The sequence below is a fragment of the Thunnus maccoyii genome, chromosome 12, assembly GCF_910596095.1.
Source record: "Thunnus maccoyii chromosome 12, fThuMac1.1, whole genome shotgun sequence".
In the NCBI taxonomy this organism is placed as follows: Eukaryota; Metazoa; Chordata; class Actinopteri; order Scombriformes; family Scombridae; genus Thunnus; species Thunnus maccoyii.
In genome coordinates this window covers 9,867,326-9,990,565 of record NC_056544.1, presented here as the reverse complement: position 1 = coordinate 9,990,565, position 123,240 = coordinate 9,867,326, and the positions used below count along the sequence as shown (strand labels likewise).

The window sequence follows — 123,240 nt, the reverse complement described above, 5'->3', positions numbered from 1 at the left end:
CTTCAGAAAAAACCCAAGAAGAAAGGAAGGAAGTAAGAAAATAAACAGTATGTACCTATACAGCTGTGCCCACGCAGAACCAAACAGCAGACAAAATATATTGCTGCCACAATATTTACATAGACACTGTTGTCATGCTGGTTGTCTGCTCTCAGCTAGTGGTTCACTTTATCCTTTTTTGTGCTATGTTTACAATATTTTCTTAATGCACAATGTTGCTGCAACTATTTATTTGACAAAACACCAGAGAATAGTGGAAAATGACAAAAACAAAAAGGGTTTTTCAAAATTTCCCAAAGCCTAAGGTCCATGTTGCATCTTTTGCACAACAAACACTCCAAATCCCTAAAATATTTTGTTTACAAACTGTCACACATCCTGACATTGGAGGAGCTGAAACCAGAGAATGTTTTGCTGGATAATTTATTCAAATGTTTAATAATCTCACTAATACTATATTCATGTTCATTTACACATACATACAAACAATCTAAAATCAACGTGAAACAAGTCTGTAAATGCAACCCTGAAACACCAGTTGGAGTCAGAAAGCCATTTTACCATCTATGTGTTCATCAGGGGATATATCTCCACCATGCACCCAGCAGCTGCACCTCTGAGGAGCCACTAGACACAGTGTGACACCGGACACACTCCAACAGCCTCCCCAACTGTGTCTCCATTCATAACGGACACTGTGATGGAGGTGTGCTGCTTGGACTGACTCACAGGGAGGATGTAAAAACTGAGACTGACCTTTATAATAGACTGACTCATTAAACAGTAGTGCATGCAAAGTGTATGTTAGTACGTTAAAGATGCAATTAGAAACATCGAGAGAGTGCTCTTAAATGTGATTTGTGTAGAAGTAGATGTATTCACTGCTGTAAAAATGCCAGCGTATAAATACCCTTCTGCCATGCTGTCAGTGTATAAACAAGGACCCTTCATTAAAGGCTGTCAGTAACTCAAATTTTAAAATTTTCTCTCTCCTTTCTTTTTACAATAGAATGGACCCAGTGAGTTTACATGTGTTCCCAAGGTAGCAGTTTTAGCACATGTGTTGATTTTTCTTTTTAAAAAAAAGAGGTTTAATATGTAATTAAGCTCTCACTGTGAAATGGCACACAATTACTTACTCCTATAATAAAAATCACTCACCAGGAAACCATGAAAATACTATACAGTAGATTAATGGATTAGCACAAGTGTGCACCCATTGAATATGCACAAGAAGAGCGATGGGAAGCCTTCAAGAGCTGTTTACAGCAATTGACCTATCACAACGTTCATTTTGGACAGAGTTCACATTTCAAAGACTCCTCCACTTACAGTAAATTAAATCTGCAAGTCGGCGATGAGTGAGCACGTCGTTCCCATTAACAAAATGATAACAAACATATAAACCACACTGAGTCCAGGCTGGGTTTTATTTCCATGCCTTCATGCAGCCTCCATGGGTACAGGTGGAGCCCAAGAGGAGCTGTCTGCAATTAAAATAAATTCTCCTGACATAAATCCTCTTGATATCCATTCTTCTGGGATGCTGCAAACAAAACGATGCCGGCATGGAGGTAATGTCACACTGTGAGCCGCCTTCAGGATGGTTTGCCTTCAGGATAATATATTTTTAAAAAAACCAGGGCGACATTATTATTTGGGACACTTTTTCTTACATCACGCTGCTGTTGTATGCCACAGGTCCAAAAAACAATCCTAGAATCTCAAATCTGTTCCTTCCACCTTGTTTGCTATTCTTCAGCCATACTGAAAAGTTTTTCCTTATCACAGAGGAGAAGGAGCAGTATGTGACAGAATTTCATATGAGAAGGAAAATTGTCTCCCTGGCAAGACATGTTTGTGCTGTCTGTGACAGTGGCAGCAGGCTAAGACAGTACAGGTGATGAGTGAGTGGATCTTTCATTCTCGTGTGTTAATCTGTCTGCTGTTCCTTGATTTACATGGTTAATATACATGATATTGTATTTTCAATTACAGTTACAGTTAACAATGTGTAGAGTTTGGTGTGAAGGGCGTGTAGTCCCTGATTCACTGCAGAAGCAAGTTTTGATAGTAAGAAAACAAGGAGATTGTTTGTTTCTTCTTCTTTCCTATCTTCTTAACCATCTTGCAACCCCTCAGATTTATGTTATTACCTTTTAGGGGGTTAGTGGTTTTTATCCATGTGGATAGCTTTGGTTTTCTTTGGCCAGGATCTGATAAAACTGTCTCTGACACCAAAACAATTGTGGCGAGTGGAATTTTGTTTGGGGTACTAAGCTGATTACATCATCAACAGAAAGTAGTTCCAATGAAAACTCTTAACAAGGAGATTTGTGGAGTATCCAGAGAAACAGGGACATAGTTGCTGGAAAGATAAGTTGAAAGACAAATAAAACCAAAACTATCTAAGTTTTCTTTTTAATTTAAGTAAAGTCATTGCGTCGTTTTGGATCATAACATACTGCGTGTACGTTTGTACAGTTCACAGTGTGACATTTGGTTATGTTGTCACAGTTTGGGAATTTGGGATTTTTTACTCATCTTTTAGGAGAAGCTGCACTCGTCACACATTGAAATGACAAATCACTGTGAAGCCAAATTAAGAAAAAGCCAGCGTTGACCAGGGAGGATGTTGAGGGAGTCTCGTCACAATCAAAACTTTTTGTCTTAGTCAGTCTGACACAGAAGCCTAATTAATGTTTGGCTAAATGGAGGCACCAATCAGAACATGTCAGTTTCCTGCTGGGGAAGTATTGGAGCAACTGCATTGGGATTAAAAGATGTGATTGAATTAGGCACCACCACACAGGGAGGCAGAGAAATGGAGAGCATGGATGGGAGGCTTCAAGTCATATGATTCTGTGCAACTGTGAAGTTTGTGCCCTCTGACAGGAGTTCTGTTGATGATTTATTACACACAGAACTCCCTGTTCCTGTCCTTGCTTGCCTGTAAATGCACTGCGTAGGATGTGTCTCATTGGGCTGATCTATTAGCCAAACAATACTCAGCATGTCAGATGTTTCCTCAACTCTGCCTTGGACACATGCAGGAATATCCCCCCACTTTGCTCTTCTTCTTCATCATTCTTTTAGTTTTGCAGTAGGGAAATTACTCCTCTGAGCCTCATGGATGAAAGTATTTTACTTTGCAAACATAGTAAGACACCTGATGACTCACATGTTGTATGTTTAATGCAGAAAGACAAAGTACTGTATAGTCACACTGAGATATTTTTACCTGGATTTTCAATCTCTGCCAACAAGAAGTGACTGCAGATGGAATGAAATAAGATGTAATGCAAATATGCTGATCACAGTGCTGCTTAGATTAGATAGCCTACTTAATTTTGTTTAAAAAATGAAAATAATGCAAAACTGTAACCATACCTATAGTTTGACACATACCAATTTGCTACAAGAAAAACCTAATAAAAACCTATTAATTCAGTAGCAGCACTGCTCATTGCTTGAGGTCCATCTCAGTGGTTGGTATTTGACTGAAATGTAGCATACAAATATTAAATATATCCCTTCCTGCATATTTTTCATGTACTTGCTAATTTGTGGTTAGCATGTACTTGCTAATCTGTGCTAGTAAGGCAATATGCTCATGATGACAATGCAAACATGGTTAGCATGTTTAGCAGGTATAATGTTTATTATGTTCACCATCTTGGTTTAGCATGTTAATATGTGTTACCATATATCTGTGCACCAGAACTGTTTTTAAGTCTTTTGGTCCAAGTCTGCGTCAAGTCTCAGGTCTTTGAGATGTGACTTGCAAGTCAAAAAAGAAGTATTTTGTTCTATCAAGGATTTCAAGGAATTCCATTAGCAGATGGCCAAAATCAAAACAGATACTTATGTAGAGTTCAATGTAGTGTTTTCATCGGAACACATCCTTGCTTGGTCACATTAAATCAAGGATCAGTGACAAGTTGTGATGATTAAGCAGCATAGTGTACTTAAAACTGATTTACTGTAAAAGTATTAAGAAACAGTCTGACTCTGGTGCTTTATTCTGGCGCTAGCAGCTGCAACTGAAAATGTGTATTGGGTTATGGAGACATTGTGCATATGTGTTATGTTATTAATTATTTTTGACAGTTTGGCAGTGCTCCAAAAGGCTCAGTATGTCCAGTGTAGCAGTACAGTGCATTTGGACCATGGTGGTGGACCAACCAACTGGTCATGTCACATTGCACTAGTTACAAAAACAACAGAACAAAAATGGAAAAAAAATGTGATGCATGACAAATCTAAAGCTTTTAAGCTGTGATCTATACTACACCGTGTTCAAATTAAACCTTTATTTTATATGTGATGCAAAATTTCAACAAATAAGTGACACGCATCTGTTTGTTTGTTTGTTTGTTTGTTTGTTTTATTTGTTGTATTGCAGTTATTGTCACCATTTGCTGCCTATTCTCTGAGCAACTTGAAAAAATAGGATAGGTGTATGTATGTATGTATATGTATATATGTATGTGTGTGTACACACACACATACATATATACATATACATACACATATATATACATACCTACACACACGTATGTATTAGGGATGTGCAGAGGGCCCAGTATTTTTATTTGTATCTTATTTGTTGAGGCAGCAAAAATTATTTGCATTTGTATTTGTATTCGAATAAAAGTGGAAAGAGGTTTAAAAATCCTGTTTTTGTTTTTATTATGCTTTTAATTTTAGAAAATTAAAGTGTTACATTAAGCATTCATGAAGTGTTCCCTTGGTGATCTCTGGGGAACACCCCCGATTCCGGGAGTGATGTCCAAATTAGGAAATGTGCATCATATAGCTGGTGGATGTGACTCCTCTCGTTGAGACCTGCTGATAGACGTAACAGTGGAACAGAGGAGAGAGACTGACATAGTGACAACTGACCTGTGCGCTGGTATTTAACATGTTTTATTTTTTCTTCCTGAAAACTAATAATTTTTAAAATATTTGTATGAAACAAATATTCGTAAAAAACCCACTATTTGTGCTTTGGTGAATAGCGTATTTGTATTCAGGCACACCTGTAATATGTATGTATGTATGGGTGTATGTGTATGTGTGTGTGTGTGTGTGCATATATATATATATATATATACTACTCTGTATACTGCAGAGTACTGTGTAATCTGTATTTTTTTTTTTCTATACTCCCACACTCCACATACACATTCAGGCCGCAGGGTTGCAGGGTCAAAGCAATCTCAACCTTAATTTTCACACTGGCGCAATACGTGGTCTTTCAATGGGAAAAGTAATAGAATGGAGGATGACAAGGTATAGAATCTCTATGGGTCCACATATAAAGATAATAAAAGAGTGTGTTCATCTGAATGAGAGCGAGAGAGAAAAAACGGTGAGAGGAAGTTGATTGAATGGGAGTCGAGAAAGATGAAGAAGGCAGCTAATGGTGAGGCCTGCAAACAAGATGATCTGGTGATGAAGAGAGAGAGAGCGAGAGAAAGAGAGAGAGAGAGAGGTGGGGTAAACACAAGCACTCAAATACGGAAAGTCGAGGCAGCTGTGACACAGTGGAGCACTAAAGCAGCAAGATAAAGTGCCAGAATAAAGAGGAATATGATGATCACACATCTTCTTACATTTCTTCAAATGTTGTTCATCTTGTCAAAAAGAAGAGGATAAATACCTGGAGGACTCCACAAATTACAGGTGATTTTTTATGTTATTAACATGAACTTGTCTTAATAATTATACTTGCATGTTAAATAGGTAAACAAATCCAGTGTGGGAATCTAAACAAAATTCTTTCTGGAATCTGTGTTGAGCTGGACACAAATTTCTAATCCACAAACACTTTGACCGCTTTGTTAATCTTGAAGTCATTTTTCTGAGTGTGAAGACAAGCAAGTATACCAAACATAGTCAAAAAATATAGAAAGTTACATGTCTAAGCCGAAGAGAACACTCATTTGAAAGGATTTTATTGCTGCTGTGGTGATTCATCATCTACCATTCATTAATCAAATGGATTAGACAGCTTTTTGTCTGCATGCTGCTTCCACATATAAACATAATGAACATAGTTTCACTGCTAGTTTCTGTAGGTGAGGGCTACAGTAATTTACAACTGCCTGGTAACAGGAGTCTGCGTTGTGAATACTGTATATGAAATGGTGAACTGAAATTAGTATATCACTGTTTAAGTATTACATGCCTTTGGGGGGGATTCTTTTTTGGTAGAATGTAAAGTGTAGGGGTCCAAATATATTGTTATATATCTGAATACTATTGCAATTAATAGAGTCAGTAGCAAGAAATCATTGTTCAAGTCCAACAGCCCTCAAATGTAGTGTTTGAGGAAACATAAGTAGCCGCAAGCAACAAAAAAACATTCTGCCCTATTACTGGCTCTCATTCTGAGTCTCATTTTCATTCTGATTCTCCACTTTCATAAGACAAATAGGAATTTTGTGGGCAACAAGGTAACAGTGTAATGCATCTGTGCCTTTCTCTGCTTAAAGGAGTATTCCAGGCTGATTTAGTATTCCACTTCCAAAAGGTTTGGGGGACTCACAGGATGAGGATTTAAATCTCCTCTCTTTTAGTCTTTACTATGGGTCAAGCTCTAAATCCACTGGATCCTACAATTCCCATGATGCCACTGGCTAATGTCTTTTGTTAGCCCATCATTGCCTGGTGACCACATTGGGGGGCAGGGACAACCACATCTTTCAAACTCCACATCTCCAGTTTTTAATGTAGGTTTTCTGTTATAGACTGTCAGTGAGTGTAAGCTGAATATGAAAAAACAACCCAGATGATGTCATCAGGGTAATTTTTTCAGAGAGCTCCCTCCAGAGCCACAACAGCCACACGTTAAACAATTGTTTTCACAGGCTGAGCAGCACTCCTCATGATGAGTAAACTGAACTGCATTTGTAAAAATCAATGAAGTGCCCCTTTAAAATCCACAGTCTCTTTATTCTTCCCATTAGGTTTAAAATCCATCCAACCTTCCTGCCAATCACCAAGATGCTAGGACTGAATTGCTCCTATGCAGCTCTTTTCACAACTGAGGACACAGTTTTCAATGGCTCAGGCTGCCCTGAAGCTGCTGTGATATGCGGGATGAATATCTCCTGGTTATTGGCTAACAGTTCTGTGCAGGATGTAGAAGAAATGTGCATGAGCGAGGAGGAGTACCTCGCCTTACGAATGGGGCTTCCAAGGTCCCCTGTGTTCCTTCCAGTCTGTGTCACCTACCTCATCATCTTCATGGTGGGCGTCCTGGGCAATGCCCTGACCTGCACGGTCATTTTGCGCTACAGGGTGATGCAGACGCCCACCAACTACTACCTGCTAAGCCTGGCGGTGTCTGACCTGCTAGTTCTGCTGTTTGGCATGCCATTAGAGCTCTACGATATGTGGCAGAACTACCCTTTCCTGCTCGGGGAGGTTGGCTGCTACTTCAAAACCTTCCTGTTTGAGACTGTGTGCTTCGCCTCCATCCTCAACGTCACAGCACTCAGTGTGGAGCGTTACTTGGCGGTGGTGCACCCCCTCAAAGTCAAACACATGACCACACGTGCCCATGTCAAGAGGGTCATCATCATGCTGTGGGTGCTGTCCATGGTGTGTGCTGTGCCCAACACAAGTCTGCATGGGATTTCGGTGCTGCCGCCAAAGTTTGGACGACAGTTCCCTCGATCTGCTATGTGTTGTATGTATAGAACTGTTATTATTGCTGCACTTGCAGATAGAAAGGGCTTTGCATTGGTATATTAAAGTTGAGATGAAATGAAAAATGCCTTTTTAACCCTTTTAGATCACATCCCTGGTCATATTGTGCACCTATTTAACAATATATGCCAAAAAAATACAATTCTTATATCAAAATCCAATCATGTTTTCTTCCTGTAAAACAAAATATGACATGTCCTTATATAGGCTTGAACCAATCAGTTTCAACCAATAACATCATGACATCCACCCATCAATCAGTCTTCAAGTTTTAGCAGCACAGAGCTAAGATTTATTATGACACGCCCACTTTTCAATGTTCAAATCAAATTCCTCCCAGCGTTATGTCCCCCCGTCTATCCTGTTTCACTCGGAAATACATCACGATACGAAAGCTAGATACTCTCAAAATGCTGTTTCATCTGAACTTTAATCTATAACATCCATGGTGTACCTGGGATCATGCCCAGACTCAAATCTTCTTACTGTTAATAAAATACAAATCCATCTCAATCCTCAGCTTTGGTCAAGCCCCCCTGGATGTACAAGCTGATCATCCTGATTTCCACGCTGGCCTTCTTCTTCCTGCCCATGCTGATAATCAGCATTCTCTACCTACTTATTGGCATGCAGCTGCACAGGGAGAAGGTATTGACCATGGTGGACAACAGGTGCAGCTTTGGATCCGACGGTCTCTCTAGGTCCCACAAGCAGAAGATGTGCAAACGCAACGTGCAAATTACCAAAATGCTGTGTGGGTGCCATTTTAATTGTTTTCTCCAAATTACCATGGAGCAGAAAACAGAATTTGAATTGACTGTGTGTATGTGTGTACAGATATGAATATTAATATCCATTGGGGCCATATGCATTTGTTATTTTTCAGCCTATTTTCCATTTTACTATTTTTAACTTACATGCATATCTGTCTCAGCTTTGTCTTGTCGTCTGTCACACGCTGGTGATTGAAGACATGATTTGCAGCATTTCTAGGAATATCATGGATGTGTGCATGTGTGGTTACATTTGCCTGTTGTCTATCTGTCTACCTTACCCTATCCAGGTGTGCTGGTGGTTGTGTTTGGCTTTTGCTGGGCTCCCTTCCACGTGGACCGCCTGATATGGAACTACATTGACAATTCATTCGAACAGCACGTCAAGATCTTTGGGTATATCCACATTGTCTCCGGAGTCTGCTTCTACTTGAGCTCTGCCATCAACCCCATCCTCTACAACCTCATGTCCACCAGGTTCAGAGAAATGTTCAGTCACGTCTGTTACTCTAACACCTGGAAGCCAAGCTCTAGCATACAGATGAGCCAACGTAGCGCCTTAAGCGAGAGAACAACCTGTGGTTAGAAATGAACTTAAACCTCTTTGAGCAAATCTGCGGCAAAGCAAGTCGAAGTACATTTAACACAGATGAGTGACAAATTAAAGCAAAAATCAGAATAAACTTGATTGCAGATATTTTCCATACAGGGCACAAGGGCTCATTGAATGGTTTGATGACTACAGCATAAAAATGATGTGAATTACCTGCTATGGCTTAAGAAGTCACCAGATTGCAACCCAATTAGACAGCTGTGGGAGATTTTGGACCAACATGTTAGAAAGGAAAGGAGCAAAATAAGGGAACATATTTTGGAAGAACAGTGTTCAAGAGACTTGGAGAATCTTTGCCAAGAAGCAGTGAAGCGGTTTGGGAGGCTTGCAGTGCCTCAACAGCTTACTGAGGCAATTATGTTGGTTTTTCCTTAGATTTTAGTCACCCTTTTGTATATAAAAGCAGCCTAGAGACTTGAAAATGGGAAGGTCTTAGTCCCACATAGAAAGATATCACTCTACACATGAAGGTGACGAGATGTTGCCCTAAAGATTTCTTGCATGCTGCAAATTTTCTGTATATTTAGACTCTCCTACTGTGTTTGGAGGTCCTCCAAGCTGCAGAAATACACAGCAACAGTGTTTAGATGAACAATGAAATTATCATACAAATGATACAACCGCATTTTGATGAATATGTAATGTAACCCATCCGCTTCCTCAAAAGTAAATAATTTCTGTTTGGGTATTAGGTGAATGTTTTCATTGTATATACTGTATAATGTGAAAGGAGTCATTTCCATCCTTTCCCATTTCCTGCTGTACAGCTCCCAGTGCCGACATTAACATGCTTTCACGGCAAAGAATGAATGTATATTAACTCTGGTGTGTAAGCAAGAGTGCTTTTTTTGTCTGAACACTGGGAATGAATGTGAGGTGAAAATGAAAGTCAATTAGGTATAAGAGAGGAATAAACCTGGATGGTTTGTTTGTGGTATTTATAGCCTGCTGTGACAAAGCTGAATAGTCATGTGCCTTACAAGTATTCAAATTCTATTCTGAAAATACTTGGGGTAAAATGATTTTATAAGCCAGTTGCCACATACTGTGGCATATTTGATAAGTGTACTGTGTAATTAGTCATACAATGTACAAACATACTGTTTTAAACATAGTGAAGAAAATATCCATCGTAATTTTAGAAAGTACGTAAAAGCTTTTAATGGAGCTTATAAATGTATTGACAGATTCTCTTAAAGGCAGCACCTGTATATAGGACATGTGAATATTTATCAACTCTTGTATTCATGCACAGGATCTGTGGCAGCGCTCTCGACTATTTAATGAAAGCATGTATGTTTTTCTCAATGTGTACCCTTGAAACAGCCATATGATTCCATGACGTGCTTTTGAACATCAGTGCTGCTGGTAAGATGTGCCGGCAGAGTTATTGAGCTTCATTCACCAACTGTTCATGGAGAAGGAAGTTCTTCTCAAAATCCACTTACGCAGTTTTCACGAAGATTCTGACATTCACCAATGTTCTCTTATTTGGGATTTGTTCTTAATTAAGAACAAATCACACACTCAAGAGCACACTTACACACATTTGAGGGTTGACATGTTCATGTGCAAAATAATTGGTTATTGCGTTTTCTTCAATTCTACAGCTCTATAACATTGTGGGATTTAAATTACAATAATATTTTTATCATTGAAAATATTTGTAATAATTATTTTTTATTATTTTACAAAGCATTATGGTCTTTTAAAACAAATAAACAACAAGAGGATGTGTGTCCTCACTCACTCCAGGGACAACAGACTTGCTGTCCAAGTTCGACAGCAATTAATTGCTTTTTTTTTCTAAAATTAATTTTGCAGTGTGATTACTTATAGCTTACAATTAATCTCAAGAAAGAAACACATCACTTAAGAAATTAAGTTTCAGTGCATGTCTTTATATGTATTATTATATTATTATTTGTATTAATTTCTTCAAGTGTCTCAGAGTGTGTGGTCAGTGTAGAGACTATCTGTGAAGGTGTTTGGGCCTTTCTCTCCTGGTTGTCCAGGATCACATCTGAGATCAGACATGGGACAGTTGAACAGGACCTGGGTGCACACATGGAGGTACTGTTGCAGGAAGGTACTGGCTGAGAGATGCTGGGTTCAGCCTCAGAGATTTGTTGCCTCATCAGGAATCCATATGTAAATAAATGATAAAAATCAAACCATTGTAGTGGGTTTTTATTTTTTTAGGAGGTTTCAGTTATGCAATGTTTGGTCTATGTTGCAAAAACAAATGTTTAAATTTTAAAACTAAGCACTTAGGTAACACTTTCACACATGTTGAAGAGGAGAACACTTATCACACAAATAATCACTGACAGCACACCCGAGAGCAATGTCTCTCCAATAACGGCTCCTACACGCTGGTCCGGCTCAGATAAGTCTCCAGTGGTCAGCATCTCTCTTCTGTCTTTGGCAGTATCTTTTTTGGCCTCAGATTTGAGATCAAAATTTTTTTTTTGCTTCATCAGCTGTGTGCCCTTCTCCGGATACAGCGTTTACTGAATGAGTAATAGTAAAAGTAATCTCATGCATATTTTTCTGTTATTTTATATCCACTTCTGACGCTGCTGCATATGACAGCTCGTTTGATGTTCACTTTCTGCAGCAGAACCTCCACTTCACAACTATTGAAGTTTTTTTTCACATTTGGAGTCCGGTGCTCCACCCTCTTTAGACTTTGGGACTTCTCTCAATTTTTCTTTTCAATTTCTGTGTGTGGTTTCCGTGTGTGCACACAGCCCTGAGGTCTCATGCCCTTTTATGTGGATTGGTGTGGCGTTTACCTCCACTAATTAGGATCACTTGGCATATGCTTTCAACTTATTACGAGGACAATGGGATTCATCATTATAAGAGCATATGTACAAACAATTCTGTGGTTTAAGAACATGTCATGAATCTGATATTTTTAGGACCTTTCTTAAGAAAAAAATTAAGAAAAAAGAAGATATTGGTGAATATTCCTGGTTTAACTCTGAAAGAAATACTGTAAGGAGTCTTTGAACTTGTTTTTTATGTTCAGAGTCCGATAGAGCATCCAGCTCCAGGACAGAAATGTCTCCTGTGTAAACACCAAGTTCTGCCCTGAACAATACAAGTTATTTAGGATTAATAAGAATCTTTCCACTAGGCTGTCTCATTTCAACTTTATGTGACCCACAGTGCAGAAGACATGGTAAATTGTACAAATAGATATGATTATGAGGGGTAGAGAGGGAAGAGGAAAGCTGATGTCACCAGGTCAATAATTTGGAAAGAAAAAATGAAATAATGAATGCGTAGATGAAGTAGGAGGAAGACAGAAGTCAAAGATGAGCTAACTGATGGAAAGTGACAAATCAGTTTGTAATGACAGAGTGTTATCAGTGTGCCACACCAGCACTAATGAACAGCAATCTACCCACAACTTCCATCATCATAACAGTGATGTACACTGTTTACCCACTGGCTCTGCAAATAGATTCATTTAAGAGGCTGCATCACAGTATCGCTCAATAGCCCAGTTATTACTACCACCCATGGCACTTTGATATGACAATATGAAGCAGACAATATCATTTAACTTTAAGGAATTATGTAAGCAGAATGTGGGCGCTGTGAAATTAAAGTACAAATCAAGACAAATGAGAAATATGATGTGTTTCATTTGACTTTCTCCCACAGAAATTAGCAAAGATTTGGAAATGTCTGCATGTGGAAGAACCATAAAATCCCACAATTGGAAACATTAAAAAGTCAATGTGATGCTCTGTAGGAGTTTAAGGAGAGACAAATCGCAAAGTTTTTGGCTTCACATCAGTGCTTTTGTTGTTCAAATCCAACCTTCAGAGAAATTTGTGTTAGTAATTTACATGCATCATCCTGACATGTTTTGACTCATAACATAATGACAAGTAGTGGGTTACAATTTTTAATTTAGAAACTTAATTGCCACAGTGAATGCAACCGTAAACCCATATGTAATGTCTATTAAAGCAGCGGATGATAAGGGATGGAAACCTAAGAGCTACAGCACTCCTACAATATTCTTATGACAGCGAGACAATAATTTGACACGAAGTGAGTGCTAGGAGAGGAAGTAATGTAAAAGTGACAAAGAAATATGAGGATGATGTGAGGTGTCCTGATGTCTTAAGCAGAGAGAAACAACAGGGACTGGGCTGTGACCTATAGCTTTACAGGCGTTGGTGGTGTTAAATTCAGTACCAACAGCCACAGGCAGCACTGCATAAACTGAACTTAAAGCTGCACTAATCAATATTTTTATATTAACAACAGATCAATTGTTGTAATGTGTAATGTAAAAGCGGCTGCTGTATATAGGCAGCTCCCCTTGACTTTATAGAGCTTGTTAGCGTCTTTTACAGCCCACAAATTAGCTGTCACCCACTCTCATCTACCTTGTTTCTGGCAGTTTTCTGCTAAAGCTACTCTATGTTACCTGCTTAGCACCAAATGGCGAACAAACTGTTAATGGTTAGTTAGTGAATGGTGGAAGAGTCAGATATTTTTCTTAGAAGTTGGTGGAGACAAAAACGGAGCTAAAAGGAGAGTGAACATTGGACTTACATTCACAAGGTGGACAGAAACATGATTCCAAATGAAGGTCTATTTTGCTCAGTGTCCAGCAGACAAACAGCAAAATGAGCGTTCAATAGTGTAACTAGGCAACTTCATCATGTCAACTTTATAAGATGGTAATATGTCAGTGTTGTGGTCACAGCTTGCCCCCTGGAGGCTGAAATAAAACAAAAACAAAAAAACACAATTAATGCTACTTTTGGCTCAATTTAGATGCACTTACAAGATTAACAGCTCTTATATTTGGGTTCCTGTAATTGCAAAACGCTTCTTCTTCTACATTTCTGCAACTTCTTAGCTTCACATCCTTTAAACATGAGCAGCTAAAAAGCCTTCAGATTTCTTGCTTGATTCATTCTTTGACATTAAATCTACTAATAAAGAAACCATAGGGTTAATATACTCCCAAATTTCTATATACTGTATATTGTGTATATGTTTTTACAGGTTTTGAGTGACTCTGTCTACACTGGAAGAGAAGCGATAGCAGCAGTGCAGCAGCGGTAGCATCGGTCCTAAACCACTAAATTAACTTAACACAAATCTCTGTTTTAAATGTAGTATAAGTCCTCATTTCACCACTTGTGAAACTATTAAAATGAGAAAATGATATATATTGTATATATATATATATACAATACTGTGCAAAAGTTTTAGGCACTAAAAGTCCATTACAGGACTCTTTTTTCTTCTTGTTGATGAAGATAGTTCTTTATAACTGTGGCTGTATGTTTGGGGTTGTTGACATGCTGTGGAATACATTTGGGACTGATCAAAGGCCTCCCTGATGGTATTGCGTGACGGATACGAATCTAAACATCTAAAGTGCCTAAAATGTTTGCATAGTGAATCACTGTTTAGCACTGTTGCCTCACCCAATATAAACCTACAGTGTTATTTTTGTATGCTTTCCATGTTCTCTCTGTGTGTGGTTTTCTTGTCACAGTCCAAAGACATGCAGGTAAGGTTGATTAAAAAACTCAACATAGGGTGTATCATTGGCCTCTCAGCTAGTGCATGCTACCACCTCCTCCTCCTCCAGTGACCCTGAACACAAGAACCAGGTGTAGAGAATGAATGGCTAGAAAATAATTGTGGAAAAATGCCAGAATACAAATATGTGGCCTCTGATTCCAGGAAAAATGTAGAGCTATGATGAATGAATTTCCCTTTAAAGAAACCTGGTCAGTGAATGATAATGTAAGAAATCCTATTTGAAGGAGTTTCCTCTCCCTCCCTCCTGTAAATTGCTTGTACCGACCAGTACTGGGGTGTCAAGGTTGTTCCACATCATTATTCAGCTGGGTAGCTGGTGCAAATCTCACTTACTTGCAGAAAAATGTATCTAACATTACAGCAAATGTCAGTGTGACTAAAAAGTAATTGAGGAACTGTAAATATTGGTTGATAAAAGGGAAAAGGGATATCAACAGCACATTGATTAAACTCTGGCACCGCTTCCCTGTTTTCATTTTGTCCTTGTTACACCAGTCTTAGTGGGTGAGATTAGCTCTGCACTCAATTTTACACAAGCTATTTCACAAAAGACAAATAAATCCTAGGACTCAGGAGTTCTGCTGTGATTGCATTCTTCCTACGTCTATGATGCTCTTGTGCTGAAATGACTCATACACCTGCAAAGTCAAGTGGGAGAAAGTCCCCAGGAGAGCAGGAGAAAGTCACAGTTCACATATCTCATCTTCTTGTTTTCAGCCACACTAGCAGCTCTAGGGCTGTTGGTCCAACACTTGATAAAATATCTCAACAACTATAGGATGATTCCCATTAAACTTTGTACGTACATTCATTAACCAAATGACTTTGGTGACCCCCTGACTTTTTCTATATTTCCTATATATATAAAATGTCTTGATAACTGTGAAATGGATTACCATGAAATTGGTGCACACATTCATGTCCCCTTCAAGATAAATTAGAACTACTCTGGTGGTCCCAACTACCTGCAAAGCTAATGACATTCCCCTCAGTTGTACTTTGTTTTTAGAGCTAATTAGCTTATGGTAGCATGCAGAAATGCTCTGTGTAATTTTGTAAAATCCCTATGGTGATGTAGTTTTAATAATTCATTGGAAATAAAGCACAGGCCTGGCCAAAAAAAAAAAAAAAAAAAAACCCAAAGAAAAATTTTAACAGGTAAACATCAGCATATTAACATTCTCATTGTGAGCATTTAGCTAAAAGCACTCCTGTGCCTAAGTTCAGCCTCACAGGGCTACTAGCATGACTCTTGACAGTCACCTAGCAACAGGACTACTGAAGAGATGTGAGCATTTAAAAAGTTCAAAGACAGAGTTTATAGTCAGTTTATATGTGAGAAGCAGCACAAGCACAAGAGACGTGATTGGTAGAATTACACAAATGATCTAATTTCAGATGTGTAATCTTCATTAATTCTCAAACCTTTTGTGAAGCCCTAAAAGACTCAGCTGCATATTTTTCTTCCAGAAACCAAAGATCTGCCACAATAATTATGCCAGTAGCTTCAAACCTCAGTGAAAAAATACTATGACTGATCTTCACACAGGAAGTGACTTCCAGTAGTTTTCTGTCACTCAGCCATGAACTTTTTCATAAAGCAGAAGAGCCAGTGTAGTCCACCCACCAAAAATAACTTGAGGATTACCAGCATAATCCTTGATGTATCTATGTTTGTGAAATGTTCGGTGTTATAGTCAAAAATGGATATTCCAGTGGGTCTATTGTTTCAGCACTAGATAAAGAAGTCAGTACATAAAACATGGTGCATGTTTACAGATGCACTACAGCATCTATATATGGTCATCTTCGGCAGCTCATATATCCACACTGGTCACCATTATAACAACAACTCTATTAATGGACTGGTTAGGGGAACACATCGAATAAGATTCATATATACCAAAAGTAGTGATAACTTGTTTTTACTGTACATTTTGCTTCTTGAGTTTAAGCAACAAAATCTAATTTCCTCTAGGAAGGTAATTAGTATGTGAAAACTCAGCCCTTAATACAACTCAATCTTTTCCTCTAATCGTTGTGTGATTTATGTCATTCTGATCTCATGTTCATCTTCAACAGTATGTGGAGGTAAATTGGCCAGTATGAAACTCAGAACTAAGTCCTGAGGAGCTCGAAAGCAGTAAATTAAAGTATATCACACTGTAATATTCTTATTCCCTATAACCATACCAGAGACTAGTTTCAGCTAATTAGTACAAAAAAACAATCTTGGGAGACATGGATCTCTTTCTTCTGAAATGAACTAACATTACAAAAAGGCCCATAGCATAGAGAGAGATTCATATTGTAATTTGCGAAATGGTTTTAAGTGTGTTGTTTCCTGAAGGGATTGTTTTCATCTACTGTTGAGGGTGCAGTTAATTAGGTTGGGCGGAGGTGGTTTTTGTTTCGATGCATTATTATGTCAGTGTTCACTACAACCACATTTGCAATGGTGATGCAACTCAGTCTCTGCTAATGTGACCATATAATACTGTACATATTTGTCTTCTTTTTGTTTCCCTTTTTGGATTAGAGAATGGTTTAAAAAAAGAAAAAAAAAAAATCATGAATATGTGTTTAAGAAACAATCGCATCACTGTGCTGAACTGATAACATTATTTTGAAACACACTGATCTATCACAGTAGCTTGTAGACAACAATACATAAAAGTGTGGCTATACTTAAATGTAAATTAAATTTAAAGATAATCGAGTCTTAATGATTGTGGGTGCATATAATCTTTTAAGTAAAGAACACTCACACACTTTTAATGTAACATATGATGTATTGCAGGTCTTACAGACAGATGATATTGAGAGAACTGCAAACAAATAAAAAAAATTGTGACTTACAGAAAGTATACAGAAAAAGTCAAATCTCCTAAAAGAAAAGCATGTTTTGTTGAGCCACTATATCCACAAACAAGGCATAATGTGTAGAAAATTAAATATAAAAAGTAAAAAGCAGTACTAATAAAAAAGTAATAAAGTAAAAAGGCCTTTCTCATCCTCGCCAAGTAGGCACCACAGATAATCATCTAAATGATGAGCTCACTTTACAGTAAAATACCAGCTTACAGTCTTGATAAGCATAAACATGTCTGAATATTCAGTAAAAGCAACAGCCCATAAAAATTTATACTGAAAGTTTTTTGACAAGACAAACAGCGAAGAACAAAGAAAAAGAAGAAGATCAGCAGCTAAAAGGCTGTAAAAATGCTCCCTGAGGTAAAAGGTGTAGGAGATGTAGGCTGTCAGGCATTTTACTCTTGTCCTTGAAAACATTTCATACTTCAAAGGTTTTTGGGACAGTACTTTCTCTCAAACCGAGCTACGTCAAACTTCCTGAGGCAGCCTTTGTAGTTCATGTATCGGATCTTTCCGAAAACGGGTCTCTCTGCCCAGCCCTGGTCATGGATGCCACAAATAGACCACATGCAACCTAAGAAGAAGGGTAAACACAGCGGAGAGGGCATGGATTAGAGAGACGAGGAATTCAGTAAACAAGTAGCCACCCTTACATGTATGAGGTCATCTGTGCCTTACCGACAAAGCCGTTGGGGTCCTGGCCATCCAGCTCGTAGCGATCGTTGAGGTACAGGGCAATTGAGAGCGCCTCCTCTGGTGAAGAAGTCCACTCCAGAATCTTTTTGGCCCAGTACATCCTCAGGAAACCGTGCATCTTCCCCTCACTGACCATCTGATACTAATGAAGTGATGCAATAAACAGCGGTAAGAAAAAAATGTGTTTTAATCCCTCAGATAATTGAAACACTTTGAATAAAAAGGGCACTGTGAGATCTGTTGGCTGTGTTTTAGACTAAATGCTGCACCTGAGCTCCGTTCCACAGCTTGTCATGTGTCTTTGCTTTCTCCAGCTGTTCTCGTGTATAGAGATATGGCCTCTTGTCTTTGGCGTGATCTTTCAAGGTCTTCTGTGCCCACTCATAAGCACCTGAATACAACATAAAAAAAAACAAAGAGTTGAGACATACTCTGAAACATATTGTGAGCAGATGATTCAACTGAACAATGTCACAAATGGGACACTCATCACAACGGAGTGAACCATATGAAATTTCATGAGATCTGAACCGACCCTCCACGCTGTCGTATTTCTTGTTGTAGAAGCAGAAGTTGTCTGTCAGCTCCCTGCGAACCACCAGCTCTTCGATGAAGGAGGGGACAGACTGACCTGCGTTCTTCCCACTTCGCTGAACTTGCAGTGCCACACGCTGGGCTGACAGGTGTCCTGATGGGATGGAGAAGAGATGGATGAAAAGGATGAGAAAGGAGGCAGATGACAGAAGACGGACAGAATGAGGAGGCAAAGATAAAAGGGTCCACAATGACGAAGATGGAGGAAGTTTTACCTAATCAGGAAGTCTCTTTAAACTCAAGATGTCTTTTACAAGAGAGACCTCAGAAGACAAGGTGTGTCCAAACTTTTGACTGGTACTTTATGTGGTGACTGGTACTGATCCAGATTACCTACAATCATAAACCTTCATTGCAATCCACTCTGAATAAGATGGCGTTAATCTATGCAAGGTCGGCGTGTAATAAAACTTTTGTTTCTCATGATGTGGATTTTTTGTTTATTACTGAGAACTGGATGAAATGTGGTGACAACATGGCCTTGACTGAACTGGGTCCCATAGACTTTGTCAGTGTGCCCAGGATGTCCGGTCGCGGAGGAGGTGCTGCTACATGGACATAGTAGAGTTCAACACTTTTGAGGTGTATATGCTCAGGATGGGACCAACTAATCCTTTTTACTGTGTGTTGATTTACTGCCCACCTGGCCCAAATGAAGGCTTTCTACTTGAATTTGCAGAGTTTTTATCTTCAGTGGTTATTAAATTTAAGCACCACTCAGTTGTTAAATTTAATGCGACATGTATCAGGGCCAAGCCACAATCATAGTCACACTCTTGATTTGGTTTTTACTTTAGGTCTGAATCTTAAGCTTCATTTAAACTCCATACACGGACAGCTGCGGACACCACGGACAGATAGTTGTTCTGTTTATACTACTTTCTGGGGTCCGCTTGGAGGATGCGTTCCACACATGTGCAGTAGATTGGCATCTACAGGGAGATAGCAGAGTGACAGCACGGACGCAACAGATGTTCACATGGAGCCTATGCGCACACCCTGTGATGACGAAATTTACGTCACACGGACCCTAGCGGACCCTCACAGATGCAGAAACTATGATTTCAGCTTATAGGGCTTTTTCGTATCTGACCACAAATGTATTATTTTTTGATACGGTCTTCAACGCTGACACTCAATCCATAAAAACGCATGACCCGTTCTCGCACTCTCAGCAGCCACTTTGCAGACAAATTTGCTTCTGTCTTTGCAGACCTTAATAAGGATATTGCTTTCCCTGCCCAGACTAATGACATAGTCTGCTCCTTTAATAACGTCTGTTTGTCGACTCTAGATGTGTTGCTCCACTTAAAAACAAATCCATTCGTTGTCATTTTATTTACATGAAGGAACTACTTTTGTCTTTTAATAAGAAAATGAACGAAAAAAAAAGGAGGTTAGAACTGCTTTTTTTCTAATTTGATTGATTGCCATAAAAAAATAAAATCCCAGAGCTTTATCAATAGATTGGTTTACCCTGCCCCTTCCCCTGTATCGCTCTTTTCAAATAATGACTGTGAAATGTTTTTATCATTTTTTGTGGACAAGGTCACTGATATAAGGTCTAAAATATTGCCTTCTTGTTCCCCTGGAATAGACTGTCTGGCCCGTGTTTCTTTATTGAGCCATTTAGCCCAATATCATTGGAAGATCTCACAGCCATTGTCTCTCCACACCCCTCCTCTAGCTCTCTTGACATTGTTCCATCCTTTTTGTAAAAATGTTTTGAGTTCCTTAAGACCATATTTCCTCTCTATTGTAAATAGTTCCCTTAGCTTTGGCTGTGTGCCCGATTATTATGAGCATGCAATTATTCAGCCACTCTTAAAAAAGCCAAGCCTCAACCCGCTGCCTCTTGGTAACTACAGACCTATTTCAAAACTTCCTTTTATTTCCAAGGTCTTGGAAGTAGTTTGTTATTATTACTATTTATACATGTCCTGGACAGCAATGAAATCTTTGATAAGTTCCAGTCTGGTTTTCGTGTGGGGCACAGTACTGAAACTGCTTAGGCTTTCAAACGATATTTTAACGCGTGCCAATGTTGGCGAATGTACAGTTCTGTTGCTGCTTGACCTAAGTGCAGCTTTCCAATCAGCGTTGCTGATTGATGTCACACTAGCAGAGACCAGAAAAAAAAACAATACGTCGCTTTACACACAAGCGAATTGAAGAGCAAGTCTGGTGCGTTGGCTCCACCTACCCTCCCTGGCAGATCAACGACTGGATGATGAAAAACACATCACAAAATGCGTCACTTGTGATTGGAATGCATGGCGGGAAAGTTGCCACTGACAACTGTTTAATAATAATCATAATACTGGGAATGCAAGAGCTTTCATCAGTGGGCCTTATGATTAATCACCATTGTGTTACCTCATCTGGCGAAAGATTGTGACTTAACAGACATTTATTTAAATGGAAATCTTTGGAGATATTCGAGATTGCCCCTTTAAAATCAATTATCCAACCAGATTCTGATGTATTGTAAAGGAAATCAAATAGATACAGTGCAGAATCATGAGTATGATGGAGTAGGAACATCAAAACTGTTGTGAAATGCCTAAATATGGTGTTTTTTAAAATTTAAAACAGTGTTTAAATTAATAAAGAAGGTTTGAAGGTCCTAAAAAGCAGACTGGAACCTGGACAAAGCCTGGTTTTTAGTAGACCTGATTGTAAATGGTATCATCAGCATAAAAATTAACATCACATCAGTTGGGAGAAAAAAAACAAAAACAAAAAAGAGGTAAATAGCAGGGGGCCTAATATTGATCATTGTGGGACACCTTGATTCTAAACCAACAGCAGTAACAGTCTGAACTCAGTCTGAACAGAACCAATGGAAAGCAGCTTATTTAACAAAGCATGTTGCTTTTTGTCAAGTCTGCCATCCTCAAGCTCAGTTGCAAGAGTATAGTTGTTTAGATCACAAGTGCAGAAGAAAGTGGATGTTAATGTGAGAAAGAGGTAATGATAATATAAATAACACGTTTATAAGTGCTAATACAGAGTTGCTGCAGATTTTTACAAAACCACATTTTTTCCCCAATGATATATGTGAAATTCACATGCACTATTTTTTTTTCATGGTAGTACTGACCAAAGCGGATCCAGGGGGAGAGCTGGCTGAGGGCGGCAGCGTTTGGGTCGTTGCGTTGGGTGCCGAACATTTTGAGCCGTACATCAATGAAGGACTCCAACATGGCAATCCCCGCCTTGGTGCCTGGCTTAGCCCACTCCGGCTCTCCTACTGTTCTGTCCACCTGCAGGGAGGCCAGGGTTTCTGCCCAGTCTACTGGCTGTAAGGTGAAGATGGGAGAGAAGAGGAAAACTCAGCAGGGGTCACAGCTGACAGTAATGAGCTCAAATATACATTCTGGTGTTAAAAAAGAAATGCGAGATTCAAAATTTGTGAGGAAAGTCTAAAGCCTTTCACATAGCTCACATAATCTGGAGGCTAAAACCATTGAACGGCATATCAAGTGCAAATCTGCAGTGAGAGCACACACCCTGCAGCTTTAATATCTGGTGCTGGGAAAGAAATGTAAACAGTGGACAGTCACAAAAAACCTACTGTTTATATTCAGTTGTCAACAAGTATGGGACGATGTGAAAATTTCATGTCATGATTATTCAGATCATGCTTAAAACTCTTAACATGGCACTAAAACATACTGGAATCACTTAACCTTACATTTTGTTAAGATACAAATATTTTTATTGCATCTTAGGACACATCTTGTTTTTGTGAACATCCTTTTTAGTGAAACACAAGCAATGCCAGATTCAGACTCTCCTCAACACCCACAAGGTAATCACAATGAGAGAGAGAAAAAAATCCATCAATAAAAAGAATCTACTATCAACCTGATATTCAAGCTTTCACACTCTGAGCCTTCAGCCATGGTGATAAATGACAGGAAAGATGTGAGCTCCCCCTTGTGGCAAATGGCAATTCAAACTAACTCAGGAAATCAATAGTACTGTATGTTAGAGAGCTAGACAACTTTTTCAAGTCACTCATGTGATATTCATGATTATCCTGATAATGGACCACGATTAAATTCTTGTGTTTTTATCCCAGTATAAGACCAAATCTTAAATCCTCCCATCCCTCATCATCAATAAATAATGTGAGAGGAGAGAAAGCGCCTGAAGGTTGAAAGGAAGTACTTTATTGAAGCAGTCTGACTTCCAAATCCTCCCCCATCAATGAGCCCACTGACAGCTTACTTTTCCATGTATTGATCTTAGAAAACATTTCCAAAGCAGTGAATGTTTCCAGGAAAAAATATTGAGAGACACGTCATGAATGTGCTGTCTTGGCTGATTTTTTTTCTTACAAAAGCATATTTATAATCACAGCAGTCTGAATGTGACCTTCACCGTTGCTGCAGCACTTACTTTGGCGGTTCTTGTAGCTGTGTAGGGGTGTTTCCCTACCAAGGGAAAATCGGTGAGGAACTCTGGCAAGAGATTGGTAATTTTTCCCCGGATTGTTCTGGCGGAGTACTCAAGTTTAGGAGATGCTACCCAGCAGGGAACAATATTGTGGGCATCAACCTATGAATGGAAAAGAGGTGTTAAACTCATATGACAGATAATGAAACAGTAGTGAGCACACATATGGACACACATGAAAGCAACAGGCATTAAATGAGAATTGAATCCTTTTTCATGATCAGTTCTTTGTGAAAATGATGAGGACAACAAATGATCAGGGAAAGGCAGGAGGACAATCAAACAAAAATAACCGACAAAAAGTTCAGAGTTTTTTTTTTACCTGTATGAGGGGAATGTCCTTTGGAAGCTTCTTTTTCAAATCCTCCAACCACTGCAGTGGCTCCCTGAGAGGGGAGAAGTCTGTCACCACCGCCCCCAGGCCACGGTCAGACACAAAGCCAGGCAGTACTTCCCCCCCTGAACCGTGCAGCAGATGGAACTGGATGCCTAAGTGTTTACATTTCTGTTTGGCAGGGGCAGAATGACAACACTAAGTCTCAAAGACTTCAATGTGGGTTCAACTATATGCATCACAAACCACTGAGGAAAGTGTTGAGGACATTGGATGGCATGTATGCAGTGTGTTTGACTTGTGTGCCATCTAAATGGCCCAATCCACACACCTACACTTATACTCAGTAAGGAAAGACGTGATGACTTCCTTATTCTGACTGTTCTAATGATTGTTTTTTCTCATCTTATTACTTGTTTAACTAGTGCTGGAATTACTTTTATTATCCATTGATTGGTTGAATTTTTTTTAATTAATCAATTTATTGTTTTGACTATAAAACCTAAGAAATTCGTGAAAAAAAGCCTGTCCCAATTTTCCAGAGACCAAGGTAACATCCTCAAATTGCTTGCTTTGACTGACAATTTGTCTAAAACCCTAGGATATTTCATTTTCAATTATTAAATACAAAGAAAAAACAACAAATCCTGTCATTTGAAAAGCTGGAACTAGAGAGTTTTTAGCATTTTTGCTTGATAAAAGACTTTAATGATTAGTAAACAGAACAAATCTTACCAGAGTAACATGAAATTCATCGTATAATAATGATTAAGTCTGGAAAATGTTCATTTTATGATTGAAGTCCCTTTTGTTGATCCCCCGAGTGTCTGGTGTTACTATTTGCTTAGTTAACATATTACAATATAATTGGAAATATATTACAATGATGGCAATAAAATTAACATGGATTAATTAAATCTTTTCTGCACTACTTGAATCTATAGCTGTAGTCAGTGCTTCAAATAATCATGAAGTTTGTACCTTTTCAACTTCTTCCAGACCTTTCAGCATAAAGCTGTAATGTCTGAGGGTGGACAGCTCTGATTTTGGGACAACCAGGCAGACACAGACATGCAGAGGAAGGTCCTCTTTTAAAGCAAGCCGCTGGGCGTAGATCATTGCCCAGTTATCTGTAACAGAAAGTTAAAACACACACAAAACATATCAAACATGGAGGAAATGTAGGCTAAAATGGTTTCTTCTTACAGGATTGATAGTTGTTATAGGTATTTACCTTGTACTCTGTGGTCTCTTGACATCCAGTACAAAACACCCTCTGAGCCTTGTTTTATCTTCTGGGTGTCAGATAGAAAACGCAGACGCTTCTTGTTGAATTTCATCTCCTTCTTCTCTGTCCTCTGCTGTCTCACAAGCTCTTGCAGCCAACCAGCAGCTCTCTGCGTCTTCTCCTCCTTCATGGGAGCCAACTTCTGCTGCTTGGCACTGGGCTCTTTAGCCACAGCAGATGTTGCCTTGCGTTTTTTGTCTGCCATGGTGTTTTCACTGGTGAATGAGTTGGTAAGGCAGGAGAAAACTGAGCCGGGCCTCTGTCTATTGTGGATAACAAGCCTCAGGTACAGCCTCGGTGAAGACGAAAAAGGTGAGCTGCAGGTAAACCACAGTGAGAGTTGTGAAAAGCTCGATAAAACTCGGCGGCCGTTTGCAAAACAGAAAAAAACTACAAATGTAAGACAAAATTGTGAAGAAATAAATATACATCAAGAAACACAGGCAGTTTTCATATTAAGGTAAACTGGCTAACAACACGACGACACTGGAATCCCTTCATTCATAGAAACGGTGTTTCACTTACCTCCTACAAAAGCAATGCAACATACAGGGTGCAAAAACTAAAAGTACCAAGTTATGTAAAGTTAAACTGCCAAAACTCTAATGTGAGATAGATTTGAGGCCAAGGAAGTAGCAGCCCAGCCACAGAAACACTGTCGTCTTTCCCCTTTACACAACCAGTTACATGAGCACGCTGATGTTCAGGTTTTGTAACACTGTGTTTTTGTTGGGTTGAACTACATTTCCCACAATGCAGCTGTACTGTCTTTACAGGGCATGCGCGGCGCAGTTTACGTTAGGAGGAGGTTTGTTCGGTCTGCCGTAGCTTTAGAGGGGACGAGCAGTTAGCCAGGGTACCAACTGCTGTTGTGTTTCTTGTTGCCCCCGGTGTCGTCTGTCGGTTTTTTTAAGTATGAACAGGGGTGATTTTACAGCAGGTCGGGGGAGAAAACCAGCGGTTCCCGATAAAGTCGACATGTCACTAGGTAAGGTCCTCGACATAAAACGTTACAGAAATAAAGTAGCTACTAACGTTAGCTATCGTTAATGTTAGCTAACTTAACAGTTACTCAGCTAGATCATTTGAGGATTCAGACGTTTATCATTGCTCGTGTGATAACTTTTAACAGATGACATCATTCGGTTGAACAAAAAAGAGCAACAGTTAAAAAGAAGACAGGCCACCATGAACCGCCGACCAGTGAAGAAGAAAGGCCTGTTAACCCAGGGGAAGGGAGTTTCGTCGAGGACTGGTGGACCAGTCCAAAGAGGTTTGTACCAACCCTGTTGTTTATTTTTTTTTTCCTGGCGATTCATCTCTGTGCATGTGTAATGTAGCTAATATTATCTTTAACAGGAGGTGGCGTGTCCCGAGGAGGAGCATCCAAATTAAGAAACAGAAGGGTCCCTCCCCTCCCGGGTCGACGGCGGGGTCAGGGGGTTATCACTGGGCTGGCAGCCAGGAGGCCAGCTGCCCTGCTCAAACGAGTCGGCACACTCAACAGAGCAGCAATCAACCAGGTACTACAGGACATACTGCAGTGCACAGCAAGCCACGCACTGATATTATCCTCTGACATTTGCCTGAAACTTCATTGTAGACCACTAGCAGCACCGGCCCTTCTGCACAGATCTCGATTGCTCAGAATATAGGATTCATCACTATATACCCATCCTCCAGACTGTGTCCAGGGCTGGTCCTGACTATGTTGGTGCCCTAGGTGAGATTTTAGATTGAGACACTTGTTTTCTAACATAGTGTTAACGTTTTATAATCAATTTGCACAGGCACATAGACACAGGATGCATGCTCACACGCACTAAATGCGCTGCCATATATAGTAAATAACACTATTGTAAAGTTAGCAATTGGTGAGCACTTAGTTTTTACAACTTAGCTCTGTCCCTCAGCATAAAAACTACACAGGGAAGGGGTTTTCCAGTCCATCTGTGCTTTGTTCTGACAAATCTGTTCAAAACACATTGGTTCTTGTGCAGCTATGATTTTGGTTTTGGTAGCAAAAACGCCATGTGTGATGGACAGCAAAAGATTTGGGGCTTTGCTGAAAACTTGCAGGGCTTAAGCCCCATTAGCCCACCCCTGGCGTTGCCTTATATTAAAAAAAAAAAGAAAAGTAAAACATCCCAGTTGTTTGGCGCCCTAGGTGACCACCTATGTGTCCTATGCCACAGGCTGCCCCTGACTGTGTCTCTGTGATGGTGTAAGATGTAAGTACAGCAAGCAGGCAAAATATATTGAGAAATCTGACATGGAGCATACTTTAAACGGTTAGGGTATCTCTTGTGTCCGACTGACAAATGCAAACACTGATACAGCGTTACATACATCTTTCTAAAGCAATGTTCAAGTACTTTGTGCAGCCCTAAAATAGTATGTCAACTCCAAACTAGTAGAGCAAATCCTTTTCTCCTGGTGAAATGACAAGTGTATAAAACTCACCTGTTTCTTTAAAAAAAGAAACATTTAACAACCAAAGTACAGAGAAAGTAAAATGAAAAAAGGGAAGAAACCGTACCAAAGATTAAACATTGAATATTGAGTCTACAATGAAACTTTGTCTATGCAGTGCTGGCATTGTACTGAAGCTTGATCCACTTCTGCAAGACCTTATTCCTACACTAGATGACAAAGAAAGACTCAAAAAGCACAGAGCTGAAATACTTTACAAAAACATCTGCATCATTATTTGTTACACTGGTAACAAAAGCTAGTCTTTCTTGCCTTGTCTACAATCAAGCACACTGTACTCCTCCTGCTTTGATGACCTGGATCTGCCTGACCTCTGTCACACCCAGAGGCAGAATTTTCTCCACATACTGTTGCCTGGCAACAGACATCAGCAGCCGCCTTTTGATATCCTCTCCTCCTGTTGTCTTGTCCAAACTGCTCTAGAAAGTTGTCCATTTTGCTGCCCGTCATTGCAGAATGATCAGCTGTTGCTGAATCCACAACATCCTTAGTCTTTTTTTGTTTCTGTTTTTCCATCTTGAATGTGAGCACATGATTGTTAGCTGATTTACCTACTAAATATTCAGTTATGGTTTTTACTTTCTTTTAGTTGTTATCAAAGTTAAACTGAAGTTAAAAAAAAGTGGATTTCTATTTTTAACCAAACAACTTAAAATTACCTTTTTGTTTTGATCCTTTATCTCACTCAGCAGGATGTAGTAGCATTTGGTTTTTCAAGCATTTCCCCTTTGCCTATATCTATATTAAAGATCATCCACTGCACCTCCCTTTTCAGAAAATGAGACAGAGAACAAGGCCGTTCATTCAACGCACTGAAACCCAGTACAGGAAGCCAGAGGTCCAGAGGCGGCCGTACAGGCAGCCCGATTTACAGAGAACCCAGAACGCACCAGCAGTCAGGAGACCATTTCAGCTGCGACGGCGGTGAGTACACCTCACAACAACTTGTATACAGTCCCACGGTGCACTGTGACAATGTGTTTTTTCTCTGTGAAAGAATGGAGAACAGTGTTGTTGGGATATGTTGCATTTATTTACATTTAGTTTGAAGTTGCAAGTATTCTGAAGAAGTTTGTTTGCACACTGGTAGAGAGGAGTGAAGACATAACCACATAAAGTGATACGTTTGGGTTTAACTGCACTGCGCATACACTATTACACACAATGAACTGTGATAGACCTACATTGATTACACAGCTGTTTTTCAATGCAGTCTTTTGTGTTCCGCTCATGCAGGCCGCTGCCGCCTGTCCAGCAGACTCAGAGGGAAGCGCGCCAGGCCACATTTCTTTTCCGCAGAGGACTCAAAGTACGAGATGTTCACGCGTTGACCTTGAGAGTTGATACATTTATCTGCAGATTAAAACTGAAAGTGTTGAGGATTTCCTGTGTGCGCTGTCAACGCCTCACTGTGTTAATTCTTGTGTCTTGTCCTTTGCTCCACATCTCAGGTACAAGCCCAGGTGCAAAAACCAATTCCTCGTGCTCCTCCAGTCAGAACTCGCCAGTGAGTTTTCTTACACCTCACAGTCTGTATTGGCTTTAGTTGTCAAAGTGTCTTGACTCCTTGTGTCACTCACTGTTGTACGTGCTTGTGTGAGGGAGAGGAAACTGCACTGCGGATATGAATCATTTGGAGGGGCAAGAAGACCATTGTTTGCCATTTCAGGGTCAGTGTCTGTGGTGTCTGTGAGATACCTTACACCTTTTCTGTTTATCCACTAGGTGGCGTACATCAACAACCAACAATGGAATCTTGACTGTTTCAATTGACAACCCCACAGCCAGGACCCAGCCGGAGTACGTATCAGTCAACACAAACCCTGCAGAATCCTTACACACTGGTTTAAGACATCATTTAGGGAATCACTGTTTTTATTCATATTAAACTTCTCCGTTACTTCTCCGTAGGCCTCCCACCGCTTGGACCTTGCATCCCCCAACTGCCAGCTCTGCTTCTGTCAAGGTGGAAACTGTGGAGAAGAAAATACCAAAAGGAGTGCCTCTCCAATTTGACATCAACAGTGTTGGGAAACCGGTGAGAGCATGCCACCTCGATTTCTGTATGGCTGAATGCTCACAGATCATTGGACATGTGTTCATGAACGAGGTTCACCAGCAATTACAGAACTCAAAATTTAGATCGATTGAGCATCATATGCTAACACGTCTCCCCTGCATTTTTTATTTTTATTTCTATCCACAGCAGACATCGATGACCTTGAATGAGCGATTCCGTATCCTAAAAGATCAGCGCACCGCCACAGCACAGAGTGGCAAAGGCAGCCGATTCGTTACGGTGGGTTAGACGGCAAGAAGAGGGTGACTAATAATACTCTGAAGCCCTTTTTTTGTCCTGCCCAGACCTGCGCAGTGAACCCCACCCTTCTATGGATGGATGGTACGTGCTGACCCACTAATTGACTTTACTAACAGGAGGGAGAGCAACTGTGGGACAAATGAGTACAGAGTGCACAATTGCTCTACTGTGAGAACTCAAGTGTGCAAGTGTCACTGGAAGAGTTTGTTTTAAATCAGTTCCCATTCTCTGTTCATATCATTGTACTCAGCTGTGTGTGTTGTGGATGTCCAATACCGGGATAGAGTCATTTTATCCTCTTTGGACATGGAACTGTTGACACTATTTTGAAGACTGCTTGAAAGTATTTCTTTTCAGAGAAGATTGCTATGTATTTGCTATGGAGGCATGTATGTCCTGAGTACCTTTTTTGACATTTTTGAGAATTGTTTTGTAATGTTTATTCAAATAAATGAGTTTCTCTTGTAAAAAAAAAAAAAAAGTGTATATTTACTGTAGCTTGAGATTAGTTTGTTTCAAACTGCTGTCTTCTCTTGTCATCAAACAGTACCATCAAGCTGTGAAACATATTCTTTGAATCTGTAAATTGCATCCCGGTGTGGCTGTCGGGTTTATGAACAGGAGAAAGAGGAAACATGTGATGCTTTATCAAGAACACTCTGAGCTTCCACAAGTTCATCTTTTTCAGGTGGTTTCCCAGTGAACAGTAAAAGGTTTCAAATGTCCGTACAACTATTAGATTTGACAAAAAACAGACACACTTTGGAATCTGAATATTGCTTTTATTTAAATACATTAAAATTTGCAATGTAACAAAACTATTGGCATATGAAATTCAAACACCATTTAAATGAACAAAACATGGCTCACTTCATTTTCTGTGACTAGTGTCAGTAACACTAGGTTATTTTTCTCTCTGCCGCCGCCAACACTCTGCTCGACATCGTTTCCCCCCCCCCCCCTCACCCCCATTTACACTGTTCACAGACTATCTTACAATAAGAGTGCTGAATAAAAATGAGGTAAGAAAGTGGTTTGAAGATTACAGATCATGCAGAACATGCTGAACAGCAACAAAATATTTTGTGATGGAGGAAGTAACAAAAAAAAAAAAACAAAAACATGAGTGTGCATTTAAAAGTAATCAATTTACACAGCTTTGCATCTTTGGTTACAAAGTAGGTTGAATGATTTCACAGCTTTTCCCCCCCTGGCCCCCTCAGGAAAAACATTGGAGAAAAAAAAACATGAAGTAAGGAAGGGGGGTATGGCAATACTAAATTCACTCTTAGATTAACTAGCAACAGAATTCAATCTTCATCAAATGCCTTCTGTTGACTCACGTTAAGATTTGATATCAACAGGTGAAGAGTCACCCATCAAGGCTCTTAATACTTTATACTATACAAAAAAAATGTACATTCATACTGGATCTTGACTTGAGCTATGAATTGGCAACTGCAGCGTAAAATTTGAGTTAGTGTTAAACATTTGTCAGAATTTCTTTTTGCCCACATTTTTTTTTTTTTTTTTTAGCAATTCCATATAAAGCATTGCCCCTGGGAAGTGTGGCCTATCGTTTGAAACACTGTAAAGGAAAAGAGGAAATAAGTCAACGGGCTACTGTTAAGCAGGTTTCGTGAAATTGTTCATTTATGAAAATAGCAGCCCCGTAATAAATAAAACACTTAACAGTAGAACTCAAAAAAAGACTGATGCAAGGGTTGGACTTCATGTGAAAGTAACGGCAGCGGTAGCGCTCCGAAAAAACAGACTCTCTCTCTCTCTCTCTCTCCCACTTCTTACGTTATAACATGAAACAGCAAGGCTAAAAATGCCCCTTTACCCCACTCAATTATCTCATTTAAAAAAATATCGCTCTCTTTTGACAATCACTCCTGTTTGTCCCTTATGTGATGCGAACTCCTCCCTTTCCACACCCGTGGGTTGAAAGCAGGTTTCAGGTCAGGTCGCGGGTCGGTCTGGCTCAGGCTTCGTCTGAGAAGAAGCATCCTGTCCCACAAGCTTGGACCCAGCGGTCAACCAATCCGGGAAGCTGGCCAAGATCCAAATAAACACCCAGAACCTTCCCTGACACTCTGTCTCTACACACACTTTCTCTCTCTATCCAAGTCTCTCTGTCTCTCTCTCGATGATTGCATTAACACTGGAAAGGCCCACAGTACAGATGCATACACACTTACATTCCGACACCGATTCACAGTCACGCCTGTTTGCGAACTCACCCTGACATGGACACACATACACACGCACGCACGCACGCACACTCACAAGCACTGTACTTTGTGGTCAAGCTGGTGGCTAAGAAGACAAAGTTTGTTTTTTTTTCTTCTTTTTAATTTCACATACACTAATTGTAATAAGTTGTAGAGAAGATGCTCTTCTTTTTTCTTTTCTTTTTTTTTTCTGCCCTATGCGAAGCAGGGCAGATGCACTTCAAGCGGAGGTGACGTTGGGTTGCAGCTGTTGGCTGGGATCGAGCTGAGTCTGGAGCTGCTGGGGTTTGGGGTGGGGTTGGAGCTGGGGGTGCGACTGCGACTGCGGCTGAGCTTGAAGTGGAGGCTGGGCCTGCTGCTGGGCCTGCTGCTGGGACAGCGCCTGAGGCTGGCTGAGTCCTTGCAGGGGGGGCGTGGTGCCGGAGCTGGTGGCCGACTGGGCAGGCAGCTGAGACAGCTGCTCGCTGTTGGCCAGAGATTTCAACACAGCGTTCTCCCTCTCCAGCACAGAGTTCCTCTCAAACAGCTCCTTGATCTGCTCCTTTAAGACCTCCACCTCTTCACGCACCGCATACATCAGATGGCTTTTCACCAGGTCCTGGAGGAGAGGAGAGCAGGACATGAAATGTGCCACTGTGTCAACAACATATAGTATCTGACAGGAGGCAGAGCAGTCATATAACTTTATATATACTGTTACAACACGCACCCGACAAGGACGTCAGAGAGAAGCTCTGGGCTTAAGGCTACAGTTTTTCATGTATTCGTTCTAGCTGTGCATTCAGTGGAACAGTGTGTTTATGCTTTAAGGCAAAGACAAACAGAATATAAAAAGCTTATAGTTCTTCAACTCTTTCCAAGAATATTAAGTAGGAAAATGACCCAAATGACTTAAAATTCTGAAAAATGTGCCTGTCTTCCTATTTAACTGAGTACCTTGATACATTTTAAGCTGAAATGTGAGGCAGCATTTTACTCAGCAGGTGTATAATCACTGGTGAACGGAGTACTCACCATTGCCTGTTCAATTTTATTATCAATGGCAACAACATTGGTTCCAGAGGCACTGTAAAAAAAGAAGAGACAGATAAGTTCATGTTAGAATTAATCTCATAGTTTCCGGGGTTTGTTTAAGGATTCAAAACCTCATAGGGAAAACCATTTCTCTGCTCTCGACATAGTTCTGCTTTCTTGCCTTTTTCATTAAAAGATAATAAAAGCAGAGAACATTGGAAAACATGCAGAGGAACAAGAATCTCCCTTTGAAACAAATGATGAATTAAATTAAAAAAAAAAAAGTGAAATATTGTCGGTCGAGCCACCTGTCCTCAGCTCACCACTGGAATCTAGGACAGATGATATAAAATGACCTGTCATTACATTATAACTCCAATCTAGGTCAGACCACTGAGTTTAAAAGGAGAGAAGCTTGGCTGCAGGCGACACGACAGATCCAAGTTGATGCATATAATGTGTTTTGTTATATTCAGTGTAGATGTGGTAATGTGTCAAATGGCAAACAGCCAGCAATCCCAACAGCATGTAAAACACCGAGAAAAATACCTGCAACATCTTCCACCATGAATCAATATAAAAAGCTTTGATTAGTCGCATGATTCTTTGATCAGACTCCTTTGACTCCCTCTGAATTAATTTTTTGCAGACACAGCAACAGGTACTGTGCATGTGGAGTACAGCATGGACCCAGCAGCCTGCTGTTACCTGCGGCGTGTCCGATGGGAGAACGGCGGGTCACAGGTCGCATGCCGGGTCGCCTCTTCGGGGCAGCACGGTGGTTTATAGGAAAACGTACACGGCATGATTTGTCTGTGAGCACAGACCGCTTCATCGGCAGCGACGGAGAGAAGGCCACCGTAAGGACCGGAGGCAGTTAGTGGCGTAACTGTGACCACATTTAGAAGAAAGAAACATGAACCGTCGGCTGGAGAAGAAAGAGGAGCTGACAGGAGGCGGGGAGATATCTCTGAAATGATCTCTGGCTCCGCCCGCTTCATAGTGACATTACTGTATGTGTCTGCAGGGGGGAGTGTTACTACATACTGTGTCTGCCATGAAGAAAGGTGCAAACAGATGGATACTTGGATGAAATCAACAATTTTAAATTCTATTAATAAATTAACTGAAAAAAGTATTTGTAGTGTAATGTTCTATTAAATCTTTATGTTAAATTATTTATAATATTATTACAAAGTTAAAGAAGAATTTTACAATCTGTCAATGAACCAGTATTTAATTATTATTTAATTTTTTCACTGTGGGGCCAAACTGTTTTCAGACATGTGTCACAGAGGTCGTCTTTTAGTTTAGTTTGTCACGACTACTTATTATTACAAGTGGTGATTGATCAAACCAGTTTGATATTAAAACTGGCGTACAGCCAGCCTTCTTCCAAAGATTTATCTAAAAAAAGATCATGGAAAGCACCACTTACAAAATAAACGTGAGTCTAAAGCCACACTAGCAGTTCTGCAAGGCTAAGCACCACTGTGCCTTGTGTCAGCATGCTGACATGCTGATGTTCAGCAAGTATAATGTTTACCATGTTCATCATCTTAGTTTAACGAGGTAGCATTCTAACGTGCTAATTAGCACTAAACACAAAATACAGCTGAGGTGGATGGGAATATCATTAGTTTTGCAGGTATTTGGTCGTAAACCAAAGTATTGGACAAGCTGATTTTGACCAAATGATGGAGCCAGAGGAAGTCAGGGCATCACCAAAGTTATCACAATTCATCCTGAGGAGACTATGAACACCTTTAACAAATTTTCTGCCAACCATCGATAAATGGATGTGGAGATATTGAACTCACAACCAAAAACGTCTCCCTCATGGCGGCGCAAGGGAAAAGGCAGGAGATCACCAAAGTGATTAGGAGTCAACCTCTGGGGACCATGAATGTCTGTATGTGATTTCATGACAATCCATCCAATAGTTGTTTAGATATTTCAGTCTGGATCAAAGTGGAAATGTCTTGTTGCTAACGTGGATAAAAATTATTAGCAGATATTAACTTATCACAGATGTATTCGTATCAGCACATCTATCAGTTGATTAGTAGAATTGTTCCAATACCGATACCAGTAAAACACAGCAGCTTACAAAGCAAGATGCAATGTGCAGCCACTGGCAACAACTGTTTTAGAGCAGTGAAGAAGAATTGATCTCCGATAAATAGTGTAATGTTAGTCGTTAGCAAAATGTCAGCAATTTGGCAATATTTTACACTGGAAAGTCCCATCGTAAAAAGGACAATGTGTACAGTATGCAAGGCTTTAGTTTTGAGGGGTGACACTAGTGTTGCCAATTTCAACATCAGCAGTCTTATAAAGCATTTGAAGAAGCATCACACAAAAGATAGCAATCATATCACATCCATACAGGGTTAGTAGTATACAGCTGTCAAAATGTTTTTTTAACACAATGGTATCAGATCGGTATTCGGTATCGGCAAATACGCAAGTTCAGGTATTGGAATCGGTATTAGGAGGGGAAAAATCGTATCAGAACCTCTTTATCAATTAGTAACAAATAGTTGCAGATTAAAAATACCGAAAATACTATACAGTATTGTTATAGGTATGTTAGAAATGATATTGCCCTTACACAGTTTGTCCACCAGAGGGTGGTTTTCATCTATGAAATGATCTGCTCAGCACATACCTGAAACAGTCACTACATACTGATACTGTGTACATACACAATGAATTTTTTTACCCTTGAACATACTGGTATCAACAATCCAGTATCATTCGAGCCGCAATAAAAGTAAAAAAAACCCCAACAAAAACATAAATGTAGGGTGATCACCTAGTTTCATAGACCCGATGATCAGTGCCACCATGTGGTAGGAAGATGCCTGCGAGTAGACGCAGCGTTGACTATAGACTCCCCTGGAGGACAAGATGTTCTGTTCCTCCACACCATCCAATTTATGTGTGTGAGGCCAGCGGAAGCACTCAGTAGATTGTTATCAGCGGGCTGCACCAGGGAAGGAATGTTCCCCATACCTCTGCTGCTACGTAACGCCGTCACTCACATCACTTGTCCTATACTACCGCCTTTGATCTGACAGATATGACAGTGTCTTACATGAGCTACATGTGAGTACATCAGACAATGACCAAAGCTGACATGTGTTGAATATGATATACATGCTGTCACACTGACACACACACACACCATCGCTTCAAGAGATACATTTCAAACAAGAATGCACACTTAAGCAGCCACTATTCACTCATTAGTATGTCTTTCTCTCCCTCAGACCACATTATGTGCCCCCCCACAAGTGGTTACATAACCAAACGTTGCATCAACCTCAGCTTCACCCTGCTGCAAATGTGTGTTTAATTTAGATGAGGCGTCACACACAGGCCCCTCGTATAGTTTTCCTCCCTAACAGGAGTTTTCAAGAGGCGTGTGCCCAGAGGAATCTCTCACTCTATAAAACACAGACCCTGGATGGACTCTCTGGGCTACACCCTTGTTGCTTCACCAGCAGCGTCAGACTGTACGGAAGACAAAAGCCTCCATTAACAGAATTCCACTTTATAGAAGTAAAACACGCTGTGCACTATATTTCACACACACAGTGACGTGTAAAAATGGACGCAATGCAATTTTTTTTTTTCCTGGAACCTAAATGACATCAAGTCATTTTTTGACAAAAAAGCACAAGGAATAAGAGATGGGAATTTAAAGTTTGTAAATTTATAGCAAACAAAAGGAAAATTAAGATCCACTTTGTATTAATGTAAAATGCAGGACAACAATTCATTACTGCATGATTTAGACCCACACATGTAGATAATTTTTTTTATGGGAATTTGGATGAAATTGGGCTGAGAAATATGAAGAGAATGCATAATAACTGGTTATTAAAGTCATTTGAATGGTTGTCATGGTCTTTTTTGTGCAAGAATGCAAAGTGGAGTATATCAGGAAGCACAACACCACATTCTGTATGTAAACTTCATATTTGAATAAGCAGTTGATTGTCAACAGAGGGACTGACATGCTAATGATCCACATTTAGATATCAGGGGTTTACAGTAGTTCACATAATTTCACTACAGATAGCTGGAAAAACATTAAAACATAATTTATTATAGGTTAAACTAATTATTGCTTTCTTGATTATCTAATTAATTGTTCGGTCTATAATTTTAGAGAACAGTCAAATATGCTCATTACAGTTTCCAAGAATGCAATTTACTGTTTTCAAATTGCTTGTTCTGTCTGACTAAAAACATAATATTCAGTTTACTATAATAGAAAACAAAGAAATGAAGCTTGAACCAGTAAATTTTAGTCATATTTGCTTGAAAATAAAATACCAATTAGTTCATTTGTAACTGTTTCAGCTGTATTGTCATCTAAACTTGAAAGTGATACTTGGTCGTGGTTCCTTATGTCTGAATGACTGTGAATGTCATTAGTGCCATGAAATCAGAGAGTATGAAGCTGTTTCTCTTGAGGTTTTCCTCCAGCTGGCTTCAGTATGGAGATGTAGTGAGACTACTGAGATCCAAGTGGAGAATAACACGCATATGTACTGTCAAGTGGGACATGTGACAGGCTAGTGATGGGTTTGTAACTATGGAGCCTGGAAAACATCAATAACGCAATAATACTTTTTCAAAGTGCCTTGAGATAGATTTTCACAGTGCCGGGAGCCAAGACTTGGAAGATAAACTGTAGTCCTGCTTCCTGGAGTCAAAGTGGGTAAGATGAGTAGGGGCTGATTTGGTCATGTCAAGTCATGATGGTTTGGACGGCTTCTCTTTACTTCAGCTGCAAACGTACTTGGTACAGTGAAGTGAGCAGGGATCACAATCAAGTCAAACCATATTAGGACACCATCTGGTACTCCAAGTAGAACTTCCAAGAACAACTGGCACAGGGGGGAAGATTTTGGAAACTACAGTATGAGTGAGTAGTGTTTTGGAGTAGTTGTACTTTTGTCAGCTATTTTTTAATTTAATAATTTTAGTCTTGTGTCAAATGTCCTTCTTAGTTTTTATCATATTTAGTCAACTTCATCTTGGTTTTGCTTTGAGTCAAGTTTTAGTTCACTAAAAGTCTGAGCATTTTAGTCTTATCTTAGTCAATGAAAACCATAACTATTTTAGTTGTGTTAATCAATGAAAACTGTTGATATTTTAGTCTTTTAGCCATCAGATTATATTAAACATCTCAGTCAATTTAGTTTATTATTTCACATAAGATTGTATCTTATTATCTGATGAAAAACAAAGGTTGAATGATTAAGAACGCAGCTTTACAGAAAGTGTCTGGTCTGATGGTAATTTAAGGAATACATCCAGACGTGGAAAATATTCTGATTTGCTTATTTATTTTGAACCAACACAATTCATCAACTGGGACCCAATAACTACTATTATTATTAAACTATTATAAAACAATGAGAGCTGTACATACAATAAAATGTTTTGAAACTAATTTTTTGGCTGCACAAAGTACAAACTGACCTTTCTGTTCTGAACACGGAAATAAAACTAGTTAGCCTAATAAAACTGAAAAGAATACTGTACACACACCGATTACAATCTACTGGCATTAAAGTTTCACATCGGCATTCCCCCACATATAACCGACACTCTCTCTCTCTCTCTCTCTCTCTCTCTCTCTTTCATACACATGGATATTTGGATTGTAATTCAGAAAAAAAAAAAAAACAGTCTATAATATTTTGTCTCCTCTTTTTTTGTTACCAAAAGCAAAAAGATATTTTGGAAAAGTTTTTATTTTAGTCTCGTCTTTTTTCATCAACAATATTGCATGTTGATATAGTCAGTTAGTGTTTAATGATGTCAGTGCCATCTCGTCATCGTCTCGACTCAAATCATGGAAAAAAAAGGTTGTTCACAACGTTTTAAGTCAAAGTTTTCATTAACAATATTAACACTATTTTGGAGCTCAACAGAGCGACTGTGCTTGCTCAAAGCGCCACTCCTGACACACATGATCTTGTTTAAGCCTCTAGAGCTCATGTCAAAGCCACGGACTTGTTTGAGCGCCTGACTTTAAAACAAAACATGTTGAATACATCCTGTTTTACCAGCGTAAAAAAGTAAACAGTATATAACGACTGATGTAAGTAAGGTCAAGCCCCAGAGGGCTGAGGGGCCGGGCTGAGATAAAACAGAAGGCTAATGAGGGCTTGAACTTATCCTGCCACTGATTACGCAACCATTGCCTCTGTAAACTTCACCTTCTACATTAACAAGACTTCGGGTAGAGTTTGGTGCTTCCCTGTACAGTGTTCGCTGTAAAATAGGAATGTCAATAAAAAAAGTCCATTAGAGACAGGAAAGTTTACACTCACATGGACTGTGGGCAAGCGGAGCAATGAGGGTGAACAACTCATCTGAACATCAAATAGTTGTCATTCCTTGCCTCTGGCAGAACTGCTGGCATATGTAAGAGCAGTAGGCCTCCTTCAGCAACACAGTAAAAACAAAGCTACGTCTGTTTAACTAAGCCTGAGACATGATAAAACAAGTTCAGAGCTTAAAAATAGAGGTAGGCCCAAGGACAACAGGTGCACAAGTCAATCTTACCTAAACACTTGTAAACCATGAATACCTCTTTATTTTAAAGCAGAAATGCAAGTCTTTGTTAATCTGTGCTTATATGTCTTTCTCACACTCATATCAAATGTGCATATATTTACTTTCATTTTACCCCAGTCCTAACAACTTCCACTATTAAGGCTACATTACATTACACAGCAGTGAATGTAAAACTGCACTGAAATTAAAAGGCAGAGAACAAATGTGGAAGTGCTAAAGCAACAATCGAGCAAGCATCAAGGTTATCTGAGAATGGCAGGATGACTCAGGTCTAACTGCAGAGTGAGAAGGAAATATTTATTACAAAAGGTTGGTTTATGAGGGATTTATATGTAGTTTACATTGTTTGCACCCAGGCAAGGAAGACGTAAGCTACAGTGAAGCAATTAGCGAACCACATATAATGGAAAAGATATAAATATAGGATCTAAATCAAGCAGCAACCTCCGGGGCTGAAAAATGACACCAATGCAGAAGTGCCAAAAACTGCAGTTCCTCGAATGGCCACTTGAGGCTCCAAAAGCGAGTCAATCCCCATAGACCACCATGTTAAAATGCCAAACTTTACAGCAGAAATTAACATGTTTACAGCCTGGTACAAAAAAGGGTTTTGGTCTCTATAGCTAATTTCCCCTTTCATGACAACTGTACCGGGGTCGAAGTTTTTATAACTCACCCGTTTAAATTTTATTAAGCATATGCATAATTAAGGATGTGGCCACTTTGAGGTCGCTAACCGCTAGGTGGCTTGTTTCAGCAACCAGGCTTCATTCGGCCTGCTTCAGCTCCACCTCTTTGACCACTTTGGATTAGCTGGGAATTAGGCAGAGTCAAGCTCTGCCAAGATGGTGACGGCCAGAGCCGCCCACTTTGAGCTTCAAAACCGCTCTTCAGAAACCAATGGGTGATGTCACGATGGCTACGTCCATATTTTTTTACAGTCAAAAGAATACAGTCGATATGTACATCAGGTTTGGTAGCATTTGGACATAACATTTTGGAGCTGACTAATTTTGCATATTAAAGAAAAAAACAGCAATAAACTTCTGTGAATCTGTCTGCAAAGTTTGGTCGTTGTTGCTTGTTTACTTGCACAGAATAAGATTCATCAGAATAGTAATAGTAACAATTCAAACAACTCCAGTGAGTGTAGTACTGTCTCTCTGTCTCTTCAGTATGCTGACCCCTACATATCAGCACGTATGTCTGTATTGCCTAAAGCTAGTGCCTGTATAATTTTCTTTTTGAGATAAAAAAACCAACTTAAAGCCAAGATTGATGAGGAAGGAAAAACAAAAAAGAAATAAGTTGTCTGCCAGGAACAGTGCTAAATGCCCAAATGAAGGACTTCTATTTTGACAGTGCAGTGCATCTGTACTAGTTCTACTGAGGGGCAGTTGGTCAGGCTTAAAGGACCAGTGTGTAGAATTTAGTGGCATCTAGCAGTGAGGTTGCAGATTACAACCAACTGATAACCCCTCCCCTCCCCTCCCCTCCCCTTCACAAAAAATGCGAAAGGCCCTCTTTAGAGCCAGTGTTTGGTTTTTCTGTTGTGGGCTACTGTAGCAACATGGTGGGCTCCGTGGGAAAAGACCCGCTCCCTATGTAGATATAAAGGGCTCATTCTAAGGTAACGAAAACACAACAATTCTTATTTTCGGGTGATTAAAGACTAATTAAAACATACTTATGAATATTTATGAATATATCTGTTCCACTAGATGCCACTAAATTCTACACACTGCACCTTTAAAATATCAATTACAGTAACGTTACAGTCGTAAACAAACATACATTAGTATAATAAATGTATGTTTTCTATACGTTACATACATACATTTTATATACATTTGACCACAGGTGTTAAATAGCTGACCATGTGGTCTGACTCTCATGGTGCAGAGATTTCCATATAGGGATTTATAAAGAACCATATTATGGAAAAAATGCAGAGAAAAAAAAAGTGTGTTGCTCTGCCAAAATGTCATAAATATTTGAGTAAAATTTCACTTTCACAATCTCTTTTATGACTACATTTAGCTCTCTGACATAATCCCAAAAGGACCTGAATAAAATAAACTGATTGAGAAGTCAATACCAAAGGCCATCGTCAAGATCAACCAAACACAGACACTAAAACAAAGCTCTGGTTATCTTTGCTTCCATGGAAACAAAAGCAGCCCTAGTTGGCAGAACAGTGTATCCACAACAGCACGGCTGAAAAAAAAAAAAAAAAAAAAAGAAGTGAAGCACACAGTTCATAGCAGCACTATTTGTGTCATCCTGCCATTTTGCTGCCCTCCTTTGAGAGTGGAAATCACATTAAAATGGGCAAATGAAGGTAGCAAAACATTAAGAATGAATAAAAGTTAAACAAAAAATATAAGTAATAACACTACACACAGCATCTCAGCTTAGATAATGCCATCACAATGTTGATTTACCTGTTTATATCTCTACACCAAGGCAGAAAATGGACTGAACTTATATGTGTGTGTGTATGTGTGTGTGTGTGTGTGCGTGCACGGTTCCTCAGTGACTGGTGATGGTATGTCAGCTGTATATTTCTCTAAAAGCAGTTTCATTTCCTGTCGCTCAGATAGAGTTTCACATGCTTCCCTTTTCATATTGGTAAAAAGGCATTATAAAAAGTGTTCTGCCCTTTTGAAGGCTGATAATGTGACAGAATTAACAGTTTGTGTGTCACCAAGTGTCTGTGGGTCCAGACACTTCCAGTGCCACTTATAAATGTAGTAATTTAATGATAAATTTAAAATGCAGCTGTGAATAAAAGTCATTTGACAGAAGCAGTGACTCAGTGGAGAGAGTGAGAGTGATGCACTAGAAACCGGGCCTTGCTCAGGTTGTCATTTAAGATCCGTGTCTAGAGGTTATAGATAGCATGCACACACTCTTCAGCCTCGTGGACTGCTTGAAAGCTGAAAGCAACAAGTTGAAGATGCCAAAAAAACAGATTTTCCAACAATTATCTTCATAGTTTCAGCCATTCGTATAAATTATTCATTAAAAAGCTTTTACGTAACGGATAAACTGCTGAGATTTTTTGGACATGGAGACTAAAACTGAGTCTAATACTGCAGGCAACATGAACCGTCAGATGATCAGGCAGGTCGTCAGTCTTACCAGATTACTTACTGGGAAGTGAAAATAAACGTGGTGAATGTGAACTTTCATACCAAGTGTCTGTTGTACATAATTAGACTGCAGAACTACTTCCTGATTCAATTTAGATCCTCTCATCTGTGCTTAAAGTGTCAACCTATTACAAAATATGGTCTGACCACTCGTGTTGCTTGCTGTATTTCGCTTAATTCTCTCTGCATTACAAGATCTCAGCAATTAGGGAGGCAACTAATGGTAGGCAGTGGCCAAACCTATGAAAAATAACCCCCAGGCAGTAAACATAACAGGATTTTTAAGTGACACATACAGAAAGAGAGAGTGTCAAAGACAGAACCAGAGTGAGATTAAGAGAAAGACAGAGATGTTGTTGAGAAGTCTATTGGCCAATCCTGTGCTTGCTGCCAGGCTCCGTTTTCCAAACTCAATCCATGCACGTGGAGGAAGCAAAGCTCACTACTACTGAACACTGCACACACATTGTTACACTCTTGCAGGCCTGTCCAGTCCAATCCAGTATAGTACTGTACCTATCACTGTGGGCCTTTGAGTCCCTTAATCTGCTGCCAGACTGGAAGGCCTGGTAGAAAGCCTTGGAGGGGTTCCTGTGTCAACCAGATTCGGGAGAAGAGAGAAGAGACAGAGATATGAAGAGCTATAAACAGTGAAACCAGACTACAGTTTGCCATCTCAAATGTGATTCCTAGAAATGTTCCCTTGGGTAACTTCACTGCCTGTCAGAAAACTCCTTCTGTGCTCGTATTGTGAGGTTAACTTGGCTGGAGAAAAGGCTCTTAGCCTTCGATAAAACATGTGGGACATTTGAACAGTGCAAAGTGAAGGGGCAGGGGGGGAAAGAGGGTCTTGACCTAAACATAGTATGTTCAGAGGTGGAAACAGCTTCATAAACTTGAAGGGCCTCCCTCAGGCTGTTCACCGACAGTATGCTGCCTATCACTCATGCTTAGGTTGTTTTCCTCAAGAGCAAATATACAAGAAAAGAAAAACCTCTGGTGTATTTAAATAAGTTAGAATCCTTCTTATTTGTGTCGAGAAATGACTAGTTCATTCACAGAGTTGAAGCTGAAATTTGTTCACTTTTTTGGGTTCAAATACTGACAAATTAACTTTACCTCCTATATGTCTGGTGATTAACTATGAGTACACTATGTTCTATGTCAAGGGATGTATGTCGGGAAGGGGAAAGGAAATCCCTACTCTGACCCCTACATTCACTTATATACACACATACACATACACACACACACACACACACACACACACACTTCATCTACTCCCAGCTTGTCCCTTTCAAAACTAACTGCTTCTCTCTCAACTTCACACTAAATGTAAACGCACACTGACATGAGCATATGCGCGCACATAAAGCAGCATGCCAACACACCCAGAGTTCCACATACACATGGACGTGCACACACACACGCAGCACAGGGGAATAAGGAGTTGATTTACAGCATGTGTGTGAATATTATAGCGCAGCCAAGGCTCCTTTCCTAGAAATCTTTGGCACAAACTCTCTTTGTCACATTACCTCATGACTAAACACTCTCACAAACCTCCTCCTATGCCTCTGCTTAATTTTACTTTGCGGGCAGTGGCAAAAAAAAAAAACAAAAAAAAACGCACACGTGTGTAAGCACACACCTCCACAGAAAACCTCTCTCTTTCACGGATAAAACTCAGAGCTCTGTACTGGCCAGCAGTCAGCTGAAACAGTCGAGGTCATAAGACTGGGAGTCCAGCAGCCTCCTCATGAATGAGGTAAGAACTGGAAGAGTCATCATTCCTTGTTTTTAAGTAGCAAACACTCGCCTCTCAATGGTTCTCTTTGTAACTCTAAAATGTAACATGTCAATATCCATTTATGAAAGGCCTCTTTGTAAATCTTAAACCAGTCAATGTGCCATCTCCCTCATAAACCCTGGTTATGGAGCGCGTGGACGACAGAAAGACAAGGAAGTAACCTATCAGACATGTACAACCCAAGAGCAAAATCTCCTTTCTCTTTCTAAAACTCTCTCTCAAAGCTAAACTGACACAAAAACCATGGTTGCACAATGCTCAGGCTATGCCCCGATACTGCCCCAAAGCAAATGTATGACCTGGCAGTGGACGAAAATAACCTTCTGGTGCATTCTTGCTAGCTGATGTCATACATCTCTCTGGAGCATGACACATGGTTTTTCCTTCAGTGTGCCTGCGCTGCAAACCAGTGGCCGCGTCAAAAGGTTCAGTTTCATGGGTGCTGAACCTCTTAATAACCTTGCTAACTCATCAAGCACGTGAAAACCTGCAGTAGCCTTAAATGATGAGCGCAGAGAGGAGGATGAGGAGGAGGAGGAGGGGTTGGGGGGAGGTTCTTCTGAGGAGGGAAGTGCAAGTAAAAGTGCAAGAAGAGAAAATGGGAGAGAGCAAAGAGCGAGAGGAAAGTACACAGCAAGACAAAAGGTGTCAAAATATACTTCTGCATCAACATGTTGCGGAGGCGTCATGGGCTCCACCAAGGCTGACACTTTGAAACTTAACTACAGGTTGGGGCTGTGCAAGCTTCTGTGATTGGTCGACTTAGGCTGCTTATGTTTTCTTATATGTTTCCAGTTCCACTGAAGAGTGTTGATATGAAGAATTTCCAACCTTCCCATTCTACTCTATTTAACAAAGTGAGTGACTTGGTGAGGCTTTAGTGTGTTGAAGCACAGAGAAGTACGCTGAGGGATAACTAGCAAAGTGGGAGTGGCAGTGGATGGGCAAGTAGAGTAATTGGGAGGCAGGGGGAAGAGGGAGAGGTTAACATAGACTGTTGAAAGCTCTCACTGTTGGTGCTCAAGGTTCTCAGCGCACAGCCACAGAGCAGAAGTAGGTCAAAACTATTTAGATTTCAGCTGCCCAGTGGGAGTTTCTTTCAACAGGTTCTGGGTTGGAAATGAGGGAGATGGAGTACAGGGAGGACCCGGTACCACTGTGCGATTACAACATGACCACCAGAGGAGATTGGGAGCTTGGATGCTAAGATCCCACTAGCATAAGCCAGTGCAAGGGAACCTGGGAACTTTCTGAAGAAATCAGGAACTGAAAACTCCCTCGCTATAGTTCCCCCAAAAGTCCCTTCTTCCAATGTACTTCCCAGAACTATGGAGGTGGAATTTTGCAGTACTGACCAACACCGATTGGTCACACACAAGCTGATCCCACTGATGTATGAACAATAGTTGGGCAGCTGACTTCCCAAACCGAAAAATTGAGAAAAAGTGGTTCAAACTTATTGGAAAACAAAGTTAGACTTTATTTTCCAATAGTTTCATAGCAGCAATGCCTTAAAAAGGGACAGGAAGAAGAAAAAAAGTTAGCATATCCTTGCTACTTGGATTTTTTTGCATTTGACCCTGATCCTTTTCAGCACTGCATTGCTCCTTTGCAACTCTCAGACTTCTATCAGTTACAAGTTATAAAGGAAACACAATGACCTCAACCTCATCCATGTTTATTGCATGGTCTGATTACGTGCAAAAATAATGTCTTAACCTGGTCACTTTCTCATCTGTTATTGCCTAATCTTTGCCATTCTGGAGATGAAATGTGCTAAACAAACTTCTTGCCCCTGTTATATTTTGGTCTGAAACCATTTGTTCAAAACTATGGACAAAAACCTATCATTTTTACTTAGATGATGACATGACATTTGTATTCTTTTCCAATTTATAAAACACTTAATTGATTAATGAAAAACATAATAATTTATCATTACAACAAGTATTTGTCTCAAACCCAACACTTCTTAATCTCAAATCTGCCAGCTAGCACAAAGGCAGAAGTACAAAATAGCTGAAAAGTGAGTCTTCAACATAATCCTTTGAGTCACTGAAGTGTCACTTTCCAAAAACAAGATAACAAGCAAATTCTCAGCTGAGCTTATCTACAGCACAGCACATCCCCAGCTTAAAGCGTGGCTCAAGCCATTAAAACTTTGAGTGAGTTGGTTGCGTTCTCCTTCTTGTCGGAACAATGGAAGGCCTTCGTACCTGGGGTGGAGGTGATGACTGACGCAAAGCCTACAGACCTACAGACTCCAAGCATCAGTCCAACTAGGACAATACGTCTTTCTTTTGAAAATAGCTTTAAGGCAGACAGGAGGCTGGGGTCACACAGGATGAACAACTTCAACTAGTGTGAACAGAAACAGTGTTAGAGAAGCAGAAGATTATTTATTACACTGTTGCTAAATATACTCATTTGCCAGTTTATTAGGTGCTGTATCTAAAAACTACTGCAGTCATACACCACAGCCTTGCAATAAATCCTACCATCATGAAGGTTATAATGCTCAGTTTTTTGCTGAAATTGCTGTAGCGAGGTGTTGATTCAACTTTTTGGAGGTTGTAGTTTTAGTGCTATTCAATTGTATTTAAATTATTACAGAGAAGTACTAGAAACACCTTTCAGTTTAACAGTTTCAACAAAAACTGAACATTATATTCTTCATGAGGATACGATTTATTGCGGGGCTGTTGAGTTAGTTTTAGCTATGTACAGGTAACGGTTGTGGCACTGCATTGCTCAAAAAGTAAAGTTTTAAAACATTAAAGCTTGCAGCCAGGGTTAGTACTCTGATTTTTTACTGAGGCCACCGATGTGCAACAAAGAATGTGTGTACCTTCAGCTCTGTGAGGCACTCTGGATAAAATGTGCCCACCAAATGTCATATGATATGACCAGAGAGCCCCAGCACGGAAGTGGGGAGTGAGCTGAGGAATATGAAATGAATAGAAGGTGGAGAGCAGTGCGAGGGACTCTTGACTGAAAACAGGATACAGCAGTAAAGCAGAGGTCACAGTGGAGAGGGAAAGACCCTGTGGTACATGTTGTCTCTTTGTGTCACTCTCTAACACACACACACACACACACACACACCCACTTCCACCACAACATTATACGAATAAGCTGTTGAATGTCTACGGTGAAGTTAAATGCCACACAATGCAACTTTCCTCAGCGAGAGGCCCCCACCCCCAACATGGATACTTCTGCACACACTACTGAGCCAACCCATCCCCTTCTGAAGACACACCCCTTTTCCACCCACACAGACACAGTCTCTCAATTCACAGTGGCAGCAACTGCTTCGCTACACCGAAGACCTGCCTCCCCCTCCCCTCCCCTACCTCCTAAAGAGTCTGATTTAACATAAGCTGCCATTATGTGAGGACAATAAAACATACCTCCTCAGCATGAGTTCGATTAAACACAGGCTACAGATGCAACACATTTATGCAAATGATCCCGCAAAATAGAAGCAACTCTGCTGTGAGTACAACAAAGACATTATGACAATCCAACAATGTTATTTTACGCCCTCATTTGTTGAAGCCATCTGGGAGACATTAGGCTGAGCGAATCATATTCTAAGTATGAGGACAACATCATCAGTCTGTAGTCTATATCTCCGCTGTTTCGCTTTAATTACTTGCAGAGACAACTACAGGGTGAAGGAAGATAGGGACAAACAATCGGGCTTACCAAATGGGCAAGAAAATTGTTCCAGGTTGTGCAAGCTGTGTAAAGTCTAAATAACTCCCTTAACTGGGTGCATGTGCCCAGCTAGGTAGTACAGATTATGGATATTAGCTACTGAAGTAGTCCATTAAATGGGAAGAGTGGTTCGTCTCCAGAGGGAGATATTTTGTTGTTGTGTGGTGTTTGTTATATGGGGGCAGACAAAATAAACAGTGCAGAGGAAATGTAGAAATTAAACAAGAGACATAAAAGTGTGGGGGGAAGGAGGGGGGGGGGGGGAAAGAGGATGGTGTATCAAGCATAGCTAAGATGCCTGCTGAAGTGAGGCACGACAAGTTTCACTCTGCAGCTTCCTCCGTGTCTTTTGAGCATACCACAGATGCTGCTGCAAGGGAATGTCATTCAGCACTTCATCTGTACATTAACAACTGTCATGCCTCGTCCGTCAGTCAGTCTGCGGGGTAGTAGGTACAAAGCACCGACTGCACTGATGCTGCGCAAGGGGTAAAACAAACTATAACCAATTACTGCAGTCAGCTATGGCCCTGAGTGACGTGTTCATAATACCCATATCTCTTACAGGGTGTGTGTGTTTAACTATTTCAAAAGGCCCTAAAATGAATATACAGTTATGTAGCTGCAGCTCACATTGCAAAAGAAAAGGGCCACAACGTGACAACAAGCACAGTTGGTTGACACACCCCACTGACAGGCCTCTTATCGGCAGAATAGGGGCACAGTGGAAAGACTACTGCTCACTGTCTGATAGGGCTTTGCTGAGGTAAGAGACCCCTGCTCTTATCAGCCTGGGAGCTGTGTCTTCTCACAAGCAATACAAAAGGTACTCCAAAAACACACTTCCTTCAGTCAGAGGTATTGTCACAAAATTGGAATGAGAATACATAAACTAAGTTGGGAAGATGCATTTACAAATTAACTAAGAGCTCATGTGAGGAGCATGAACATTGAAGTGTTGTCTTCAACAAGTACTTGAATAGGAGATTTTTGTAAACACTGCTTAGAGAACAACACTGGAAGAAATAAGTCTCCCATTAGTCTGAAGTGTCAAACTTACTTCTGACACTCGCCGTGCGTGTGTAAAGTAACTTAGCATTTGATGTTTGGTGGTTCGATGCTCCTAATTCGTATAAAAAGGAAAATTATAAAGTTGTGATCAGAGACGAATAAGTGTAAGCTTCCCTAAAGTGCACCTGAGACACTGAAACACTTCAAAATGTTGTTCAAGAGGTTGTCCACCTGCACGTGAAGAAAACAGTGCCAGTGTTCTGCAGTCTGAATACCCTTTCTGGTCTACATTCAATGGAAACCACTGAGAGACTTCAGGCACTGTACCATTTCCGCTCATGCCTGCCATCTACTACAAGTGAAACAAAGCGCTAAAACTCAGGAATTGAGAGAAAGCTTACTTTTGGAAAGGAAGTGAATGCTGTGACACCTCAGAACTCAAAGGAGAATTACAACAATATTTCTTATGAGTCACGTCTCAACAGTCCTCCCATTTAAATTCTTAAACATCATGATGTCTGCTGTGGGTTATATTCATCTGTACATTCGCACACAGTCTGTGCAAAAAAAATCATCATTAGATAACATAATCTACAGTATGAAGCTATTCAACAGTTATTTTAAATCCTCTGTAAACATTTTCCTGAGTGGAGCCTCAAGGGGCTTAGAGTGGAAACCATTGATATCATAAATGTGGCAACACAAAATCAAACATTCTCAACTATGTTTGTATTAGAAAGTCTTTTCCAGAGCAGGAACTAACTTATTAAAAGGTCAGACATGCAGTATGTTTACCGAGTAGCCAGGAGTAGCCTGAGACTAACAGAAAGCTGAGCTAACTCTACACACAGTAGCAGCTAGCAACACATCTTTGATGTGTGCAGCCAAGGCCATCACCTCAGACGCTGTCCTGGAGGGTGATAGCTAAAGTGGGAGGAAGAAGACTTACTGTTTGAGACATTAGACCTGAAACAAAAGCTAAACTCACGACAACAAAACACACAGCCCTTCACACAAGCAACGTCAGTATTACGGGAGTCATGTGTATGTTTAACAAGTTGTTGCCTGTGCAGTGGAAGCCATGGGTGTTTTCCTGAAGTGTGCTACACTCCACTTACTTTTTTAAGCACTAATGAGAAAAAACAAACATTATATTTCCTTCCTGTGTGCCACTTCTCTCTTCCTTCTACACCCTCCCACCAAACCTCCCTGAAACTAAGGGAAAACCCCTGCTCATCTGACAAACATAACGACGGACACTGATGTACTGCACAGAGAGTTTATAGCTATTGCTAATTTTCAACTCTTGTCCCTAGTTGAGTTTTACATATACAGTGTGATTAAAATATACAGCTAAAACACTTCTCTACTGTTTTGCTTTAATAACTTGCAGAGACAACTACAAGGGTGGAGGGAAATAGGGACAAGCAACCAAGCTTACCAAATGGACAAGAAATTGTTCCAGGTTGTGCAAGGTAACTTGTAACTGGGTGCATGTGCCTTGTTAGGTAGAACAGATTATAGATATTTGCTAGTCCATTACAGGGGATGTGTGGTGCATCTCCAAAAGGAGACATTTTGTTGTTGTGTGGCGTGTGTTACATGGGGGCAGACAAAATAAACAGAGCGGAGGAAATGTAGAAATTCAGTGGGCGACTATCTAAAACACTTTGGTTCACATACCAAGATTCACCTTTCTCTGACCACAACACACACACCTGCTATGTCAGGCTTCTCCCCTGCTGTACACTGAAACAGACACAGTTAGGCCTCACACTGCCTGTATGTGACCGTTCAAAGAGTGTGTGACCGGGACAGACATGGCGATGATGCTGTAAAGCTCATCAGAGACTAGAATATCCTGATACCAAGTGATCTGTGAATAAAAATGTTCAGGGAACAGTAACATTTATGTGTGGAGGCTGTTACCTGTCCTCATCCCCGTCCACAGGTATGTGGATTCCAAACAGGCTGTTGACAGTCGGAGTGGCGAGCTGCAGGCCCTCAGGCATGAAGGGCTTCACCGCTTCCTTCCCAGGGACAACAGGAGAATGTGTGTTGAAGAGACCCTCTGACTTCCTTCCACTGCCACCCTCCACCAGTCCAAATCCAGTTGCTGGGAGACCCTGTGCCCCCAAAGCCCCCGGAGTCTTGCCGTGGAGTATCTGAGCTGGCAAACTGGAAGTCGTCACATTTGGCATGGCTGCACTGGAGGCACTGGGCACAGCAGCGGGCACGGTGGTGGGCACACTGGAGCTCGCTGCGATGGCAGGCACATTTTGTACACCGGAGGATGCAGGGTGGAGGCCCTGTGGTTGAGGCTGTCCAGCGGCGGCGTACTGACCGACAGTCTGCTGCTGCAAAGTGGATCCTCCAACCAGTATGGAGCCCATGACACCTCCCATTCCTCCAGTCTGCTGCTGCAAGAGGCTCGGAGTAGGTACAGATCCTCCTCCGGCTCCAGCAACATCTCCGACCTGACTTGGCACCGAAGCCCCTCCAGAGCCTGGAGGCATGACCGAAGAGGGTCCTTGTCCTACATTCTGTAGCCCCGCAGCCAGACTGGATACTGACAGTGGCTGGCCAGTGGGAAGCCCTGGCTGCATGGAAGCTGGCTGCTGCTGCTGCTGCTGCTGATAGTACTCCGTTTGGTTCTGTATCAATCCAGGCGACTGGCTGGTCAGGTGGTGCCCCATAGGAAGCTGCTGTGGCTGCTGCTGCTGCTGCTGCTGGGGAGGGTAAGCGATGGGCTGGGCTGAAGGGGGCATTATGGGGGACTTCTGTAAGTGGAGAACAGACTGAGGCAGGCCGTTTTGTCCGACAGGCAGCACACTCTGGGGTGCAGAGGGCTGGAGACTTCCCACGGTTGGCTGAGCCTGCTGCTGTGGGACAGCTGTGGGCTTGCTGCTGGAGAACGCACTCTGTGTAACAGACCCACTAACACCCTGTTGCCGGGTGCTGTAGTTTTGATGATGGATCTGTTGCTGCTGCTGCTGCTGCTGCGGTAGTGTCTCCACTGAATGCATGCGGGGTGAGGAGAGTGAAGCATCCGCCATGGAGCCCAAGCCCTGACCTGAGTGTGTTGCCAGGGCAACCACAGAGCCTCCTGTATGCCCGAGCCCACTGTCTCTGTCCGCAGCAGGGTCCAGTGTTGCACTGGCATGTCTAATGCTATCTACAGTCCTACTAACTACAGAACCCTCAGAGTCTTTCTCATAAAACTCTGTGCACGTCCACCTGCCTCTCCGAAAGGGTTCTCCAGTACCATGATCGAGTTTAATGACCCTGAAGCGTGAAGTGAAGCTTGCCGTGGAGGTGGCAGGAGGAGGAGCTGAACTGGTCACTGTGGCTGGTTGGGATGTGTTTACTGACACACTGGCTGCTGGAGCAGGCTGTTGCTGCATTGCCCCAGGCTGAGTGATAGGGTTTAAACCGGTTGTGACGCCAATCCCCGGCGGCTGTTGACCACCGTGAGTTGAACCCACCTTTCGAAACTCCCCCACGGTGTTGCTTGACAGCGCAGGTAACTGCCCGGCTTGAGGTATGTGTGATGGGGCCATAACGCCGGTCGCCTCTGGCTCACCAACATTATTCAGGGCTTCTTCTGATGAACTTCTGTCACACGCTGGCTCGTACTCAGCCCGTGACATGTCGTATATTTCCGACGACATATCTTCAGTCCGTGACTCGTCTGGGTCGTCCAGGCTCTCCGTGTCGTCGGCAGCACCTACAGCCGCCACCTGGGCCTGTGTCACACTGGTGATCTGAAAGCAGCTCTTCTTCTTGGCCGGCATTTTCGACATATTGACAGCCTTGATTCCAAGTCTCGTATGGCTATGTTTATCCTCCGTCAAAAAAAGGGGGGAAGAGCTGGCTGCAGTTTCCAAAACGTTAAATCATATCAAAACAGCACACTTGCATCTGTTTTACTTCGCCTGGCTAACTGTAGTCGAGATGAATCTGCGCCATCCCTCTTCTTCTGTCGGTCTCCTGTTGCGTTTCATGAGCTCATAACGTAACGACACGAAGCAATGCGGCTTCAGACACTGACCCCAACAGCCTGTACGATGACTGACGCAGAGTTTTCCGTCAGTCCGGACCGGCCTGCTAGTCTCCCGGCTGTGCAGTTGTCAAACGGCCGCTGTCGCAGAGTGTGTTGCCCAGCTGCAGCCGCTACTTTAGGCTGAGGAGGGCCCACAGCCCTCCACTCACCGAGCTAGCTGCACACTCCCCCTACGTCGGGACAAGTCTGTGAGACATCTTCTCCGAAGCAGACCGTCGTAGCCGCTCACTTCACCAGCTTACAGTCACTCGGTGGCGACACTTACGTTCAAGCTAACGCTGGCGGAGGGAAAAAAACGATCATAAATTTCGCTGTTTAAAACAAGTGAGAATCCCAACAGCGCCCACAGTTACCTCCCTCACTCAGACACTCTTGACAAGATGGCTATGTTGTATGCAGCCGCGCTGCATCGTGGGTAGGTACGGTGCGCAAGGATGTTTACGTACAACGCGTTTCAGAATTCCCCTTCATGCTGCCTTCAGGAACCTCGGAAAAGATATACCTTTACAATCTTTGTAATGACAACCGTCTGGGAGGCGAGTATTATATTTTGATTGAACGTAAGAATGTAAGCATAATTAATTGTAAAGAAAGGCACTTGCCAAAGTATCATTTAAACCGCCTATCTATATTTAAATTAATTTTGTTATTACAATCAGATGAGCCAAAAGTTATTTGTAAATTAGGTGCCTTTTTGAAAAGTACTTCGATTGTTTAAAGATCTCCTCCAGACATGTATTAAGATGTATATAAAATACTCTACTTTGAATAATAATTTGTACCTGATATGGTTTACCATGAAAAAAAGTTCAATTATCTAATTGAAATCCTTAAAATTATATCTACTCCCTCTCCCTCAATAAACATTCCAGAATCTATGAATATGCAAATATATTTCATTTCAAAAGTTTAACTGCTGGACACAACATGTCTGGGCTTCCCCCTTCACTCAAAAATATGTTTTTTTTTCTTGTTCCTACAGGTTAATGTTTAGCTTCACTTTGTGGAATTATGTATGTGCAGAGTTTGACATTTGAAGAGTGTTTTCACATTCATCTGCTGAAAGTGGAAAGTTTCTGTGCTCACTGAAAATCCACTTTTCTAGCACAATATGTAAACATTAAAACTGAGAATGGACTTTACTGTGAAGTAGGAGACATCTTGTGTGAAGTATTTAAGCTGAAATGAAATATATTTATATACTCATAAAGTAACCCTAACCCTAACCCTTTTTAATGAGGGAGAAGGAGTAGGATTTTAACATACTTTTTTTGTGGAAAAACCAAATCAGACACACAATATTGTTGAGGTATTAAAGGTAAAGGTATTTATTATACAGGCAGAATTAATCCTGTCAGCGTCACATTAATATATATTGTAACACTGGATTGTTATTACTGATAAATTAATATGCAAGCAGTACTTAACTGTTGCCGTTGGTCAGGCTGGCACTGGTTTTAACAATTTTACATACGTTTGGGTAGTTTAATCTATAACAATACATTATATTTCATAAGATGATGATACAGATTGAGTGTAAAATACTCATCTGAAAAGTAAATAGTTAAGATAAATGTAGTGGAATAAAAAGTACAACAGATCCCTCTGAAATGAAGTGGAGTTCAAGTAGGGAGGCCTAGCATAAAATAAAAATACTGAAGTAAAGTATAAGTGCATCAGAATTGTACAATGCTTGAATGAATGTAGTTAGTTCTATTGTGCTTAAATTTCCATTTTCCGGAGCATTTTTAAGGACCTCTTGTTCATGTTGTTTTAAAAGTTCATCCTTGGATGATTCACACATCTACAGTTTCCATAACCACTGGGCTCCATCTGCTGAGGAAGATCAAGAGATACGATCAGAAGTTCCAGAACAGCAACTAAATGAGCCCTGAGATGAGTTTAAATTGTCAAATCTAGCAAATGTTGTAAGAAACACCTTATGGCTTTGTCTGTCGACATTTTCCTCAATTGGTTATATTCCAAAACAAAATTTCTCTCAAATTAGCACAAACCAGGTGACTCACAGGAAGTTTTCAGGGCTCCTGGAGTAACGGAAGAAATTGTGGAAACAGTAATGGAATTTATTATTATCAAGTAGTGATATGTATTCTGTATGAATAACTGGTATTGTTGAAAATTTCCCCTTGTTGTTTGATGTTGTGTTGACATACATTTTCTCATAAACATCAGTGACATGACTTCTGCACATTTTCCATTCTATTACTATTACAGTTGTGACATTTCAATTCTTCAACACAACAGCCACCGGAATCATGAATTTCACTTGGCACTATTTTTTCCATCGTAATTTCTGCTAACTACAGAAGGCAGACTTTTTTAGAGGGCATTTGAAGGCATCAACTCTTTCCCCACCCCTTCCTCTGTATGCGGCAGTGTTACTACTATATGTTAGGTGATATTATCAGAGTACATTTTACAGAGTTGTACAGTACCCTCATAAAATTAATAGATTCTATAGTCTTGTTCTGTGAGGGTGCTTTGTTAAAAAAAAAATCTTAGTGGGAATTCTTTCCCTGCACTTTTATAGACTCTTGCAACGGATCATGTAACTTCTGAAGAAGGAGCTCAGCAACAACCCCTTCACTCTTCTTATACTTACAGGGTCTTTGAGCCTGCAAATAATTATCTTTACTCTGAGGTGCACATCTGAAGCCATGTGTTCAAAATGCTTTACATCTAAAAGAGTGTAAAGGAGGTTCAGTTATAGGATAAATGCATAATATTAATCGTGGAAAATTATTTTTGCCATTTTCAGGTAGTTATACGGAATAGGTTACATTACACACATATACTAGCTGATAAAACACTGAAACAATGTTGCAGATGATTCAAAATATATAGTGCAAGGAAACTTTTAGACAGATTAACCTCTGTTGAAATGATCCCACACTAACGAAGACCATGTGGTTCACAGCAGTCTATTCTGAGGTTCTGATACAGACATATGTTATTTTATTATGAAATAATTATAAAATAATCCTCCTTGATGTTTTCTGAGCTCTCGCCTATCGTAATCATTATATGTACCAGCACTGCAGTCCATCTCTGTAGGTTGTCTCTGGGCTTCAATAGTTTCTGTTTTATTTGACATCATCCAGATCCGTTGATATAAAGCTATTATTCACAATACAGCATAGGTCAGTTTATTCCTCAAACCTAACAGACTGACCTTCAACATAAGTTACCCTAACCTTTTTTCCATGATAAAAGAAATGTTAGGTGCGCAGTTGCTCTTGTATGCTGGTCCTTACTTTGTTGGTTTTAGGGGGTGATAACATCCAGCATGTGGCAGAGGATGCAGCAACTCCTGTGACCACCATATGACTTTGTAGTTTTTACCAATTGGTCAAGCCAAATAAAAACATTGTCAGTATGTCATAGAAAGCAGCATGTTCTAAGTGAAATGACAAGAGGCTGATTCACTGAGTTGTGGTTGAAGGAGTAGTATTTCATCATGCATGACTAAGTCATAGTACTGCATTACATCTGCAGCATTTGTTGAGGTGAAAAGGGGGCTCTGCATGGGCTTTTTGCTACCCAAAGTCAAAAGAAAAAGATTCATTTTAAAGATGCCCTTTGTCAAATATCCCTTAAATTGTCAAAGGAATAAATACATCTTTTTAAAGCTTCAGGCTTTTGGTTTAGCTCTGCACCAGAGAAATGCTGTAGAGCAGTCATGAATGTTCACAAACCATAGGGAACACTGCCCCTGGTGGCTAAGGAGTGTATTTTTCAGGGTATCATACTTCTTTCTCCTTTTTTGGTTATCTTGAATGAACCTTGAACTCTCCTCCAGCCACATCGGCTTATATGCCTGAATGCTCCGGTTAAATGCCTATTAACAGCATATCAATAGCAAATACAAATTTGTTGGTCCAACAGTGTGTATTTTAACTAGTCTATCATTGATGATCAGACAGATATGAACCCAACAACACAGTGAAAATGTACCATAATATATTTGTATTAGAAATAACACCACACATTTTACACATGTATCACCTCACATCATGTAGTTCCATCACATGCCACAGGCCAGCCCTGACTGTTAATGATCTAGTTCTCATGTACAATAAACTTCCTGACAGCCATCCCAATCATTACATTGGTCAACCCAACGAAGCCTCAAACCCATGCCCATAAAACTGAAACAAGGAAATGTGTAGCTTTTTTAAATTTTTATAATGCAGATATTTGCATTGAGTTTTACATACAGGAAAAACCTGAACACTTGTACACAATGTACAATATACTGAAATTATTGTTTTCCTCAAGAGACACATCCTTAATTTGTTCATGAAGGGATTATTTGTTTCCCAATTCCCAATTATTATATGTTTAGCTGCACAAATGTGCTACATGACATGGTTCAAATCAATCTTTGTATCTGTGTGGAAAATGATAAAAGGTATAGGAGATCTACAATGTTAACTTAAAGAAAAGGAGTGAACCACTTTCACTCATCAGCTCTATCAAAAATAATCTTTTGACTTGCATTGTAATTCATGAGCCTTTATGTGGTTGGATGGTTGTGTCTTTTACTTTGATTTGCCTACAGGGGTCATAAATGAGCATGTAATGAATCTTATTATTTACGCAGTGGAGTCATAAACAGTCACTCACAGATGAAGAGAATAACAGTGTGACTCTGTGTGCATTCAGTCCAGTTTGCCAGCTTCTTCACAGAGCCTGAGTATAATAACAGATCATCTCAAATGGCGAAATCTCTTTGCTCTGGGATTATAATAAAATGACCATTTGTTTTTATCACTTAATCTGACCAGAGTAGAAGCAGAAGGAAATATGACATTAAAGATACAGAGACTGGCCAAGGAGCCTGGTTTGATCCCTGGTTTTGATGAAGATGAAGATGGGCTGAGAAATTACTCTTTCAGAAGGCACTTTACAGCAATGCTCCACTGCATGTATGTGTATGGGAATATGGAATAAGACAAACTTTTACTTGTGTTTTCTTGAAAGTGGCTTTACTTTCTCATTGTTTGGAGTCCCACAGACCCCAATGCTCTATGTCTAATAATAATCATTATTATTATTATTTCAAAATCAACAGTGTGTTATTCCAGATATTATTTTTCTTGTCTTCTGTCCGTATTAATGTAGAAAGTGTTGAAGTGGTAACTTTTCCTTTTGCTACAAACTGAATTTGCATGTTTTATAAAGGCAATAAAATACAGGAATTAGCATAAAGCATTGATATTACACCAAGTAAGTAATAAGTATTTTATGTTTTATATATACACATAAATATAACATTTGTATGTGCATGCTTTTGATTGCCAAACAGTCATCCACATTCAAATGTATCCTGCATGGTGACGTTACTTATATTTAGGTCAAGTAAATCCCCAAAAGAACCAATTCATAATTCTCTACAGCAGACTTTTGAAAAATGTCATCTGTTCAAATCATGTTTATAAGCAAATATCATAAAATAAGGAAAAGTCATGAAGTACTAAGCTGATAAAACAACATTAAATATACCCTCCATGTTTGCTTTATTCTACTTTGAATAATAATTTGTGTCTACTATGGTTTTTCCACAAAAAGGTCTTGTTAAAAACTCTTAAATTACACCTCTGTCCTTCTCCCTCATTGAAAAATCCAGAATGTATGAATATGCAAATGTATTTCCCCTGAAACTACTAGAAACAAGATGTCTCCTACTTCACTGAAAAGTCCTCTGTATGTGCTCTGGAGGATTGAAATTTTCACATCACACTTGTATATCATATGGTATAATATGATGCATACTGGTGATGATGCATGTTTGAAGCTTAAACTCGTGTTTAAGTTTGTGAGAAGTGAGCATAGAGAAACTGTTTCCCAAACTCTGCACATACATCATTCTGCACAGCTTTAACCTCTTATATTAACTTATTATGACCTTTTGGTTGTAAAATTAAAAGATTTACATTTAAAATGAGACCAGGATTATGACTGTAATTAAAAGGGTTTATTTTGGGTAAATTATTTTCAGGCATGTGCACAAAAATGGGGTGCCTGGTAAGAAGTTAAACTAATTAGACTTTAAATAGACCTATGTTGAGCTGGAGCCTCCAGGACCCCAAAAAGAACATTAGGATTACTGCAGATACATTGTTGAGTGACATTTTTGTGTATCTCAAATTCTTTTCAGTGAGTCCGTTTTAATGGGAGAAATTGGCTGATTAGCAGCCATCCGTGAGCAACTTTCAACCACGCTTGTGCCATTTCAAAGGTGTTTTTAGGAGTACTATATTTGTGAGAGTGAAAAGACCATTTTGGAATCCATCAGCCACATGGACCACAGAGCTTATTCCTGTATAGCCTTGATGGCAGTCAGCCACACAAACCTCTGGTGTGAGTATTTGTCATGTTATTCCTACAGCATGAAAACACGTCCGATGAATGAAAGACTGAAAGACTAAATGGTTCAATCAGTAAATCCCCATTAGCCTTCATGTGTACCCCGGCCTTCCCTCAAACAGTTGACTCTTGGCTGAGCTGATAAGTCCCTCTTTATTCCGCCGCCTGCTGCCATAAAAGCGCCGGGAGCTCATTGTGCGGAGGGATCTGATACGGACTACACCCAGCCGCTGCCTCACTGCCCTGGCTTTCTTTGCTGCCCCAGCCTTGACGTTGCACAACGTCGAAGTGCGGGTTAGATTGGAGACTCTAAATTCGTCTGTAGGGCTTTTCCCCCCTCAATTTGGCTGCCTCTCGTTTGGTAACCTCACTTCCAAAGCGGTAGGGCTTTTTTATACAGCATCAATTTCTTGAATATGTCTTGGCAAAGCTACGTGGAAAACCTGATGGCCGATGGCAGCTGTCAGGATAGCGCCATTGTTGGGTATACGGACGCCAAATATGTTTGGGCAGCACATGCCGGTGGTACTTTCAACAATATCACGGTAAGAAGGCAAAAATGAAGTAATTCCTGCGAAGGTATGGTTCCGTTTGACAGTGTTGTTATGAATCACCCACGCAGACGCTCGCCAGACTGAATAGCGCTAAAACCGTTACCTCGCAGGATCTACATGACGAGCGAGCTAACGGTACCGTGTTAGCGGAGGGGGCTCCAGCTAGCTTATCGGTGGCCTGCCGCGGCTATTTCCTGCTAAGGAAACATTGCAGGATTAGACCTCGTGTGGATCAGATAAGACTTCACTCATTGTAGCTTGCATGTACCTAAGGGTATAAGGCATTTAGTTACCTTCTGAATAAACACTACTCAAAAAAAAATTAAGACACTGATAAATGAACCTAACGCTAATTTTAAACCAGCGAGTAGACGGTGTCTGACTTAAAGGAAGCGTGCATGCTTTTGTGTGCACGGCCGCTTTGATTAGTTAACGTTAAGCCGCTGCTTTACCGGCTACCTGTGGTTAAAACGGCTAACACTGCCTTGCGTTTGGTCAGTCTGCGGTAAACTCTCCCTATTGTTAACACGGGGAATGTAGCAGCTTATTTACACATGAATATTCTGAGTGAGGATGTCATTGTGTGTTTTTTAATTCATTGAGAGGGCTGGCATGAGAGCTAGTCCGGTGCACACACACATACGTCACTTCACTTCCGTTACTCACTGCAGGCAGAGGCTGCAAGCTAACATTATTGCTTGGGTTGTGTAAAGTTACAGACAACTGTGATAACAGTATCTAAAGTGTTGCACGTTTCCAAGCTCTGCTCTCAAACCTCACCTCTCTCTCTCAATATCAGGCATGAATAATTGGTCCCAGCTTTGCAGTTTTGCCAACAAGGGCAGCAACCAGCAATTGATTTAATAACAATTATTCTGTGGAAAATGGTGAAATATGCTCACTGATTTCTTGCATATTAAAAATTGCTTGTTTTTCTGCTGACAAACAGTCCAAAACCCAAACATATTCAGTTTAGTGTCATACATGATGAAGGAAAGCAGTGTATCATCACACTTCAGAAGCTGGAATCAGCAAATATTTGACATGGTTGCTTGTTAAATGACTGAAATAATAAATTACTATGAAATTGGTTACTGATTAATTTCCTGTCAATCAACTAATCAATTAATTGACTAATAATTTCAGTTGTGTTTGGAAGTATGACAACATGAGTTGTTGTTTTTTTTAATATACTTTTGAATATTGTACTGTTGTTATATTATGAACGTTACTGGTTATCTAACTGGCAGCATATTTGTTGCATCTATCTGAGGATCCATCTGCAGTCTTTTCAATTCTGTGGCTTTGTGTGTATTTCAGTCTCAAGAAATTGATGTCCTTATCGGTAAGGACAGGGAGACCTTTTACACCAGCGGTCTCACTCTGGGCTCAAAGAAGTGTTCGGTCCTCAGAGACAGCCTCCATGACGACGGAGACTGGACAATGGACATCAGGACAAAGAGCCAAGGAGGAGAGCCTACATACAATATCTCTGTGGGGAGAGCCGGAAAAGGTAAACGTCTAGTTTCAAAACAGTTGATTTATTGCAGTTACTAAAACACTGCTTTTGTGGGTCAGGACACCTTATTGTTGGTTTTTTTTTCTCTATTGTGAAAACATCACATGGTATGAGAGCTACAGTACCTGTCAACAGATAGGAAACACTTTATCATTCAAGTGATTGAGTCACACCTTTGTGACTTAGGAAAGTGCAAAATGAAAAGTGGGTCCGTTTCACCAAATTTGCAACATGAGGTTATTTTCACCTGTTTGTTTTTGATGCATGATAATCAAAACAAATAGCATACCTGTGGGCCATACCTGTATTTTCTTGATTAATCGATGAATCATTTGTTAAAAAAAAAATCCGAAAATTATTTTTAAAAAAGCCCATCTCAGTTTCCTAGAGCTCAAGTGGACATTTTCAAATTGTCTTTAGTCCAATCAATAGTCCAGATTCAAAGATATTCAATTCACTTTAATGTAAGACTGGGAAAAGCAAGTTCTCACATTTGAGAAACTGGAATATTTATTAATTTTCTGTTAATCGACTAATCTTCTTAGTTCTAATGGCAACATTTTGCGATCTGCAGGTAACAGGGCTCTAAATCTTTTGTGAAACGGGCCCCAGAATCACATCATCCTACATTGCTCTCAGGCAAAGAGACATAGATGCAGACTTGTCAAGTTAAAATATTTTACATATAGTCTGATTTGCATCCTAAACCTCATGTAAGCCAAGGTTTGCCTACTCCGTCTGTTTGCCCTCGTGGTCCTCAGTGTCTGATATGCTTCAGTGTTTCTCACAATTTGAGAATTAGTGCAGGTCTGACGTCAACGACTTGGACAGTTGGTACAAAATGACTTTTCTAGTCTATATAATCATACTTAATCAAGAAAATGATGGCAGACTTGTGAGAAATGCTGATTGCAATCAAAATCAAACTGTTTTTCCTTTTCATTTTCCTAAAAGGTGCTCCTTTTTTCTATTCAGAGATTTCCACCTGTCACCTTCCTGCTCTGCATGTTGTAGTTTAAGGATAGTCACAAGCACAAATGAAACATTGCATGTACCAACAAGTGCAATGAGACTCTATAGTCTTAACACATAATCATATAGAATGCTCCTCCTTCATTAGTCTCTGGCATGTATCTTTTCATAGTCTTGATTTAACAGAATGAGCCAGTCCCGGCTTGAGTGCTGTACCCTCTGACAATAAAGGTTTTCTTTGCATTATTTTCTTTGCAGTATTCACTGGCTCATTAGTGTTAAGTTACATCTGGTTTGCTGTTAAAAGCAAGAGGTCTGTCTGGACCAGTCAAGTGTGCTTTTCTTCCCTGCAGCTTATAATGGTTACATTTATTTAAAAAAAAAAAAAAAAAGCTTCACAGGTGATATTCAGCTAAAGGCTATGGAGGATCAGGGCTGTATGGGAAATTGCTCACTTGTTCGCACATTGATTATTGAATATTAAACAATACTAGTGAGTAATAAATTACAATTTTTGAAACTACATTGTGTCAATTGGTAAAAATGACCAAGTACAGTCTACCGTTGCAAAGAACACCTGCAGACATGAGCCCTGCATATAGCACACAGTATAATATCCCTGCACTGCACACTTCTGGTGAAAATACCTTTACTTGGAATGCCTTTCCTTTACTTTTCACTTTCTTAACTGTCCCTTTTTTCTATCTCTTCTCTTTCAGTTTTGGTTCTTGTAATGGGCAAAGAAGGGGTCCATGGAGGCGGATTGAATAAGAAGGCTTACTCAATGGCAAAATACTTGAGGGATTCAGGGTTTTAATGTTTTCAAGCTCACTTAGATAAAAATTGAGGGACAAAAAGAAGAGAAAAGAAAATATTGCTGTTAAGATTTCTCCTGCAAGCAGTCAAAATGTCTTGGAAACGTTTTAATAGCAATGAAGAGTGGTAAGATACTGTGTCACCTTTGTCCCTCCCCCCTTCATCATGTGGGGTGGGGGGGGAGACTCTTCAATTTTGTTCATTTCTCTTTTTTTCCTTGTGTGCTCCAGTATTGGTTGTAGTCATGGGAAAGGAGGCGGTCCATGGTGGAGTTCTTAACCAGAAAGCATATTCAATGGCTGATTACCTGAGGAAGACTGGATATTAAGCAACCTCTCCACCCATCCATCAACTTAGCAGCTCACTCCCACTCACCGCATTGTGTTTGACACTACTTCCAGGATTAGATGACAAACAATGTTACTTCCTCCCCAGTGTACTTTTATACACAGCCTTTTGTTTGCTCCCTCATCCTCCTTTTGTTCCCCACTTTAACATTGTACTTCTCATGTTTTTGGCACTACAGTAATGGCATGTTCATTGAAATGGTTTAAATGTTTATTAACCAAAGGAATGTGCAAAAAAAAAATGATAGCAAAGTGTAATAAAAGTGTACAACAAATTTGGACTCGCCTTGTATAACATTCACTTAGCAAGTGGCTAATACTCCAAGGGGAAGTACACATGTAATGGTGGTGTCAGTTTGCATAGTTTTGCTTTTTGAGCATAACTAAGAGATGCCGGGTCCTTTTTTTTTTGTTTGTTTTTCTCATCAGCATGTCAGCATTTAAAAGTTGCATGCATACTCTCTCCAGTATACAGATCCCAGCCCTGTCCCCTCTCTGTCGAAGCGTTATATTCCAGCCAAAACCATCTTCTCATCTGCCTCCATCTTCAATTTTGTTAAAGCCTCCATTAAAGAAATGACAAATTTCCTCTGACAAAGTCCTGTATGTGTGTACCAATTTGCCACCCTTAAGCGCAACTTGTTTTACCCTCCATCACATGCTTTTCGCTGTTGTACCTGAATGTGGTCTTAAAAGTTAATGATGTGGTGTTGGGCTGTTGTTTGAGTGTAGTGTAAGGTCAGCATTGCTGAAGTCTCAAGATATCGTCATAATACTTCACCACATCCTGGAGTCTCAGTGGACATTCCACCTCTGTGACAGCTCCGACATTTGTCAGTCAGCTCCTGCTATTTGTAAATTTTGCTGTAAATCACTACACACTAATGTTATGTAAAGTTTTTTTTTTTTTTTTCTCTCCCCTTCGGACCAATTGTCATAGAAGAGGGTTATCAGAATTGCTTCAGCTCATTCTGATAGTTGATTGTTGGCATCACTGTAAATCATTAAGGCAACTTCAGATAACTGTAAAACATTTAACTGCTTCTTTAGACTTCAACACTACTTAAACTTTTCATCACTAATTAATTTGTTGCTAACTTCATGTTCATTAACCAATGAAACGGCAATGTCATTTTACTACAGTATGAATGCATTTTGACTGTAAACCCAGGCTGTTGGACTCCAACACCTTGGAATTATTTGCCTTGTGCTTTAGTCATCAAAGGTGTATTCACAAATTGTCATAGTACGGTACTTAGAAGTATATTTAAAAGAAAAAATGATGCTGTGTACACTAAACATATTGAAAATGGTGTTGGTTGGAATAAGAACATTTGTAAGTTGTCTTGTGAAAATTTTCTGAGAATAACTGTGTATTCTGTGCCATAAAATCGATCTGATCTGTTGCTACTACGAGTTGGATTTTTAACTGCTGCCCCAGCAAGAAGTAACTTTTAATGGCACTTTCCTAAGGGATATTTTGGCATCAGTAATCTCCAGACTTTGTGGAATATGTACAGAATTAAACGACAGAAAAAAACATTTGCAATATTTTTTCTTTTTTTTTTTTTCTTTTTTTTTGAGTTGGAAATTCCTTCCGCCACAAAATCTGCTATTTCAAATGCCATGAATTGATGAGACATCTTGTTTACAGACAGATCAAATAAAAGTTATTCCAACCAGAGGTAAAGCAAGTATGTCCCGTCTGTTGCTGTGAGTACAAACTTGTCTGCGGACTGATTCAGTCTATAGTTTAGTCTCAAGTATTCAGTTCAAAATTATTTTATCAATGACACACTACATGAAATGTTTGCTTGAAAAATTAAAGTGTTAGGGGATGTAGTCAAGTAATATCTCATTGTGTTTATGAGTGTGACTGTAAATAAGTAGCCCCAAGTTGTGAGAGAAGTCAACCACATTTTCATGGGTGACAGACTGTCATTGAAATGAATTACTTTGGAGTGACCCCACTTACTCCAGATGTGTCACACAATTTAATAATTTGCATCAGCTTTTTTTTCAAAGTGAAGCTTAGACACTAACCTGACTTGTGGCTTTGAAATGAGTTGATCAGTCCAAAGGAAAGGGGACGTATTGATGTTGATTACACCAAAGGAATTAATTATTGGCTTTCACAAACAGTTTTTACCCTATTAAACTCTGAAGAAAGTGAAACCCATACACAACATGAAGAATGCTGAATCTTTAATCAGACTTTGTTAGGCTAAACATAGTAAAATATAAATAGCCTATACTGAAAAAACTAATCAGGCCATATTTTAGTGCTACAAGGTGTATATTTCCTAAAAAACTAACTCTCCTCATGTTGGTGAAACAAAACTTACAGGCCATGACCTGAAAAGTAGCGACATCCCTGCATAACACAGGTGTACAAGCAGGTAGGTAGGCCTGAAAAAGGCAGCAATAGACACCATCAACATCGTAAGTGTCTAAATTTTTTCATATGTCAAGTAATTGCCAGGGATTTTAGATTTTGAAGTTATCAAGTTATCATCAAGTTATCACGGGCTCAGGAAAACCCGGACAGATCAGGTATTCAGGCCTAAGCAAAATCAAATATCATTACTCAAGGCATGGAAATGGACAAGACTATCAAACAGGAGTTGAGTGTTCTATTTGACAATTTGCCCCGCCCTTAATTGCGCTATAGGCAGCACCTGTTGTGGTCAGGATTTTTAATTTGTGGCTAATTAGGACCCGCGTGCTGCCAATAGGAACTATCTGCGGAGGAGAGGAGATTTCGGCGTTTTCGGCACACTGCTGAGGAAATCTTCCCGTGTGCAGTGTTTCTTTGTTCTAATGGCGTGTAGAGAGAGCGGGGGTTCCAAGATTTTACTATGTTTAGGACTTTTTGTGGTCGCTAGTTCGTTTTGCTGTTGCACAAAATTGACAAGGCTTAAGACAGTTAAATGGAGAGAAAACTCGACACTTAGTCAAAGTCAAGACATTGATCTACACCATGGAAGACTCTTAATTGGGCAAGATCCTCTGCGACATGCTAAACTCAAAGGAACCAAAGCCACAAAGAACTACATGGATGTAAATTCAGGTTACCAAGCAGACATGGGTATGTAAAATTTAAGTGCTGATTATAATTTGATACAAAATACACTGAAGTTATTAATCATTTCTACCACAGTGCTGATGACACATTTAGTCCCATGCATGCACTGTATTGATCTGTGTGCATCAATGTTAAAATGGTGTTCTCTGAATTTATATAATAATACAGTCTTATTATTGAAGGCTGGGAGATGTCCAGGCAACCTAAAGGACAGGGTGATGGCTCTTCAAAGGCTGATAACTCTGCAGTGGAACGGCTGCTGAAAATGGAACCAAAGGTTGAATGTACAGGAGACTCCATGAAACTTAAAGTCCAAGATGCTGCTTCCACTTCTGGATCTCTGTTTCTTGTAGACAGGGGTGAGTTCTTTTTTTTTTATATGGACTCAACCCTCACAACTTTTCTACTATAAACAGTACTTGAAGTATTCGCAGATTAGTTTTAATGTGAATTCTCAACTGTTATGTTGAATTTTAATCTCTCAGGAAGTCACCTGTCTCCCTTGCCTCTGTCCAAGTTGCCATCAAGCTGTGGTTACACCATCGGATCAACACGGAGAGATATGGTCTTAGTTGCACCTTATGATGGTTGCTTTGTCACACTTGAGGTATGATTCTCTGGTCTGAAAGTGATGCACACATGTATTGTAATGTTGACTGTGTTCAAAATTCTTGCTGGTTTCAGGAAGACAGTTATGTACTCCCATTGCGTTGGTGCGGATTACCAGTGAGGATGTCATGCCCTTTGATGAGACAGTCTTCGCCTAACCCTCCAATGGTTACCTGCCATGCAGAGGGCATGGTTGTGAAAATGGAATGGGCCACATCTGTAGATAAGATTAAAGTAAAATGTAAGTTTTGTATTTTCTCAATATTCCAGTATTCTATTAAAATAAACCAACACTTAATAAAAGCTTGGATGATGCTTACATTTTGACTGTCAAATGCTGGTGTAGCTAATCACAAATAATGGCTGCATCCATTGAGGTGTTGGGACCCTTGTATTGTCTATGCTGGCTTACTGGCACACCAAAATGAAACAGAGCCATCATTAGTGACACCTGTGCTTATCTTGCTATGTCTGCAATGAGAAAGGACTGTTTGAAACTGTGACAGTATTGGGTTGCTTTATGAAATATCATAGCTGTCACAACTCTAACACAAGGCAATGAAAGCTGTATTTGAGCATATTCTATTTTTCAGTCTTTTTTGTTAAACTTTTATTTCTGAATCATAAGAATGGGCCATGATTTTTCAATTTAAATTTAATCATTTTCTTAGCCATAAGTGGTGTGACTAAACTTGAATTTGTAGATGCTTTTACCTACTGGTAAGCTGCTTTCATATAAAAACGGTCTGATAGGCCTCTAATGTGTGTTTTAACAGTAGCACTGAAATTACACATTAATGGGAAATGCTTAGGAGGATGGATATTCATTGTGCAATCTATTACAAGATATGTCAAATGAGGCCTATTTAAATTAGACAATGCTTCCCCCCCCCCCCCCCCTCCCTTCAGTGGCTTACTTTTTGGCATCTAATTCATTTTGAGACAGGAAGACTTGATCACTATTTTTGAAAGTGTGCTTGACAGTAATGTATTACTGCATAGTGTATGGCAGCTGGGAGCCACTGATGAGGGAATCGCCCAGATGTGGCTTCAGTGTAGTTGTCCATCCTGAAGGTGTGGTCATCTCGGTTCGCTATGCACCCTGTGTGGAGAAAAAGGTAAAGGCACACATTTCTTCATAATTATGATATCCCCTTTTTAAATGTTTAGTTAAACATTGACATTTTGTGTCCCAGGATGGAATGTACACCATTGAACTGGCTGGAGATGGAGAAACCAAGATTTCCTGCCCAGCATTGTCACCAGCTCAACCTGGACCCACAAAAAGCCCAATAAAGGGCCCACAACAGCAAACTGAAATACCAGGCAAAGGGGTGTATCCCTCTAACCAATCACATAACTTGCCTTCAACTCGTGCTCCTGATCAAACCCTGAAAAATCCGGTGCAAACTGTAGTTCCCCAGGTCCCAGGCATTCCTCAGAATCCAGAGGTTCCTAACCAGAAACAAAATCAGGGGCCAAAAGATGTTGTTCAGCCTCAGTTACCTTACTTTTACCCCAATTTCTTTTACCCCCAGCCTGCAAATCCAGAAAATAGACCCACTGTACAGCCAAACCCCACTCCTGTAACAAAGAAAAAGGAGTCACAACAAACAATCCCTGCAAAGCTGCCGGTGACTCCTGAGGGACAAGTGCCCCAATTAATTTCTTTACCGTTTTACCCCTGGCCAGCCAAGCCTGAGGTGCCTGTTAAAGAAACTCCTGTGCTGCCTCGAGCCACCCAACCACCTAATAGCCAAGTGGAACAACCTTTTTACCCTTATCCATTCTACGTTATGCCAAACCCTGATGTTGCTCCTGCACACAGGACTGAACTGAAACCTACACCTACATCTCCTCCAGTTACCCAAACTACTCAAGGCCAAAGAAAGCAACCTTTCTACCCTTTACCATTTTATCCTCAACCTGCTAAGCCTGACAATCCCCCAACACAGCCACCAGTAACTAAGCATTTCCTCCCATATCCGTCTAACCCCCCATCTGGGCCTACCCAGAAACCTGTAGAACCACCTGCAAGCCAGTCTGAAGCCCCTCAGGGTCAAGTGCACCAGACATCGTACCCCTATCCCCTCTACCCTGTGCCAGTGCCTGAAAATCAACCTGCTACAAAGCCCACTACTGCTCCAGAGCCTCCAAAACCACCACAGCCTGAAGACCCTCAGGGTCAAGTGCACCAGCCATTGTACCCCTATCCCTTCTACCCTGTGCCAGTGCCTGAAAATCAACCAGCTACAAAGCCCACTGCTGCTCCAGAGCCTCCAAAACCACCACAGCCTGAAGCCCCTCAGGGTCAAGTGCACCAGACATCGTACCCCTATCCCTTCTACCCTGTGCCAGTGCCTGAAAATCAACCAGCTTCAAAGCCCACTGCTGCTCCAGAGCCTCCAAAACCACCACAGCCTGAAGCCCCTCAGGGTCAAGTGCACCAGCCATTGTACCCCTATCCCTTCTACCCTGTGCCAGTGCCTGAAAATCAACCAGCTACAAAGCCCACTGCTGCTCCAGAGCCTCCAAAACCACCACAGCCTGAAGCCCCTCAGGGTCAAGTGCACCAGCCATTGTACCCCTATCCCTTCTACCCTGTGCCAGTGCCTGAAAATCAACCAGCTACAAAGCCTGCTGCTGCTCCAGAGCCTCCAAAACCACCACAGCCTGAAGCCCCTCAGGGTCAAGTGCACCAGACATCGTACCCCTATCCCTTCTACCCTGTGCCAGTGCCTGAAAATCAACCAGCTTCAAAGCCCACTGCTGCTCCAGAGCCTCCAAAACCACCACAGCCTGAAGCCCCTCAGGGTCAAGTGCACCAGCCATTGTACCCCTATCCCTTCTACCCTGTGCCAGTGCCTGAAAATCAACCAGCTACAAAGCCTGCTGCTGCTCCAGAGCCTCCAAAACCACCACAGCCTGAAGCCCCTCAGGGTCAAGTGCACCAGACATCGTACCCCTATCCCTTCTACCCTGTGCCAGTGCCTGAAAATCAACCAGCTTCAAAGCCCACTGCTGCTCCAGAGCCTCCAAAACCACCACAGCCTGAAGCCCCTCAGGGTCAAGTGCACCAGCCATTGTACCCCTATCCCTTCTACCCTGTGCCAGTGCCTGAAAATCAACCAGCTACAAAGCCCACTGCTGCTCCAGAGCCTCCAAAACCACCACAGCCTGAAGCCCCTCAGGGTCAAGTGCACCAGACATCGTACCCCTATCCCTTCTACCCTGTGCCAGAGCCTGAAAATCAACCAGCTACAAAGCCCACTGCTGCTCCAGAGCCTCCAAAACCACCACAGCCTGAAGCCCCTCAGGGTCAAGTGCACCAGACATCTTACCCCTATCCCTTCTACCCTGTGCCAGTGCCTGAAAATCAACCAGCTACAAAGCCCACTGCTGCTCCAGAGCCTCCAAAACCACCACAGCCTGAAGCCCCTCAGGGTCAAGTGCACCAGACATCGTACCCCTATCCCTTCTACCCTGTGCCAGTGCCTGAAAATCAACCAGCTTCAAAGCCCACTGCTGCTCCAGAGCCTCCAAAACCACCACAGCCTGAAGCCCCTCAGGGTCAAGTGCACCAGCCATTGTACCCCTATCCCTTCTACCCTGTGCCAGTGCCTGAAAATCAACCAGCTACAAAGCCCACTGCTGCTCCAGAGCCTCCAAAACCACCACAGCCTGAAGCCCCTCAGGGTCAAGTGCACCAGACATCGTACCCCTATCCCTTCTACCCTGTGCCAGAGCCTGAAAATCAACCAGCTACAAAGCCCACTGCTGCTCCAGAGCCTCCAAAACCACCACAGCCTGAAGCCCCTCAGGGTCAAGTGCACCAGCCATCGTACCCCTATCCCTTCTACCCTGTGCCAGTGCCTGAAAATCAACCAGCTACAAAGCCTACTGCTGCTCCAGAGCCTCCAAAACCACCACAGCCTGAAGTCCCTCAGGGTCAAGTGCACCAGCCATTGTACCCCTATCCATTCTACCCTGTGCCAGTGCCTGAAAATCAACTAGCTTCAAAGCCCACCTCTTTTACAGAGTCCCCAGCAACTGAAACTCCTAAAGGACAGCCTGTAACATTACCCCCAACTTCCTCTGCCCAGCAACCACAATGGATCACTCCAGCCAGTGATCAAAAAACCCCGGAGTCCACCATTCAACAACCTAGTAATGTTATAGTCCCACAAGGTCCTCAACCGGGCACTCCAAATATGCCACCGGTTTATTGCCCCCAGGTTTGCCCATCTGGATTTTCTAATTGTTGTCCACAAATTGCTTTTCATCAACATCTCCATCATATTGTCCCTGCTGGACTTGGCAGTAAAGATACACCTCCAATATATACAGGACTTCCATTCCTTTCTCCAATGTCATATTATGTATTTGGCAATGGCTTAAGTTCTGCTCCTCTTCCTCAAAAACCAAATGGAGAAACACAAATTGAAGCTGAGATCACCTCTGCACCTATTTCACCTCAGTCCCTTCCATCTGAAAATAGAAAGCAGCCCCATCTCCAGCCACCAGATGGCAACCCTGCTGCACTACCTGGGAGTAATCCAACCAAGCCAACACATCCTGCACTACCAATTTACCCTTATTTTGTACCCAATTCTGATTGGCGATATCTACCACAAAATGGTGACTGGCAAAATTTACCACAAAGCCAATCACAAACTCTCTCTAATGTGCCCTCTACACCTCAGACTTCAGTTAATGACCCGGTAAATCCAGTGGTGCAATATGAATTATATAATGTACAGCCTCCAAAGCAGCAAAATGGCCAACTGTCATCTTATGTTGCCCAATATCTACAACGGCAATATACAAAGAATCAAAATAAACCTACAGTCAAGGAAGTGCAGCCATCTAACAAAAAACCCAGTGAATCTAAATCACCAGCACATCATAAGGCTCAAAGTGAACTTGATCCTCGTTTGTTCCCTTACTACATGCTTCAAGATGCTCAAGCACCTACTCATAACAAGTCATTGTTCCCTAACAACTCTTTACAACCACCGCCATCAGTGAGTGGCTCAAAGAATTCTTCTAAACATGAACAGACTGTGCACTCCTATTCTGAGCCAAAGAGTTATGTTCTCCTACAGCATGGTCCACCAGGTAGAGAGCCTAATGGTTTTGCTAAATCTCCGCAGCCTTTTAGGGATCTGGTTCGTGACACAAATGTCCTAGCACAAAACTTTGCAACGCATCACAATAGTGAAGCCCAACATCCTCAGGGTTTAAGCCTACAACAAGGGAAACCCCAAAACCTTAAATGGTTGGACAAAGGAATGACTAATCCCTTACCTGGTAATGTCAACTACATGCCAAGGCCTGGTGATAGATCAGGTTTGCCATTTTTCACAGCTTTGGATGGAGTTCATTCAGTGCCTTTGCCTCAGGACCTCTCTTTCAGTGCAACACAAAAAAAACCTAAATTCCTAGACTCTTTCAAAGACTCCTGGAAGCCCATTGCACCCCTAGGCTCCAGCCGCAGGACTCCACCACATGTTCCTAGAAAGGCATTTCAACAATGGAGCTCTGCAGCTGACCACCAGGTAAATGGTATGTTAATGTTTTTTGTTTTGTTTGCTTGTTTTTTTCTGTATAAACCTAATCATTCATACTAATATACTTGTTTCTTGCAGGGCTGAACCAACCCATCCAGAGAGAAGGTGGAAATCAGAAGCAGAAATGAGTTGCCTTCAATATGAATAAACAGTTTAGACTACCTGAGCTTGTGCTGTGTGTGGTTTTATTTTAAATGACCATAGGAGTTGGTGTTTCAAAGTGTGGGAGTGTAAGAGCAGAATGTTACAGAAGTCATGTCTTTTGGCATGGGCAGTCAAGGACTTCATTTTTTCTTTCTTTGACTAGTTTCAAAGTATAGGTTTACTCTGTACCTTTTTTAGCATTATATACTTTTGATTTAAAAGAGGAGGAAAAAAAGTGCATTGCCCTTGTACTTATTTGTCTGGTTTATTTCGCCTCACCATGAACTGGTGCTCCCTGAACATTGACCCATTCATGTAAATACACTTACTAGAATTTAACCTTTTATCAACTGTGGCCTCAGAAAGTGCAACCCTAAAATCTTGTTTATAAAGCTTTTCTTGATGTTTCAATAACCCACAGTGTTAGTACAGTCACTTCTTACTTTTTCTTACTCTTAGCTGTGTTGTTACAGGTTAACTGTTAAGAGATGTTGTAAGGTAAAGGCTTTTTCCTCATTTTAACATTTTGATCATAAAATGGAAATTTTTAATGACTTAATTCATGTAACTGAACTGCCCTTCAAAAGACTTGAACTTTGGCTGTTAAAGAATCTGTGTAAACACACATTTAAAATATTGAACAGTCTTACACATGGAGTCATACAGGTTTGATTTTGACATGATTTAGGTTATGGATTGTTTTATTTTTTTTGCTGTTAGTGGAAATGCCAATGGGTTCATAGGAGTGTCATTGGCATGAGTCAACACAATCAGCAAACAGCTCTGTTTTGCAATCACCCTTGGAGATGCATTTTTGGTACCAGTGTTTTCATTCAGTTTTCCATATAGAGTATTAGTATCATGCATTTTTAAAAACATAACGTGTGATACTAAACAAAAGAGATGAGAGATTGAGATGAGATATTAAGTAGCATTAAATGCAAATCTTTATTCATTTTACAGAGGTTTCAACAGTTATGCAATACATAATGCTCGTGTGATTTGGTGATTTGATTTCAGTTAACAGACTATTCCTTCATAGCAGGCCAGCTGTATTGGTGTTACATCCACCTACCACAAGACATATTCTTTTATGAATGACAGTTACTAGTTACACTAGTGCCAGTGTTTCTGAAAGAGGCCAGGATAGAGAGTCTGTGTGCCATGGAAGGGATCTGAAATCTTAGAAGAATCTGATCCTTCCTGGGCAAGTTGGCACGAGAACAATGGGGTCTGTTTGAACCACAGGGGCACCAAAAATCACAGAGGCGGGTGAGGCAGGTACATCTCTCTTAAATTTAATAGTAGGCTCCATACTATTCTCAGACTTAGATCCACTGTCAGCAGCTGGAGCAGGGTCTGCAGCTGGTGCAGGATCAGCTGCAGGTGCAGCTGGATCAGCAGCTGGTGGAGCAGCTGCAGCGGCATCAACTACTGCAGGGACCACAGGTACCACTTCAGCTGACTCTGCTGACTCCGCAGACAAAAATCCGCTTAGCAGAGGGTCATGGAGAGTAGTGAGTTGGTGGTGTCTCAGACCGTGCTTGCGTGACAGGCTGCCAGCATGTATGTGGACTGTTGGTGGCAAGGCAGGAGCTGCAGTACTGTTGGCATCTACAACAGGTATCTGAAAAGATGAATGCATCAACAGAGGCTTAGAAAAAAACATCTATATAAATGTAGTATGGTAAAGTAAATACTCATTGTTGGTCATATTTGGACAAGTGAATATGTTTTACCAGAGTGGGAAACATCTTGCAGTCGACTTGAGGAGCAGTGCTCTGGCCGGTAGCAGTACAAATACCATGTTCCTGATAGAGAAAGCAAAGACATGATTTTTTTCCAAAGTTTTGTCAAATTTTAACTGTTGCAAGGGGCATTTGGTGACCAGATTTATTATTTCCCTATCCTCTTGGATAAGCTTGTGAGCAGGGTTAAAATGTACATAATCAATTATTCAAAGAACTACTCCTTCAAAAACTTTGTTTTAAAATGTTGTTTTTCTTGTGGAAAACTAAACCAGTGCTTTGTGTACTTACAGCCATGGTATCATTCAGGGGCACACAAGCATCATCGGTGCAATTAGCCTCAACGACAACATATTCTACTGAATAGACTGGTCCACCAACCGCAAACTGAAACAAGTTATTGAGAACAATAATGTGTTGACAGGCACAAAGAAAAACGTGCAGGTGCATTAAAATTGTAAGAAATTTTGAAAATTTATGCTTGAGCCCACCCGTGATGACATCCTTCCAATCTCAAGAACAGTGTATGTTACATTGTCTGTAATGTTGTTGAAGGTTGCCAGAGAAACATGGACAAAGTCCAGCGCAAGGGTGTCATTCAGGGGAAGGAGGAATGAACAGCCTGGACAAATGTCCTCTGTTGATTCTATATGTCATCAAAGAGAAGAAAGTGTAGGTTTTTGTCTGGAGGGTTACACATGTGGGGCGTATTGTGTAAGTATGTGTGTATGTCTGTGTTCATATAGTTAAGAGTATGATCTTTAAGTTTTACCCTCTGTTTTGCACTTGAATGCTGTGACAGTCAGAGCTCCTCCAACCCTCTTCAGCACCACATCACAGTCTCCTTCTACAGCCTGATTTGAGACAAGGAATCAATACAAATAGCACAAAAAGTATTTGATGACATTTTTCAGTATTATTATCCTAAACTTGTCATTATCTTTACATTTGGTTGAATTCCTGCAGCTCAAGTATGAGAGCTTCTGTGTACGAAGCATGCAGTCTCACCGTCAAAAATTTGGACCTGACTGTGCAGTTGGCAACAGGTGTAGGGTCCAACACGTGACAGTCTGTCTCCAGCAGGTTGATTTCCATGACATATATGTCATCTCCACCAGGCTAAGGGGTGAGACAAAACATTGCTTTTATTTTTTTTAAATCTACTGTATCAGACACATATTTGACAGAAATCTGCTGTACCTTGTATATACATATATCATGTCAATGGTGTCATATTTGCCTGAATGAAGATGCATACCTAGTGTCTAATAACACTGGGAAATAGAGTGTAGTTCAAATGTTAGATGTATTATGTCTTAATTGGGGTGCTGACAAGTAACACAATGTGTCTACATCATCTCAATACAAAGTCACACATTCATATCATAGTTCTTCTGCCAAATTATGTGACCCTTTTATCCAGTGGTCAAGAGGAAATACATGTAATACATTACTGTATTTTGCTATATTCTGCATTTTATGTTCAAAGTTGAAAAACAGTAATAATCTGTATAAATGTGTTTGCCATGTTTCTCACTACACAACCTCTACACTCGCTGACTCACCCCAGGGTGGATCTTGATGTCCTCGATCCTGTTCAGTGCATACTTGTAGCCATGAGTGTGCTGGGCATTGAGGTAATCCTGAGCCACCAGAGCGGCCTCCTCTGCCTCAAGGGAGTCGCACTGAGGCCGTAGCGTAACAACCTGAGTCCATGCCCCCACCAGTAGTCCCAGAACCACAGTGATGCCCAGGGGATTCATTTCTGTGAGAGATAAACGCGTAAGAGGAATCAGAGTAGTTGAGCAGATATGACAATGAAGGACAGGAAGAGCACATGCAGCCTGTGGTGTATATATCTTGTACTTTAAACAGGAAAACAGCCAAGTTAAACACTGTGGTCATCCCTTGTGACTCCTGCGTCACATGTGGGTCGTACACTGTTTTAGGATTTCTGCCAAAACAAATGTAAGCTGACAAAGTCTGGCGTGGGATGAATGGACTCCAGTTTAAAACATTCACTGTGAGATATGGCAAGATCAATGAAGCTAGAAACATCTCTACTATGTGTGATTTGTATTTGATAGCTATGACCATATCTGGCATGAATGTTTCTAGCATTTAAATATCATACAAAATGTGTGAAGGGTTCCATGTTCATATACCCACACTGGATAACCAGCTGTCTCTCCACAGAGGTCAGAGGATAGGTCAGCATAGAGCAGGGCACCACCGTCAGCAGGAATTCAGAGATTTGCTCAATGACACTTCAGCAAAAAGGATGTTTGCCAACTGGGGAGCGTAGTTAGGGACAGGGACACTCATTGATGGTGCCCACATATTTGCTCTGCCGCGGATCTGCAAAATACACTGGTGTCAGTCCAGGTCAGGACCAAGCTACAAACAGAGATAGTGATGAAAGAATGATGAGTAAAAAGGGCAGTGTCGTCTCAAATTCAGCACCATCCTGATTTCAGCCATAAACCACAGACAAAAGACATCTATATTTTATTTATTTCCACAGCTATTTGAGATCACAGTGTTGCCAATCTCACTAGAATTCCTTTATGACTTCTACAGAATATATAGCTGTTTCATCTGCATTTAAAGCGCATATAGAATACTTTGAGTGACCTATTGAGACACCTTAAGTGGTGGTTTAACACTGATTTTAATGACAGGTAGATTTTAGGCCACATGTACTGGTGTAGTGTTGTGTGGTTTGGTAATGCATCAGTAGTGGAGTGCTAAGATTTCAAAACAATGTAAGATTTGTTAACTAGAATGAGACCATATGAGACAATATTATTAAAAATTACCAAGTAAAGTGAACATTTAAAATAGGAATATGTAAAAGAATACATGTATGTTACATCAGAAGGTAACAAATATAATTGAATTATCTATATAGTTAAGTCAGTTATGTTTGTGTTGGCCTTTGGATTGAATGCATGTAGCTGCTGTCTATAATGGCAGTGAGAATGATTTTTGAGAGAGAACAAAAATAAATGTTATTGCTTAATTCTCAGCAATGGGGTGTATCTTTCGTTTTCAATTGTATTGTGATATATGATATTGTAATTGAACATTTCAACACAGTATAGACTTTTAATAAACGTCAACATCTTTTAATGTCTTGTTTTATTAGTTGTTAACTTTAGTTTCCCTCTGTAAAAAGTGTAAATTATTATTCCAGCAGAAAAAAACATTCATGTTGTCCATTTTATTTATTTATTTATTTCTCAAATGTATTGACAACATTCAAACTCAAACAACAGTAACATATAAGCAAGTTTTAAGAATGAAAAGAGGAAACAAAGTGCCAGGGAATTCAGTTATGACATAAAAAATAAAATAAAAAAACATTCGATAAAGGGACTGTGCAAGAAGCTTTACATTCAATAAAAGCAAAACAATAGGAGGATAAATAAATAAATACATAAAGGGGCACAGATCGATAATTAAGTAACTAACATTAGTCGATAATTTTATGTGTTTCAAATGTTGTTTGGGTCTTTGTCGCTTTTCTATTTTTCAGCTTGACCACAGAATTGTAATAGAGGTTAATATCAATTAGAAATAAGGTAACGTTTGGTTTTCTATTGGTCCATTTAATTTTCTATAGATTAAATTTACCAAAAATTATAAATAGTTGGATTAAAACGCTAACATTGTTGTCCTTGGGTTAATTTCAAAATGAATTAAGATATCACTACCATAAAGCATGACCGTTTGGTTTGTTTTTTATTCTTCTTTTTGTCCATTTTATTTGAGTAAACTCTAACTGGTCGGTGCGCGAGTGACGCAATCCACACGCGACTACCAACGTGCAACGATTTGTATTCATGACACCAAACGCGGTGCAGGTTGAGGGGTCAAACAGCTAAACACGCCGTGAAATGAATTGTTTAGTAGTTAATTTTCTGAGCATTATCAAACAAGAGTTCACCCCGTGCCGAGGTTTCAGTGTGCCAGGCGAGACTAACGGTAAGGCAGAGTGGTTAACGTCATGGCTAGCAGCTCACCATTTGTTACACACAGTTGTTGTAGCAGCTATGTTAACTGATGTAGCAAGGCTCTTTGCTTGGAAACACGTGTCGAGAAGAAAAAAAACTGAACAAAACCATGAGCCATGTCTAGTCTAACAGCCTGGAGAGAATCAAATAACTTTATTGTAGCCAAGCAGCTTGTTAACTTACCTTACTGTGACATGTGTGGAAGCCCAGACTCACACTCTCTCTCACTCTCTCTCTCTCTCTCTCTGTCTCTCTCTCTCTCTCTCTCTCTCTCACACACACACTCACACATACACACACACACACACACACACACTAGGTCTTATAGCTGTTGAATTTTACTAAAGCATTTCTTTGTGAAAATACTTGTTGCTAATACATCTGTATCACAGATGTTTTGTGCAGCTGCAAATGCACTCCCAAGTTGCAGTGATCCAACTCAGTGGCAGCAATGGAAAAAGTATTCAGATCATTAAAGTAAAAGTAGCAAAAGTCCAACAGTCAAATCCTTCCTGAAGTAAAAGTACTCAACAAAATGTGCTTAAAGCATCAAAAGTGTGTACTATGCAGCAGGATTCCCCCTGTCAATGTTATGTTATTGTATATTATATTATATCATCATAATTCCTGATGTGTTAACATGTTTGCATCTTTTCCATGTTGCTGCTGATCAACTGAGATCTGAGATTTTAATTGCATAATATATGTGTTTGGTAGTTTAATTTGTAACCATGTTTAAATGTTACACACTGACCATAGGTTTTATATGTCAAATCTGTAAAGTAACCAATATCTACAGCTGTCAAACAATTTGTAGATGGTGGAGTAAAAGGTGCAATATTTTCCTCTGAAATGTCACAGTACAAGTATGAAGCAGCGGAAAATGGAAATAAAGCAACACTCAAGTATCTCAAAATTGGGCTTTAGCCGTCACGTTCATGCATAACATTGAAAGCTGATCAAAATCTTATAAATCAGGGGGGGAAAACATCTTTATTGGTCAAAGTGTGTGAAAGTTATAATTTAAGTCAGATGAATATGTGTTGGAGCTGTGTGTTTAATCTGAGAAGAAGAGGCGATGTGAATACCCTCCTGCTCCAAAGAGAGAGTTAGTGTCAATTTTCTTGATGTTACTTGATTTAGTTAATATTTTATAGAAAGGAGGTGTTTTCTTGCACAAAAATTTCCCTTCCCTCTAGCTTATTGTGGTATGTTTTTGAACATATGTGATGTTGATTTTAATACATGTGATGATGAATCTGATGTCTTTGATTTTTTATGTTTTTCATAGAATTGTTTTTTGAGGTATGGCACTGCTATTCCTGCTCTTTTTTGATGTACTCTATGGAATTGTTAATTGCTTTTAGGTGTTTATCACCGTGGGCGGGTTGAATGATTGACCACACTTGTCAACATAGAGCTTGTCAGCCTATTGGTATGAATGGATGTATAAATATAGGTGTGTTTTTCCATTTTCACAAAGGAAGATCCAAGCATGATTGAAAGTTGCCCTGATTAAATTTTGTGGCTTGGAGTAAGTCTGTAAGCGTTACTTTGTTCATTGACACTGCTTTCTAATAGCCTCGCACCTACGTGATGTGTGTATAATTACTCTCCCTCAGCCCTGTGTGTAATGACGCATTTGTTCTGTTTTGCAGCAGATGTTCACACTGTGCATGACTCTACTGGGAAAGCCATCAGAAGCAGAAACAAATACAAGGACAGCTAGGTGGGGTATGAAAATCCAACACTAGTATTCACCTTTTTCACTCAAGGTCTACTCTGAAGCAGTGTGTAGCAGCGGACCCATCAACAGAAAGTTAAACCGGAGACAGAGACAGTGGACCATGGCTTTGAAATTGAGAGTCCCTCTGTTACAAAGAAGACACAAACAAATCCAGATTCAGCACTGTTGTATGCGAGCTGTCTGACTCAGACCTGCTGATTCAGCAGCGGAAAGGATACTCATAACTCCATGTTCTCATGTGACCCTCCATTGTTTACTCAAATCAATGGTCAATTTCTCCCAAATGCACCGAACACAGAGCTACCGGAGTAAAGCAAAATACCTAAAGAGAAGGAAGGCATTCATGTCTTCAGTCAAGGGAGTTTCTCATCTCTCTAGGCGAGCCAAGAGACGCTTGTATTGTAAATTGCAGCTTTGGATGTGGAGGAAGTGGAGAGAGAAATGCCGTTTTGGGATAGTAAGAGGCAAGAAACTAGCAAGTGGCATCAGCTCCAGGTCCTGCCTCAATTTAAAGACAGAATCGCGGAAAAATAAAAGGAAACTTCCAACCTACGGTACACCAAACCTAGAACATTCACAAGTCAGAACATCTGTTCTTGTATCACCTCTGGGATGTGATACTGAAGATTCAGTGCTTAGAAGACAGAATTGCCTTGTGAAACCATGTGAATCTGTCAGTCTGTCAGAAACATGCATCGCCTCAAACCTGCTGCAGAACCCGGTTACGGACACAGATGTTGCTGCAGATGCCATCAGTCAAACCACGCCAACAGCAATGGCGCTGTCTCAAAGAACGGAAATCTGTGTACAGTTTGGTAAAATAGGCGACCTGTCAGAACTTTCTTATACTGTCAAACCCCTGCGGAGCACAGACAGTGATGCATGTGGGGTAATTACTCATTTTAAGAAACCAAGGACAGTGATACCAGCTGAAATGCTTGAGATTAATGGCCCAGCAGGACAACACACTACCATCTCTCAGGACCAGGCTACAAACAGGGATCCTGATAAGAAAATCACCAGCAAAAAGACAGTGTCCCCTCAGACTGATGCTGGCCTTAAAGCACTGACAAAAGACATCCATGGTATATATCTTTTTTTTTTTTTTTTTTTTTTTTAAACATATATACTCTTTTCTCCTTGTCTTTTGGTTTACATTTCTGGTTTTTTGCAGCTATTTCAAATCACAATGTTTTCAATCTCTCTAGAATTTCTCGATGACTTCTACAGAATATACGGAAGTTTCATCCCTCTACAGAAGAGTGACGTGTTCAGACACCTGAAGAGGAAGTTTAACACTGATTTCAATGACAGGTAAATGTTTGGCCCTCATGTCTAAGTTAAGGCATCAGTATGCTTCAGACGAAGTACGTGTCAGATTTCTTTTTTTAAGAATTTTTTTGGCATTTTGCCTTTATTTGAGAGTCAATGTAGTCAACAAGGGTCCCCCGGCTGGGAATCAAATCATGAACGTTACAGTTATATGTTTTGTGCCTAAACCATTAGGCCACCAGAGTGCCCCGCATGTCAGATTTTCTAACATCTGAAGCCTTTCCAATGTCAGAATTTGGGGGGGGGGTCTCATGAACACTCTGTCGAGCTTACTTTTTCATTCAGATTAAATATCCAAAGGTAAATAATCTTTTTTAATCCCTCTTTCTTGAATCTCTAATTGTGTGATAGAACTTTTCCTTTTGTGTTTATGGTTGGAACATTCAGAGTTGTCTGTAATGATTTTATTCCCAGACCAGTCATTTGAAATTTCTCTACTCGTGCAGGAAAAATCTCGCCCTATCAGAGGTTAACAAATACCGAACTGCCATGGTTCAGAAACCTATTCCCTCCTTCCAAGTGGTCTACAAGAAACACACTCTGACACTGGATGATTTGTTGACACTGGCGGATCAGAACTGGCTCAACGACCAGGTTACCATCTAACACAGAGCATTTCAGTTTGTCATGCAGATTTTTGACTGGAAAGATTTATGTGGTGAACAAAACCCTGCATGTTTATGCTGAATGTAACTGGTATGTATTTCTTGTTTCTGCTGAAGGTCATGAACATGTATGGCGAATTGATTATGGAATCTGCCCATCATAAGGTAATCTTAAATGCTATGTCGATGACAAACTGTTTTTTCTTTTCTAATTATACCTGAACCTCCAGATGGGTCAAGTTCGTATTGCCAGGCTTTTTCAAATATTGTCACTGATTGAAGGCAAAGTTTGACATTTTGGGAAAATTTGGGAAGATTGATATCACTCTCATGCCTACATGGTAAATATGAAGCTACCAGCAGTTGATGCTTAGCTTAGCATTAAGACTGGAAACAGGGAGACGGCTACTACCACCTGTATTGTTTGTTTAATCCATGCAAAAACTGAAGTGTAAAAATGGCAATGTGTGGTTTTATGGAGGCTTATGTGTGAGACTATTTCACTGTCAGGTGCAGGGATCTCCAGAAGACTTGTCATCACCCACATGACAAACATGTTTCCCAAAAATGTTGAACTATTCCTTGTCTTCCTTGCCTGTGATATTGATTGTGTCACAGTCAGAGAATTGTCCTATCTTTTGAGTATTTGAAGAACCTTAAGACAATAACAATTTTGCAAGTGCTGGCCCAGGTCTATTTGTTTTAAAGCTGACCCAATGTGTTTGACTTTCATAATCTGACTAGAATAGGTTTTAAACAAATAAGCACACATGTAAGACACACATAGACCTGTTGTCTCATAATTGTAGTTTGATTTTTATCCCTGTTTTTATCACTCCCAGGTCCATTTTCTCAACAGCTTCTTCCACCGGCAGCTCATGACCAAAGGATATGATGGCGTTAAGAGATGGACAAAGCAGGTTAGGTCTAAGATGGTTTGCAATATAGATTGCTGTTGTCGTGTAGATTTGGAAAAAAAACAGAGAATAAATAACTTTAACATGATCAGTTTTTAAAAGGTGAGAGTGACTTTAGAAATTGAGAGAGAATGCTGTGAGTGGATTTAACCCGACCCTGGGTCTCTTCTTGGGCAGGTTGATTTGTTTTCAAAGAGCCTGCTTTTGGTGCCCATCCACCTGGAGGTTCACTGGTGTCTGGTGACTGCTGACATTGTCAAAAAGAAGATCTGCCTTTACGACTCTCAAGGGAATGCGCTCCAGAAGGTTGCAAGGGTAATAACATATTCTTTATATTTTCAGTCACTCCACCAGTATCCATAATAAATATTTAATTAGCTTCCCCTGAAGTGGTTATAAGTCAATGTATGTAAGACATTGTAAAACTGTTTACTTTATGTTTTTGTTTCAATAGAACATCTTGAAATACTTGATGACAGAAGCAAAAGAGAAGCAGCAAACAGCATTTGAAAATGGTTGGACAGTGTCGTTCGATGAGGTATGTTTCATTGATGTAATATCCCATAATAACAGACTACAAAAGCTTGTGGCACAAAAGGAACAAAATGTATGTGCCAGAGGCCATATCAGGGATAAAAACGTCACCTGCTGCTCACTTTCAGCTGACACACTCACTGACATGATGTCTTGTCTCCCCCTGCTGTTCTTCACAGAAAATCCCACAACAGACCAATGAAAATGACTGTGGAGTTTTTGTCTTGGAGGTACCAGAATTCTTTTTTTCATCTTAGTATGCCCGACTCCAATCATTATTGTGTCTGATTTGTTTTCATCCATTCATATATTACATCATCACTCCCTTCTGCCCTCTCTCTCAGTATTCCAGATGCCTTGCCCTGGCACAACCACTCCAGTTTTCACAGAAAGACATACCAAAGATACGTAAGAGGATCTACAAGGAGCTCTGTGATTGTAAACTCCATGAACAGGGCTGAGGAGTATCTTGCAGTTACATGTACAATATGTATTGCTGATAATATGTGCTGCTTCCCATTAGGGTATGAAATCATCATTCAACACTTGTCTGTTTAAGGCTCCATTGCTGTTCTGTAGCACTGTGAGTGCATATGGATGATCCCAGTCAGTCTTGTAGCAGATGCACTGTTCATGCTAAATCCTAATCTTTATACGATCACTGTATTTATATTATCTGTATTTAATCAGGCATGTTATTTAAGAGAAAAATTGTATTGTTCATGTAACAGTTCAAACATCTACTGAAGGAAACGGTGCAACGACAGAGCCTTATTAAATGGACTGATCTTATAGATTATAACTCTCTAAAGAACTGTCTGTTGAAATGGATCTAATCTTTCATCATTTGTTTCTGTGGTTAGGTGTAACTTATTTTCTGTAGAGATATTTATACACCTTATTTGCACATTTTTTAAGTCTAATTGCATTATCCCCTTGTGGTTTGGGATGTTTTTGCGTTGTAGTTCATCCGTTAGCACCAGATGATGGAATAGATGCTGTGTGTATTTTGTTTGTGAAGAAAGTTAAGTTGTCCAAACTATTGTTTTTATTTGTTGCTCAATAGAAATATGTACAAAAAGGTTTAAATAAAAGCAGACAGTTTGCAACAAAGTTTATTTTATGTTTTCATCTTACATGTCAGGTACTGCATGCACTGCATCCAGAATTGCCTTCATCAATTTATCATAGAGTGAATAAATGACTTTCTAGCTATAGACAGATATTTTATTAATCTCCAGTGGATTATAACTGTATGTGAACGTGTCCCTGAACAGTTATAAGACATGCACTGATTAGAAAGCAGTGCTCAGGATAAAAGGTGGAGATTTAAGGCACAAGAGGAACTCTCTCTAACGTGTGGTTTTCAGTATGAGAACCAGATAAAATGCATTATTATACTGAGTGAAATATGGTGCAATATGTAACATTCAATCGCATAAATCTGTTCACAACAGACACATTTCTACTGACCTTGTCAGTACACTAGTTATTATGAGTTACAGTTTCACAGATAATATATATTTATTGCACAAAATGCAACTTTTTCCTGTCTCTCTTGTTTTTTTAATAATACAAAAGAAAATTATTAAACAATTTTAGTTCTTGTGTTAATGGTTCTTTATAGAGCTGAGAGCACAACAACTGTCCTTGGTGTAAGACTATCAAGAAAACTGGTCAGAACAATCTGACTCATATAATGGAGTGGCACTGGATGTGTGCACATAGGGAACTAGTTTTACACCAGTTTTTAGAACCAATACATAGCCTCTTGGTTTACTGTCAAAGAGGATTAATGATAACCTATGCAGCAGTAAACAAGTGGTCTGTCCCCAAAAATCTGGATTCACCAGCAGTTGTTTTAGTTCTTTTGTCCTTTTGGTATTTTTTGGTGTAATGGGCCTATTGATGTACCATGTGCAGTTTACAACAAATCATTTCTGTGTATTGACATTTTTAAAAATGTAATTCAGTGTAACACCTTATCCAGATTTATAGTCCAGTTTGATCACACTATCCCAGCAGGAGTCCTAATCATTGACGTGGAATCCCCACTCAATTTCTGGCTCATCATCGAGGCGTATGATAAGGTAGGACATCAGCTGGAACAGGTTCTGCCACAGGCCCAAGAAGATGTACAAGTAGAAGTCACTGACATCCATTTGGCAGTGTATCCCTGAGTAATTCATATCACACACACACTCAAAACTGTTCACGTAATTGATACAGAAGCCTCCGTTCAGACACGGCTCCGAGGCACATTCATCCACATCCTTCTCACACCTAGAAGGAGGAGTAAGAATGAGAGAAGAATTAAGAACATGAAACACCGTGTAACTTAATAGTTCTTATGATACATTCATGTGCTGCACATGTCTAAGAAAGTGTTGAAATTTTACACAAAATCCAAATCGGAAATTTAAACATGCAGTAATTAATTTTTTGGCGACTTGGGAGCAGCGGAAACAAGCTGATCCCAACACAACATTGACCAGTAGATACATGGCAAACTTGTTACAATATGGTGGCATTTTTACACATCCAGCAGATATGAAGCAACAGTAGCGTTTATTTGTAATTATTCTTTTGGCCACCTGATGAATGTAAGTCTTTGTTTTTAAAAAATGGATTTTTGAGTTTTTTCACTGAGCAGCTGCATCTAAAAGCGACACAGATGAGAGCAGTGAGAATGAACCACAACAGTAAAGTTGCTGGTCAGAAAACCAAAACAAATAATATAATAAAAAATAATTTGGTTTGGTTTGGTGATAATTTTCTGTGGGTTCGTCACTTCAAGCAACACCTTTAACATAACACCTAGTCATTAGAGCCATTGTTAATATAGACATAATGATTACAGCAGATTTAAACGCAGGCTTTAGTGCAGAGTTTTATCAACCTTTTCTGGCTCATGACCCTGGTTTCAGGTCTCAAAAGTCTCTTGTGTCGAGGTAACCTAGATTTTTTTTACATTTAATTTAAAGAATACACAGACGTCAATATACCAGTCTTAAATCTAATATGAGCATCCCTGTTTGCATGTCTAGCAACCTCATGTGGTACCATTTGGTCCTAACGTGGAGTGTGAGGAACCTCGGGGTCAGGACCTTCGGGCGGCAAAGAGGATTAAGAATCATGATGCATGACCTACCACTGTCCTGTGAAACCAGGCAGGCAGTAGCAGGCGTCTGCTTCAGAACAGTTCCCTCCATTAAAGCAGCTGTAGTTCCATCTTGTTCCCATGCACGTAGATACAGGCAACCGAGGAAGTCTTGATAGATCGACGAATAAAAACAATGTCAATGCCATCATCAATTATTTAGTAGTACATTAGTATAGCGAAACAAAGGAAATGTGTTTATTTTTGGTATTTAATGTAAAAACACTTACGGGTTTGTCTCAATGTACCATGGGATCTCAGGAATCTTCTCACTGTTAGAGACAAGTTAGTGCCATATAGTACAATTCTGGTTAGTAAAATTCTGGTTTTAGGTTGTGCTACTGTAACTTTGTTGTTATTAACAAAGTGGAAGAACTCACTCGCAGTATTGGCCTGTCAGATTCTGGGGGCAGAGGCATGTGTAGCTTTGGAAACCTTTGAGGCACGTGGCACCACTGCTGCAATTGCTATTTTCACACAAATCAACTTCTGTCTCACACTGTTCACCAGTGTACCCCTGCTCACACACACATTTGTATCCGTCAGATAGGTTGGTGCAGTCACCGTAGATGCAGGGGCTGGAGGCGCACTTGTCTGTCGGGTCTTGGCATAGCGGCCCTGTCCACTCGGAGGGACACATGCAGTGAGGCAGGTCGAACAGGTCCTCACACGCACCCTCGTTCTGACAGGGGTTGGCCGCACACACATTGGCTCCCCAGCAGCCGTATCGCGGGGCAGCATTGATGTTTATCCTCGCAAACTGCTCCTCCTGAGGTCTGGGGAGGTTCAGCTCTGTGTCCAAGTGGAAAGGAAGAAGAAGGCCTCCAACCTCCACAGGGCCCAGACACCCAGACAAGCTCACTGTAGCATCCAGGCCCCCGAGGAAGATGTCTACTCCATCCCTAAGAAAATCCAGGTTCCCAGCAGTTATCTTGGACACCTCCTCTTTACCTCTATCCACAGCCATGATCCACCGGGAGGTCTGGTTGTCCATACTGAGCTCCACAATGTGCCACTCTCCATCACTGACTGAACCCTGGCTCTGTACAGTCATCTTGAGGGAATCCTTGTCAACACTAGCCTGGTGCTCCATGACCACATGAGAGTCCTGGAGGGAGATGGTGAGGTAGGCTGAGCCCTTTTGTGCATGCAGTATGGTGGCAGCAAACTGTCTTGTGCGGAAGCTGAGGGAGACACTGGTGAGGCTGCGCTTAATCTTCCCATTGCTCCGATAGAGCAAAACTTCACTCTCAGCCCGAAATGTCACATTAGATAAACCTGTAGGAGAGAAAGAGAAGAGACTTAATGGAACTGAAATTACATGTTACGATTTATTGTTTTCCTGTGTGCTTTGTTGCACCTGTAACCACACCCAAGAACGATGTCATGGTGTCCTGGAGTACACCTGTGCATCACTGCAGGATGGTGAAAACGTAAACCACTGGATATCAGCAAAGGCAAGATTTACAGGAGGTGTTACATTACTCTTACAAAAAAAAAAAAAAGAGGTATTATTTAAGATTACTTAGACCAATCTGTTCCACCAGGAGTATGCGGGTGTGGTTTGATCAGAATTGATTGACAGTAGAGCTGCATGATTAGTCAACTAATTGATTGGTTGCCAACTATTAAATTAATTACCAACTATTTTGATCACTGATTGATTGTTTTGAGTCCCAAATTCTCTGTTTCAAGCTTCTCAAATGGGAATATTTCTCTATAACAGTAAACTGAATATCTTTGGTCTGTGGACTGTTGTTCAGGATAAAAGAAGATATTTGAGGACATCAATTTGGGCTTTGGGAAATGATGATCGTCATTTTTCACCATTTTGTGACATTTTATGGAGCACCAACTAATCAATTAATCGATAATGAAAATAATCGTTAGTTGCAGCCCTAATTGACTGCTGGCAACATTAACCAACAACCCAACAACTGTCCTCACAATTTGATTCAAACATTGCTCAATCCTCATTGCGCATGGAAGTACGTCACCTTTCTCTAGCCGAGCACTGCCCACTTCAAACCAGTGAAAAAAGCACAAATACAGAAATCTGTCACGTGAAAAACTGAAAAAAACTGTTGTAACTTTGGCAAAAGTTGTGTGTTCATGTAGGACAGGATCGCTCATAATACAAAGCTAAATAAGAAAACAGTTAGTTACAGTTTGTTTTGTCGGGTAAATTGCGCAATAGTCAAAACAGACTTTAGGCACCTGCGTACAATGTGATTTGCTGGGTCCTTGGTTGCGAACATGTGACATGCAGGAATCCACAACCAACTGTGGAAAAAAAAGCTTCCCAGACCAGGTCAGTAATTCCAAAAAAAAAAAAGAGGGGAGCAGATAAATGCAGAAAAGTGTGAAAATATACTTAACGTGCACAAATGCAGGCACGTAATGGTATGAAGAACATAGAAAAAAAGGCTTAGATTGGCAGCTTCTCCGGATCAACAGCTCCCCTATTTTTCTCTTGGTGAACATGTGACATTTCCAGGAAGAGCTGTCATCACAAACTTCCACGGGCATGTGGCAGCAGACTTAATCTGACAAGGGATTACCACGTCTTAGAGGAATCCTATGTAGGATCCCTGCCTCACCTCTGTTCCCTACTGTAATCAGCCACACTGTAATTAATCAGTGCCTGCACCAGTGAGCGGCCTGAAGGGACTGCACACTGCAGGCAGTCCCTTCAGTGGATACAAACCAAGATCAGATATGGGCTGGTATAATAATAGGCTTACACATTTATTATGGATCCTATTCCTGAGTGATGTTTTTACAAGTCATATATAGGAATAGTGACGGTACCTGCACACAATATAGTATTTATAGCATAGATCCTATTTCTCGGCCATTCTTAGAGAGTCTCTAGACTTTTTTTATCCCATGGTTATGTATTTTTAAGACTGTGGTCTTTCTGAGACAGGAATAGTGCACAACAACACTTATCTCAGGACACTCACATTCAAAGCCCTGTGGGCGGGGCTGGCACACAGCAGTGGCAGGGCAGGGAGACAGCTCACACCATTTCACCTCCTCACAGCGCTGGCCTGCAGTGTTGGGGGGGCAGTTACAGATGAAGTCGTCCCACATGGAGTAACACACTCCAGCATTGAGACAGGGGTTAACCTAATGAAGTGAAAAGAGCCCAAATCAATCAAGACATGCCTCTGTCAGTTCTACAGTGTTCTCTACCATTATTGGTGCAGATTAGAAATGAAAAGACAACACAATAAACATGACTAGATTGCTATATGAATGCTCTGTCAGCTACTCACAGCACAGGCATTGTCACTGCTGCATCCTTGTTCGATGTTGATGAGTTTCTCCAGGTTGTAAGATTCCACTGAAGTTTTCATGGGATAAAACTGCAGTCGTTTGCTGTTAATCCTCAGATCCTGGATGCATCCCTTAAAGTAGCCACCAAATGAAGCAGAGGCCCTTGGGTCTGGTAGCCCCCCAACAAAGACCAGATCACCAGAATGGGCTTGGATCTGCCTAATGGGCATAGAGCCCTGGCTCTGGGCTGACTGGAGCAAAATAGCTGCCATTCCCTCCAGCTTCACAGTCACCAGGTGGAAATGGCCGTCAGTGACCACACCATGGCCAACCAGGGTCTCAAAGTTGTTCACCTGAACTTTGACCCTGCCCTTCTCAAGCCAGAGGCGGAGGTACTGGCTGGTGCTGTTGGCCAGGATGAGGAGGAGGCTGCTGGACTGTCTGGTGCGAATGAACATGGATATGGTCACAGTATCATCTGGGTCATCGTCTAATGAGAAGACAGCATAACTCTCCAAGTCTTTGCTTCCAAACCTTGCAGTGATATACTCTATGTGGGCGCAGGGAAGAGAGAAAAAAATTCTTCCTGATTAGTACATCAGCAATTTAATACTAAAACATTAAGTTTTTGTGCAGTTATTAACTGAATGGATAGACTACAACCAGCCAAAAGCTTGTATTGAAAGACAGGTGATGTTAAGGACTATTTCCAGCACTGTTTTGACAGAGACAAGTGTTCTCTGCTAATTCTGTTCATTGAAAAGTACAGTCAGAGCTGCTCTAGATGCCAACCAACCATAATGTCCCTGCATGGTGTGAGACAGTAAGACTCCCTGATTTGCCAAAGCAAAGGTGTTCCAGGTCAGCTACTGAAACCCACGTTTTTTTAATCCTTGGCTCAGGTGTTACTGAATGCCTCCTAATTGCATGACTCTATGGCTGAACTCTGTGCTATTTCTACTGGCTGTAAGCTCCTTTAAAGTCTACTGACTAAATTTATCATCCTGTAGGGTGGATCTCCTCATAGCTACCCATTGAGACTTCTGCAGTGATGTGACTGAGGTTGAACTTGACTCAACCTATACCTGTTTTTACAGCATTGGTCTTCCAGTAGTTCTGCCTATAGAAATGTTCCTTCTCAAGATAATATATACCGATATTACACCACTGAAACCTTCACTCTTAAAGTGATATGCCAGTCAAAAACATCATAGATCAGTTTCATGATTATCTGGGGACAGGAAACTATGAGTGAAATAACAATATCTATAACAGGTTATTTTGAGAGATACCTAAAGGTTCCTTTTGTGTTACATTGTTTGTGTCATTTGTGGCAAGATAGCTAACAATTTGCACCTACAATACATTGTGTACAGTAGGTGGTTGGCAATCAGGTTTTCTTTGAGGAAATGAAGCAAAATAGAAGAAGATGGTGCTGGGAACTTAATGGCTGAACTGGTTGGATTGATTTTGAGACATCGAAATGGCATGCAGTGTTGTTAGTATGTGTGTGTGTGTACGACTTACCCTCTGCACAGTTGGTGCCCTCATACGGTCTGAGACACTCACACATGTAGCTCCTCCAGCCCTGGCTCACACAGCGCCCTCGGTTCTGACATGGGCTGTCATCGCACTTGTCTTTGTCGCTGCATCCCACAGTGATGTTTGCCTGGACATCTGAATCTTCTGCCTCTATAACAGGCACCACCAGACGTGAGTCCACAAACACATCTCTGAAGCAGCCCACAAAAGCAGGCAGGTAGTCTGCTTCATCCACTGCTCTGCCAAGGCCCCAGTTAACCCCAACTGCTCCTATGAAGAGACTTTGATGAACTGTTCCTGGCTGGGGGAGAGCAGCAGAGGTTTGCTCAAACAGCTGGACTTCAGCGCTGGTGTCCATGGTGCAGCTTCCTTCAGTACAGAGCAGCCTGATGAGGCTGACCACGCCGCCCAGTGACGCCTCCACCGTGTGCCACTTGTTGTTGGACATGTACTCTGGGAGCTCCTGAACCAGTGTGCTGGACCCTTGGCCTCTCAGACTGCGGAGGCAAAGTTTTCCATCCATCAGCTCAATGCTGAGAAGCAGGTCATCCACTCTACGCTGCAGGAGGGTGCCGACAGGTCTTTCTGTCCTGAAGCTGAATGTCACATTAAGAGGGGCCTCTGGGTCTAAGAGCTGAGTCTCTATGTACATGTAGCCTCTAGACTCAAATGAAAAGACGGTGGTGGTCTCGCATTTAGGGCCTGTAAAGCCAGCAAGGCAGATGCATGTATAAGTGTGCTCATCATTTACAAATAAGGGGGAGCATATTCCTCCATTCTCGCATTGGTTGTCATCACAGCCTGAAAGTGCAATTGTGCAGGTCTCCCCCCCATAGAGGCGCCCACTTTGGCTCTGCTGGGAGCAAAGGCATCTGAAACCTCCATTGTGACTCTCACATACGCCACCGTTTTGGCATGGCTGCTGTTCACATCCATTGATGTCCTCATCAGAGAAAGTGCCTGGAGAGACAATTACAGTACATGATTTAAAACAATGAAAAATGAAACTGCATTCAGATTTGAAACCCATGTGTCAGTAAGGGTCAGCACACAGTTACAAACATGTGTGGAGCAGTAGATATAAATCTACAGAATTAAGATGAGAAATTAAAAGAGAAAGAAACTCTAACTTTAAATTTTAGAAATCTAAAAAAATGTAATTTAGTTTAGACATACAAAATAAATCTAGAATTGAAACCAGCTATACAAATTTCTGTTGTGCATTATAACATACACTAATTGAGCACCTCAGCCAAACAGAATGACAATAAAAGAAAAATATACTAATTATTATTCTGCATATACACTAATTATTACCCTACTGATACAACACATTTAACAGCTACATTGATGAAGGACATGATGAACATTTGCAAATAATATTCAACAATTATTACCACATACATTCTGTAGATTACCTGCACAAAGAAACCATAACATCCAAACATGTACGCTGAATCTCAACATTGTCCTCAACAAATCCTCCAACTTAAAAGATGTTTAGTAATATCTTCATTTTAGGTCAAAGACAGGTGGAGAATGCTCATGTGTGCAGCTCCATCTTCAGCTCCGCTCCTCCATGCCTGTGTGTGTTCACCGCCAGATAGGATGGATTAAGCTAATGCACTTACAATGTCTTACACATTAAATGAGTTGGCAAAGGGAGGGGTTCAGCCCGGAGGCTAATTTGAGAAACTCCAGACATCTTTCCTAGATAGAACTCTGATCTACACTTATATAAGTGACAGCCAAGGCACATTTGAAGAAAACAATGGCATGTGTGTATATACATATATACATATATATACACACACACACACATATATATATATATATATATATATATATATATATATATTAAGAGAGAGAGAGACACAGAGAGAGAGAGAGAGAGAGACCTGGCCAAGAGAGGAGCATAAACATTGTTACAACAATAAACACAAACAATACAAACAGACAAATACACCTGTCACAAACAGGATTTGTTCCTAAAAAAGAAACTGAATTTAAATTTCAGCTTGGAAACAAGCTTTTCAGTGTGTGATTTGAATGACAAGTTCTGATCAATAATAATACCTAAATACTTATATGTTGTGACCATTTCAATTTCAACCCCTTGAGCAGTTGAGATCTTAGGGAAGTTAGATGGTAACTCTTTGGCTTTTGAAAATAGCATGAATTTGGATTTGTCTGCATGTAACACCAACTTAATTTGAGTTAAATGAGACTGAACAACATCAAAGGCAGACTGCAGAAAATCAAGGGTTTGTACTACTGAAGGGGATGAGCAATAGATAATGTATCGTGCATAAAAATGGAACGCAGCATTTGCTAAGTTATCACAAGGATTATTTACATATATGGAGAACAGCAGTGGTCCTAGTATGGAACCCTGGGGCACATCCTTTGATACAGGGAGGAAGGAAGAGGAAGACCCAGCTAATTTGAAAACCAGCTTATAGCATAACCAGATAAGCCAATATTGTAGTCTATCCGCCAAGGTGACATGGTAAACTGTGTCCAAAGCCTTGGACAGTCTTGTTTTGCAGTTCAGTGCCTCAATAATGTCATTCACCACTTTAACAGAAGCGGCTATTGTGCCGTGTTGTTTTCCAAAGCCTGACTGATGCTGTGATGAAGAATATGATTTGTGTCTAAAAATTCTTTGAGTTGTTCACTAACAAGCTCTTCAAGGACTTCAGCTAAAACACATAATTGAGAGATCGGCCTGTAGTTATTAACTGAGATATCCCTTCCTTTCAGCAAAGGGAGAACATAGGCAGATTTCCATATGTTAGGAGTCTTATTGTTGGAAAGGGTAAGATTAAAAATATGAATCAGATGTTCTGCTATAAAGTCTGCTATAAAAAAGTAAGGATCAAGCTTGTCATTTGTTAGGATCCAGTTGCTTTAAGGCTCTATGGACCTCTATCACATCAAGAGGAGTAAAATTGAATGGTTGAACCATAGAATTAATTGGGGTAAGTGTTTTGGTACAGATGATGAATCTTAACACTCAGTTTCTCTTTATAACTTCAGTCTTCTGTAGAGAGAAATATTCTCAGTCTTACTGAGACTCTTTAGCAAATAAAGTATTTTTTTTTTTTGGCAAATAAAGTACTCTATCTCTAGAGAGAAATATTCCCACATCCTAACTCCACATACATGGAACATAGACATAAGTACAGTTTCACGTGTGCACATGAATGCATACATGCCCACATACATGAGTGTGTCCTCAGTTAATTACTATTTGGCCACAGCAGTTGGCTGGACCGAGGCCCAGTCTCTGAAAGAAATCAACTGAAGCCAGTAGTTCTAATCTGGGAAGTATCTCTGTCATTAAAACGTCACTGACGTCATCTCGTGTAATTTCTCTGAAGAGCTCTGAGAACATTCAATTTGTGCATTAATGATACTAATGGCCTTACTGCTGTTTTTGTTGTTACTTAATTTACAATTGCCCTGGGACAGGATTTACAGTGGCACTCACGGTATGCTATAGACCAGAACTAAGGGTTATGATCCAGGGCCTGACTGATGCTGGATTTTTGGGGCTGATACCAAAATTAGGGAGTTAAAAAATTCTGATATTGATATATCGGCCAATAATCTTATATATACACAGAATATATACATAAATACACATTTTTTGCAATGATCGCTGAAATGTGGTTATCAAACACTCGTGACAAAGATATGTAATGGAAGCATGATATTTTACAGTTTAACAATAAACTTTATTGTATAAAATAACATTGGTGCACTGATACAGTAAACTTCACTGGGAATTTAATAACGATAAATAACTATAAATAAAAAAACATAGAACAAAAAAACCATATGTATGTACATATTAAACTTGAAGAAAGAAAAAGGATCCAATATACATAAAATGCTGCCTATATAACTTTAAAAAAAATACATATATATATCGGCGCATATCGGACAACATATACGCTGATACCAATACATCTGTGATAGCCCAATATTGGTCAATAATATCGGCTGACTGATATATTGGTCGGGCTCTACTATGATCAAATATGTGTGAAAAAACAACTATTAAATAAAGTGCAAGTGTTATTATGCCAGAGGATATATTAATTTAGGAAATATGTAAGGTATGCACAGATAGATAGATAGATAGACAGATGTTATACAATAAAAACAGAGTCAATGACTGATATATCACACTGCTGTAGAGCAGGTAATGGAGGTAGGCTATCAGCATCTAGACTACATTACCCAAGATACCCTGCTGTCATGAACGCTCTACTCGACGGCAACACGTTCTCCTCTTCGTGCAATAAAGCGAAAAAAAGAAAAACGTCTTCCTCTTTGTTTAGTTTTAATTCTTGTTTTACTTTTTATGCGTTTCATAGGAAATGAAGTAGTTAAAGTGGTATCAGTGCTTGTACTTCTCTCGCTGTCTGTTACATTTTTTACGTGTGTTTACGCCTCCAAATAAGAGCTTTCGAGGACAAAAGCTGAAACAGCCAATGGGCGAGTTGTTTGTTACGATGTTCGACATTTCTGGTGGGATGGGGAGGTGTGGCGTTACAGTTGTTCAGGAAATTATTATTCATCCGTTTATTGTCCACATGACTAATGCCAGCCGGGGTGTGCAGTGCTTTATAAACACGGCTCGCATCTCTAAGGTAAGATTTTGTTTAAAACACCCCAACATAGACGTTAATTTCCAAGGTAGCAGTGAGGGTCGTTTGTCGACACTCTCCTCGGAGGGGGCCCGCCGTCAGGCTGATAACATATGTTAGGGGTCCTTGAGGTGGGGAGCGAAGGTGCAAATGCAACCGACTTGCTTAATAATTCAGGACAGCAACATGGTTACAATCTTAATTTTCACATTTAACGTACGCCTCTGTTGCCTGACGAGTGTAGCATTTGAATAATAATTGGAAGAAATATCTCTCAAATGTTAGCAATGTATCGTTATTGTGCATTTTTTCGTGCACAGCTATGAACTTTCCACCACAGTGGCCTCTTCATGTCAGCTTCATGCTGTTAATACAATTGTTGTATCCATTTAGTTACATGTTGGCCATTTTGTCCTATCAGAACTGAAAGCACAATACGTGGGAGGTTAGCATGTTCAATTTCAGCACGGTTTCTCTTCCTCTGGTTTTCAGGAGTGATTCATGGTAGCCTGTCAGACACACCAATGAAGAAAAAACCTTGTAATCCTCTGCGTCCCAAACGCAGCAGACAGGGCAGTGCCAGCAATGAACGGATGACAGAGACGGGCACTGTGCCGGGCTCCAACTTCCCACCAAACTCTGAAACTGTCCCAGAATCAGCTTCACAAAACAGGCACCTGAGGATGTCACAGCACAGTCACAACCTCCTTAAGTTCTTGAATGAGGACCGGACACGCCAGAGGTTCTGCGATGTGTTTGTGTCGGTGGGTGGGAAGCTCTACAGTGCCCACAAGGTGGTGTTGGCCCATGGGAGCAGCTACTTCCACGCTGAGCTGTCCAAGAACCCAGCCACAGCACATGTGACTCTGGACCATGTGGAGGACTCTGTGTTCCAGCACCTGCTTGGCTTTTTGTACACCTCTGAGTGTGTCGTCACAGAGATGGAGCTCCCGGCTCTGACTGAAGCGGCCCGATTCCTGGACATGATGGATATACTAAAGCTGCTGTGTGAAGAAGGGGACAACAACCCAGTAAGTGTGATCCAAGTCCAGGCTGAGTCCGGAGGGTCTCCTGAGGTGGAGATGACGTCCAGTGACTCGCCAGCAGGTGACATGGACAGCCAAAGCCCGCCTGATGTTCGGTGCTCCCTGTGCAGTCGCCAGTTTAGCACTGAAAACTCCCTGCAGAACCACTTGGCTGAGAGTCACACTGATGAACAGCAGCGAACCCCAACTGAGACAGAGAAGACGTCAGGTCAGAGGGCTGCTACGATGCGGAGGTCAGCTCGCAGGAGGAGAACACCCACTAAGTATAAGAAAGACGATACGGAGCACACTATCAACACTCCTGAGGAAAAACAAAGGACTGTATCACCAAGAGAGCAGGGTGAAGAAAGAGAGGAAGAAGCAGGAGAGGTGGTCATGAAAAACCAAACGTCCAAACGTTTAGATGTGAAAGAGACATTTAAACCAACTCTGGTGGAAGATGTAGTGGAGGAGGAAGATGAAGAGGAGGGGGACATGAATGAGGACTTGGCTGCCCAGAAGAAAGTTGCTGAGGTTTGTGCAGCAGACAGGAGTGCAGATCAGCAGGGTTCAGATGTGGAAAGGACAGAGCAGCAGGCTGTTCCAGAGGTGGAAGTGCCAGCGCCAGCAGCAGGAAGCTCAAACCAGAGTCCAGTGTACCCTGAAGGTCTGGCTCCAGTCATCATCCAAACCTCCAGCAAGAAGACTCTCAAGTGCCCCAAATGTGACAAGACCTTTGACCGTGCAGGTGAGTACGATGGAGTGGAGCACAGATTAATAGTAGTTTTTGTACCACTAGTATGACCTAAAAGGATATTCTCTCTTACATGGTTGGGGCTAGAGCTGCAACTAATTACTATTTTCTTTATTAATTAATGTGTTGATGTGAAAAAAATAATGAAAAATGCCCATCACGCTTAACAACAGCCCAAGATAACACCACAGAGAATCCACAATGCAAAGTTATTCAATTTACGATGATGTGAAGAAGAAAAAAAAACAGTCAATTCTAGCAAATGTTTGACTTTTTTACTTGATAAAAGACTTGAACAATAAACTGTCGAATTATATTCACTTTGCTAATCGACTAATCATGTTGATTGTAGTCCACCAGTCCACTAGTTCATTAAATGTTCATGTGTAGCGTCTCTACTATGTTGTCAACTAAGTCTATTGTTGATATGCTTTAAACAAGCAAATTAGATCACAGTAAAGGCAGTATGTTGTAGAGCTGCAACAATTAGTCGATTAATTGGCAACTATCTACATATTATCGTTTCAGTCATTTTTCAAAAAAGAATACCAAGAATTTGCTGGTTGCAGCTTCTCAAATGTGAGAATTTTAAGCTTTTTGTGTCATACATGGTAGTAAACTGAATATCTTTGGATTTTGGACTGTTGAGTGGACTAAAGAAGACAGATTAATCGATAATGAAAGTTATCATTAGTTTCAGCCCTAGTTTGTTACACTTTATCTCACATGGTATTGTCAGTGTAAAGTGCTTCCTGTCTGAAATATGATGTTGCTACAGTTTCCTTTTCCCCCTGTTAAAAGAGTAAGAGAGTCTCTCCACCTGTTGTGACTAATTATTTTTCATTGTAAATGAGTCCTTCCTGCATTTTTTTAGGGAAGTATGAGAGTCACACCCGAGTGCACACAGGGGAGAAACCCTTCCAGTGTGACATCTGTCTTCAGCGCTACTCCACCAAGTCCAACCTGACCGTACACAAGAAGAAGCACGCCAGCGACGCTCCCTTCCAGAAGAAAGAGCACAAGTGCCCCTTCTGTAACAAACTGCATGCTAGCAAGAAAACTCTGGCTAAGCATGTTAGGAGGTGAGGACATGGCCAGATCATTCCAGACGGTATGGTGACATTACACCAGGCAGTCATACTGATCCTCATTAGCAACAGGAGCTATTTTACACTTAAATCCGGTGCAGCAGTTTGGACCAATTTAGAGAAAGTCATTTTTTCCCCATTTTTATCTTGATGTTTTGTCGTGTACCTGTAATCATAATCCAATCATAGTCATGTGTAAAAATACACCGTTTTACACCTTAACACAGGTGTATAATTAGGAAAAGTATTGAAATAAGAGATTTGTAGTCCTGAAATTTTGAAAAAGACTTGGGTACTGTACATATTCTCTATATTGTGGTTTCCACGTTTTAGTGCTAATACATGTTGTTACATGATCATGTGTCTTCACTGTCCTGCCAGATTTCATCCAGACCACATCCAAGAGTTTCTCACCAAGAGAAAGAGGAAGAGTGAAGGCTGGAAATGTGCTGTAAGACCAATGTTTGATCACTTGAATATACTTGGAATATGTGTTCATGAATAGGTATGATGAATTAATAACTATCCAGTGTTTGTTCTGATTTTAACAGTTCATAACCTCACTCCCTCCTCCTGCTCCCATTCCTATTTCCAATCCAGATTTGTCTGAAGAGCTTCACCCGCAGGCCTCATCTGCAGGAGCACATGATCCTGCACACCCAAGACCGGCCCTTCAAATGCTCCTTCTGTGACGAACACTTCAAGTCCAGGTTTGCCCGGCTGAAGCACCAGGAAAAGTACCATTTAGGTGAGCAATAGAGAGAGAAATAAATTCTTAAGCTCCTAGGAATAAAACAATAATCTTTACTCTTTCTAATGGAAAAGCTTTTTAACAATTAAATAATGAAACAGAAAAATCAGGAGATAAAATATGTGGCCTTTTTGAATCGTTCCTTTCTATCTTTCTGAAGCTGTCATTGATTACAGTAGCAGGCATCCATGTTGCTGTAGCAAACTATGCATAAGAAGTTTGTATAATGTCTCATTTTTAGGCCCTTTCCCCTGCGAGATCTGTGGCCGACAGTTTAATGACACAGGCAACAGAAAGAGGCACATCGAATGTACACATGGAGGCAAAAGAAAGTGGACCTGCTATGTTTGTGGGAAATCAGTAAGGGAAAGGTGAGTCTCTGTCCTGATACTTTCCTCACATCTTCCTACAAGAGCATCATGTTGTCTAAGGGTTTAAAACACATATTTTGACATGCCTAGTTGTAAAAATGTTGAATTTTCTGCTGCTCTATTGGCAAATTCTCAAAGCAAATGCACACATTAAAAAGCAGATGTGTTTTTCTCCTCGTAGGACAACTTTGAGGGAGCACTTGCGGATCCACAGTGGGGAGAAGCCTCACCTGTGTAGTATCTGTGGGCAGAGTTTCCGTCATGGCAGCTCCTATAGGTGGGTCCAGGGAAGTTTGAAGAATGTGTTTGATGTTTGTGTTTGCAGCCATGTCATGTTTTATTGGCTGTGTCATTATTAGAATCCCCTAAAATCAGCAATCTGTTTCGTGGACAGGCTCCACCTGAGAGTGCATCATGATGACAAGCGCTATGAGTGCGACGAATGTGGGAAAACCTTCATACGCCATGATCACCTGACCAAACATCAGAAAATACACTCCGGTACAGTATAAGACATACAGCAGTGGGATTCAAGTTTAATCTTGTTTTTTGTTACAATACAACACACTGGGAAGTTTCAGGAGAGATATCATTAATAGTCAATCCTATTATTCATAAGATATATATTTATCTTGTATCTTAATAGTTAAAAGGCTACAGTATGCCAGGCTATTTTGAGATAACATTTAAATCTGTACACCCTCTTTGATAGAGTGAAATAAATGACATGGTATACCTGTATCAGTGTGTTTCTGTTGTGACAATAGTACTGCAGTCTATTCTGTATAAATGTATACTGTTGATATTATATTCACTCAGTTGAATAATCCTTTTACTGCATCTAGTCTGTATTTTTTTAACGTAGACCATGTTTATTCCAGGTGAGAAAGCACATCAATGTGAAGAATGTGGGAAGTGCTTCAGGCGCCATGATCATCTGACGGTCCATTACAAAAGTGTTCATTTGGGAGAGAAAGTTTGGCAGAAGTATGTTATCATACAAATCACTTAGTTTTGGTCATGTTGTAATAGCTGTAATTTTTCCTCTGGCTGCTACCTCAAAGATTAACCTGGAAGTTTATCAAAATTCCTGTTAAAGTCCATGTTAATTAATTTTTTTCCCTTTTTTTAAGGTATAAAACTGCTGTGCATCAGTGTGAGGTCTGCAAGAAAGAATTTAAAGGAAAGTCCAGTCTAGAAATGCACTTCAGGACCCACTCAGGTAAGGAAACAAAGAACAAAAATTGACAGTTAGATGATTCACGAGGCAAGCCATAGTTTTTTTTTCTTATTAGTCTTTAAAAATTGGCTTTTCAATAAGGAGAGGCAATCTAAATTATACTTTTTTAATATTTTCACACTGATATTCTCTTGTGTTCATGTAAAGGTGAGAAACCCCACAGATGTCCTGAGTGCGACCAGACATTTCGGATCAAGAAGACCTTGACAAAGCACATGGTGATTCACTCAGACGCTCGTCCTTTTAACTGCCCCCACTGCAGTGCCACCTTTAAAAGAAAAGACAAGCTCAAGTACCATGTGGACCACGTGCACAGCACCCGCTTTACTGAGCAGCCCCTCACGACGCTCAGCGAGGACAAAATAGTGTCTATTCCTTTTGAGGAAACCTCAAAGGTATATCGTGCTGAACCTAAGTCAACCCTCCAGAGCAGCCCCCCTCCTACGAATGTCTGCGTGCCTGTCACTTTAGTTCCTGTCCAGATGGCAGGAGGAGCTCAGGGCAACTTGAACACTCACGGGGCCACGTCTCTCTCCTCCCAAACTCACAGTGTTGTGGGCATACAGGCACAAGGACAGCAGCAGAACTCTGGTTACCAGGCCGCTACAGACCTGGCCTTCTTAGAAAAGTACACCCTCACCCCCCAGCCCACCAACATTGTCCACCCTGTGAGGCCGGATCAGATGCTGGACCCCCGAGAGCAGTCTTACCTGGGCACGCTGCTGGGACTGGATTCAGCTTCCTCTGTGCAGAACATCTCCAACTCTGATCACACCAACTGATGTTCTACAACCAAAAACTGGACCAGTCCAACCAACTCAAACAATTATTTGGTCAGAGGAACAGAAGCTACGTTATAGAACCACTGATAAATATCTACATTTCAAGAATAGCCAATTATTGACCTCCATGTAAAATGATTAAATTAAAACTAAACTACTGCACTTGATTTATTTTGGTTCTGCTGTGACATAGAGAGATAACTTGCATTGTGCTCAGCCTGATCTCACAGAAAACTCACACCTTATTGTTGAAAAAATAAACATATTTGTGTGACATGTTTGAAAGCAGGATTCAGACAGGGCTGTTTTCAGTTTAGCTAAAGCAAAAACATTGCTTTTCAACGTCATCATCCTTTCATACAGTATGCATTACACCGTCTTCTTTATGTTGTTGCTTGGAGTATTCACTTTTTTAAAATCCTCTTCACATTTTCTTCTCGTTCTCACTAATGTTTGGGGCTTTGTTGCCACAGAATAACTTGTTTGTAAGTGTTTGCTGTTTTTTTTTTTTGTTATTTCTATTTGAGCTGGAACAATTAGCTTTTTAATGGATTCATTGATTGACAGAAAATTTGAATTTTGATAAATTGAAGTCATTTATCCTGTAAAAAATCATTTGCTGGTTCTAGTTTATCAATCTAGGTTTTAATGACTTATGATGAACAGTTACTGTTTTAACATTTGTTTGGACTGAACATTTAATTGAATTGCCAAATAGATAAATATCCATAGTTAAGATTTAAAAATATCACTAGTGGCAGTCTGTTACTGAGGAGACTTAAATTGTGTAAGTTTTGTACTGCCTGTACAACCTGTCTCTCAGTTGTAAAATCATGTAAAATGTGATCGAAGAAATGGAATCACATTTTGTTAACGTTTTTAGTATTTAAACCTGCATTAAGTGATTTTTTGGCCTCTGAGGGGCAGCGGAAAGAAGTTGTGATTGCAAAACTCATATTTTCACCTTTTACATTGATACAGTGAACTTCTCAGCAAATGTGCTTATTTTCACATCCAGCAGTCACGAAGCCAAGTTAGCATTCATTTGGAGTCCTGTTTCTGTCTACCTGGTGAATGTACTGCATTCACTCAGCTCTGTTTTTGGTCTCTATCAACTCCTGAGGGAAATATCTTACTCTTTAGCTGCCAAATGCTCCACTATGTTCACAGCTAGTCCCTAACTGTCTGTTTGCCTTTTTGGTGCTGAACAGGTAGTGTACAGTGGGTTTTAAGAGCTTTTTTGCTAATTCAGCTGCCTACTGCAGCCAAAAATGTTGCTATCGGAGCAGTGAGAGTGAATCTAAAGAGTAAAGCTGTGGATTGGAAAGCTTAACAATGAGTGGAAACTCACTAAAAAGCTTTAAGGAGTGGAAGAATCAACAAAAACAGTAAAGTGGAATCACTACCACACAATGTGGTAAAATATTTGTTGCATCTGAGGGTGGTTTTGCTGGTGGGTCTTAATTTTGTGGCAGTTACAAGCATTTCTTCAGAATTCATTGTCGGAGAGTTACAGTAGAGTTGAAACAGTTCACCTTCACAATCTGAAATAGTGGTCTTTTCAAACTTTGTGTCATGATCAATAAAATCAGAAATGAAAACAGATGATTGTGTGTGTGTGTGTCTGTGTGTGTGTTAGCCCTTAGACCTGAGAGCCTCCAGCCACTGACAACCCTGAACAGGATAAGTGGGTGTGGATGATAGATGGATGGATGGGTTGCTACTGGGGGCGATTTGGGCACAAAAACTCTGCAGACACAGTTGTAGAAACATTAGTTTTGACATTCCAGTCAAAGATTTTATTCAGGCCAGTCCATCAAATATGCACCATATTTATCTGTCAAGTTATTTTCACAGCTTTGAGCACACTGACAGACCATATGCTCCTAAATTATGTAGGCATTCATCAATTAAAATGAAAAGCCAGAAATGTTTCTTGAGAAGCCCAGCACAGTGTGTGACAGCATGATCATAACTTAATGTTTCCAGGCTGGTTTTCAGTTGGTTGTGCATAAATCCAAAGGCAGCATTGTCTTCCCCTTTGTGATACAGCCTTAGCAATACTGTTTACGAAACAGAGGATTTACAAACATTAACAACTCCAATAAAAGATAATAAAAAAGTAATATATAAATACATAATCATAAATGTAAATAAAAGTTCAAGAAATAGTAGTGATGCTTCAAATGGAAGACAACATTAGTGTAAGTACAGCGTGTTTCAAAGTAGACTCAGGAGTAATACTCACCACAGCATGTTCAGCCCTGTTACAACCTGGAAACAATCATATAGAAGCACAGCAGTGAATTTGTGGAACAGCTTATTTACTTTAATTGTAGAAGAACTGTATCTCTGGTTCTGCTGCATCGATTCAGATTTTCTGATTTTTTAAGAAGTCCATTTCAAGTCAGACAGTGTTATAGGAGTGCAATGCTAAATCAGTGGAATAAAAGAATAGTCCAACATTTTGGGAAATGCACTTATTCGTTTTCTTGAAGAGTGTTAGATGAGAAGATCAATACCTGTCTCTCAGCAAGAAAGTGAATAATAATACTTCCTAAAATGTCAAACTTCCTTTAAAGGGGCCATATTATGCTTTTTGTGATTTTCTGTTATTTATATACTGTTATGATATCTGTGCTAAACATGGTTAAAATTCCAAAAGATATGTAGAAATGCTCCTTGCAAGTCAAAAGCCCAGGCTTCAACCAAGTCCCCAGGAACTGCACTGGGCTGTGAAGCCATGGATGTATAAAGAAAACTGGATATAGCGTCAGAGGCGGGGCCCTGTTCATTCCTATAAAAGTTGCTCAGTGGCGCATGAAGCCAAAAAAGCCATTTCCCGCTATAAAGAAATTAGCTGGATGAAAACATACTGTGCAGGCTCTATGGGCCCTATGAGAGCATGCTCACTAGAGACCTCAGCTGGATCAAATTCTGATAGTGAAACAAATCATTTCGTGGGGGTTGTGATGCAAAAAAAAATGTATCCACCGTTTTACAGCTGCTCCTTTTTCCATGATTGTGTGCGGGAAAAATGCTTTTTGTGCTCCTGTTGGACCCAGAAGTTGTAATTCCACAGTTTGGCCACCATGTCAAATTGGCTTCAAAGCCCGCCGCTGTTCCTGAGGACTCGTGTGAAGCAAATTTGACATAGTGGCCAAACTGTATAATTACAACTTCTGAGTCAGTCCTGTGATGCACACTGGCCCAAAAAGCATTTTCCCACACACAATCATTGAAAATGGAGCAGCTGTAAAACAGTGAATACAATTTTTTGAGCCTCATAACCCCCAGGAAACGACTTATTTTATTATCAGAATTTGATCCATTTGGTCCAATAACATTTGTGTTATTGTCACAATATGGTGACAGATCCTGAGCTGTCCGGGCTCAAGGCAGAGCACCTAACCATTTAGAGCCTGATCAGCAAACTACTTAACCGGCAAGCTAAACGACACTTCTGCCTCTAGCTGGAGACTGCTGGACAAGACCCAAAATGAACACTGTAAGTGGACTACTTGATTACTATAAGCAAATTATTTAAACAGCATTTGTATAGGAATGATTCTGTCCTGAGCTTTTTGATCCATATAACTGATTGATCACTGTAACCATGATCACTATAAGCGGTTTCCACTGTATTTGAGAAGTTGACATTTCGAGTAAAGAACAAGAAAAAGTAATGAAATCCTACTATTACAGTTTGTTTCATAGTTTGTTGACAAAGCTTCTGGATCCTAACCAATCAGAATGATTGGAATATGAATGGAATATTAATATATTATAATATAATAATATATAATAATATAAATATCTGTATTTCTGTTTATAGAATATTAATATATTAAAATGTAAAGAGCTTAAAGTGATACTTACATTTAGTAAAGCTCATTCTTCCATTAGTGCACCGGCCAAAAGAATAATGTGCAAACGACCACCTGGACGGTTTCACACATTCAAATCTCTTTCTCTCACCATATTCTAAAAATACAACTCCAACAGATTGAAAGCCATCTTTTTCAGCAGTGTCCACAGAACAGTAGGCGTCTGCACAAAAGAAACAACAACAAATTTAGCAACTTTATTCCCCAGTCAACTTCTTTGAGCTTAACAGTTGACTTGTTCATACCTTTGCAGGTGGGTACTTCTGACCACGTGCCACTGCTGTAGCATCTCACTGTCTCTCGACCCACGAGTTTGTGAAAAGAACTGCATCGGTATTTAATAGACATTTCATGTTTTTCTACAACATCTCCATCAGAAATTTGGGGGAATCTTCCACATTTGTCAACTAAAATGGAAAAATAAAAAGGTTTCTGAAAACAAATATTTCATGCTGCCAAAGTATTTAATCTATTTAAAATGTTTTTGATTTTCTCAGCCTTTTACTGCCAGCCTCACTGATGGACCCAATCTATCCCTAAATAACTCAGTAAGGCTGCTGATAAGAGCTATTGATATAAGGTTTAGTTTATTGATTAAAAAGACAACTAACCTGTTTAGAAATCCTGATCAATTAGAACATTATGTGATGAAAAAGTAGAAATGAATGTACTGATTTACTTGTTGTGAATTGAGTTCCTCCCTCTCTCCCATTCGATCCGGAGCTGACAGATGATCCTGTAAGATACATTAGATGCACCAGTTAGTATCGCACTGAGATGCTGTTTTCATCTTATTCCTCCAGAATCAGAGTAATGTCTAAACATTTTACCATCATGTTTTCAAAAATTTGAAGATACTAATGTTTTTCTGGCCAGGGGAAATATTAGCCTCAATCAGTGACATGGAGATTAAAAATATTATGTTCTTCATTCATATTTGATATAGATCAATAACCTACCTCCACCTGTAGGTTGTGTCCTGCCACCATGCCCAGTACCTGGTCTGGTTCCACTGCCTGACAGGAAAACAGAAAACTCATTAGGTGTACATACAGCACATATTCTAGAGAGAAACTGGACTGGAGAGATAAATGGACATTCATTCATACTGTATTTAATACATTGTACAGTATGTGTAGGTCATCTGAATCTGCAGACGGTATTATTTTAGACTTAACCAACCCCGAACTGAGCTCCATCAGATTCTTGTCTAGAATGTGGGTCCATTGACGTTCCAGCTTGTATGCAAGTGTCTGATCATTGTTGAATCCTTTTTTTGTGTACTTGTTCTTTTTTAGATATATTACTTTTAAATATATATATATATTTATTATTCATTTTATTTATTTATTTGAAGATACTAATGTTTTTCTGGCCAGGGGAAATATTAGCCTCAATCAGTGACATGGAGATTAAAAATATTATGTTCTTCATTCATATTTGATATAGATCAATAACCTACCTCCACCTGTAGGTTGTGTCCTGCCACCATGCCCAGTACCTGGTCTGGTTCCACTGCCTGACAGGAAAACAGAAAACTCATTAGGTGTACATACAGCACATATTCTAGAGAGAAACTGGACTGGAGAGATAAATGGACATTCATTCATACTGTATTTAATACATTGTACAGTATGTGTAGGTCATCTGAATCTGCAGACGGTATTATTTTAGACTTAACCAACCCCGAACTGAGCTCCATCAGATTCTTGTCTAGAATGTGGGTCCATTGACGTTCCAGCTTGTATGCAAATGTCTGATCATTGTTGAATCCTTTTTTTGTGTACTTGATCTTTTTTAGATATATTACTTTTAAATATACATATATTTATTATTCATTTTATTTATTTATTTGAAGATACTAATGTTTTTCTGGCTAGATGAAATATTAGCCTCAATCAGTGACATGGAGATTAAAAATATTATGTTCTTCATTCATATTTGATATAGATCAATAACCTACCTCCACCTGCAAACCCACAGCCAGGTGATGTAGTCACCTGTTCCCCCCTACAGCCACTAATTTAAAATAAAGTATTTTCATCACCGTATATATATATATATATATATATATATATATATATATCTCACAACATTGTCCACTTACTGCATTGGCCTTTTGTCCATTTTCCAGCCCTATAAATGATGGTTTTGTTGTATATTTATTTTATGTCTTATCGTATTTTATTGTTCTATGGACCCCCGTGAGCTGTGTCCTTAACAAAGTTTGAATTTAATTAGTTAAAATAGTAGTTATTACAACAATACAACGTATCTCCATTACTGCATATCTCAATATTGTCCACTTACTGCACGGTGGGCCTGTAGTCCAGTTTCCAGCAATACAAATGATTTTTTTTTTGGTGTCTGTTCCTTCTACAGTAAATCCATTTTCACATTCATACTTGACTTCTGAATCTGCAGCAAACACATCCTGGTATTCCTGATTAATGATTACTGCGTTGGGGATTTTAGGAGGCGCACCGCATGCTTGGAGACTTTCTGTAAAAATAAACAAATATATCATAACTTAGAAGAGGAAAAGTTGTCCAGATGTATGAGATAGGTTTCAGATTTAGACACAGATATTATTGTGGTTACTGTAATTATGTTTTCACAGCTAACTTGAGTAACACATCTCACAGACTTACTCTCACAGACCGGCACAGAGGACCATGTTCCATTTATACATTCAGCAGTGGCATCCTGGTTTTTATCTTGATATCCTTTGTCACATGTTATTATTATGTGTCCTTCTTCATACCAACCATTTGAGTTTTCAGTGTATTTTGCATGAGGGATAGTTGGTGGAATGCAGGCTTTTTCATCTGATGAAAAAAGAACAAAACTACAGTCAACATTTTCAGACTTTTTTACAAAACGACTTTTATGAATGTGTAGTACTGATACTTTCTAAATACAAAATAATATCTACTTGTGACGCCTCATAACAGGAAGCAAGTTGAGAATAGTTCAATTTAAGAGTGATGTTTCCTTATTAGTTTCATTGGTGTTAAGATATTAAACTACATAGTTTGACAACAAAGAGGTAAACAGAGAAAAATAAAAATAACTTTGTGTAACAGAATTCTTTTTTTTTTTTTTCTTATTTCCTACTAGTGACACCTTAGATTCATCTTGTGACTCCTTGTGGGGTTTGGAACCCCAGTTCGAAACTAGCATAATATCAATAAATGTCAATAGGCATGTAGCCATAAATTACTTCCTTTTTAAAGGTTATGAAGCATGTGGTTGCTCCTGGAAGATATTTTATATTTGCGTTTTAGAACATTTATTACTGTGGTTAATTTGCATTTTTACCAGCGTTTATAGACAATACACACAGTACAACAGAAATAAGATGTGTCGACATCTTATTTTTTTTTTTTTTACATTTAGATGCTGACCTCTTTGAAAAAGTTGCATCCAAAACAAGATGCCCTGTCATCCAGAAATGCCATTTTTATTGTGCATGTTTATTTAATTTCTGAAATGATCTGAAATAATTTCCTTGAATCTGTTGACCTATTTTCAGTTCATCTTGTGTATTTAGATAATTCATGATATTATAACTTTGCAGCCTACACAAAATTCCACAAGCACCTTCAATTTAAATGACCTAAAGGAAACCTTTCAGCTCCTTCAAGCGACCCAATAGACATATACTGTATATTAAACACTTACCTATACATTGTGGTTCATGAGACCATTTCCCATCTTGACATATACTTGTTGCCCACCAACCCTCCACTACTGGCTTATGCCCCTTATCACAGGCATAAATGAGCTCATGAGGAGTCCCTTCTTCAAGGACAAAATAACCATTATCCAGTTTGGGAGCAAGACAACCTTGTTGTCCTCTTTGTGCTGAAATACAATGATAAACAAGCGTACATACTAGATACATATATATTTATAAATAAAAATGTTTCTAATTGACAGAATTTAATCTTCTCACCATGCAGCGCTCCAGGAAACCAAATCAGAAGAAGAAATCCAAGATACCTCACACACATTTTGTCAAGTACTAAACCGCCACGACAAAGCAGATGGACCACAGTGAGAGACTAGTTGAGATCAGGGCCAGTTAATAATTGCTGGTGGCATTTCCCCAAAGAGTTACGAAATTAAGAAATAGTAAACAGTACGCTGAGTAACTGTCAACAAACTGTTGCTCGGAAGTCAACAAACAAATGTACAAATAGGCTACATGTACACTGGTCAGATCAGTGTCTTGATCATTTGAGCTTTCTTACAAATGCTAACATGTTCTTAAAGCACACAGATCAATGTTCTGTAGAGTTGATGCTTCTGATGCTGTCGAATTTCAGTTTTTTTTTTGTTTTTTTTTATCAAAATCACCATAAAAATATCTAAGAGGCAGATTAATAATATTCTAGAAAACACTGCTCTTATTATTGCACATTTAATTTGTTTGAGAAATGCCCATGGTGATTCATTTGTCTCTAGATTTTGCAAACAATGTTTTCTACAAAAATCTATGAGATCGTTTAGAGTCCAGATTTCGTAATGACTTTCCGGAGTGCTGTGATCAGAGGTCAGCATTATGAAACACTAAAACACAGTCACATTAGAAGACTTTAGAAACAGAGGTGAAATTCTGCAAAGATACATTTACTTATAAAACAAAAGTAGAGAGGAAATCCTACAATACAAATTCCTGGAGCCTGAATCAGTTGTAATTGCTGGTTCAGCTCCATGAGGGCCCAGTTAGGTGAGAATTGAAGAGTGGAGGATGAAGGTGATCCAACACTTTGAAGGAGAGCAGAGCAGCATGCATGCATCAAACGCAAAAGTCATTGTTGATCTCACAACTTGGTAAAACAGAAATAAACCTAGTTAGGCCTGAGCTAAGCTGGAGTTGCACTAACACTTCCATTGCACAACTGAGGCTGGCACTGAATCCTACTAAATGTAGAGGGCTATATGGGCACTAATAGTACAAAAGGATTAAAATTTAATTAAATTTTAAATTAAGATTTAAAGATCACAACAGAGCCTGATTCCTTGATGGCGGCGAAAAGTTTATTCCAAAATATGATGGCACAATATGGAAACCTTTAAAGTGGTTGAGAGGCCTAGAAGGTTAGGAGGACATTTTGACATGTCACAGTAGGAAAATCACAGTAGTAAACAAAATGAATAAAGGCTGAAATAAATTTAGCAGCAAAGAAGCCACTGTAGTTTTAAGAGGAATGTTTCTACAAGTATTGGATTGATTGCTATGAAATTTAGTACACACATTATTGTCCCCCTCAGTGTGAATTTTAATAACTTTGGTGATCCCTTAACTTTTCACCTAGTGTCATTGTCAGGTCAAACATTTTCCAGTTCCTTAGTTAATTACCAGATGCAAAACTAACAATCCTCCCATCAGCGTGTACTTTGTGTTTTTCGCTAATTAGGCAACGTTAGCATGCTAACGTGCTATACTAAGATGGTTAACACAGTAACCATTAGGCTATACCTGCTGAAACCAGCATTTCAACATTGTCACCATGAGCATGCAAAGAAAATAACAAATTATCTCTGGAAGATGATAAAGTTGCAAGTTGTGCATGTTTAATGAATGATCAATTTTCCCAACAGAAAACACAGCTGATCAAAATCTGTCAGTACATTCAAAACCAAATTTAAAAATCCACTAAAAACTACTCAGCTCTGTAACCACTGAATCTAAATTTCATCTGATGGTCTTCTCATATAATCTCTAATAATCTTGCTTTTAATTTGACAAGTTTACATTATTAATTTCTAGTTGTGGGTGTATGTGATGTGCTATTGTGTGTAATTTTGTATAATGTGTCCTGTGTGTTTTTTGCTTTGTACTGTTTGTTATTGTGCTGTTATGTTTTATTTGTAAGGGAGTGAAAATTAGCTTTAAAGCTAACTCTGGTACAGTAAATAAAATGTTAACATTTGTTTAAAACTGTACATTGTCCCAATAAATACAATTCAAAAGTACTGTGGAACAAAATAATATCACCACATGTAAAGGAAGCTCACTCAACAATTTTATTTTCTCTTTGGTATATGAATAGATGAAGAATAATGTTAGCATGCAAAGGTTGTATAATGGCTGTTTTTGTATAATTGCAAAAACAAGTATGTGCATCATTATCAAAATAAAACTGAATATAATGAAATTCATTGCATGTTAATACTTCTACTTTCATTGAAGCAAAGACTGTTGGTTAGTAGATAGTGGATGTGCCTGTAAACCCACCATACGGAAAATACACTGTGTATTGCTTTAATTACAGTGTGAAATTATTTTTTAAATCACACCTAAAATTATATTTCACACAGTAGCACTGTAGAAGTCAAAAAAGAGAACATTATCAATGGCATTCAAATGGTGCATAACAGACCAGATATTCTTCCCCATCTATCTTTTATAATACAAGGATTTGAGTCTGTGAACAATACGTCTGCTGTTCGAAACAGCTCCCATATGTGGAATAAAGTAAATAAAGTCTTTTCTAATACCAGTTGACCTGCTGATGAAATAACACAATTACCTGTTGCGAAAATAAAAAGAGGCAGTTCTGAAATAAAATCACAATGCAAGACAAATTCCCTAAATACCAGCCAATTCCCTACAGATCTCTCTGGATTCACTGACCCAAAACTGTTGTTATTCGAGAGAAATTAAGCTTCATCATGCTATCTATACATTTGAAATTGGTAGCTTGATGGCCACCATTTTGTTATGAAAATGTTTCTTTTTTGTTCTATTCTGTACACACATCTGCACATCTGTCCGTCCTGGGAGAGGGATCCCTCCTCGGTTCTTCCATTTTTTTCCCCTGTTAAAGAGCTTTTTGAGGGAGTTCTTCCTCATTCAAATCGAGGGTCTAAGGACAGAGGAGGTTGTATTGTTGTACAGACTGTAAAAGCCTTCTGAGGCAAATTTGTGATTTGTGATATTGGGCTATAAATAAAATTGACTTGACTTGATTGAAAACTGCTGTGCATCAGTGTGAGGTTTGCAAGAAAGAATTTAAAGGAAAGTCTAGAAATGCACTTCAGGACCCACTCAGGTAAGGAAACAAAGAAGTCAGTGGTTCACTTTCAAGTACCCGCTCTGTATCTTACTCTGGGATACGCCTCCCTGCGCAGCCACAACTCGCTGGCAGCTGTGATGCTGGTGTTCAGAGAAGGAACACTATTACTACTCGAGTTTGAGACTGATTTTCAGGACTCGGACTTGGACTCGAGCATTGACTGCATTCGGACTCGGAAGTTGAAGACGAGGACTCGAACTTGTTAATTGATAAAGAAATAATATATATCGGATGTTTTGCCGTCAAATTTTCACATAGCCACACTATGGTTCACGTCATGCACACAGCAGCAGCTGCGGCACAGACATTATAGACACACACACACACACACACACACACACACACACACACACACACACACACACACACACACACACACACACACATGCAGACGCGAACACAGCGTAAAGACATCACAGCCACAAATACACATCGTCGTTTGTATGGTAGTTATTTAGCGTGAGTGAAGAAGACACAAAGCTCGCAATTTGTAATACCTTTAAGTCCAAAAAACAAAACAAATTCTTCTTTAATTCTATATAAAGAAAATCAGAATCGCCAAAAATCCAAGAAAAATTGCAATCGGTGCATCATTAATATTAATATGAAATCACAGTTGTGCCATTTTTGTTTACTGTAGACCTTTTTTATTGTATGGCAGCTCTTTGTGCCAGAGTGGAGCACTGGAGCCCATCTGGGAACTCAACTCGGACTCGGACTCAGGTAATGGGGACTTGACTTGGACTCGGATTCCAGTGTGTACCGATAGGCTGTTTGTGAGACATTTAGGGAACATCGATAAGTTGTAGCGTCTACTGATAGCCATGCTTTGAGGCGTTTTGGGGACCGGGGAAAGGCACTGTTCTCTTTAGGTACTGAGAAATTGGCCTGTTCTGAACAAGCATGTTTTGAACGGGCACTGCACTAGTATTACATAAACACATTAAATATTGCTATCTGTAGAGTACTCTATACAATATTTCAAATAAACCAAAATAGACCAAAGCAAATATGTAAAACATTGTAGCCTACATGTGATGCTAGTCATTTAGCCTGTTAGCTCTTAATTAGCTCAACTGAAGCATCCAACAATTCCCATAACAACAGAATAAAGTCAGTGCTGACAACTCAACACTTGTGTTACAAACACAATACTATGTAATATTACTAATAATATTACTGTTAAGCAGCACTTAAAGGCATATGTAATCCATATTCCACCAAGGAAAGGAAAGCGATGAACTGCATGCTTGTTCAACTAAAACAAATGTTTTTTTTCCCATATATGTCCACAAGGTGGCACTAAACCGCCTTAAATGAGACCGGCGCAAGGTCACTTTACAACTGCAAATGGTGAGTATTTGTGGAATGGTGCTTTGGATGCCAGACCATATAATTCAGTTGCCCTTTGGCAGTTGCCCCGTCATTTCTGCAGGATCTGCTGAACAAAGGGATGGCATTTTCTACCATAAAGGTTTATCTGGCGGCTATTTCCACCTGTCACGTTGTTTGTCACTTTTACTTTTTTACAACTACCACAGCTTGAGGGTGAAACCAATGTGGAAATACCTTAAAGTAATACCACTGACAGCTCCAAAAAATCCCCAGCTCCAACTGACTCCCAATCAAAAAGGGTCAACTTCTCACTAGAAATATTAAGTTAATAGTGTTTTTCAACAAGACATTATGGACTCAATCACTAAATTCCCACCATCTAATAGGTGTGCTGGTGGTCATTTTGGAAATTATTGCTCCATTAATAAGATTTGAATTGAGATTAGAAGCTCTGATGTCTGCTGTGTGGGTGTTGATTGACAGTTTGCTCACCTGCTGCTCTCCCCAGCTCCCACCCTCACAAACACACACACACACACCTACCTAAACACATGCATGCTGCAATAAGAAGATCTAAGCCAAATATTAACCTTTTTTTGTTTGTTTGTTTGCTCTTATGCTGTTCTTGTTGCTTCTGTTTTGCCTTTTTTCTTTTTTGTTTTGGTTTCTTCGAGTCTAGTTTTCTCTGTTGTCCTGTGCTCTGTTGTCAGATGTTATTTGTTTTCATATTGGTACAAGAACAGAAAAGAAAAGAATTAAACAATTGTTGCAATATTTTGGTAAGTTTAATGCTACTTGATTACAATACCAGCCCTATTAGCACAATTGAACTAAAGAAACCCAAGTGTGCACAGCATGGTGTTCCCAGTAAGCTAGAGTTCCATATGTATTTCCACAGCGTGAAAAGGCAACAACCTGCACTCCTTAGTGGACGGTCCTGGCTCCAAATGGAAAAGATGGCGCTGACCGTAAGTAGCAACTCTGGGCTTTAAACCGGCTCCAGTGCAAACCAATGGGTGATGTCACACCTCGCTACGTTCATCTTTACACACAGTCTATGATTTAGATACAAAAACTCTGCAGACACAGTTGTAGAAACATTAGTTTTGACATTCCAGTCGAAGATTTTATTCAGGCCAGTCCATCAAATATGCACCATATTTATCTGTCAAGTTATTTTCACAGCTTTGAGCACACAGACAGACCATATGCTCCTAAATTATGTAGGCATTCATCAATTAAAATGAAAAGCCAGAAATGTTTCTTGAGAAGCCCAGCACAGTGTGTGACAGCATGATCATAACTTAATGTTTCCAGGCTGGTTTTCAGTCGGTTGTGCATAAATCCAAAGGCAGCATTGTCTTCCCCTTTGTGATACAGCCTTAGCAACCCTGTTTACAAAATAGAGGATTTACAAACATTAACAACTCCAATAAAAGATAATAAAAAAGTAATATATAAATACATAATCATAAATGTAAATAAAAGTTCAAGAAATAGTAGTGATGCTTCAAATGGAAGACAACATTAGTGTAAGTACAGCGTGTTTCAAAGTAGACTCAGGAGTAATACTCACCACAGCATGTTCAGCCCTGTTACAACCTGGAAACAATCATATAGAAGCACAGCAGTGAATTTGTGGAACAGCTTATTTACTTTAATTGTAGAAGAACTGTATCTCTGGTTCTGCTGCATCGATTCAGATTTTCTGATTTTTTAAGAAGTCCATTTCAAGTCAGACAGTGTTATAGGAGTGCAATGCTAAATCAGTGGAATAAAAGAATAGTCCAACATTTTGGGAAATGCACTTATTCGTTTTCTTGAAGAGTGTTAGATGAGAAGATCAATACCTGTCTCTCAGCAAGAAAGTGAACAATAATACTTCCTAAAATGTCAAACTTCCTTTAAAGGGGCCATATAATGCTTTTTGTGATTTTCTGTTATTTATATACTGTTATGATATCTGTGCTAAACATGGTTAAAATTCCAAAAGATATGTAGAAATGCTCCCTGCAAGTCAAAAGCCCAGGCTTCAACCAAGTCCCCAGGAACTGCACTGGGCTGTGAAGCCATGGATGTATAAAGAAAACTGGATATAGCGTCAGAGGCGGGGCCCTGTTCATTCCTATAAAAGTTGCTCAGTGGCGCATGAAGCCAAAAAAGCCATTTCCCGCTATAAAGAAATTAGCTGGATGAAAACATACTGTGCACGCTCTATGGGCCCTATGAGAGCATGCTCACTAGAGACCTCAGCTGGATCAAATTCTGATAGTGAAACAAATCATTTCGTGGGGGTTGTGATGCTAAAAAAAAAGTATCCACCGTTTTACAGCCGCTCCTTTTTCCATGATTGTGTGCGGGAAAAATGCTTTTTGTACTCCTGTTGGACCCAAAGGTTGTAATTCCACAGTTTGGCCACCATGTCAAATTGGCTTCAAAGCCCGCCGCTGTTCCTGAGGACTCGTGTGAAGCAAATTTGACATAGTGGCCAAACTGTATAATTACAACTTCTGAGTCAGTCATGTGATGCTCACTGGCCCAAAAAGCATTTTCCCACACACATTGAAAATGGAGCAGCTGTAAAACAGTGAATACAATTTTTTGAGCCTCATAACCCCCAGGAAACGACTTATTTTATTATCAGAATTTGATCCATTTGGTCCAATAACATTTGTGTTATTGTCACAATATGGTGACAGATCCTGAGCTGTCCGGGCTCAAGGCAGAGCACCTAACCATTTAGAGCCTGATCAGCAAACTACTTAACCGGCAAACTAAACGACACTTCCGCCTCTAGCTGGAGACTGCTGGACAAGACCCAAAATGAACACTGTAAGTGGACTACTTGATTACTATAAGCAAATTATTTAAACAGCATTTGTATAGGAATGATTCTGTCCTGAGCTTTTTGATCCATATAACTGATTGATCACTGTAACCATGATCACTATAAGCGGTTTCCACTGTATTTGAGAAGTTGACATTTCGAGTAAAGAACAAGAAAAAGTAATGAAATCCTACTATTACAGTTTGTTTCATAGTTTGTTGACAAAGCTTCTGGATCCTAACCAATCAGAATGATTGGAATATGAATGGAATATTAATATATTATAATATAATAATATATAATAATATAAATATCTGTATTTCTGTTTATAGAATATTAATATATTAAAATGTAAAGAGCTTAAAGTGATACTTACATTTAGTAAAGCTCATTCTTCCATTAGTGCACCGGCCAAAAGAATAATGTGGAAACGACCAACTGTACGGTTTCTCACATTCAAATCTCTTTCTCTCACCATATTCTAAAAATATAACTCCAACAGATTGAAAGCCATCTTTTTCAGCAGTGTCCACAGAACAGTAGGCGTCTGCACAAAAGAAACAACAACAAATTTAGCAACTTTATTCCCCAGTCAACTTCTTTGAGCTTAACAGTTGACTTGTTCATACCTTTGCAGGTGGGTACTTCTGACCACGTGCCACTGCTGTAGCATCTCACTGTCTCTCGACCCACGAGTTTGTGAAAAGAACTGCATCGGTATTTAATAGACATTTCATGTTTTTCCACAACATCTCCATCAGAAATTTGGGGGAATCTTCCACATTTGTCAACTAAAATGGAAAAATAAAAAGGTTTCTGAAAACAAATATTTCATGCTGCCAAAGTATTTAATCTATTTAAAATGTTTTTGATTTTCTCAGCCTTTTACTGCCAGCCTCACTGATGGACCCAATCTATCCCTGAATAACTCAGTAAGGCTGCTGATAAGAGCTACTGATATAAGGTTTAATTTATTGATTAAAAAGACAACTAATCTGTTTAGAAATCCTGATCAATTAGAACATTATGTGATGAAAAAGTAGAAATGAATGTACTGATTTACTTGTTGTGAATTGAGTTCCTCCCTCTCTCCCATTCGATCCGGAGCTGACAGATGATCCTGTAAGATACATTAGATGCACCAGTTAGTATCGCACTGAGATGCTGTTTTCATCTTATTCTTCCAGAATCAGAGTAATGTCTAAACATTTTACCATCATGTTTTCAAAAATTTGAAGATAGTAACATTTTTCTGGCCAGGGGAAATATTAGCCTCAATCAGTGACATGGAGATTAAAAATATTATGTTCTTCATTCATATTTGATATAGATCAATAACCTACCTCCACCTGCAAACCCACAGCCAGGTGATGTTGTCACCTGTTCCCCCCTACAGCCACTAATTTAAAATAAAGTATTTTCATCACCATATATATATATATATCTCACAACATTGTCCACTTACTGCATTGGCCTTTTGTCCATTTTCCAGCCCTATAAATGATGGTTTTGTTGTATATTTATTTTATGTCTTATTGTATTTTATTGTTCTATGGACCCCCGTGAGCTGTGTCCTTAACAAAGTTTGAATTTAATTAGTTAAAATAGTAGTTATTACAACAATACAACGTATCTCCATTACTGCATATCTCAATATTGTCCACTTACTGCACGGTGGGCCTGTAGTCCAGCTTCCAGCGATACAAATGATGGTTTTTGTGGTGTCTGTTCCTTCTACAGTAAATCCATCTTCACATTCATACTCGACTTCTGAATCTGCAGCAAACACATCCTGGTATTCCTGATTAATGATTACTGCGTGGGGGATTTTAGGAGGGGCACCGCATGCTTGGAGACTTTCTGTAAAAATAAACAAATATATCATAACTTAGAAGAGGAAAAGTTGTCCAGATGTATGAGATGGGTTTCAGATTTAGACACAGATATTATTGTGGTTACTGTAATTATGTTTTCACAGCTAACTTGAGTAACACATCTCACAGACTTACTCTCACAGACCGGCACAGAGGACCATGTTCCATTTATACATTCAGCAGTGGCATCCTGGTTTTTATCTTGATATCCTTTGTCACATGTTATTATTATGTGTCCTTCTTCATACCAACCATTTGAGTTTTCAGTGTATTTTGCATGAGGGATAGTTGGTGGAATGCAGGCTTTTTCATCTGATGAAAAAAGAACAAAACTATAGTCAACATTTTTACAGAACCATTTTTATAAATGTATAATATAGATACTTTCTAAATATGAAGTGATATCTACTTGCAACCCCTCATCACAAGTTGAGAACAGTCAATTTAAGAGTGATGTTCCCTTATCTGTTTCAGAGGCCTAAAGATGTTAAACTATACAGATTTTCATGATATAGACGCAAACATTACAGTCAAAAGTCTGAAAAATAAAACAATTTTTTTTTTTTATTCTCTACTGGCGACTGCTTAGATTCATCTCATGACTCTTGCGGGTGTCCCAAACCCCATGTTTGGAACCCCATTTTGAAACTAGCATAGTACCAGTAAATGTCATTATAGAGGTTTATTGCATTAAACGCACAATATGTAATTTCAGTCGCTAGGGGTCTCTCAGTCAAAACAATAACAAAGATGGAGTGTGATGAAGGTGTGCAGTATCGTGGGATCATGGAAGTTGTTGTCTTCATTTTTAAACAACCAGATTCTTCAGGTTATGATTCCTTCAGTGTTCATCGATCAGGATGTTTTTACTAGAAGCTGAATTATCTGCAGAGGTCTCCTCCTCTCCAAGATGAAATGGCCCCGGTGATTAAAAAGGTAAAGACAGTGAATAAAGCAGTTTCATGATAAAAATCAATGTTGCTCTGATGCTGTTTGGCTGGCACCGGATGTCCGGAAGGGGCTGTTAGCTGAGATGCTATTAACATTTGCTCAGCTTGTTTCTCTGATACCTTGAGATCGAGACGTCTGATGATAAATGATATAGTTAAAACGACCAAGATCTTAAAAGTTTATCATGATAATGTGGCTTAAAACTGAATAAAAGTCCATTTATAACAGTTTTTGTCGAACAACCACAACGCGTCAAGAGTATACGCGCACAACTCTTTGGTAGAGGGGGTGTGATGTCATTGACAGGCGACCAAATGAAGCGGACCGTTACCTTGATTAAAATGACAGATTTCTCTCTTGAAAATTGTTGGAAACATTTGGGAAAATGTAAGTACACAACTCAACAAATATAACATATATATAACATAGATCTAGTTGTTTTTGATATTTTCATGCAGAATATTTACATATTATAAATTTTAATGCTCTTTTATTTTCTAAACAACCAGTGTTTCAGTAAACATTATTCAATATTTTTATATGTTTTGTTTCATGTCTTTTTTATAAGAGGTTGATAAAGTCATCTGATTATTGCTCATGAAAGACATTTTATACTTGAAAAACTGTGAAAGATTGAAATGTTTAAGTTTTAGAGCTTTTGATACAGTTGAAGCTCACTCTCAATTTTACCAAGAAGAACACTGAACGTGCTGATGTCATCAGGAAACTTTTTCTAGATACTTTTTACTTTTTATGAGATATGAATGTGTGCACAAAATGTCATGACAATGCATCCAAGAAAGTGTTGAGACATTTCACTCAAGCACACAAATGTGGACCTCATGGTGACACTGGAGGGAAAACTCAGGGAATCAGAGTCATTAAGGATTCATCCTCTGGGAACCATGAACAGTACAGAATTTCATTGTAACGCATCTAAAGTTGCTGAGATTTCTGAGTCTGGACCGAAATAGTGGACCCAATGACAGACTGACATTGCCATAGAGCCGCACAACAGTAGAGATATTTAGGAAACACCTACCTATACATTGTAGTTCATGAGACCATTTGCCATTTTGACATGTGCTTGTTGCCCACCATCCCTTCACTGTTGCTTTACGTCCAGTACCACAGGTATAGGCCAGCTGTGCTCCATGAGGATAAGTCTCTTGCTTTGGGGCGAAGAAACCACCATCCAGAGTTGGAGCACTGCAGGACTGTGGTGCGCTTTGTCCTAGAATGAAATAGAAAGCACAATTATTCTACAGAAAGTTTGTTTTTAACAAATGTAAATGGTTGTATGTGACAGTATTCAATGTTCTTACCATGTAGCGCTCCAGGAAACCAGATCAGAAGAACAAATCCAAGATAACTGATGCGCATTTTGTCAGGAGTGAAATCATCCCATGAAAAAGTGGAGCTAAGAGTCTAGTTCAGATCCAAATCAGTTAATTATTGTTTAGGACTTTCCCCCCAAAATGTTTGTAGAGTAAACAGTCAGACATCATGCTGTTACGCTGGATCGTAAACAAAGTTTACGATCCAGCGACCACATACAGAAAAGGAGAAAAAACACACATATACACTAAGTTACATTTTATACATTATAGGTTTATTAAATCAGTATCATTATACACACTTAGTTGAATCTTTCTTCTTCTGAAGCATACAGAAAGTCTTGGCTTTACATCAGCACTTTTGTTAAAATTACTTAAGAAATTCAAATGATTGTTGTTATGAGAAAGACAATGTTTGAAACACTGTAGATTCAGATCAGTCACTTTTACAAGAGTATCTTGTTTACATGAGCTTCCTAACAAACATGATTTTGTTTTACATCACAGAACAGTTTTGTGATCAGTAATGATTCCTGACTTCAGATGATAGAGTTCAGTAAATCTATTCATTTAATGTCATATTATTTACTTCAAAGAGCAGCACACTTTTTGTATTTATTGTATTAATTCCACATTTGTTAATCTGTCTCAGAAAGGCCTGTGACAACGATTCATTTGTCACTAGAGTGAAGCAACCACACTACCATACAGATCACCTGCTAGAGAGCTCTGAACAAAAATCAATTTGATTATTTAAAGTCCAAATTTCAAAAGGATTTACTGGATTGGTGTGATCAGAGGTCAGTCTTGTGCCTGCCCTGATCAAACTATTTATCAAGCTGATCCTCACCATTTCCTGGATTAACAGAATATCTAAAAACACATTTTTGCCATCAGTTGCTTCTGAGAACTTCACACACATTCAATACCCATCTGAGGAGATGGATGCTCAGATCCCCATGGATATTCTACAGTTACTGTATGTGAGAATGAGACTCAACTAG

General features: G+C 40.0%; 12 protein-coding genes and 1 long non-coding RNA gene across 19 annotated transcripts; 6 read left to right on the top strand and 7 right to left on the bottom strand.

Moving 5' to 3' along the window:
- Positions 1 to 5,576: 5,576 nt before the first annotated feature.
- On the top strand, positions 5,577 to 11,230 carry LOC121908940 (neuromedin-U receptor 1-like). The gene is made up of 4 exons (XM_042429275.1): positions 5,577 to 5,688; positions 6,975 to 7,699; positions 8,240 to 8,473; positions 8,783 to 11,230. The coding sequence occupies exons 2-4, from the start codon at positions 7,012 to 7,014 to the stop codon at positions 9,076 to 9,078; spliced, it is 1,218 nt and encodes a 405-aa protein (XP_042285209.1). The 5' UTR covers positions 5,577 to 5,688; positions 6,975 to 7,011; the 3' UTR covers positions 9,079 to 11,230.
- A 6,239-nt stretch (positions 11,231 to 17,469) lies between these two features.
- LOC121908102 (CPD photolyase) lies at positions 17,470 to 25,628 on the bottom strand. The gene is made up of 10 exons (XM_042427806.1): positions 25,473 to 25,628; positions 24,894 to 25,264; positions 24,641 to 24,789; positions 23,648 to 23,830; positions 23,269 to 23,427; positions 21,965 to 22,163; positions 18,803 to 18,955; positions 18,537 to 18,658; positions 18,250 to 18,409; positions 17,470 to 18,145 (listed from the first exon to the last, which is right to left on the bottom strand). Exons 1-10 carry the CDS (start codon positions 25,493 to 25,495, stop codon positions 17,997 to 17,999), a joined length of 1,668 nt encoding a protein of 555 aa, XP_042283740.1. The 5' UTR covers positions 25,496 to 25,628; the 3' UTR covers positions 17,470 to 17,996.
- A 129-nt stretch (positions 25,629 to 25,757) lies between these two features.
- On the top strand, positions 25,758 to 31,021 carry LOC121908103 (UAP56-interacting factor-like). Of its 2 annotated transcripts, none has more exons than XM_042427808.1 (9): positions 25,758 to 25,935; positions 26,080 to 26,220; positions 26,307 to 26,470; positions 28,216 to 28,364; positions 28,677 to 28,749; positions 28,892 to 28,947; positions 29,166 to 29,240; positions 29,352 to 29,478; positions 29,650 to 31,021. In XM_042427808.1, the coding sequence occupies exons 1-9, from the start codon at positions 25,863 to 25,865 to the stop codon at positions 29,746 to 29,748; spliced, it is 957 nt and encodes a 318-aa protein (XP_042283742.1). In that variant the 5' UTR covers positions 25,758 to 25,862; the 3' UTR covers positions 29,749 to 31,021. The 2 variants fall into 2 exon arrangements, with proteins under 2 accessions (XP_042283742.1, XP_042283741.1); XM_042427807.1 differs by having other exon boundaries at positions 29,647 to 31,021.
- LOC121908101 (TSC22 domain family protein 2-like) lies at positions 30,529 to 53,815 on the bottom strand. 2 transcript variants are annotated; one of them, XM_042427803.1, is made up of 4 exons: positions 51,246 to 53,815; positions 43,289 to 43,363; positions 33,012 to 33,063; positions 30,529 to 32,595 (listed from the first exon to the last, which is right to left on the bottom strand). In XM_042427803.1, the coding sequence occupies exons 1-4, from the start codon at positions 53,117 to 53,119 to the stop codon at positions 32,218 to 32,220; spliced, it is 2,379 nt and encodes a 792-aa protein (XP_042283737.1). In that variant the 5' UTR covers positions 53,120 to 53,815; the 3' UTR covers positions 30,529 to 32,217. The 2 variants fall into 2 exon arrangements, with proteins under 2 accessions (XP_042283737.1, XP_042283739.1); XM_042427805.1 differs by lacking the exon at positions 43,289 to 43,363 and having other exon boundaries at positions 51,246 to 53,814.
- Positions 53,816 to 59,955: 6,140 nt separating this feature from the next.
- On the top strand, positions 59,956 to 65,661 carry LOC121909185 (profilin-2-like). 2 transcript variants are annotated; one of them, XM_042429629.1, is made up of 3 exons: positions 59,956 to 60,314; positions 61,644 to 61,836; positions 63,534 to 63,825. In XM_042429629.1, the coding sequence occupies exons 1-3, from the start codon at positions 60,186 to 60,188 to the stop codon at positions 63,629 to 63,631; spliced, it is 420 nt and encodes a 139-aa protein (XP_042285563.1). In that variant the 5' UTR covers positions 59,956 to 60,185; the 3' UTR covers positions 63,632 to 63,825. The 2 variants fall into 2 exon arrangements, with proteins under 2 accessions (XP_042285563.1, XP_042285562.1); XM_042429628.1 differs by lacking the exon at positions 63,534 to 63,825 and adding an exon at positions 63,861 to 65,661 and having other exon boundaries at positions 59,961 to 60,314.
- A 1,029-nt stretch (positions 65,662 to 66,690) lies between these two features.
- LOC121909143 (titin-like) lies at positions 66,691 to 73,407 on the top strand. 2 transcript variants are annotated; one of them, XM_042429563.1, is made up of 7 exons: positions 66,691 to 67,065; positions 67,245 to 67,421; positions 67,548 to 67,669; positions 67,747 to 67,912; positions 68,674 to 68,789; positions 68,868 to 73,229; positions 73,320 to 73,407. In XM_042429563.1, exons 1-7 carry the CDS (start codon positions 66,798 to 66,800, stop codon positions 73,323 to 73,325), a joined length of 5,217 nt encoding a protein of 1,738 aa, XP_042285497.1. In that variant the 5' UTR covers positions 66,691 to 66,797; the 3' UTR covers positions 73,326 to 73,407. The 2 variants fall into 2 exon arrangements, with proteins under 2 accessions (XP_042285497.1, XP_042285496.1); XM_042429562.1 differs by having other exon boundaries at positions 68,868 to 73,236.
- A 937-nt stretch (positions 73,408 to 74,344) lies between these two features.
- Positions 74,345 to 79,383, bottom strand: LOC121909303 (alpha-2-HS-glycoprotein-like). Of its 2 annotated transcripts, none has more exons than XM_042429788.1 (9): positions 79,333 to 79,383; positions 77,303 to 77,491; positions 76,699 to 76,898; positions 76,142 to 76,252; positions 75,906 to 75,987; positions 75,625 to 75,779; positions 75,425 to 75,520; positions 75,125 to 75,196; positions 74,345 to 75,012 (listed from the first exon to the last, which is right to left on the bottom strand). In XM_042429788.1, the coding sequence occupies exons 3-9, from the start codon at positions 76,894 to 76,896 to the stop codon at positions 74,569 to 74,571; spliced, it is 1,158 nt and encodes a 385-aa protein (XP_042285722.1). In that variant the 5' UTR covers positions 76,897 to 76,898; positions 77,303 to 77,491; positions 79,333 to 79,383; the 3' UTR covers positions 74,345 to 74,568. The 2 variants fall into 2 exon arrangements, with proteins under 2 accessions (XP_042285722.1, XP_042285721.1); XM_042429787.1 differs by having other exon boundaries at positions 77,303 to 77,530; positions 79,333 to 79,363.
- Positions 78,935 to 85,383, top strand: LOC121909302 (sentrin-specific protease 5-like). Of its 2 annotated transcripts, none has more exons than XM_042429786.1 (10): positions 78,935 to 79,120; positions 80,811 to 81,981; positions 82,105 to 82,210; positions 82,675 to 82,822; positions 82,951 to 82,998; positions 83,676 to 83,753; positions 83,928 to 84,065; positions 84,205 to 84,288; positions 84,464 to 84,514; positions 84,629 to 85,383. In XM_042429786.1, the coding sequence occupies exons 2-10, from the start codon at positions 81,162 to 81,164 to the stop codon at positions 84,743 to 84,745; spliced, it is 1,590 nt and encodes a 529-aa protein (XP_042285720.1). In that variant the 5' UTR covers positions 78,935 to 79,120; positions 80,811 to 81,161; the 3' UTR covers positions 84,746 to 85,383. The 2 variants fall into 2 exon arrangements, with proteins under 2 accessions (XP_042285720.1, XP_042285719.1); XM_042429785.1 differs by having other exon boundaries at positions 80,808 to 81,981.
- Positions 85,384 to 85,451: 68 nt separating this feature from the next.
- LOC121909089 (protein crumbs homolog 1-like) lies at positions 85,452 to 93,740 on the bottom strand. The gene is made up of 8 exons (XM_042429484.1): positions 93,687 to 93,740; positions 92,254 to 93,228; positions 90,726 to 91,276; positions 90,411 to 90,576; positions 87,825 to 88,722; positions 87,675 to 87,716; positions 87,436 to 87,555; positions 85,452 to 86,567 (listed from the first exon to the last, which is right to left on the bottom strand). The coding sequence occupies exons 1-8, from the start codon at positions 93,733 to 93,735 to the stop codon at positions 86,315 to 86,317; spliced, it is 3,054 nt and encodes a 1,017-aa protein (XP_042285418.1). The 5' UTR covers positions 93,736 to 93,740; the 3' UTR covers positions 85,452 to 86,314.
- A 2,798-nt stretch (positions 93,741 to 96,538) lies between these two features.
- Positions 96,539 to 104,542, top strand: zbtb41 (zinc finger and BTB domain containing 41). The gene is made up of 11 exons (XM_042429771.1): positions 96,539 to 96,929; positions 97,419 to 98,699; positions 99,580 to 99,787; positions 100,175 to 100,244; positions 100,394 to 100,541; positions 100,786 to 100,915; positions 101,097 to 101,192; positions 101,310 to 101,416; positions 101,797 to 101,902; positions 102,049 to 102,137; positions 102,303 to 104,542. The coding sequence occupies exons 2-11, from the start codon at positions 97,451 to 97,453 to the stop codon at positions 102,935 to 102,937; spliced, it is 2,838 nt and encodes a 945-aa protein (XP_042285705.1). The 5' UTR covers positions 96,539 to 96,929; positions 97,419 to 97,450; the 3' UTR covers positions 102,938 to 104,542.
- Positions 104,543 to 104,753: 211 nt separating this feature from the next.
- On the bottom strand, positions 104,754 to 107,178 carry LOC121909326. Its single transcript, XR_006099410.1, has 4 exons — positions 107,070 to 107,178; positions 106,817 to 106,987; positions 105,186 to 105,211; positions 104,754 to 105,000 (listed from the first exon to the last, which is right to left on the bottom strand). It is a non-coding gene; the product is annotated as an uncharacterized LOC121909326 (long non-coding RNA).
- Positions 107,179 to 107,190: 12 nt separating this feature from the next.
- On the bottom strand, positions 107,191 to 111,124 carry LOC121908278 (complement factor H-like; the record flags this gene model as incomplete). The annotated part of the gene is made up of 8 exons (XM_042428182.1): positions 110,783 to 111,124; positions 110,509 to 110,691; positions 109,476 to 109,652; positions 109,135 to 109,326; positions 108,287 to 108,343; positions 107,784 to 107,840; positions 107,504 to 107,560; positions 107,191 to 107,231 (listed from the first exon to the last, which is right to left on the bottom strand). Coding segments are annotated over exons 1-8 (822 nt in total), but the record flags the coding sequence as incomplete, so codon positions are not given.
- Positions 111,125 to 116,377: 5,253 nt separating this feature from the next.
- On the bottom strand, positions 116,378 to 122,282 carry LOC121908277 (complement factor H-related protein 1-like). Its single transcript, XM_042428181.1, has 9 exons — positions 122,225 to 122,282; positions 121,942 to 122,133; positions 120,084 to 120,260; positions 119,743 to 119,934; positions 119,138 to 119,194; positions 118,704 to 118,865; positions 118,451 to 118,621; positions 116,824 to 116,849; positions 116,378 to 116,638 (listed from the first exon to the last, which is right to left on the bottom strand). Exons 1-9 carry the CDS (start codon positions 122,280 to 122,282, stop codon positions 116,630 to 116,632), a joined length of 1,044 nt encoding a protein of 347 aa, XP_042284115.1. The 3' UTR covers positions 116,378 to 116,629.
- Positions 122,283 to 123,240: the final 958 nt, after the last annotated feature.

Excerpts from the sequence above, each read along its gene's own strand:
- LOC121908940 (XM_042429275.1), top strand. The coding sequence starts at position 7,012 with ATGCTAGGACTGAATTGCTCCTATGCAGCTCTTTTCACAACTGAGGAC. Across the intron at positions 7,700-8,239 it reads CCCTCGATCTGCTATGTGTT|CTTTGGTCAAGCCCCCCTGG; the intron begins GTATGTATAGAA and ends CTCAATCCTCAG. Across the intron at positions 8,474-8,782 it reads GCAAATTACCAAAATGCTGT|GTGTGCTGGTGGTTGTGTTT; the intron begins GTGGGTGCCATT and ends TACCCTATCCAG.
- LOC121908102 (XM_042427806.1), bottom strand. The coding sequence starts at position 25,495 with ATGTTGCATTGCTTTTGTAGGAG. Across the intron at positions 24,790-24,893 it reads AAGAGACCACAGAGTACAAG|ATAACTGGGCAATGATCTAC; the intron begins GTAAATACCTAT and ends TTTCTGTTACAG. Across the intron at positions 23,831-24,640 it reads GTCTGGAAGAAGTTGAAAAG|AAATGTAAACACTTAGGCAT; the intron begins GTACAAACTTCA and ends CCTGCCAAACAG.
- LOC121908103 (XM_042427807.1), top strand. The coding sequence starts at position 25,863 with ATGAACAGGGGTGATTTTACAGCAGGTCGGGGGAGAAAACCAGCGGTT. Across the intron at positions 28,948-29,165 it reads CCTCCAGTCAGAACTCGCCA|GTGGCGTACATCAACAACCA; the intron begins GTGAGTTTTCTT and ends TTTATCCACTAG. Across the intron at positions 29,241-29,351 it reads ACAGCCAGGACCCAGCCGGA|GCCTCCCACCGCTTGGACCT; the intron begins GTACGTATCAGT and ends ACTTCTCCGTAG.
- LOC121908101 (XM_042427803.1), bottom strand. The coding sequence starts at position 53,119 with ATGTCGAAAATGCCGGCCAAGAAGAAGAGCTGCTTTCAGATCACCAGT. Across the intron at positions 43,364-51,245 it reads GTGGACGGGGATGAGGACAG|GAACCCCTCCAAGGCTTTCT; the intron begins GTAACAGCCTCC and ends TGGTTGACACAG. Across the intron at positions 33,064-43,288 it reads TCAAAGGCCCACAGTGATAG|TGCCTCTGGAACCAATGTTG; the intron begins GTACAGTACTAT and ends CTTTTTTTACAG.
- LOC121909185 (XM_042429628.1), top strand. The coding sequence starts at position 60,186 with ATGTCTTGGCAAAGCTACGTGGAAAACCTGATGGCCGATGGCAGCTGT. Across the intron at positions 60,315-61,643 it reads GTACTTTCAACAATATCACG|TCTCAAGAAATTGATGTCCT; the intron begins GTAAGAAGGCAA and ends TGTGTATTTCAG. Across the intron at positions 61,837-63,860 it reads TGTGGGGAGAGCCGGAAAAG|TATTGGTTGTAGTCATGGGA; the intron begins GTAAACGTCTAG and ends TGTGTGCTCCAG.
- LOC121909143 (XM_042429562.1), top strand. The coding sequence starts at position 66,798 with ATGGCGTGTAGAGAGAGCGGGGGTTCCAAGATTTTACTATGTTTAGGA. Across the intron at positions 67,066-67,244 it reads AGGTTACCAAGCAGACATGG|GCTGGGAGATGTCCAGGCAA; the intron begins GTATGTAAAATT and ends TTATTATTGAAG. Across the intron at positions 68,790-68,867 it reads CACCCTGTGTGGAGAAAAAG|GATGGAATGTACACCATTGA; the intron begins GTAAAGGCACAC and ends TTTGTGTCCCAG.
- LOC121909303 (XM_042429788.1), bottom strand. The coding sequence starts at position 76,896 with ATGAATCCCCTGGGCATCACTGTGGTTCTGGGACTACTGGTGGGGGCA. Across the intron at positions 75,521-75,624 it reads TTGGAAGGATGTCATCACGG|TTTGCGGTTGGTGGACCAGT; the intron begins GTGGGCTCAAGC and ends AACTTGTTTCAG. Across the intron at positions 75,197-75,424 it reads CCCTGAATGATACCATGGCT|GAACATGGTATTTGTACTGC; the intron begins GTAAGTACACAA and ends TTTCTCTATCAG.
- LOC121909302 (XM_042429786.1), top strand. The coding sequence starts at position 81,162 with ATGGTCAATTTCTCCCAAATGCACCGAACACAGAGCTACCGGAGTAAA. Across the intron at positions 82,823-82,950 it reads AGAACTGGCTCAACGACCAG|GTCATGAACATGTATGGCGA; the intron begins GTTACCATCTAA and ends TTTCTGCTGAAG. Across the intron at positions 84,515-84,628 it reads GTGGAGTTTTTGTCTTGGAG|TATTCCAGATGCCTTGCCCT; the intron begins GTACCAGAATTC and ends CCTCTCTCTCAG.
- LOC121909089 (XM_042429484.1), bottom strand. The coding sequence starts at position 93,735 with ATGTTGAGATTCAGCGTACATGTTTGGATGTTATGGTTTCTTTGTGCA. Across the intron at positions 87,717-87,824 it reads CTGACAGGCCAATACTGCGA|TGAGAAGATTCCTGAGATCC; the intron begins GTGAGTTCTTCC and ends TGTCTCTAACAG. Across the intron at positions 86,568-87,435 it reads CCTGGTTTCACAGGACAGTG|GTGTGAGAAGGATGTGGATG; the intron begins GTAGGTCATGCA and ends TCCTCCTTCTAG.
- zbtb41 (XM_042429771.1), top strand. The coding sequence starts at position 97,451 with ATGAAGAAAAAACCTTGTAATCCTCTGCGTCCCAAACGCAGCAGACAG. Across the intron at positions 100,542-100,785 it reads CCAGGAAAAGTACCATTTAG|GCCCTTTCCCCTGCGAGATC; the intron begins GTGAGCAATAGA and ends TCTCATTTTTAG. Across the intron at positions 102,138-102,302 it reads GCACTTCAGGACCCACTCAG|GTGAGAAACCCCACAGATGT; the intron begins GTAAGGAAACAA and ends GTTCATGTAAAG.
- LOC121908277 (XM_042428181.1), bottom strand. The coding sequence starts at position 122,282 with ATGCGCATCAGTTATCTTGGATTTGTTCTTCTGATCTGGTTTCCTGGA. Across the intron at positions 118,866-119,137 it reads AGGAACTCAATTCACAACAA|TTGACAAATGTGGAAGATTC; the intron begins GTAAATCAGTAC and ends TTTCCATTTTAG. Across the intron at positions 118,622-118,703 it reads AGAAGTACCCACCTGCAAAG|ACGCCTACTGTTCTGTGGAC; the intron begins GTATGAACAAGT and ends TCTTTTGTGCAG.